Source organism: Glossina fuscipes, unplaced genomic scaffold (assembly GCF_014805625.2).
Source record: "Glossina fuscipes isolate IAEA_lab_2018 unplaced genomic scaffold, Yale_Gfus_2 27, whole genome shotgun sequence".
In the NCBI taxonomy this organism is placed as follows: domain Eukaryota; kingdom Metazoa; phylum Arthropoda; class Insecta; order Diptera; family Glossinidae; genus Glossina; species Glossina fuscipes.
Genome location: NW_023998422.1, coordinates 3,075,909 through 3,194,986, shown reverse-complemented (window position 1 = coordinate 3,194,986; position 119,078 = coordinate 3,075,909). Strand labels below are relative to the sequence as shown.

At 34.7% G+C, this 119,078-nt stretch overlaps 4 protein-coding genes across 4 annotated transcripts; 3 read left to right on the top strand and 1 right to left on the bottom strand.

The window, feature by feature from the left end:
• Nucleotides 1-13,194: 13,194 nt before the first annotated feature.
• On the top strand, nt 13,195-14,091 carry LOC119635797. The gene has a single exon (XM_038030802.1). It carries the CDS (start codon nt 13,195-13,197, stop codon nt 14,089-14,091), a length of 897 nt encoding a protein of 298 aa, XP_037886730.1.
• Nucleotides 14,092-31,061: 16,970 nt separating this feature from the next.
• Nucleotides 31,062-87,318, top strand: LOC119635690 (protein espinas). The gene is made up of 6 exons (XM_038030643.1): nt 31,062-31,865; nt 60,444-61,092; nt 67,487-67,600; nt 67,870-67,998; nt 79,217-79,420; nt 84,020-87,318. The coding sequence occupies exons 1-6, from the start codon at nt 31,369-31,371 to the stop codon at nt 85,439-85,441; spliced, it is 3,015 nt and encodes a 1,004-aa protein (XP_037886571.1). The 5' UTR covers nt 31,062-31,368; the 3' UTR covers nt 85,442-87,318.
• LOC119635692 (coiled-coil-helix-coiled-coil-helix domain-containing protein 10, mitochondrial-like) lies at nt 81,789-82,398 on the top strand. The gene has a single exon (XM_038030644.1). The coding sequence runs from the start codon at nt 81,789-81,791 to the stop codon at nt 82,332-82,334; it is 546 nt and encodes a 181-aa protein (XP_037886572.1). The 3' UTR covers nt 82,335-82,398.
• A 29,514-nt stretch (nt 87,319-116,832) lies between the features above and the next one.
• On the bottom strand, nt 116,833-118,649 carry LOC119635771 (2-amino-3-ketobutyrate coenzyme A ligase, mitochondrial). The gene is made up of 5 exons (XM_038030774.1): nt 118,467-118,649; nt 118,127-118,359; nt 117,741-118,050; nt 117,123-117,674; nt 116,833-117,051 (listed from the first exon to the last, which is right to left on the bottom strand). Exons 1-5 carry the CDS (start codon nt 118,498-118,500, stop codon nt 116,894-116,896), a joined length of 1,287 nt encoding a protein of 428 aa, XP_037886702.1. The 5' UTR covers nt 118,501-118,649; the 3' UTR covers nt 116,833-116,893.
• Nucleotides 118,650-119,078: the final 429 nt, after the last annotated feature.

Sequence of the window (119,078 nt, the reverse complement as noted above, 5' to 3'; positions counted from 1 at the left end):
ACACACACACACACACACACACACACACACACACACACACACACACATACATATGCACACACCTACAGATGGTATAAGCAGACATTGTTGTTAGTATGCATAAATAACTCTGACTTGAAAGGTAGGTTTTATTTAAAATCGTAACCTGTTGAGTAACAGTAAATTGCATCTTCTAGCAAAAGTGAAAAAAGAAAAGAATAAAAAAAAAAGAAATGAAAATATTCTTCTTTTTTCTCATATATATTTTTTTTTTTCTCTCTTTCTTACTGATAGCCTTACAATCTCCTCGTTAATAAAATCAACAGCTGAGCTGATGCTCTGAATCGTAACTCATTTTCGTAATTGAGAAGCTTGCGATGCCATTAAATGGCAAATGTTCTTCAAATCTTTGCACTAAACAGTTTGGCGCAAAATAGTTTTGAATAGAAGTTGGAAAAATTTTGGGCGCACAGTGTGAACAGTTAGTTCTTCAGCACACACAGTTTCAGATTTACTTTGAGGCTCTTATAGTATTTTTTTTTTTTTTTTTTTTTTTGCCTTTGTAATATATTGCACAAGTTAACGGAGACATTTTCTATCCAGTTTTAATCAACAGCATAAACATGTGCATACGAACATATTCACACACATAATTATTTATATGTACGCCTTAAAGTTCTTTTACCGTACCGTATAGATGCAATCATCATCGTATTAGAAAATGCAAACAATCATACACATCAACATACATAAATAATATTCCCTCCTCTATGAATATTGTAACGTAAAAGAAAAACAAAAAGAAAAAAAAAAAAAAGGAAAAGATTCTAACCATCTTTTTTAAGAAAGTAATGGAAGTACATATGTACATATGTATGAACCACTTAATGCATTTGAGGATCTATGAACGTATTGATAGACCAGCAGCAGTAAAAAAAAAAAATTAAAAATAATAAAAATAAATAAAAAGAGGAGGAAAAAGAAAAGAAAAAAGAAAAAAAAAAAAAACACAACAAGAAAGAATAACAATAACAACAACCATACAGAGAGATACTGCATTTCAATTAAAAGAACAACAACCACATAACTGGTGGCAGCCACTTGCACTCTCTTTCTCTTTAGCAACTAATTTGGTTGTTTATCCCCACTATTTGCTGTTGTTGTCGTTGTTCGTCATTTCGTCGTTTCTTCCAGGTTCCATTTTCAATAGAGAAAAATAACACACAAAAACACAAACTAAAAGGAAAAAGAACGGAATATAAAAACAAGTAAATTTTTTTTTTTTTTTTTTTTCTTTTTTATCACATCTTGCGACTGTTGATGAACATGCACCGAATGTAGGCTTTTCCATAAACTTATTTGAAGCAATGTCTGAAGCAAGGCGGCACTTATTAGAACACGGAAAATAACGATAATGAGATAGAGGTCATAATATTAATTTTTTAACTTACTTTGAATTTTTTGCTTATTTAAAAAAGTCTTACACAGAAGCTAGCTTCCAGGCAGTAAAAGAATTTGCGCTACCAACAACTTACGTTTTTCAAAACGAACACAATAGGAGTTAGGAATAGGAGAGTCATACATCAAGCAGTTTGGATCAGGCAGCTGCTTAAAGTGAAGGAGTTTTAACAAGCTAAGTGGTGTATATGAGAGCAAATTTTGGAAAGTCCTGCAGTCATAAGATATTCGAAACGGTATAAAAATTGAATGAAGAGAATGCATTTGGGGGAATTCTCCCGGTACAAACTTACTATATTATTAGCCAGAGAAATAAATTCTAAGACTAAAGTCTTCAAGCACTAGCATCTAAGGCGATATCGTCCTTATTGAAAGCTTTATCGCGCTTGAGTTCTCGTTGAACCATTGAAGCCATTAAGTTCAAATCTCATGGTTCAAATTTAAAATCGATGTTATTGACAACTGAGTATTATAATGCTCAAGGGCTCTTGGTGCTACGTGCTAGGAATGATTAAATGAATGTCGTCGATTTGATTCTCGAAATATCTCGATTGATTGCAGTTAATTAAGTTACGAAAAAAATCACCTTAGTTGATTCAGTTACGTGAGAACTTGTCTAAGGAATATGAGAGCCAAAGTCCCATTCTTTTGAACATTTCTAAAGATCCTGTTTTAAATATTTGTCATCACTAGGCGTAGCAGCTGTCGGGTTGCCACGAAGATTATTTTTCACTTAGCCTTTGTTTTTGCTATATGATCAGTCACTATGAGTTTTAATGCGGTGATGGTCAGGGAAGAAGATGAACGACTGCGGCGTCTCTCAAAGTGTAGCGCTCCCACGACTCCTGAAGTAAAAGAATGAGGAATGGGCAAGTTTCCTCCTACCTTTGGTCAGTGTCAAGACTTATTTAACACCAGTTAAACACAGATGATCACAAGGAAATAGGGAGTGGCGACAGCCTGAGAGATGTATGTGCGATCGATAAACGTTATGTATTCACTTTATTCATGCGCCGAAATTATGCGTCGGTACATAGTTGCAACCGTTAGTTTCAACAAGCTAGCGATCAACGAGTAGGACCGAAACGGGGAAAAGGATAAACACTTTCTTCTTTTGGGTGCCAAGCAAAGGCGAAACGAATCTCGAAAAAGGATAAACGCATGTACCTCTTGCACGCTAATTAAAGTTGGCAATCAAAGAATATGAACCCAGCTTAGGAAAGAATTAGCGCTTCTCCCGTTTGCGTAGCAATCAAAATTAAAATCAATATCAACTGAAACGAGTTGTAGTTTCGCTCGGTTTACTTCATTTTTTTTTTTCAGTATAATCATCGGCTATTTATTGGCTAAGTATTGATGATCACAACGTTTTTTAAAGAAGTTCAACTACGTTCGGAAAGCCTTATGGAAAACCCTATATACTCAGGTCTATACATATATACATAAGTACATATCTACATATATATATATATACATATATATAAGAAGAGGAACCTATGTATGTACGTAATGTACGTATGCCTGAATTTCAAAGTAATAGCCATAGAACAAACCGGTGTAAATGGACGCAATCGTGTTTTGCCACATGCAGCAGCACCACCAGTGTTTACATGAAATAAATTTATATGTATGCTTGTGCTTGTGCTTGTGCAGTTAATGGGGAAGCGGTCTTTCTGGCTGCATGTTATACATTCATATTCCAATGCATTGCGCATTAAGTGAAGGCTGCTCCACTAAAAGTCCAGACATGGACTTGAGAAAACTCTTTGTGAACAATTCGAAAGCAGTGCAAAATTAAAACTCAACGCGATCAGTAAGCTCCTGCAACGCGCAAACGCACTTGCTTTTTTTTTTTTTTCTTGGTTTGTTTGTTTGTTTGTTCGTTTGTATATAAACATATCATCATTGATTAGCGTTAGTCTGTAACGAATTGTTTGTCCAAAAGATTGCTGCTCAGACATTTATCTATATTTATATTTATATGTGTATATATTGTATAAGCAGCTCTTGTGCGTGCGTGCATGCATGCATGCGTGTTAGTGTGTGTGTGTGTGTGTGCATATGTATGTGCATGTACATGAATATTGATTCCAGCTAAAGACTCGTTTAGTCGAATTAATCTATAGAAACAAAATTTATATATAACAGGCATCATTTAGTTCGCGGTACGTGTCGTTCGATTTATCGTGCCCGTGAAGGATAAAAAAAACAACAACAACAAAAATAATAACGACAACAATAACAGAAACAGCAGCAGCAACCCAATGACTTCGGACAGTAAACTAATCAAGTAAACGAAAAGTGGGAAAAACTTTTAGTTTTGTGTGTTGTATTATGGCGAGGCGATGCCATTGCTTATCGTTTAATAAACGAATTAAAACCAAAACAAAGTTAAGAAAATTAAAAATTACGATAAAAATAATTCCCAACGAAACGAAACCCACTGCCAGTCAGTCAGTGTGTGTATATTCTGATTATTTTCGTCGGTGTTTAATATGTTGCGCGCTTGTTGCCCAAAAGGGATCATAAATTAAAAAAAAAATATATATATATATATATATATATCGTTAAAAGAAGTTTGCAACAGTAAGCGAACAGTTGCAGTTTCGATTTAAATACATTTCTGAACGCGATCGCCACTTGCTATATACATATGTATTAATATATATATATATATGTATGTATATATTATATACATGTTTGTAATATTTTCCGGCCACCGATGCGAGAATTAACGGAGGCAATAAAAGTTATGCGTTATGCTGTTAATGTGCATGTATTGCGAATAGCATAAGTTCAAGTGTAAGTGTAAAGAATACGGATCTTACCTATAACCGATGAGAGTAACGCCTTCGCCACTGCTATACAAACTATAGCCCCTTATACATTGTTTGCTCTTATTCTGAAAGAGTGAGTATACGATTTTGCCAGAGGCAGCGACAAATAAAAAAATCAAAAAGAAAAAAACTACTGAACAAAACAATATTCATTGTTTTGTTGTTATGAAGTTGTGTGCGGCTGACAAACAAAAAGGAAAAAAAGTAAAAAAAAAAAAAGAAGAAAAAAAAGATAAAACTCTTATGCGTTTTCAATAAGCTTTTCGCTAAGACATCTTCATAGATGCCAAACAACTGGACGACTGCAAGCAATTGCTTTTTCTTTTTTTTTTTTTTTTTTCGTTATACTATTTAATGTTTATTCCTTTTATGTATGAATTATGTAACGAGCATAAGATTTTTTTATTTTTGTCTTTTTTTCACTTTTTCTATTACTACTCACTCTACAATTATTTTATATAAATTCTGTTATTTATACATTCGCGGCAAATTTCTAGATTACAAACAACGGCATCGGGGTGTGTATGAAAAGCTATTTTTCCCAATTGCATGATTGTGGCATTTAAAGTGTGATAATTATTGCTTAAATTGCCATAAATTTGCGATGTTTTCATTATTTCCGATTATAGTGGAAACGGGGAAAAGACAAAAGAAAACAAAAACAGAAAGAAAAACAAAAAAAAAAAATTTAATTTCAAGCTAGTTATGTAACAACAAATAACACACGTATTAGTGTATGTGAGGCGTTAATTTTTCATCATTCATTTATTTTCACCAACATCACCATCAACACAATGAAAATTCATTCACGTTTCAATTGTGATAATTTGTCGGTAAGTTGTAATTATTTCTTCAGCTATTTAGGTTAAATGCTTTTATCCAAAATAAGCAGTGTTTTAATTTACTCTAAGACGTATGTCCATGCAATATGTGTCCACCAATGTGTTATGTAAACTTTTTATACATGTATGTTTATATATATATATATATATGTATGTATGTATATATTTAAGCAGTTAAGTCCAGAATTTATTTTTAAAAAGTCTCTTAAGCGATGAACAATCAAAATGAACCGATGACGTGTATACGCGTTAAACGCATAATAAATGTTGCGGAAAAGTCAAAGTCAAGCGGATAAGATTTCACTCTAGTAAAAAATGAATAATTCATTGTTGAAAAAGTTGTTGTTATTCAAAATCATTAATTATTTAAATACGATTGCATTAATGTACATATTTATATACATATAGTGAATGCAGATAAAACTCATTTTTGATTCATATTTGGATCAAATCTTTTTCTCAATAATTTGCATGAGTCGTACCATACTTTATGGTATAAAACGTTATATTATATGTATTCCTTACCAGGAATCTTATAGGAGAGGATCCTTTTCAGGTCATTTTTGTTGACTTGCCTGCACATAGGGGGGCAATAACTTGGCCATAACGTAACGGACGTTCGTTTTTAAAGCGTCAAGTCCAGTTTCAGCATTGTTCGCATAAACTCGATCCGTTGCGTACCCCGCACACGAATAAGTGTAGCATTAAGAAATAGCGCGATCTTGAAATCACATACAACATATCTTTAATTTCGCCCCACTTAGTAATCATACGACTGTGGCGATCAGTACGATACACTTATCATTTTTAAAAAAGTACCGGCCGCTATTGATAAGTTAATTCATTGAAAAAGGAGAAGAAGAAGAAGAAGTGCGACATTTCTTTTAATCTGCGATATCTATCCTTTTTTTATTTATTATTTAAATATTTAAATGAAAGGAGTATTCTTGATATACATTTTGTTTTATATGCATGTATGTGAATAAAAAATTTTATGTCCTTTTTTATGTATGCTTATCGGTGATCGAGTGCCAGCATTAAACAACAAGAACTAACAACAATTGTTGCTATGCTTCTTTTGACGATTTAAACAACAACTGCAAGAATTACATGCAAATCCAATTAAGTTGTTAACTCTCTTCATTGTTCGTTTCGCTCTGTTAAAATTGTTCTTCTTGTTATTATTGCTATTTGGTTGTTATTTTTTTTGGTCATTTAGCAAGAAACTCCTAAAAAAAATAAAGGGAAAAGGAGGAAGAAACTCAGCTCGTGTGCTAGTTCAGCTGTAATATGGCAGCTTCTTAATACGGCTTCATTAAGCAGAAAACAACAAAAAGAAAACAACAAAAGAAAACAACGACGATGATAATCATTTGCATAAGGCATCAAGTTTGATAGATGACAATCGCGTTCGATTTTGTTCCTCTTGTATTTTTTTTTTTTTTTTTTTTTTTTTTTTTTAGGCCAGCAAAACACTGAACATTTCACACGATCATTGCAAATTTCTACTCTCAACAACAATTGATTTAATGCTTGAGTGCAAAAACAACAAAGAGTAGCAGATTGAATAAGAAAAAAAAAACACACACACACACAAAAAGACAAACGAAGCAACAATAACATTAAAATTCGTACATCAGCTAAGACAGTTAGTTTTTCGTGAGTCCAAAAAGAATTTTAACCGCTTTCTGAAGATTGCGGTGAATCGAAAGCCTCCTCTCCAGTGCACATACATGTGCGTCAGTGATTTTGTTTAAAGACTTGTAATGATTGTCAATTTAATGTATACATGTAGGCGCATACAGACACACACACACACACACACACACACATACGTACATATCTACAAAAAATAAACAATAGCAAGAAGTCAAAGGAAACATAAACATTGTACAGAACCAATTCACTCTTTAATAAGTTTTCTTAAATACAACTCAGCCCTATTAACCCGTTGCTGTTGAACATGATTTCTGATGATGTGCATGTCTTCTACTCGGTCGCTATTACTCTTAAAGGCAACAAGGGTAACAATTCTGATGTGTACCTGAAAAAACTTGCGTACATTTATTTGTATCCCATCTACAGGCTGAGTTATTTTATAATCACTTCGATTGCATTCAAATCAAATATTTTTTTCAGTACGACTAACAACACCGTCGCACAACGCACAACGCACAACGCACAACGCGCAACGCACAGTTTACATTTAAAAAAACAAATGATAGAACTTTTGGTTAACACTAGATTAACGCCACCCGTCCACTTGACGGGCACAAGGGAGGCGACTTGTTCACATATTATGAGTTGGTTTTTAATTATATAACATAGAAAATACATATACATATACATATATGTTCTATCGTTCGTAGCGTGCACGGCCGCCTGCTTCTTATATTTTTATTCTCGTGTCTTGCGCCTGGTCTTGCATCTAAATCATTAAAAGAGGGCTCAAGGGCTGATCATACCTTGCTAAGAAGCGTCCTAAGCGTCCTTATGCCACTTTTTCAAAGACCCTTCTTCTTCAAAATAACCGCAAATGAATGGTGAACTAAGTTCGCTACATATTGTAGTATGAAAATGGAACTTACGCATACATCCTTGGAATGGAGGATAAAGTACGAAGCAGAAAACCAAAAAAAAAAAAAAAACAAAAAAGAAAAAGAAAAATAAGAAAAAACATTTACAGCATCAAAGCCAATGGAAATAATTCACGAACCAACCGTCACATCTATAAAACATGTTAAAGAATGTCAAAGTCATTCCAGCAGGTTTTAAATGTTGATTTAACTTAAATTGAAGGAAAAGAAAATCAGCAACAAAAACAACAATAGCAATAATAAAAAAAAAAAAACTCCATCTGATGACAATTGTGATGCTTTTAGAGAATGCCAAAGTCCAACAAATGCAATAAAATTACCTTTGAAAAGAAACAAAAGAATAAGTTGAACTCTTCTCCCTACGAGTTCGCTTACAGGCAACACACAAAATGTATCATTTGCTTGGATTTAATGTGCTTTCTGCTCAGCTTCATGTGATTTCTTCACAGTCATATTGCGATGATTGATTTACTAAAATACTCGATCATCATACATTAAAACACATCCGAAACTTCTCATATATAAATAAAGGATAAACTAAATAAATTATTGAAGAAAACCTAAACTGCTTTATATATACAAAAAATTTTAAAAGAAATAAATATATTATGTTAACATTTCTTTTAAAATCAAGTAAAAAACAAATAGAAGGATTATAATGGGCCACGACCCACAGTTGAGCATCCTACCTACCTCTGCACAGTCATTAGCTCACCTAGTCCTGGGGTCAAAACATGTCGGTATAATAAATTTCACCACAATATCTCATACATTGGTACCCGTAAATCAAACACGAGAATATAAGGCAAACACATGCACAAACAAGTTTAGATCGGTGCAAAAATTGATTCTGAATCGATCAGTATTATACGAAGGAAGTAAATTGCGACCTGTAAACACAGTAATACAAGGCTAACAGAAGCAAAGGCGGACAGACGTACTGACAAACTTGGATCGATGCAAAAAAAGACTCTATATCGATCAGTGTACTGCAATGGGCATTCCAGGCCCGTCCGCACAATCTCAAATTTATTTCCGTAGTCTAATTAAGTTGCAATAGTAATTAAAAAATATATGACATAAAGGAAAACTGATAACAGAAACTTCTCCAAATATTGATTGTATTCTAAACGTTTTAGTTTTAAAAGCGAAAGATCCCATAAAAGAACATTAACTTTAATTAGAAACAACAATCTTTTCTGAGAATGTTTCCATTCACAGCCAATTATAATGAAAAGTATGTATCGCATATTTGCACGTAGATATACAGTGTCTGATAAAACAATAGCAGGTTTTAAATGTAATTCGTTTATAAAATTTTTCAGGGACAAGAAATTTCTAGCCTAGCCTAGCATAGTGAATAATGCATTCTTTCACAAAATTGGTAAACTAACTCTTAAGGCAAAAGGCCAGGACAAAGGATAAAAGCGTTAGAATCACTTGTGAAAATATTGTTTATACAATGGTTAGGAAGAGTTAGTGGATATACGCGAGAAAGTAGCGGAATTTCAAGAATTTCCCTTTCAAGTGTTCACACGTTAGAGATATTAGACGTAGGTGATCAGAGAGGACGAGTAGATGAGTAGAAAAGAATAGCGACTACCAAGTCAGTGTTTAGGGTTTCGTATTTCAGTAGGGTAGAGCATACTTTAATGAATGTAAAGCATACTTTAATGTAGGTAAAGTCACAAGATTTATTGATTGATCAAACGCACCTGGTCCTCTTCAGTTTCCTCTTACTTTCAGTTGCTACCTTGTCACATAACAAGGGGACATCTGCTGAATGATTGTATTTAAAAAACCTGGAAATATGACCATTTTTTCTGGTCTTGCGAGGGAGTGCCTTGATACTGTGAACCAGCTCAGAAAGCACAATGAAGCGCACTCACCAAGAGTACTTGACCATTTGATCACTCGAATAGCAAGGAGTAAACAACTGTTCAGTCAACAGGGACGCTTGAAGGACCATAATAAATCCCTAATCCTTTTGTGGTATGCCAAAAAGTCACGTTAAAGTGCTCAGATCGCAGCGGGAACCGAAAAGATCAGCTTTCCATTGAAAGACGAATGCAGGACCACGGTAAACAAGACGATTTATAAAACCACTCCGTACAACGTGTAAGCTAACGGAATTATGAACGAGCGACCTACGTTTGGCCATCAGCATGCCCTGAACCACATAGGTATCTCAGATACCAACTTGTGCACACCCTACGAATATGCTGATGAGACTTTCTTTTACATTTTGTGTGAAGAGGTGGTTATCAATTAAGATCGAACGCTACGTCTGCCTAACGTCAGAGACAATATAGTCTATCTCTCACGTGATCGCCTAAGAGTTTGGAGGAGTACAATAAACCTTCTAGGTCCCACTACGATTTGCCCCTTTGAAAGTTTTTGAGAGTTTTTCCTTTAGGAACGCGTATATTTTTATTACTAACTTAGGTTAACAATGGATAAAACACAATAACTGGATATGGCCAGGTCATAATGTATATGTGAAGTTCGGAGTAAGTCCGATTTTTATTATTAATATTTTATAAAGCACAAGTCTTCTGGGATCTAAGAAATCGTAGTTGGGTAAACGAGATTCAGGACTTCCTAAACAGTTTATCGTGCGGTAGGAGGCTCTATCAGTAACTGCAAGATCTTTCCTTTTTTTATTTAATTATCATTTTCTTGATTTCCAAACTGTAATTATTAAATTCCGCGAACCTCAAAGAGTAGAAAACCCCCCCAAAAAAAAAAAAAAAATTTGAAGGGGCTGGACAGATTTCGAAAATGATTGCCGCATCCTTAATAACATAAATCAAAAAAAAAAAAAAAAAGCACTTTACTACACCTATAGTTATCTTAATTAAAAAGGAAGAAAGAGTGAAGATGCGTTTTCTGTGTGCCTTTGAAGTGCAATCAAGCTAAACCAATGGCGCCATTATTGTGACTGATGTAACCGTTTTGATAACCACTATTGATATTGTTATCTCATCAAAAAAAAAAAACAGGAAGCAGAAGTTTGATATTCATAAGGTATTATTTTCTGACGTACACAAGTTCCATATTCTGTGTACTCTTAAGAATACACACCTTACTCTTTTCATTGGAATACATATTAAAACAATAATATCTTGTACTCTGTCCAATCAGGTTTCAGTAATGCACAATGCACAACAAACATGTAGAACTTTTCCCCAAAATAATATCAAACATTTGACTTCAGGCGAAAATTACTGCAATTTATAGGTTTCCTTTTTAACAAAAGGATTAAAAGTTTTTCCTCGCATGCGTTTTGCTTCTCAAAAAAACAAACACACAATGCTGCCAAAAACAATAAACAACATAAAGTTGTGTGTGTGTGTGTGTGTGTTAGAGTTGAAAAACATAAAACGCTTGCGACCAAAAACCATAAAATTATTGCTCATGCATATGTATCAACGTGTTTTGAAAATGTTTCACTTTAAGGTAAAGGAGATCTGAGCAGCCTTTACATATGCATTTATTTATGTGCGTAGGTAGAAGTTTGCCCATATTTGCTGCTGTAAAACTTTTCTCTTTTCTTTATTGTTTTTTCTTTATTGTTTTTTTTTTTTTTTTTTTTGCTTTGTTTGCCTTGCTAAGCATCCTAACTACTGTTCCAGTTTAATTCATGATTGTATATTAAATAGTCGCAAAACCACATACAAACTCATCCCAGCAGATTGGCGTGCGTTTGTTTTAAGGAATTAAAACTATCTGTTACTTTTAAACCGTAAAGAGGATTAAGATCTTTTTGCAAAATTTATTAAGTATAATTCCCACAAAAGCAATGATATGAGGACTTCAGTTCTTTATAGAATTTAATGACTTAATTCTCTTGGCAACGTTTCCTAAACTCTTTCTTTCTCTTCCTTCGCCTAACTGTGTATCTATCGACTCTTCAATTTTTTATTGGCTTCGTTTTTCTTTTCGAAGGTCTTTGCAACGATGCAATTCAAACTAAATGAGGTGAATATGCTTTTTATTATGCAATACGAAGGGTAAGTAAGCTAACGCTCCTATTATAGCCGCCAGAGCATTGGCAAACGTTTACAAGGCAAGGAATGCTGCAATTAACGAGATAAGATTCCGAGCAGATAGTTTGGCTTTCTATAGCCAAAAACCTTGAAATATCGATTGAGACCATGAAGTTTTCTTTGAAGCCTACTCCCTTCACAAATTTGTTTTATTACCATTACCAGCTTAAGCACGAAAATCAGTTATGGTAAACTTTCAAGTAAGTAGGAAAAAATAAGTAAACGCAGGCGTCCCTGGACGCTTCCTTGGACGACAGAACTATTTACGCAGTACGGAGGAAAAGATGACGCTGCTTTTGGTTCCTTCGATTGTCAGACTTATGCAAATAAATGGGGCATTGGAATAAAATTGAAACGGACCAAAGAGGTTTTCATAAAATCGAAGAGAAAGATTGTCTTGTAGAATTAATAGGATATAAAAACATGCCAATAAGACACATATCTCTCGCTTTATTCCTATACGGTAGACTTTTAACATCCTTCCCCGACTCGAAATACTAGGTAAACTACTAGGTAAAATTCACTCCAACAACAACTTCAAAGGAACAATGTCAAAATGAACGAGTAAAAAAACTATAATCGGTCGTGACCGAATTTTTTATACCCTCCACCGTTGTACTAAAAAAACGAAAAGAACTAAATTGCCAAACTCAGTAGCAGTGTTGTACTTCATGAGTAAATAGCAAAAATAGCAGAAAGCAAACACAGTTTTTGTGCATAGGCGCGTGGGCAATGCAACCGTGTCTTCCAACCAGTTTGGGTCGTTTTTAAATTCTCTTACAAATTTGATTTGCGATCGTGACGATATTTACCACAGATACATAATTGGCTGATGGACCGCCGATTGAGGGACATGTTTCGGTACGTTCCGAATTTGGATCTGACCAAGATTTTAGATTCTTTATGGGTTTATTGAGGGATCAGGTTGCTAAAAAAAAATTATACTTTGATATACCATAATATCGGGTGGGCGTGGTCAATTTTTTTTTAAGAGAGAGTTTTCCTAATGCGTTAAGGGCGAGAACCCATATATATATGTATATGAAGATGGCCGCAATACGTATTGATCAGGCGTAAACGTGCGGAAAACGTGCTTTATATGGCTTTGTTGATACCTACGATTGATTGATTTTTTGAAAAAAAATTGAAAAATGTCGCCTACAAGCGTGTACCTAATCAGTATTATGAAACGACCAAAAATTCTCTTCTCTCTTGCAGAAGATAATAATAATTTCTAGAAATCTCATGGCAACCATTGTCCTCAATGAAGATATGGTATGTTCGCCTCTCTTGACAAGATTAAAATACATTATTATAATATATTATAAGTCGATCTGCAATATATTTTTTTTAAAGCTATTTACCAGTTCTTCTGCTGGACATTTAAGCAAAGTCCTAAGAAAGCACAAGTGTATTCAAATTCCATATCAAAATGCCGAACCTTACTAAACGCGACACCAGCAAGCTGGATGAATTCGGTTCCCTTGATTACAAGCAGCCGATGCCTAAACAGCAAGATATGCGTACCTCCACCTATCTGGGTAATCGGTACATCAATGACACTATGTATGGTAATAAAATTCATGCCAAAATTAATGAATCCCGCCACTTTGTCGAGGATGAAGTGTTAGTAAAACAACGTACTAGTGATTATAAGGCCAATTATGTGTGGAAGTTCGCTGATCCTTATGAAGACCGTAATCCAACTTTACCTAGGAAAATGGAAAATATGAAAACATGCTACGAAATGAAACTAAAATTTCTGAAACGTCCAATGCAACCAGCTACAAGTGTAACACGCTCAGATTTCTCATGGAACCCAGAGCATTCAAATTTAGCACCAGTCTATCCACTATTACCAGCTCCGGTCGGTTCAACTATTGTTACCGTGGATCGTAATATGCACGGCTATAGCAAGTACTTGGATCCCCAAGCTACCACTCAACGTTTAGATTATTGTTATCGGTCTCCCAACGATATAATGCAAGGTATTGGTGCCCACGATAATATAACATTTTGGAATTGGAAAGATATTGAACTTCGCAGAAAGAACGTATTTCGCCACAAAGATGTTCAGCAGTGCGATAAATTCGCTGCAGATGAATGTGTTAAACGACGTTGCGAGTTTGCCAGTCAAGTAAAATCGGTGCCCTATTCCGGTATGACTACTGAAGTGCGTCAAAACTATATTGAGCCAATTAAGACCACAATCGATTATGATACAAGTCATTTTCAAAACGATCTGGTGTACGAACCTGCGGACCAGTTACCCAAAAAAACAGAATACAGTATATTGGGTAGTGGTGAACGTACGCAAAAATTTGTCTAAGGTGTTTTTTTTTTTATATTTTATAACAGAATATCGCGTCAAGAATCAAGGAATTGCATGCAATTTTTCATCTGTGTGTGTATGTCCCGCAAATTGATATATAGAAAATACAGAATATCCTTGATTTTATATGTGTGTTTTAGACGGGGCGAAATGCTCACGGTTACGGTAGACGCTTTGAGTCGTTCGGAAAAGAAGATTTATAGCATCACAGACGAGCCCAACTCCTCTTAAAATGCTAGGGTTGTAAGAACGCAAGATCAACGTGTGTTTCTGGTTATAAGTTCTTTTTTACCACTCGGGCTGGTAACATGCTTGTGAGGCGTGATACTGTTTATTCGCTTGACTCTACGTTCCTCTTCTAAGCAAAGAGACCGATTTAATAGATTTTAGATCATGTGCCTTAAAATCGACTAATGAAGAGCCCTGCTACTGCCTGGCCGAGCAAGAATTAATCCTTTTACAAAAATCTTTAGCTACTACTCAAAAGGCAAACCTAAAGGCGGGCTAAAGTTCTGCACTGGTTCTGTTATATAATAATCTTCGTCAATTCTCGACGGCACTTTTCTGCTTTTGCTCCGCCGACAAAGCCTCTTTCTTTCGTATTTCTTCAGTGGTTTTCTTCAGCATATTTTTTTTGTCTGGAAGGTGTCTCCTTAGCTGATAATAAAGTCGACTTAACAAGGGGTCATGGTGGTTGATGAAGCTTTGTATATCCAATTATATCATTGTACTTCCAGAAGTACTATTACAAGGTATGAGAGTGTGTGCAAACTCGAATTCAGATGGGACTGATTGTAGCAGGTATCCTTTAGTTTCTACTCGAAAGCACTTTTCTATCTTACTTTCCAATATGTTTTTCGATTCCCTCTTTCGAAGAGACTCGCTTTAATCGATAGAGCTCGCGCGTAACAAGTTCGTTTATATATTTATTCTTACACATGAAATATTTATTAGCTAATATACCGTCAATATAGAATCTCATAAACGAAATACAATTTAGATGGGTTTTGTCAAGCAGAATTAGGATAAATGCTTATAATACACTGGCAGTTACTTAATCTGGGTTTTTAACTATTGTAACTCTCGGTACTAAACTCAATAATTTCATTAGGATCTAACAAGAAAGTTAATCTAGTAACTAATAACGTGGATAGTAAAACTTAGGTCTCGTATACAATAAATAGTTCATTAACAGCACTGCCATTATAACGCCCATTTTCAATACCATTAACAGTTAAATATGAGATAAAAAGTATTAATAGAATCATAAAAAAATGCTCAACGATAATGCACCAATCTATATCCAGAGTATCAAAGACGAACTGACCCATATATAGTGGCAGTGTTAATCGCGTAAGATAATTAACAGCGTCTTCGTATAATCATTGGAATTGTCTATTGCTTACATAACAGGCGGTAAGGGAAAAAACAATTTATAATTAGTCTTAATTTGAGGTAACCGAGAGCGAAGAAAATTTCATCGGATGCCGAAGTGAATATTAAAAAAACAAGTTTACTAACTAACAGTGATGACGAAATATCTCCTTGATTAGTCTTCTACGCTCATGAAAAGGTAAATTGATCAAGAGCAACGGAAGAGTAAGGTTTTATTAGTATCCTCCTAAGGAAGAGTAACGTTATATTAGTATCGTCCTAACTCACGTTGGACAAACAGAAGAAATTGTTTTTGACTTGCTTCAATAACACTGCTAAAAGAGTGAAGATTCAATTGACTGGCCCAGCTTGGGCATCCCCGCTGATATGAATGGGATTTTAAAACGAAAAAATTAATGTTCTCAGCGATTGCCGTGACATCACACTAGTTCAAACAATCTGGTTCTTTCAAAAAATTCGATCCAAAGTTGTAGTCAGCTGTCGTTTGTCTGGATAAGAAGTTTCATTAGCGGTCGTAGTTTCTAATCTTAACAAAGATATGTCGACACTTTTTGAAAATGAACAAATTAAGAGCATTTATAAGTTATTCGTATTCCGTTGCTGTGAGTGGAAATATTTCGCGCTAACGGTTTCCATTTCAAACTGAATACTCGATAAGTGATTTGCTCCAATTGTCCTTTCGAATAAATCTTTTACAAAATTTTAAAGAGAAACACTCTTGCATCAACAACAGAGTAAATTGTATACAGCGCGCCTGTCCATTCACAACAAATGAGAGGATAAGGAACTCGTATCTTGTCAGTTCAAACGCAACCTTTGTATTTGTTTTGATTTGAATTCAATGAAATGAAAATGAATGAATTGCAAAATTCCACTACTTACTAACAACCGTTCCAATGATAGGAGAGACTAGTAAAACTAGCGAACGTGGGTGGATTTATGTGATGTTTTTGCTACAATTCTTCTTTTAGGTCGCCACCGCATGCAGACAGACAGATTGTCTCCGTTGAGACTGTTGTCAAACATTTGTCGCATTCCTGATGTTTTCTACGTTAGTTCTGTGAATTATCAAAATCAGTTGCGGTCTAAACATCGGTTATTGCGTTACATTTCTCGCATCAAACTTTCGCCTTTGTTTTCATTAATATGCTGAGTGTCTTTTTCAATTTATTCTTAAATTGCAATATTAGCGTTTCTTACTTAACTTGAATAATCATAATCATCATCGCCAACGTCATCATCATCATCATCATCATCATCATCATCGAATTTATTGAAAAATTACGGTTGTTTGTTGTGCGAATGATATCAAAATAGTTTGTTTCTCCGTGTACGTAATCTAAAAAAAAAAAAAAAAAAAAAAAAAAAAAAAAAAAAAATAGCAGGAAATATGATCAAATTCAAAGTGTTTTAGATTTCTTTACGTTTCTTTCACTTAAGCTGGAATTAAGAAAAACTAAAAATAGTTGAGAAGGAGTTTGATTTACTTTAGAAAAATCATTTCTAATTACTTCACATTATATAGCTTGAATTATCGCTTCGTTTCTTGTGTTGCGGTAAGTCGTAATATTCAAAAAAACAAAACAAAAAAGGCAAACATTATTCATAAGTGAACTCTTGTAAACTTTCTCTAAAGAAACCCATTATACAATCCTCGTCGTCGTGTATGCAGCTCGTGAATATTAATTTTCGTTAAAGAAAATTTCAAACAATCTGCAGATGTTAGGCAAACAAAGTTGTGGCCTTATTAATTATTAAGTTTAATTAAATGATAACAATCATGTAGCTGTCTCTGTTATCCACTCTCCTCTAGCTTGAATTTCTAAAGAGACTTTCATAACATTTAACTTTATATTCATATTATATGTCGAAACAGCCTAACGTAACGGGCACATGTGTTAAAGCACGTTGTGGTAATGCTATGATTGTTTGAGTATGCATATAAGCAAGAGTCTGTATGTGTGTGTGTGTGTGTGTGTGTGTGTGTGTTATAATTAGATATTTAATTATTCACACACCGCATACTTAACAAAAAAGAAACAAGGATGCTTTGAAATTGTCGGCCATATTCCTTTATAACGGCAAACCTAGAGAGCATACGGTCTTTAGATACTTCAAAAATCAGAGCTTAATGTGGTAAACATATAACCAAATTTTACATCTCTGACATAAACATATATATATTTAATTTAAAAAAAGTAAAAAAATATTTAATTGCCTCGATTTGCTTTAGAAAGTTTCATATTCAAGAAAGTTATGCTTTAAGTGTATTAATAAGTTTTTGCCGATGTCTTCACCAAAAAGTCGCTTATTTTGTATAACAATAGTAAAAGTAGCTCAAAGTATTTTCCAATGATAACTACTATGCGTGGGTTCGTCTTCACGAAAATTCTTTATCTCTTGGACCCTACATCGGCATCTTCCTCCATCAAAATTGGACATATTTCTACGTAACGATCGGATTAAAAATTTATTTTCTTTTAGTTTTTCGTTTCACTTTAACCCCATAATATACTTGTTTCGCGATTGCTGCGGACTTACAACAAAGCACAAGCCATAATCCATCTTATTAAGCTTTCATTAACTTAACTTTATCAGAAATTTTTCATTCTTTAGTTGAAAAAGAGCACTCTTCCCACACATCAAAGGAAAAAGTTATGGGAACCTTGTGCCCTTCAGCTTAATAAGCAAGAAATTCTTTAAGCAATTCGGCAGAGACTTGTACCTTGTAATATACAGTAAAAAGCAGAGAGCGATCTTTTAAAGGAATAAGCTGTCAATGTTCGCAAAATTTAAAGGTGAAGCATACAACTTAAATTAAAAATATTGCGCCCTACACCAGCCAGAACTCACAGCATTGGGCACACAGCAATTACTAGTTATAAGAGAAAACTGTGTGTTTTCTTGTCATGGCGTTTATGACTTTGTATTACATTTGATATCACGGAGTACTAAAACTCTTCTATGCAAAGTTGTTGGTGGTAGATAGCATTGCCACTGCTTTAATCTTCATATATCACGCGTTCAGGTTATTACTTTTTATCCGTTCAGCGCTTCAATTCCTCAAAAGAGAAGTCACAAGAAATGCCCGATCCCCGGATAGCTTTCGAACCATTTTTGCCCGTTTTTTGCAAAAAAATTTATTAATTGCCTTAGAAAAGTGAAAGAGTTGTAACTGGAAGCATGTAAATGTCTTGAGACAAATATGAGCATAAACACCATAATGTAAACAAGTTATAAAGTCCGCACTGAAATTGCTACCATTTTTTTTGTTTATTTACAAACGAAATTCAGATGTGATGGAATGAATAGTGGTCAGATTGTGTAATAGTCTTAAAATTAGTGTTACCCTAAAAACGGCGGATTTAACTTTCTTCTAAAGTTTAAAAAAAGTGTTCTGTCACGTCCGCAGCCGATATGAATTCTAGCTCGGTGTATCGGAGTAGTGGGCGCAAATATGCAAGAGTTTCGGAATCCGCATATAATACATTCGTCGTCGTTTCTTGTGCTCTTCCAAGTAATATGTTTAACAGATTTTTCAAAATACAAAAAGATTAGAGCATCTTGAGATTTCCTACGACATCTGATGAGCTATTTACATATCTTCATCTCAATGTGCTGGATGTAAGACAGAAGTTTGTGTACAGCGAGAGAGAGAGAGAGACAAATAGACGGACAACCTGAGCTTCTTAATTAAGAGAAGGAGAAGAAAACAAAAGAAGAATTTTAAAACAAATCTACAATTGTTCTCAGAGCCACCACCAAAACGTTTGCATTAGTCAAACGGCAGCTTAAGAGATTCTGCAAAGTATCGCTCTAAACACGTCTGCTCATCTGTTCTAAGCATCTACCCGCTCGAAAAAGTGAAGATGTTGTCTTCAACTTAAGGAAAATATGGGAAGATCCTTCAAATGGTATTGCAAATAAACCAAATTGGTCGAAGGGCCCGCTTGCAGAGCAACTATGGCTGAGAACACCTCTGCCGTCTAGGGTTTTCGCTTATTACTCACAAACTGCAAGTGAAGCGCAATAAAAATTCCATATATATCCTACAAAAATGGGGAAAATCAACCACGCCCACTCAATATTGCAGAGTATAAAAATTCAATTTTTTTTGCTTTTTTTAGTTTTCTTTTAAGATAAAGTTAGTTGGTCTAAAAGATTCGGTAACCTTCTTATCTGTTTTTTTTTTCAACAATTAATAGATCAACAACTGAACCTAAACATGTCAAATAGATTTCATAAAGCGACAATTTTGACTGTGGTTTCTAACTTGGATCGCATTTATTGCGAGCAAATCTTTCAAGTTTTTTCTACTTTAAAGAGCTTCGATCTTGTTTAGCTTGTTTAAAAGGTATACAGATTCGTGTGATTATTATTGGAACTATCTAGGTTGGCTGCCACGCTTTTTTTAAGTAGAGTTACTGCCTTGAGGTGATCGACTGTCGTCAACTAATTTTCAGGCATTCATTGAGATAGTTCGAACAAGATATATTGTAGCTTTTTCAAGGCATAAAGTTATTTTAAAGGTATTTTATAACAATAAAGATAATCTAGAATATAGTAAAAAAACTATATACATACATCGTTAAATATTCTACACCGTCCTACAACTATCCATATAGGAAAGCTTCAAAATAATTTTAAGACATTTTGATAAAATTTGGTGCACTGATATGTTTTTTCCTAAGGAAGAATGCCGTTGAAATTGGTTTCCATCGGTCTATTTCTTTGATTACTCCTCGTATAACGCCCTCTTTTCAAAACTCGTTATTTCGGCAAAAATTCCAATTTTCAACATTTCGGCTTTCTAAAATGATATGAAAACTTTTGAGCGGCTCGGGCAATTTTTTGATCCTCCTCTCATGTGACGCGAACTGAAGTTCATATGAAAAAAAAATCACCTCATAATATGTAATTTAAGATACAAAATGAACGGTACTAAATTTGGATCATCTCGGCCTATTTTTTGGATCATACTCATTATAAGGATTTTCTCGAGAATCGATCTTTTATAGGGTAGAAAATCCCAAATTTTATTATGTTATGATGAAAATTAATCCATAATAGTAACGAAAATTAACTGTGCTGAAAGTACTTTGGTTCTTGGACCTCCCAGGGCATAAAAATTCTTACGGAAAGTAAGCCATAATTTGCGAATGGTTGTAATTTTTAATACACAGTTCCATAATAGCAAGTTCATGTAAAAACGGTCTGTTTTTCGTTCTACAGCAAAAGTAACAATTATGTTAGACAAGGTGGTGTAGGATATTTATTAGTCGGCCTAGTCTGACTATAATATTTTCACTGACTTCTTTTTCCGGCTACTTCTAGATTTTATCCACATGTGAACTTGTCATGCGTTTATAGTCGTTGCGGCAACATCGAGATCTCGAAACATGTTATATTTACTTTCATTTTCTTCTTTGCATAATTTATATATATATCGCATAATTTATATCTATAGAGGATGAAATATTGAATCCATCGACACTGAGAATTAATTGTATTTGCCTGTAAATTAAAAATGCAGTCAGTGAATTTTTTTAAATTAACAATTCCAGGTTTTTAAACATGCAAAAGAATTGTTTTTAAAGAGCGAAAAGAGGGAGATAGAGAGAATGAAAGATAAGAATAGAAATATGCTTTGCTCCCGCTTGATTTGAAATTATGCACATTTTCACTAAGTGCAAATGTTTTTAACAGGCTTTCTGCTATTTTATAGCAAAGTTGTTTGCTTCATTATTATTATTCCTTTATTTTTTTCCACATCCCTTGATGGTTGCTGTTGACAATAAAAGTAACATGTTTGACACGTGTACCCTGTACTTAAGTACATACATACATACATACATACATACATACATAAAAAAGCTATTACAATACACAATCATGTAACCGCTCTCATGATGGTTTAACAGCATAATCATAAAAACAGCAACAACGACAACAACGACAGCATTAAGGAAAATCCTAACAACATCTTTTATTCTTCCACGGTAAAAAAGCGAAGCAAAAACGAGACAAGAGTCTTGAAAATTGTTTATAATTGTTGCTGGGAAGCTCTTGCAAAGGGTAGCAAACGGTGAAAAGAAGGCCTTCGACAAGTATGTAACTTTTCTTTCAATTATACACAGAGTCTAAATCTTTACCTTTTGTCTGATGATTTTTAGCTCTTATAGCTTGGAAACATTCTTCATAAAAGAATACAGGCAGAAAAAAGCAGTCCCTGACACACCTGAGCTTGTGTTCGCGTAGACATTAATTCATTGAAAAGTACAAGGAGCTAACAAGAGAATTGTTATTGTTTGTCCATTTTTATGTTGATTGAATCGAGATTCCATTTCGTTTGTAGGTCTAAGAAAGTAAGCATTGCATGTCTGCAACGCTCTCGTATGCATACTGTGAGTATCGTAATTAATTAAAAATAATACTTAGTTCATAGCAATGGAAAGATAGTCGTCAGTTAACTACAACCATGTTTTTTTCTGATTACGTAATTATTCATCCTTTGGTGGTAGTCTGGGAAGTGAGTTATGATGTAATGTCCCTCTCTCTCTCTCTCTCTCTTTCTAGTCGCTTTCAGCAGAACGTACTTAGCATCAATCAAAATAAATACCAATCAGAAACAACAATACATGGAGATTATTTACTAATTACTATACAATCTTCCACCTAAGCGGCTAAAACTTCTCTTTGGCCTATTTCCCGATTGATAAATTCTTAGTCATCAACTTTTATTTAATGAAAGATCGACATTTGAAAACCATAGTTTATTCTCCGGAAAATTCTTATGAACTAAAAACAAAATTCCTGTGATGCAATGTTGTTATCGTGTAGCGATGTAAAATGTGTGATGTAAGCGATTAATACATTTGCACGTAGGATTGACTTGTAATCGAGCATAGAATTGCGCAATGACTTGATTATGTGTGTTTTTCAACACGATGTAATAAGTGATATGCCTTCAGCTGCTGTTAACGTTCACGTAATTATTTTTTATACCGTTCAGTACCGTATTGACTGCTACGGTAGGTTGAAGCATATTGAATATTTATGTTTTGGCCATAACATCGTGATTGATTGCTGTTCCAAGTTTCTTTTTTTATTTGATCAGCGATCAAATTTGAAATTTTCATTTTTTGTGAACTAGAAATTCACAACGTGCCTATGAACTTCTCTTAGTATTAAGCAAAAGGAGTTGTGTTCAATACCGAAAGAAAGATTACAAGAAAGATATGTGTTCGTAAAATCCATTAGAAATAACCAAAGTCCTTAACAAGTCTTCCTTCTGAATCGGTTTAAAACTTTCAGTTCGCAGGAACAGAGAGCTAGCTTGGCTTCCCTTCCTATGTTTCGGCCGTTCGATAGTCCTTTGTTTGTCAGCCACGGAAGATTATGGCGACAACTAAGGTGGACAGCCCTTAACTACTCATCGAGAAAGGTCTTCGCCCGTAATTGCCTATATAATGACTAAATAACCATACTTTAGAATTTGAGGCAATCATTACTCAGAAGTGGACTACAAATATTTAAGAAAGTCTTAAAACCTTGATGATAAAATTTGTATAAGTAACTGTTCACACTCAACAAAAAATTGTAGCTAATAGGAGATACTTAGGGAGTAATTCTGGAGTAAACTTATAATGCTATATAACATTTACTATTGATTCTCTGTCCTTTTTCAAGATTGTCGCCATGCGCATCTCAAAATACGGACGCCATAGCATCCCCTTTTAACTTTTCGTTGGTTTGAGCGGCTATCGGCGATTGCTGTTCACTCAGCTCTTTGCCGATTTGACTCTGGAGTGTAGTGGCAATTCCAAGTTTCATCCGATGTCACATACCGCGTGAATAAATCTTTTTATTTCGAGAACTTTGTTGGGTTTGGTTAAAAGTGAGCCATCTCTGCAACCGCTTCAGATAGGCCTCTCTCATATATAAATGCTGATGCAAATTGGCGGATGAACGGCCTTTTGATATCTCCCGTGCATTAGCTATCTCACGCGACTTGAATTTCCGGCCTTCCCAAGCGATGTTGTGGACTATCTTACATTTTCTGGAACAACTACCGAATTCTGCGACCAGGGCGTTCACCATCGTCGGTGTCCGTCAGACTTTGTTTAAAATCTGCCAATCAAGCACAAAATTTATTTTTTCGACAATCAAAAGTCGCCATAACATCTTCTATCTTTCAATTAATCTTTCTTGTTAACGATATTTTTTCTGATGAGAAAACAACGAAATTCAAATTTTCCATTGTTTCAAAAATTACAAAAATGGTGTCACTAAAACAAGTATAACTTGCGAACTAGTCGTCGGAATGTTACGAAACTTTGACACGTATCACTTAAAGCTTAGCATTACCCAGAAATAATATAAGTCTGACTGTCAGTGTTGTTATGTACGTGCGACGTCGGAGATTTATCGAGCGATGTGTGAAGGAATCGCCGAAGAGAAAATATTGGTTAAGTCAGTTCAAAAATGGTGATCAATGGTATACTTCCCCTTCCTCTCATTTATTTACATACCCAACTTTAACATTGTTCTTTACTTAACCCTCAGTTGTAAATAGCATAACGGATCTTAAAATTTTAAGTTTTGTTCTTTATTTATGCATATGTATTTTGCCAGTTGGGTAAATATGAAATCGGAACATATATCTAAAAAATAAACTTTTATTGTATGAAAGTGATAAAAAGCATTCTATTCGAAGTAAGGCTGATCGCCAGCTATACCTTTTTCATACCTGTTTGGCAATTTTTAGATGCTGGCTTTTAGAGGCAAATCCGTTTTCAAGCCACTTTCGTACATTGACGTTGGAAGAGAAGCATCAGTGAAAGTAAATAGTAATCGCACATAACCAAGTTTGATGAATGGGCTTCATAGGCTACTACTTTCTAGTTAATTGGATCTAACGGGTCGTAAACCTGCTTTACGTTTCTTCTTCAGCGAACGGTTGCAATCGGTTAACTGCTGGTAGTTGCGTTTGGTACCCTTCCGGCCTCAGTCTTGCGATGCATGCCGACAGCAGGGCTATGAATTTTTGCGCTTACCCCTCTCAAAGTAAATTCATCTTTTCATCTTCAATAACTGTACGAAAAAATGCTACCCTCGAATGGCTTTTGTTAAAGCCAAAAGTGGACATTTTCGTTGTCAAAAAAAAATATTTTTGCTCTGCGATAAGTGTCGACACAACTACTGCTTATTAATGCCAGATGTTCATGTTATAAAAAAGTAAAAGAGCTTCAGACATGTAGGTGCCCTACACCACAGCTACGCCCATCCAAGGGCAAATTCCGAATTATCAGATAAATAAATAGTAAATAATAACACATGGAGTAAGCAAACATCATCTTGATCAGAACTTAAGATCGAATATTAAAGTTTTTTTTTTTTAAAGTAAATTAGCAGACAGCGATCAAAATCTGATATTGGTGGAAAAAAAATTAAAGAAAGAAATTCGCCACAATCGAAAACATGCTATTTGCCGTCTTCCTGTGCACTGCAGCAAGTCGCTTACATAATTTATTTTATTTTCTTGTTTTTTCTGCATATTTAAGGAAATGTGTTACATTTTACACAACACTATGATTGAGAGCAATAAAGGTACAAAGTATTTGTAAAACTTTGTGTGATTTCACAGAATGACAGAGTTTACCAAGTTTTACATGTCACATAAAAGTTACAAATATTTTTGTTTTTTTTTTTTTGTTATGTTTTTGCAACATTCTGTTTTTCTTGGAAAATACATCGTTTTTGAAAAGTTTTCATCTGTTTGTAATTGAAATACTTTAACTGTTTGTTTATTTAATGAAATCCAAAAAAAAAAAAAAAAAAAAAAAACAAAAAAAAGAGAACAGAAGAACGAAAAGTTCTTTGCTTCGTTCACTTCGTGCAATTAGTTAAATTAATTACAGACACCTTTTTTCATACTTTACTAACTTAACTTTCACCGATTTGGTTTTGCTTCGTTACAGATCAGATGAAATTAACTTTTTAAATAAACAACAACACAGCTTTGCTTGTTCAGTAAAAATTTTTTATATTAGGTAAGTAATAAAAACAGAAAAAAAAAAAACTGTATTTTAATTTGCGTATGGCATACGCAACACAGTTATGTAAATAGAGCCGACATATAAATGTAAACCGTATTGAATGATATGATTCGATGCATGCAACGCTTTTGATTTCGTTATTTTTTTAGTTCAGCTTCATTGATTAGGAATGTCAGTAGCTTTACCTACTAAGGATTACTTGTCAGCCGGTCAGATAAGGTCTTTATGACTCATATCACATCGATCAGTAATCTTTGGGTTTAATCGACAGGCGTCGTTTGAAAAAAAGATTCTTAGTATGTTTGGAGAAAACTAACGCTAGCCCCAAAACTAAGCCTGTTAGGGATTTTTGTCCTCTTCTTCTCTATTTTTGCGACTTACAGCGGTTTTAGTGGCATCGTCTTAATTATTTTGAAAACATTTGAAAAATTCCGATTTCATGTATTGATCAAACAACGCTCTTTGAAGGGAAACAACATCAGTTAGACTCAGCGTTGGCTTGAAAAGCATTACGATAACAGTTCTTCGTGGAACATTACAATTTGCCCGTGACATATGCTGATTTTAAACGTCGATGCTAGACGATGTTGTGGACGGCCAACAGGGAAGGTTATTTTCGATAGTCAAAAAGTGAATTGAGAAAAGCTCACACCCTAGGGATACGAGAAGGTAGTGCATTCGCTCATTTTCCGTGGAAATTGGAGAATGGGATGTTCATTCGCAATGGAAGCAAATAAATGGGATATCAAGTCAATGGCTGTCAGGGCAAAAATTTCGCGAATTCAAGCTCGAACTCACCCTAAGCGAATAATCCAAATAATAGGATTATTTTGACGATATAGAATTTACGCGCTTCTAGAGATATAGGCAAAAATAGTGGTAAGCTTTTGAGAATAGTTTAAGTAGAGAGTTTTCTGCCTAGTTCTGATCCTACGGGAGTTTTTACTAACGGCATATTACGTTTGTTAGAACGTATGCGACATCCAGAAGGATTTGACGTTAATTCATTTTACCCCACCGATCGTCCATCCGTCCGAGGCATTTATTGTCGCATTCAAGCCGTATTTTCTAAAATTTCGAAATATTTGGATACGATTTGACCGACCCATCAAGAAAGAAAGCTGTTTCATAAGTTTTGGAAAATTCTTAATCTCATTCTTATAAGAAAAATCTCCGATGTTTAACTCTTTTTTTTGAAAAACTCGGTGAAAAATAATAGTTGATATGCTATAAACCGTCTAGGAATAATTGCAGGGGATGCGACCGTTTTCTGACTCACTCTGCCATATAAATGCATTTATATGGAAATAAATTTTTTTAGGTAAAACAGTGTGATTTTCAATATTGTTACGAAAATCCTACATTCGATAAGACGAGTTTGTCTGAAAACTATGCTATTTTCTAAGAAATCTAAAAAATTTGCTAAAAACGATGAAAGGCTTCTGCGGGAAAGATTCGCAGAATATGTCATAGGTAAAAAGGGATTAATAAGCAAAGTAATTTCTGAAGACAAAGCCAATCGAGTCAAGAGAGTTGAGCTTTCATATTAGAACAGACGAGATCAGAAACTGCATTGTTAATATGAGTTCCTCTAATCTTTAATGCTCGTGTTCGCTCATTGTATCCGTTTAAACTTTTTTTTCGTTTATGCAAAAACTTTCGATTCTACTTACATATCTCTGGGTGTCTCTGATAGCAAGAAAAAATGAAAACAATAAAATTCCGTCGTGACCGAATCACACCCATCATCGTAGTCCTAAAAAAGACTGAAAGAAAAAACTTACATTGTTATATTCTATAATGTTGGATGGGCGCCGCCGATTTTTTCCATTTTCAGAATAAAATGTGAAATTTATATGGTGTACGTGTTGCATTCTACAACTCTAGTAACAAGCAAGAAACCGAGCAAAGGTGTTGACAGTTTTTGTTGTAATTTGCACGTTATGGGCGTGTCTTAATTTTCATATTCTTTTGCAAATTTGTAGGCCATTTCTGTATTTTTGCGAACAGGAGGATATTTATTGTAGGTAATACATAGGCGGATAGACGGACGTACTTAAGTGCATTCCGTATTTCAAACTGGGCAAAAATTTATAAATTTGGTGAGGTTTTGACATTTGCTTCTGCGCATTCTAGAGATATTGAAAAGAAATTAAATTTTGACACGCAATAATATTAGGAAGGCGTGGTCAATTTTGCCCGTTTTTGCATAGGTATTACAGGAAATAAATTAAAAATTTTATAAATTTATCTGACCTAGTTTATGAGTAATGAGGAATGTTTACAACCGACAGGTCGATGCTTATGCTTAAGTCGATGTAGTGTTTGACGCTGATCAAGGATATATATATACTTAGTGGAGCCTCCTTACAAACGTTGCGACAAGATGAATATAACGCTCATTCTTCGGTGAGGGGTATAAAAGCGAACACTTTCATTGCAAAATGCCATTAAATTGTTGTAGGTTTTTATGAAGTAAATCAAGCAGAAAGGCGTGAAAAGCCTCGCGGGAAAGAATGTGATTTTATTTTACGAATACATTAATGTAAAGTGTAAAAATGAGAAATTATTATTATTATTTCTAGAGTTTATGCGCATTTATTCACTAATAAGATAAGCAGATTAACTCGTTCGTTGCGACCGTCACATATATGTGACACAGCCTTCTCTTAACACAGCCCTATGTCGATTATTTGTCTCAGTTCAGAAGTAAAATTTATATCATTTTCTTAGAATGCGAACGGGTTAAATTCATAAGTCGGTTAGGCTGCTCACGATCTCAGAGGGTTAAAGGGGTTAACTTATTCTTTACATAAATTTCCTTGCATTGTAAGGTGGTCTACTCTAGCATAGGCATTATGAATACCGTGAGCGTGAGCGTGAGCATGGGTCTAAAGTAAACGCTGTCTCTCTTCAACGAAGAACATGCATCGTTCTTAATCTCTGATCACAATATTACATGATATTGATTATAATTTTTATGACACAAAGATAGGTAGGGCAGGGTTTAATGACTGTTAACTGATTACTTACCTTACCTAAAGTGTATACATAGATGTGTATGCAACATGTCTGGTAATGCATGCATGCATGCATAGGCAGACATTTGCACTTATAATTTCCACAATAAATCGGTCAATTAAAAGGTGTTTTTTCATTGCTATTATTATGGATGAATTACTTGCAAGAAAAAAATATTTGTTTATAAATATTTATGAAGGTACGCGTGCAATAGTTTAAAATGGAAAAAAAAGAACGAAAGAAAAAAAAAAAACGATTTTTCTGTTATAATTGAGCAAAAAGAGTTCAGTACAACAGACAGACTTAGAAGTAAGCAACATTTAAAAAATTGTGCTTAGGAAAAATGCAATAAATAAATCGAGAGAAAACTATAGGAGTCACTCACCCAGAGAAACAGAGAGAGAGGCCAACGATTTTGTTTTGGAAAATATACCGAAAAAACATGGAGAGTCGACCACTGTAGAAGAGAGTTAGATAGATAAGCGTATACTTTGCACTATAAAATTTTTGAACAACCTCTAAATATGTACGTATAGTAGAGGTATACCAAACTTTGCAAAACCGGTGCATTTGAGTTTGTTGTATTCAACAGGTACGTGTGTACGTGTACGTATATATATATGCATGCATATATGAATGCATGTATGTATGTATGGATGGATGGATGGATGGATGTATGTATGAATGCCTATAGCAAAGGTACACGTGTGTTTGAGTGTATATGAAGTTGTTTTGGCTAAAACTTTCTTTTGGTTATTTGTTGTTCTTGTTCTTGTTGTTGTTGCTGTTGTTGCTGGTGTTGTTAAAACAACGTAACTCGATCTTGATAGCCAGCAGTGTTGTGGCGAATGATCAACCAATTTTTGTGTTTGCTTAGTTTTTCGTAAAACATCACGGCAGACGGTACAATTACGGATACATAGACGCTTGAGAGCGTGTTTTCCATTGCCTTATGTTTACGTTCGGTATAATGTACAACGTTTGCTTGCGATGTAGAAACATGTCTTTATTTCATTTTTTTTTTTTTTTTTTTTTTTTTTTTTTTTGTTTATACACATATATATGTATGTATGTACAATAAAAATAAATACAGATCTGTGTGCACATTGAATGGATTATTTTGGTGTGTCTCTGACGATTCTGCCATACTTCGCTTTAATTTACGTATGTGCGTCCGCGTATAAATGTGCGTGTGCGTGTGCGTGTGTGTGTGCTTGCGCATATCTGCGTATCTTGCGTTGTTCTCTGTAGCGATTCTGAGAAACAATTTGTCTATAAAAACATTGTGTGTTGTGTGTATAAATAATTAAATAATGAGATCGCATAGGCTTTGTTATGATTACCTCGAATGCAAATCACGTATGTAGAACGAACGGACTGTAATTACAGCCTACAGTAATATGCACAATAATGTCGTAAGAGCCATTATGATCGTTAGAGTTAATCGAAGTCAATATGTTGCTTATACGTTTTTATTTAAAACAAAAAAAGCCATGACTGTAAACAAAAACATAAGAGAATTATATGAAACGAGTAAACAAAACAAAACCATGTATAAGCGGCGAATGATTGGCGATCATGCTTTGCCGCGTTATGCAGAAATAGTATAGAAATCATTATCACAGCATATTAGGTATGAAATGTAATTTATTGTTCATCTTATGGTGGTATCATCAAGGCAATGATGACCAAGTGTGACAAAACTTCTTCTATTGAAAATAAGTCCACCACCACTTTGGGAAAACGTGCCGCTCAAAATGTTTTGAAATTTTTCAGCAACTTAAACTTAAGCATTCAACAATTAGATGATGTTTTAGATCATTGTGATGTTGTGAGCGTAGAGGATCATTTCATAAATGATGACATCGCCTCACTATCAACCGCTAGTAAATGTCTTGATCTTCAGTACACAAACTCGTTGACGACTAAAAACGCAAAATTATTTCCCAACAGTTTGCCTAGCGTGCGCCGTAGTCGGCGACGTTTAAAGCAAAGCATGACGACGGAAAATGCTTTCTTTGCTTCTTACACCCCTTATATCACTCCTTATGTTTTTCCTGCTCTGCAACAGGAGAGCGTTCCCGTTCAAGCCTCAATCGCACAAGTTTCCCAGACCCGACAATTAAAGACAAATACAACCCGATTGACACCAAAAAAATTGAAAGCCAATTGTTCTAAAAAGAAAATATTGCTACAAGTCAAGTCTGACCAGACAACGAATATAGCTGGCGACAACAACAACGACATGAAACAAAGAAATTGTCACAAATCTAGTCACCATCGTTCATCATCTTACATATATATACCAAAGAATGCAATCACGACATTGTCACTAGCGTTAAACCATAGCAAACAACAACACCAACACCAACAACAACAACAACAGCAAAAAGCATCCTCATTACCATCCTCATCGATATTAACGTTTGCGTCATCGTCTGCCGAGACCAGCGTAACGCCTTTAGGTCAGGAAAATACGTTGGCACTACCACCACGAACGTCATCGTCGTCGTCATCATCACTGGCACAAGCTCTTTCTCACACATCACTGCATCAGTCGTACCATTCACAACAGTCCAGTCTCATTAGTTACGATCGAAGTTGTTCAACAAGTCGTCAAAGTTTGCAAACGCATGCCGCCGCAACTGACAGCGCCAAACAGAATGACAAGCATAGCGTGCAAAGTATAATACTGGATGACACATTTCTTTCGTCGGGCATATCGTGCCCCAGTGAAACACAATCTGAAGCCAGTACAAACTCTCCAACATTCCATAAATCGATTCTTCAGCGCCTTTCAATGGCAATCAGTAGTAAGAACGTTCATGCAGAAAATACTAGCAACGCTGAAGATAATGTACTGATTTCAAATGAATTGACGACTACAACAACTAATAAAAACCAACAAGAAGAACAACAAGAACAGAAACGACAACAATATGATCAAATGCAGCAGCGTCAGCACAAGCAGCAACAGCAACAGCAACAATGTTGTAATATTGTTTATTCTAATGAGCCTAAGTTGTCTGCGCTTCGTGAAGATGCTAATGTATTTACAACATTGTTGCCTGCTACTGATCTCTGCAGTTTAAATAAGTGTCGCAATCGTAATGCCGTTTGGATGCATGCTACCAATTCGAATTCTTATTGGCTGGCTGACGACTTGCAATTGAGCGATATCGAAGAACAATTGCACAAAATGCAATTAAGCCAATCAAACTGCCTCCCGCAGAACGATAACAACATCCAGCGCAAAACGGAGTTGAGCGATGAAGACTTGCATAAAAGCAAAACACTGTAAGTTTTGATTTTGCATAAACATTTAATAAATTATCAGGGGTATTAGAGTTAGTTGTAACGGATAATATTTTCTTCTACAGGTTATAATATGTGTTGAATACCCATTAGATAGGAATTGGTAGTTAGTTTTCTACGAGTAGTTGTTACATCTTTAAATAGAGCGCTTCATAGAAGCAAGAGATTGCAAGTCTTCTTTTTTCAAACAAATCAAATAAACTGTTTCTTGCTACAGATTTATAATGCAGCCCTTGTTAAAATAGGGTAAGAGTGGGCGATTTCTATATTTGAATAGCAAAACACTACAAGTTTTTTTTTTGATAAAAAGATTAAATAAATGATTATTTGCGTCAAGTTTGCAATGTATGCGTTTTTCTAACCCTTTATTAATGGATTTTTATGATTCTACGAGATTTGCGATTTACCAGCAAAATGTCATAAAATTTGATTTTACAGATAGATTATATTTTGCCAGAGGGTTGCCATGGATTCGTTTTTGTTGAAAAAGAGCAGCAGAAGTCGATTCAAAGCATGATTCAAAGACAATGTGTTATAAGTCTTGTTCTATAAGTCCTGATATATTAAATAAATTATTATTTGCTATAGATTTTTGAAGAAAGATTTTTCAGTCTTTCTTTGTTAAAAAGGAAAGTGGGCGTTTCCTATGCTTTAGAAACAGCATATTATAAGTCTTGTTTGTATAAAAAAATGAAATACATCTCTATACACATGGTTGCAATGGGTTCCTTTTTTTAGCCATTTTTAAAAGGCGACTTTTGATTTTAACAATAACTCAAATAAATTATTATTTCTTACGGGTATGTTGTCCTCTTTTAGCGCACTTTTAAAAAAGATTAACAGGCTACACAGGTGAAATGTCACAAGCCGTCTTTCTACACAAACAAGTTACAAGTTACAGATTGTAAAGAACCTTTTCCAAGGGCCTAATACGTTTTAGAGTTTCGTTCGTTTCCTTTGTTTCAAAGGCAAAATGTTACAAGTCCGCCTCTTAGGAACAAATTATTTGCTGCAGGAGAGTGTAAACGAGGTTTTCAAAAGCACTTCGTACGTTTTAGATTTCGATAGGTGTCCTACGTTTTAGAGATAAAATGTTATAAGTCTTGTTCATATAAAAAAGTTAAATAACTTAATCTATGCCCTATGATTGTACGGAATGATATTTTCCTCTAGAATTCTGTTCGAAATGAGTGCGCAGTGATTTGGTTCTACAATAATAAATTAGTTCGATTCCATTAATTGATAAGTATATATAAAATGCTTGTTTACGCCTAAAGTAAAATGTTGTTAATTTTGATTTCATATAAAAATTTCGTCGGGTGTTTTCAAATCTTTTTTCTAGTAAGCTATTAAAAGAGAAAGAGATTCCAGTCATTTCTAGCTTGACTTGCTTGCTTGGCTGGTGATTCATTTAAAGTAATATTTAAGTGATTCACCCATAACCTCTGCGTCTTAATAGCGTATGTAGCGATTATTTGTGGCGAAAAAAATCATACATCAATCAGTCTGCTTTTGTGCTTAAGAATGTAAGCATATGACATGTGTGCGGTGAGAGCAAGAGGTATAAGATTTATTTTTAGTGAAATTAAAGTAACATCAAAGAAGAGTGTCAAAGATTCGCTTTAATGCTACTTTTTTCTTTACTTCTTTGTACAAAATGTACATCTTTAATCTTTTATCAGTTTATTGTAGGAAAACATATTTGGAGTCCTTCTTAAAAAAGTAACACAAATGTTCAATATATATATATATATATATATATGTGTGTGTGTGTGTGTATATATATTTGGATTTGCATAAACTCGCATCATTGGCTTTGATCTTACTTAAGCTTAGCAATGAAAGATATTTTAACTACAAGGTAAACGATACAAGGAAACTTAAGTAGCAACGTTTTGCTTAGTTAAACTTGTTTTCATATTTTTACTATGGATTACTTCGTTATCGAGTATGAATACTTGCTTTTTATTACTACTTTATGATCCGTTAATAATAATAAAGTTTGAGAAAGGCTGTAACTACGAAATGGACATAAGAATTTTAATTTCCAGCATCATAACAACTAGTAAAAATACAACTTTATGTGACTGATTTTATAATTACAACCGAACGTCTAACGATTGCCTTTGCGATAAGTTATGGGTTTTCTTTTTTTACAATCAAATCAAACCAAACCAGTTTCAGCAAATGCTCTTAAATCCCTAATATGGCTTTAAATCAATAAATTAATTATCAAAGTAATTTAAGAGAAGGAATAAAAAATTGTTCTTTATGATTTTAGCTTTAGTTTTTTGCTTATTCGGAGAGCAGATTGGTTAGTAAATTCCGTTCATTTTCAAATATGATTTACGAACGTTGAGTCTTAGATTTATATCCTCATCGTTGAGACGTTAGGACCATGCAAAAAGAAGCGAAGAAAGAAGTTTACAATCATTGCGATTATACTGATTTCGTCTAAAAGGCTTAATCTGCTTCAATAAAATGATGAACTTTATAATCCCGTCAATTGCTTGGGTATCAAAGCACGAGGTGTACTTAAAAAAGTGGAGATTTTTTTATTTATTTTTTCATGTGACTGATCGTTCGGGGTATATCCTCTATGCGCGAAAGCGATGGAGATAGAAAACAACAGTCGCAGCTTACTGGGTGTGCGTCTAATCGGCAAGTGTTATATTTTTATCGACTAGTCATGCTCTACAGCTACGACCATTAATAGCCGGGAAGAAAACTTGGTAAAAGAGGCTCATATCACACGGCAACAGATTGAGACAGATGTTACGATTTTTATACCCTTTAGCTCCAAGCGTTAATATAATGATCCAGTCTATAAAACAAAAGTAGAAATTATGTATTGATTTATTTTTTTCGCTGCGTTTAGTATAGAATAGCCATAAAAATTGTTGTTGCTGCGTACGCAGTATTTTAAGCCCGGTTGTTAAAGAAAGTTATTTTAAGCGTAATAGTAAGCTAATCGCTTTAGGCTGCGAACATCAGGTATTTGTATAATCTAAGTGATTCGCACAGCATGGATTTGTATAACACAATGCAATTTTCGGATGCTATGGGAGAGTCTTCTGTGTATTAACCACTAATTAATTTTCGGGGTAAAATCATTTTTAAAGCAACTTCTCTAAAGATGTTTAAATTATGCTATAAATGAAGAAACGAGAGTGTTTCACCTGCGACCACGCCCACAGTAGACAGTGCGGTAACATATAGCACATTTATTTATTTGTTTCGTTCCATTTGGGTAAAAGCAGCCAGCAATCCACACGTTTTGTACACGAAGGTTAACATAAATTCACTCAAAAAAAATCCTTAAAAACTAATTCAAAACAAGTAAGAAAATTATATTCGGCTATCACCGAATCTTTTACGCACCTACCACCTTTCTGTTGAACATAACTAAAGTGAAAAAGAGAGGTGCGAGTGGTTGCATTTTATCCTTTGTTCGATGTAGTTTATGAGTAATGAACATAAACTCACAAAGCAGAGGTGTTCTCAGTTTATGTTGCACAGTAACTTGAACCATTTTCAATAACAATCTGCGTGCAAGAACTTCGAATGTTGGCGCTATATTTGCAGCCCATAGCATAATTTTTGCTGCCAGAAGATTGTTTTCCCCAGATAATATAGAAGTGGGCAGATGGACAGACACGTACAGCTCAATTCATAATTTGATACTAACCAAAAGTATGTATAGGCTCTCCGAAGCTTTCTTTTGGATATAATAGACGTTCCGCCAATATAAATACGTGCACTTCTTTTCGCGAGCGGGGTATAAAATGCTGCGGTTAAAAGTAACACTAAAGTAGCTCTGAGGAAGAAGATAAAAAGCGAAAAGAAAAGATCACAATAACGACAATGAAATGAGGCATGGACTGACAGGTGGCAATTAAGCTAGTAATTGAGCCACAAACGCTGGACAGATTCTGTTAGAAGTAATGAATAAATGATAGTTAGCATTAAAGTTCTTATTGCAGAACTCAGGAAAGGAGGATAACACTCATAATTGGCTCTGTGAGAAACGTCAGCGAGAGGAATATCTGGAATCTTTACTCGGCGCAATAAAATAAAGTTTGCTTAGCAAGAATAATGGACATAGATTGGAAACATTTTCGACAAGGTGCGTCCTTGACCCAAAACACTCTAATATTGCAAATTTCATCAAAATATCCCAAAAACTCCGGCGTAAAGGTTGAACATAACGAAACAGAATAGGTCGACGGACAGACAAGCTCAGAAAGCAATGCGATTATCTTATGATGTTGTGAATCGAATTACTCTCTGAGTCGATCAGTACATCAGTGTACAAATTTAATATGCCTTTGTACCAGAAGTTGTGGAGCGTATAGCAAAAGCAATAAAGTTTTAATAACTTCTTATAAGTGATCGAGAGTCACATCGTGGTATGATTCGTTGTAAAAGCACGTAGTTGATTAGAGTTAAGCAAAGAAGCCAGCTTCCGTCTCTCAAGGGACCCTATTCTTATAATTCTAAATGCCACCTTAAGCCACTCAAAAAGACTACAAGAAATTGAAGACTTGAGAAAATACCACAAAATTAGGTAATTAACGGTTGGAAACAAGTTGAAAGAAAGGAAGAAAGAATGATTAGAAACAAGTTAAAAGAGAAAAAGAAAAAAAAGACGCAGAATGCATATCTGTCAGCGGCAGAAATACTTTTGTCTTTACGCATAATTTTTGGACCCTATTGCGATAACTAACTTAATAACTTCTTGAATGCCTTTTATGTATCAATTCTTTCTCTTACCTGATTGCATTGTTGTTGTCGGTGCTTCGGTTATGTTTGACAAAAAAAAAAAAAAAAAAAAAAAGAATTAATCGTACGGGATATGCAAGCACAAAAGCCTATAGTGTCAACTCACTTCACGTTCACTATTATTTATTAGTTATTTAAGATAAGAAGAAAGGATGCGAATTTAAATTTAATGCTTAACAATAACTCTATTTTTATAGTCCTTTCGAAAAGTCGATGGTGTAAATATAAACAACTTTTTAGTTACTTTATAACCTGAGCGTTATTCATATAACGTGCATTGGCGGGCAAAGCCTCTTAGCTTCATATGCTTGATAAATCATATTCAACAGATTTCCTTTGCCATCAGATCTTTACAATCAGTTGTTTTCCATATAAGTCCACTGTCCACTGTCAGGTAAGCTGTTGGGTAAACACTTTACGACACAAGACATTCGATAAGTTTTATGAAAGTAAGATGAGACGATCATAAATCGATTGTTGATGCAAGCCATCGCTTGTTAGGCTACAAGATGAGAATAATTTTTCTTCTTCTTTTTCTTATCGTTTCACATTTGCCTGATTTGAATTTTATTTTTACATATATATACACTTCTTTTTATTCTCTATACTCCCGCGTTTAATATAATATTATTTTGTGCTTTGTATCGTCGCACTAATTCAAGCAGAATCTATAAAATCTACTTTAGAGAGTGAGCGTTCGCCAGCAGCGTAGCAGCGTAAGTAAATCTTTTGTTTGCGTGCACGAGTCCATTTGCCACTTGCCACTTACCACAGAAGCTCTATTTGTTGGCAGCATGACAAGCAAGCATATCGTAAAGTATACCATATTATGCATGGCCGTTATTGTATGTGTAAGTCTCCACGTAAAGTGTATAAGTGAAATAATCTTGATTTATGTATCAACATTTTCTTTGTCGAACGTAATGATTATGTTCACAAAGTCATTTTGTATAATTATAAAAAATAATTCATACATTTTTAAATTTCCGTTCGCGAATCCATTGCTCCTTGCGATAGTGGTATATGTGTGCGGTATATGTTCAGTGGCTCTCTATAACACTACCACTATTTCACCGTCAAGTGCATTTCGCAACATCGAAATATAAAACCATAATCTTTATTGACATATTTAAGGAGTGTCTGGATGTGCGAGCTCAACTCAAAATCCCTCCAAAGCGAAAGCCATTAAAGAAATGAAATGGAGAAAAAACAAAAAAAAAAAAAAAATAAAAAATAAAAAATAAAATATAATAATGTTTATAATAAAAGAAAAAGAAACAAAAATAAATGCATGCCTGGCTTTTAACTCAATGATAATTTTGTATGCAGGATTTAGTAGCTTTCCGCTAGACGATGAGAGAAATGCTTTACAAGCTTTGACCATTCAATACACTTGCTAAAGCCAGTCGCTTTCAACAACAAATAGAGGTAGAGGCAGACAGCGAGAAAGAGAGAGTGAGAAATGAATTTTATTCATTGTATCGACTCTAAGCCATTGCGACTTGTTTGGCTACTTTACTTATTGTGTATAAACATCAGTGGTATTAATTGCCCGTAAACATTATCATAAAGTGAGTGAATGAATGAGTCAGTCATTCGATATCTCGTCCAAGTATTGGGTACTTTGCGGTTCATTTCGGTTTCTTTCTTTGAAAAATGTCCCTTTAAAGCATTAACTATTTTCGAGACAGACATGAATTGACAAAAAGCCTAATTAATGCTGACAGTAGATTTTAATATACACCTTGGGTGGTCCTTTTAGTTACTAGCTAAGCATTTTTGTTATTTTTCCTTTAAACGCACCATTTAAGAGGATTACAGCATTTCTACGCATCATCATTAGCATAATGTAATAGAATTATTTTTTAATTTTCGTTTTTTTCCACATCTTCGTTCACATGATCTTTCCTTTTCAATTTCGATATGCATAAAAAGTGATTATCATTGAATGCGTAAAAAACTACTTCGCTATATCTGCGTAATGTACTGGGCAAGATGTTAAATAAGCGGAAAAATTTTTTATTATTTTATTTTTTTACATATTTTTAATTTCTTGTATTTCTTTACATTTTTTATATTTTCATATATAATTTAAATTTTGTTGTTCTTTTTTGTGCATTTTTTCTCAAATATTTTTATCTCTTATGTTTTTTTTTTTAATCATTTTTTATGTCTTCTATAAATCATATTTTTTATATTTTTTCATGTTTACATTTTTTATATATTTTTAAATTTCTTATCTTTTTTATATAAAAAATTTTTTTTTATGTTTTTAATTGAATTATCATAATTTTTTATACTTTTTATACCCTATACCGTTTGTGGTATGTTCAGTAAAGAATCACTTTCTAAATCGACCTAAGCTTGACTGTCCGTCTATCCGTCTTATTCTCTTGTATTGAGCCTATAGGTCGCAAATTTTTGAGAAATTTTGATGGTACGCCAATATGTTTTGGGCGAAGGACAAACACTATTGATAATAATTCGGATCGGAGTACTTTGTCGACCATTTCTCACATAACAACTTATCGAATAAAGGCGCGGTTTCGTATTAGTATCTCGGCATTCTAAGTTAATGTATAAACTTTGGATTGAACATCTACATGTTTTGAACTTGTTGCCATTTAATCGTCCCTACGTGAACTAAATCTAATTTTCAATACTTCTTAAGGAAAATTCGCTGATAATAATAATTCGACATAACAATTAACAGCAAGTGAGACTGAGCACTCACTACAGTTACGATTAAAGTAAACTCTACTGCACTGGGATTTGAACCCACGAACACTGACTTGTTAGTCGTGTTTCTTACTTATTCAGCTACTTATGCGATTTAAATATCTGGCAAAAGACTTACGGCTAATAAAGCTCCCTTCTTACGAATATATGTGGAAAAAATCCATTCCGCTCGTAGGCTCTCAAGGCAAGGACTCAAAAAATATTTCAAATGAATCTTCTGTTTACATATTACCTACGTGTGAGTGTAATTTTGGTTTTGAGATCCTTGCGGACGTATTTATATGTGCGCTTAGCACAGTTTCAGCTATCATCTGCTTTTAAAATATTTTCTTGCAACCTAGGAGGTTCTGAAAGGGACATATGAGTCCGATGAATGAAGAGACGAGATTTAATCAGTTCATTTTCCCTCAGATCTGAAATATATCTTCTAACCGGTATGTAACGCATATCTCAGACTTCGGCCTGCAATCATAAAATGACTAAAAGACTATCCGTCAAACTACAGTTTCAAAATAGTGCAAAGAAAAAAAACTCAATGACCAAATCTAAAGTATCGACTTTAAATGGTAATTACATTAACACTAGCAAGGTTAAAATAGCATTGCACTCGTATATATATGTATATATATTATCCCGGACATTGGAATATACTGCATTTTTGTGATAAGCATTTGTATGTCCGTATGTGCGTCCTTTATATGTTTTCCCACAATAAATGGTTTCGCTTTATAATTGAAGGGTTTGTGTTTAGTCGAACGTATAGAAGTTTAACCGCAATATTCAGTTTACAATGTTGCCGGTTGATTTATTTGTGCATAAGGAAATAGGTAAAAGTATTATAGTCGGGCAAAGCTGACAATTAAATATCATACAGCACTGCACTTATTCATAAATTAACCCCATTGTCTCGTGTCTCAAGTAAGAGGACTCAAGACATGAACTAATGTGGTCCTAACCGCGAAATAATAATTTTTTTTTTAGTCCATTTACCATTCTTCACCTATTTTCATTATAAAATACTCTAAATTGGAGTTTGTTAACATATAAAGTAAGGGTTCTTATAGGGTCCTATATGGATGGATATAAATGGTCCAAGAACACGCACGAGAATTTTGTGACCAACGGATAGACCAGCTTAAATCCATTCAGACAATGATTCTGAACCGATATCGGTATAATAAAAGAAGTTTGGTCTTTTTAAGTCCTTGTGGTTGTTAAGTAGATCTTCGCAAACTTCATATACACTGTGCCACAAGTACAGGTATAGACAGAGGCGTAGCATGAGTTACAAATAGTATCACTGTTGGCTAGAGTTTCTCTTACGTGAAGATGTAAAGATGACGGAAGGGGGAGCGTGTTATTACTTCTGAAGTTTACATTCTTAAATTTAATCATGGAAAGTTCTGACTGAGGCACTCAAGATCCCTACGTAATTTAGGTTCCATGTCTCACGCGCATATCTTGAGAATTCTTGCTTTGATAAAAACGTGATTTCAAACGTGATTTGTTCGTCTTACCCTGTGCTTCGACAATAAAGAAAAATCTTTAACACATACTAAAATAAACTGCAGTTTGGGCGTAACTTAAAATACTTTAAAGTATTGACAGGACCAGCAAATTACTTCAAGTTTGGAGCACGTTTTCGTTTGTGGTAATCGTAGTGAAATTACTTGGAGGGCTTGCGCCTTTTTCTTATTAACGGATGAATTTTGAGTTTTTTTTTCTTTTTTTTGCGTTGAGTTCGTTAACCAAGGGGTATGCAGAAAAAACTTAATTGGTTACGCCTTACATGCGTTATATTGTGTGGTTTTACACGAGATTAGATGGCAATGATTAAATTGTCAAGGTGAACTATAATTTACGATAATTCCACATAGTAAACAATTCTGTTACGTTCACAATACCGAACAACTACTGATGAACCGATGATTGATTTGCTTGTGTTTGCACTTTTGACCTGCATTAAATGAACAAATAACGTGCTAAGATGGATGAATGCTTTATAATTTTTGTGTGTATATTACGCTCCTATAAATGTGTAGCGTTTATAATTTTGATGGGAACGATCCAAATTGTATTGCAGGCAAAACGGTAATTATATGCTTTTGCAAACAAAATCAATAAAAAATGCTATTATTTGTTGCTGTTTTGCATAAAGTAAACTTTTATATCGAACAGCAAACAAGTTAAAACGGTATGGTTGAGCAAGACCGTCCATTGAAATCACTATTTTCTATCGACTTTCATTACACTACGCTAAAATGTAGACCTTGTAGCCATGAAAACCCCTGTGTTTCGTAAGAACGATTAAATGTATCCGTAGCATTCGTTCTTGACCCAAAACACGTTATTGTTTTGTATTTCATCAAAATATCTCAAAAATGGCGACCTACAGGTTGAACGAAAGAAAAATAAATGAATAGGACTGACGGACAGACGGGCGGACATAATTAAGCCGACTCAAAAAGTTATTCCGAATTGAAAGTGGGTCTACCTGAAGTTTTTCTGGATTTTACGTACATTCGCACAATGTGCCCTTGTATCGCAAGAGGCGAAGGCTATAAAAATGAGCAGGGGAGAGTTGTTTAACTTCTAACAAGCCAAATATATTCAGTTGTATGTAGTGGTGTCCTGGGTTCACTATATTTGCGTTACCGAAATATTCGATAGCTGCAAAAGGCAACATATGCTCGCACTTTGATTAAATATCTCTGGGAACTGTCTTGTGCTTTTCTTACTAGTATTTCCGTTTGCGCTCAACATCTTACCGACAATGTCCTGCCAGTATATCATTCGATATCTTTGAAGCAGCATTCTATCCAAAAGTTATGTATTGAATTCCTGGGCATACGATATTCTATTTATATTTTTCCAGTATTTAAAATTTTTTCCTATTCCTATGAATATATTGTAGACGCGGCTATCTACAATTCCCAAAATTCTTGCTTTCTATACTTTTCCTCTTAATCTTAGTTCCAACTCTTTTTTGTTCTTAATCTCAAAAACCTAGCTAGGACTTAGGGCCGTCATTCATCTTGAGCTTTGCTTGTTCAGATGAAGTTCTCGAGCAGGTTAGGTTAAGCTAAGTATAAAATGCAGGGAGAACGAAACACGGAATTGGGACGCGACTGATTTTTAAATAAAATCTGTTAAGATTGACGATGCCAGGCATTTTAAATCTCGGAAAAAGACGGATCTTTCTTTCCGTGCTCGCTAAGAAGTAGAAGGCGAGTATGGTCTAAGATGTATAGCCGAACAGCTAGGAATGGCTACTTATTGCCATTGTAATCATTAAGTAAAAGTAGGGATACGAATTTTCTTGTGCCAATGTTTGTGACTGTGTAATAAATTAAAAAAGTAGTGGTGTCATCACGATGAATTGTTCAGCAGAGGTCATTATTCTACCCTTGCGCTATTGCTGCTTTCAAGTCGTTGAACTGCGAAAGCACGTGCCCCAATGTAAATAAATGATATAATTTCCTGCGAAAATTCCTAAAATTCCTGAAGATATCACACTGCACAATCTAAAAAATCGCAAAGGTTTATATAAATGATCTTGGACTAGACACCTATAATCAAACATGAATTGAAATCAAAAGGAAAGTAAAAGGAGAGAATGAAAAAGTGCAAGTTATTGGTATTTTTCTCTCTAATCACTAAAATATGAATTCAGGCAAAATAATCAACCCATCGCTTAGAAAACGCTTGCTTCTCATTTTATTGTTTAAAGATATCGTCAAACAGTTTGGAAACGTATCTTGATGAATGTATTATGTACCTTAAGCCCTCCCAGCCCTCACTATAGATAAAAGACATCAGACAAGCTCTTAAAATTCTTTTATTATAATAATCAATAAATCAAAGCAAAAACTTCTAACTGACCCTGAAGATAACTCAAATTAAAAACGAGCACTTTTAGAATAAAAGTAGAGAAGAGATATGCTTCTCTTGGCCTAGTGTATGCTAGATATGCTACTCTTAGCCTTAGAATGATTACAATAAATTCTCAAATATTTTTTTTGTAAATAAACTGGACGCACATATATTTCTCGTATGCAAGTTATTACCTTGGGGTTAAGTTTAGCTCGTTCTTCTAAAATCACTTCAAACAGGTTCTTTAAGCTTAACTTTCATTTTAGCGTATAAGATATTTTCCATTGAATTAAGGCCTATTTCTGCATAATTTATTAAATGATAAGCATTATCGCCCCAGACTGCCAGTGTTCAAGTGTTTTGTATGCACTTGTGTGCATATTTACCGGTATGCCTGCAAATATAAGTAGGTCAGGCAAACAAAAAGTTCTTGACAAAGTGTAGGCATTGGTTTGACGCGTGCAAAGAAAACGAGGAAATTGAAAGTCATTGGTAACACAGATATGGCTGTCATTGCTATTGCAAAGAATTTGTGAAAGTGTTTGCAACTGCAATATAGCATATATTCATGCATTATCTTCAACGATGACCGTTTTAGAAGCGTCATCTATGTCATAAATGTTGAATTAAGCTTAGTCTTTGTCGGTCTCTTGACTTACAGCTGAAACCAGTTTTTCTTAAGAAAATTTTAAATTTATTTTAAATTTCATTTTTTTATTGCTCTACCGATAGTTTTCCTTACAATAGATGTTGCAGTTAGTTTTATTTTAAATAAATAGAATTTTCCACGAAAAAAAAATCTGCTCACTTGATAGATTTTTCAAGTAATTTTTATTTTATATTTTAAGAATACAATGGATAAACCATATTAAGCCTTATTGGAACAAAGCTTTGTTATTCGAACCATACAATGAGTCTCACATAAAATATGGCTTTGTTCAAAAAGTAAGACCAATTTAATTTTATCTTTTTTAAATCTATTTCATCACTTTGAAAGTACTCCCCCGGAGATACCACATACTTATACCAGCGTTTTCTCCAATCCTCGAAACAGTTCTTGTAGTCCATTTCCGCAATGGCCTTTGAAGCTTTCTTCGATTCAGCTCGTATCTCATCCGTTAAATTAAAACATGGTGTCCGGTGTGGTCACCCTAGTCTAGGAAATAGCCAGATAGGTCACATGGGACTAGGCGCGTTATCGTGATGCAAAAACCAAGCGATGTCGTTCCCCCAAGTCCAACAACTCGAAAGCCAAATGTTGATTTTATTGATAAATTGTGACGTTTATATACTATTCCTTTAAATAAATTCGATACTTAAGAATATGCCTTCGACTATTGCAGCTCTCTTGGCACTTATTGCTACTGGACAATTTATTTGTTTGTTTATCTGTTGCTTTTTTATTGACACTTATTGGTTCTTGTAGAGGTTGTGGATATTCTACAGGATGTTTGTCCCCGTGTTTGTTAGCTTAGCTTTGTTTGCCGATCAGAGTTAAGCTGCGATTTTAAATAATTTTTTTTTATATCACATAAATCTAATAAATGTATCTTTCCCCGTCAGTCAAATTCGCTTCGAATATATGAAGAAGTCAGTAAATTTTTTAGAAAATCTATCAGATGAGTGAACTTTTGTTAGAAAGGCAGTATGTGCGTAGGTAGTAGTAAGTAAAAAAAGAATCCTCTTTCTTTACATATGTACTCCCACCTTATCAATATCAAATTACTATTTTGCATGTCTACTGTTTGGCTGATGTACTACTCTCTGGACCCCCAATGTCCGCCTTCCACCACATAGACACCATTTAGCTCCAATAGAAAGTACTCTAGTACTCTAGAAAGTAAGCAAATAATTCTAAGTATGTCCTTCATTCATAAATTATTCAACGAGGTTTCAATTTCAGAGGTTTTACCATAAAGAAAAATATAACTGTTCCAGAACGATTATCAAGACCTCTTCCTGAATATACAATAGAAAGAAAAAATTAAGCAAAAATGTGTGGTTGTGGAATTCCTTAAAAAAAAAAAACGAAAAAATCATAGTCGAATCTTATCCCCATTAATAATAAATGTATTTTGATTCGTTGTCGTTTTATTCTTTATAACGATGGCTGACGCAAACGTTTACACTCAAGTGTCGAGCAGATAAATTTGACTTTTGTTCATGATCAATACAATAGCAGCTGCAGCGGTAGGTAGGTCGTATCGTACTACAAACTACAGCCATATCATGAAGACAGGTTTAAGCATTGATTGATCGGTGAACAGATCGACAAATCAGCTTAGATTGATTCAGAAACATTTCCTATTCCTATGTAATAAAAGGGGATGTATCTTAAACTCTTCTGGGCTTTGCATGCGTCTGGTTACTTACTTACCCAGGGCAAGTATGTCATTAAAAAAGAAGAAGCAAAATCTAGGGAATGTTAAAAATTTATTTTGGAAAAAGTGCGTTTCTTTAGTTGTCTCATTCGCATTAATAGTAGTCACTAAACCTGCTTAATCTTTAGAACAAAAAAAAAAAAGAATAGAATAGAAAAGAAAAGAAAAAATGGCCTAAATTTCGTTACTCTCCATTCTATAAATCAAATGGACAGTTGGACATAAGTATGAAGTGTTCGAGAAGATCGGCTCTATCCTGGTCATGAATTACTTGCAGTAAGAGCTTTCGAAATCAGCGTTGGGTATAAACTCATACTGATGCATTTACTTTTGATAGCAGAACGTCTTTTTTGAGAAGACTTGTACATATTTGTTCATAACCAGCGAACCATTAAGTGCATGTGCAACTCATACATCAAACGAAAGCCAAAAACGAAAGGGGGAAAGAGAAACAAAAAATAATTCTCAGTAGAATATCATCGCGCTAACATTAACGTTAATTAAATTCCCTTTCAAATTCATCGGGAAGACAATACAAAAGCACAACAAAAACCTATCATTACGTTGATTGACATCGTACAACGGTTAGAATGTGAGAACTTTTTGTTAAGGTATTCTTCTTCAAGTCAACAAACTGCAATATCTCGCTGCAACAAATGCACAAATATATAAAATACTTGCACCTATATTCGAAACAACCCCCATTACATGTGTACGTAGACTTAAAGGTAGACGATATTAAAAAATATCGTATATAATATGCAAATTTTTAATTTTTTTTTTTTTTTTTTTTTTAAAGCGAATGTTTATGAATGTCTTCGCTAAAGTGTACAAAATAAAAACATAAAAAATAATAAGAAATAAATAAATAAGATAACGTTATGCTTGAAGTATTTTATATAAACATTTGTGCACGAAACTGTAAAAGTCTAACATTTCTTCGCTTTAGAAAATGAATTTTTTTAACCACTACCGCGGTCAGGCAGCAGTTATGTTATATGAAAAACTGTGTTTTATGGTCAACGCGTTTCCTATATTACTTGCTACCATGATTCGTGGCATTGATAAAATTATCTTATTATCTTACTTTCGCGTATTCTTCATGGGGTATATGCAATAAATCTTTCCTTCCCTGGTTATTTTTATTCGTCTAGCGGATGAAATTTACTTCATTTAAAGATTTTCTCAGTAACTGAAATGAAAAGGAATTTTTAATTTCGGCTCCTTCTCTCACAATGTGCTCATGATTTCCATAATAATATAATTTCTGAGAAAGTTGTACGACTTATATTAAGACTTTTACATCCTGTTCAATTTTAACATGAAAGAAGGGATCGAACTTTACGAATTTTTATAAAGTACTGACTATAAGCGGAATGGTGTTATTGAAACGATTAATGTTGCCATCTATAGTACTTGCATTACGGATAAGCAGGATGTGAGGGAATGTAATTTATATAGGTAATACGGTGATGGCCACAAGCAAGTGGCAACGGAAGAGTAAAAGAAGGCCACCGCTTGGGACTTATATACCTGTTCTCCCTTTACGGAATGAGCACTCACTACATCTACGAACAAACGCACCAATCGTAATCTACCGCGCTGAGCATTGATCGGCTCGCGTACGTCGGTTTGATAGTCGCGTTCCCCAAACACTTGACCACGTAACAGTCCAAAGCCAAATTTGGACAGACTGTATTTAAGATAGGTGCATAAAGAAAAGTAATTTGTGTAAGTATATAACGATATATCATATGATATGTGAAAACAAGTAAATACATTGTAGTTAAGCAAAGCCGATTATTTGATCCTCTAGCACACATCTCTTCATTCACGTCCATGATAAAATACTTGCAATTATATCCTGCTTTTTTCCATTCATTCCGGACACCTTTAACGAGAAAGGGCCCGAAACCTTAGAACTCTTAGTTTGAACAAAGCAAAATTAATTTTCTTGCCAAAGACGCTATAATTATTCGTCATACAGCGCTGAAAACTAAGCTTTCTTCCCAAACAAAGACGTATGTTCATAGACATCAGTTAACGGGATGGCATCCGCGAAATGGAGCTATCTGGTCCAAATGCAACCCAGTTAACTCCTATATTAAATTGCTATTATAGACCAATTTTCATCATAAAATAAAAAAGAGACCTTTCTCTCAAATACCGGCTAACTTCCTGTTTCTGGACTGTGGCAAGTCGACAAAGAAGAGAGGTCAAAATAGTCCCTTTTTGGGAGATATAGGTGTACGTTACCGGCTTCTGGAAAACTAGACCATATCAGTAAAAAAGTGACCACAGCTGTCTAAAGGTCTTTTCATCTGAAGAAAAGTCGTCGAAAAACGTTGGAGCCTCGCTTTATGCCTTGCTTGCATGCTTTATAACCATTTTTTTTGAAAGTTATCAAAATGACGTACTGGCTACTTCTAGTATTAAAGCCATGCCAAAGGATTCATAGAAGTTTATAGAAATATTGTTTTGCTCTTACGATCAAGAGCAAGGCGTACTCGCCATAGCGTATATTATTAAGCAAAACTAGCATTTGAAATATTAAAAAGCAGCCATTGTCTGCTATGTCTTACTTTTATGGGGAAAACCTTACTGCATTGATTCAAGAGTGTGTTCAGAGATGACAGGTTGATAAAGTAGTTAGGCATTTCTTTTTGAGCAACTGGGGCTTATTTTTGCGAACAAAAAAAAAAAAAGCAAGAAGAAATCTTGGCTTTTTTCTAGCATTGATTGCGTTAATTAAAAAAAAAAAGTGTTCATGTTCGATTGCGTGCCAGAAATAGTTTAACAATTGGCGACATGTTATGCTTATTAAAACCATTAAGTATATAGTTTCAATGCTTTAATCCAAAGACTTTGTCTATAACTTGTTTTTTAAGAATTCAGTTAACTTCGCATTCATCACAAGAACTAACTATCCATTCGATATACCGTTAGCTCTGTTTGGCGACAAACAGGAAGCACACTTTATAGATAATTATTATTATTAGAATTAATAATGCTGTAAACTCATTAAACATCAGACAGTGTAAATTGTTTGATTAGCCAGCTAAACGCATGAAAAGTAGTTTTACGGTTTTTAACAAAATTAAAGTCAGCTTGCGACCGTTAAAAGTAGTGTATGTAAGAGTATGGTAATTGCAGAATAAAACGAATCAAGGTTTAAAATGCACTTGAAGAAAAAGTTTATTTCAATTTCGACTACAAACACAAACAGCAATATCAATAAATGGAAACTTGGGCTGTTTATTGCTATTAGTTTTTAGATGACTCTTTGTCAAGAGAATGATTTACGTAGAGATTTGTAATGAGGAGATTTTAGCACATCACTTTTGGAAGGCATTCATTCTTTCATACGCTCACGAATATTTCTCGCTTCTATTTATATCCATCACCGAAGAATGAGTGGTATATTCACATAAGGGGAAACATTTGCAATGCCAAGAAGGAAGTTTCACACACCTGACCAAGTATATGTATTCTTGATCATCGTTAAATTTTGAATTGATTTCAACATGTCCCTCTGTCCGCCTGTGCAGTGTTTGTTGTCAATATTCTTCTGGAAGCTAACTTCACATTTGGCAGAAAGGGTGGAAGTTGTTGCATGGAGGTTAGTATTGAGAGGGGGCCAATCGGTCGAAGGGCACGCCTACAGTACTACACCTCTGTGCTTCAAGAAAAGTAAAAAATTGGTTTTTTGTGCGTTATTCATAAACTACAGCAGATGTCTACAAGAAATTGAATACATATGCGGTAGGCGATGTTGCAGCACCTGAACAAAAACGGAGAAAGGCACACACACCTACTCAATTTTAAAGTGTATCATAATTTAACTTCTTTTCAAACATACAGAAGCAAGCTGCAAAAGCCGCTCAAGATATATAAACTCTTGGCCAGTTCCAAATTCGGAATGCATCCAAGCATGTCTAGTATCTGTGGTAAACATCTCCCATCCGCAAAAATGAAGATATCGTCTTCAAACTTGCAAAAAAAGTTGAAATTGACCTAAACTTTTCAAAGGACATGCCTACTACGCCCACACACAACGCCTATGTAACAGAAATTGTGAACACTTTTGCTTTCGGTTTTTTTCGCTTGTTACTCATAAAACACATCCTATGCCCTTCCGATATTACACCGTATGAAAATGTAGTTCTCTTCCTTTTTTTCACGAGCACGGTGATGGGTGTAAAAGATTCGTTCACGCCCCAATATAGTTTTCTTACGTGTTAATAATTTGTTTGGATTGGATGGATATGGACGATAAACTTGATTGCATTATGCATTGCTCTAACAAACAACCTTAGACATGAATCTCAGCTAAACTGAACTTAGGCATTGAGTGTTGAATTATGAGCGATATTTGAGCAACTTGTTTTGAAAAAAGTATACTGAATAATAATTGAATGGAAAAGAATTTGAATGAGACGAAATTGAATTGAAATAAAATTGAAGCGAGGATGATATTAAATCGACATTGATTTGGAGTTGAAATGGGATTCAAATGAATTTAAATTCATAAACGTACATTAGATATTGAGCCTAACAGTTTTAATAAAGTGTATATTCTGTTCTGTAGATGATTTTAGAATGTCCATAGGATTAGTCCAAATGCAACACTTTTAGTCGAGTAAAAGTTAAGGCAGTCATAGAGAATGTGCTTTAAAGTGCGAGTTTGTCCACAATTGCAGATTGGGGAGGATCCATTGATAAGATCCATTGGTGGGTTGCCATTGTATGACCAAGACGAATAGCCGAAAACGTTTTGATCTTGATTTTCTCAACATTTTTTAGGCTTTCTTCCTGAATCGCTTTTTGCACACGATTGAGTTACTATTTCGACTAGGAAACCTGGAGTGTAAGGTTTGAAGCTTATCTTATTGCAGCAATGTCGAAGTAAAATTAAAACATGAATTATACAATTAATGATTTCCTCTTATTAGCCTTCTACAGTTGATATATAATATATAGCAGCGCGAAGGTTAGGTTCGATTTAGCAAGATATCTGTCTGTCCAAACTTAAAGAAAACTTTGCTATATTTTGTCTCAAACAATTAACTAAATTCATATAATTATTAGCTCAAAGAATGTTGTTCCTTTTTTAGATTATTGTAACTTAAGACTAATGAAAGTACTAGTTAAAAATTGTAGAACGTGTTTATTTTTATACTCTATACCTCTCGTAGCGCAAACGTATATTCAGTTTGTACGAATGTAAGCAATTGCCAAGAGGTCTTGAGACAGACCCAAGTTTTTTTATACTGCCCGATCCAGAAAATCATTATGGATCCAAGCTTGTTCATCCGTCTGTCCGTCTGCCTGTCTTGTTTTCTTGTGTTCAACCTACAGGTTGCAGTTTCTGAGGTTGAAAACCCTTGCTTCGAATCGGACAAAAACTTTTTTGACAGTAGAAAGTTGGCCTCAATGCCTTATTATCTCGAAAATTGTTCCCTGTAAGTTTACAACAAGAGTACATGAAGAGGTGTCAGATGGACGTGTGGACGGACAAGGCCAGAACCATTTTCTCAATCGATCGGTATAATAATAGGTGGGTCTATCCCAAGTCCTTCTGAGGGTTGCACTTGTCCGCACAATTTGAATATCACAAGTAGTGCAAGGTATACGAAGCGAATCAGTTATTTTAATATAACTCAAAATAACATTTATTACATCTGATTAGTTTTTATATATTTGTCTATCACACATTCTATTTTTATTCAAATAACTTGTAAAGAGAAAAACCATAGGACGATACTCGGATACTCGCTTCATACTATTCTAAGTAAGAATTATTAAAATGCTTGTCGTGTTGTTGCTCAACGTACCAATTGTTTGGGAGCCAATACCAAACGAAAAGAAAAAATGAAATAAATAAAAGTCATGGCGCTTATGTTGCTTTAAAAATCTACGTGGATCCGATTAATAAATTTAGAACAATTGTGTCGACAATTTAAGGACTAAATGATTTCAAATGATTGTATGAAGCGAAGTGACAACGGATTTTCCGAATTGTGTTCGTAACACTTAGTAGTTTGATTACAACTTTGATTACTTCTCTGTTATTGATGGCATTAGTTAGTTATGCTATGCACATGCAGTGAAAACGAGAAATTCAGGGCACATGTGTTTTCTTTTAAAGATGTACGTGAATCCGATTAAAAAATTTTACTTCGGCTGCAATTGGCATCATGGCTGAAAAGTTGTCAATTCCAAGCAGAAATATTTAAAAAAATATAGTTTACCCATAAGATGTAGAGGAGAGAAAAAACGAAAGAAAACTTTTATTCTTCGTCACTAAGTCATACCTGCATTATGAGCCTTTCACTTCTTTTTAGCGGACAACATTGCACTACTTGTGGTACAAAGATGTATTAAGTTCGTGCGGACGTATGCAACATCCAAAAAGACTTGAAATACGTCCACTTTTTGTTATACCAATCGGATCAGAGGCACTTTTTGAATCGAGTACGGCTTATATGTCCGTTCGTCCCTCTTATTTGCTTGTGAGTACAGGGCTCAATTTTCAAGATATTATGATGAAATTCGGTACATTGATTAATTTTCGGCCCAAGGAGGAGCGCTATTAAAACAAGTTCGAATCGTACCTCTTTTCCAACTACCCGGCCACTATAGCGTTTCTATTTGTGTTTAGAAGTTTTTGAAAATATTTCCTTAATACTTTTTATCAATACATGATAAGCTGCTATAATAAAGTTACTTAATTCGCGAATATATATGTAATGCAGGGATAAATTTTAAAAAATACTAGCTTCGATTAGCTCAAGTATCATGAAACGTAGGCAGTAATAATCGGCTGCACTAATACTTTACTGTCTAAGTCATATAGAAAGGCATTACACATAATCAAATTATCAATGAATTGCTTGAAAGCACGAACTCATTTGCTTTCAATAAGTATTTCATTGCTGCGATCCATAGACACACTCTTAGACACGATCGCGCAAGCTTGATTTAGCGCTGGCTATGTTTCATTTACCGATTAGACATGGACTTGTAATGCAAATATAAAATCAACAACCAATTTATTAAATTACACGTTGCCTCGTAAAAGCTAAACATAATTAACGTGAAAGACGTAGAGATCTAGAGTATGGGTATATGAGTATATTGCATTATTTTTGGCTTCAATTGTTAATAGAATTGTTTAAATTGTTGAAATCAACTCAAGTGGGGTCAATTGTTAGTTAGGCTGCATCCATACATCATACAAAGATTAAATTGTTTTATGGGCTGAGGATAAGAACGGTTCTTTTTTCTTTATTTTTCGTTTTTTACATTTTACGGAAGAGTATCATCAACTAACACACATGCATACATACATACATGCATACATACATACATACATGCATATCGCTTAGCTTAGATTGAATGGAAAAATTTATTACTTTTTTGCTCTCTTTGCATTTTTATTTAGCAAAAGCTTTTAAAAACGAAGATAATTCTGAAAGTTGCAATAAAATAACTTTATTATAAAATTTAAGCAAAAATATTAAAAAAAAAAAAAAAAAAAAACTATAAAATACAAATTAATTTTTGCGTTTTAGGGGAGACCGCAGTACTTTTGCAAATTGCTTATAAGAAATGTTTCGCAAGATTGCAAACTTGCAACTATGGCTCGTTTTAAAATGGAAATGCTTAGGCATTAACTGTTTTTCCATTTGATTTAATTGCAAATTAAATACATTTTAGAATTTTCGCAATCTTTTCTTTTCCAACTTTTTTTTTTCATTTTTTTCTCTCTTTTTTCTTTTTTCGTGCAAAAATGCTAAGCATTTGAGTTTAATGTGCGATTTCATGTTGAAAATCTCGTTTTGATAACATGGATTTTTAGTGTATATCATCAACTCATAACATATATATATATATATATATATTCATCTATATATCTATCTATATCTATATATATATATATATATATCTATCATGAGGAAGAAGAAAATTGGTTCTGTACAATACATATTTATTAAGACCGAGATTAGTTGTTAGTTGTTGGTTGCGTTGATGTTATGCTGAGATTCTGCGGCCACACCGGGTATGATTTAGTACTCTTGCACCGTTAACTGACTGATAAAATATAACAAGTTGCACGATGCAGTGTTGTTGGGACCAGTTACAAAGAAAACTAAATCTTCACTGGTTTTATGTTTTCAAATAGAAGAAAAAAAAAAAAAAAAAAAAATTCTGCACTCTTAAGTACTTCAATAGTTGTAACGCCGTAAAATGTTGTTCAACGCATACAAGCCTAGTGCGTGCACGAGAGAATGTACAGTACTTTTCTTTTTCACTAAATTACTTTGCGTATGTTCTATATTTTCATAATTCGTTATAAATTGTTCTCTTCTGCCAAGTTTAAGAAAACGTGCACTTTTCAAAGGCTCGTAAAATGATTTCAGTGAAATGAAACGCTCTAAGGTCTTTCTTATAGAATTTGCAATAAAAGCAAATAAAAAATTTATGCTCGCCTTAAGGCGAATCTTTATTACCCGCAATTATAAGTCAGCGCATTATACTTTTAAATTAAATATGTTGTGAAATGCGGTTATGTCAATGAGCCCAATAGCGTGATAGCTGGTGCTTAACACTAACATGTCGGGTTTGGGATAAATGCCTTCTATTGGTTGAGTTACATTATTTCGGTTTTTGCGGACATATGTACCACGAGATCACGCGTATTGTTTCAGTACAATTTTTGGGTATTCATTACAAATGCACTTGACGGTTTGCAGACTTATACCTCCTATGATTTGCAAATTGTAAATTTTTGTTTACCTAGGGCGTAGGCGATCGCGCGAGAGGGTTTCCAAGTAATATTCTACGATTACTCAAAAGCAGAAAACTGTTAGTACTTGTTAGGTTCAGAGCAATCTTCTTTACTTGACGATTGTTGGTGAGGCTGCTTAAATAGATCTTTGCCTCTTAATTTTCGAATAGTTGTTGAACTTCGTCCTTTCCTTTCTTGCACTTTGCTCTCAATTATCCAGTGATCTTGCTATGCCTTCGCACAGTTGCGTAACTTAGGCCAAAATTTACGTCATATTATTTTAAGTTCATGTTAGCTTTCCTTTTCTCTTTCTTTTTTAAATTAGAAGTTTTTAGTTAGATCAGGCGGTTGCAGATACCAATTAGGGGCCTTTCCACCATTTTATTTCTTGTTGTTTCCTTTTATTAACACGACATGTCACCCCGGGAATGTGACAGAGAAATAGACAGTAGCCAAGTGGGTGTTTCATCGGTAGATGTTATGCCTTCACGGCCTCAGCACGCACTGCCGTTGCGAACAAGCAACTGGGTACAACCGCGAATATCGACTTGGCAGCTCAACGAAATTGTTGAGAAAGGTGTGGAAAAGTATTAGTGGTAGTTATTAGTAACATCACCTAACGGAATTGCTTTTGAAGTCTGCTGATGTTATTCGCGTCACTGTGGTCTGACCCTCTAGAACGAATAGATTAATGTATATTTTAATACGTGGACCTAAATGGGTCCACGTATTCCTGGATGTTGCGAACAACTTTTGAGATCATTATTATGGAAATCGTTCACTCCATCTGGAAAACCGCCTCTTTCTATGAGTCGAATGTGGCAAGCGAAGAGCTCATGACTGGCCGACTCAAGCTAATGATGAAAGAGTTCATGTGAAATGCGATAGTAAATCCATTTGCTGTACATTGTAATGTCAGCTATTTGTTCGCTATCTTAACTCGTTTATATTAACTTAAGTGAAAAGTACTGTACTGTACGTATAATAATTTTCATAAACGTGTTACATGCGCTCAGTTTTTGTGTAATAAATGAAGTTTTAAAGTTTTTTATGTTCTTGTTTGACAACTTCAACTATACAACTGCACCAAATAGTTTAGAAAGATCATCCCGCCTATTCAAGCGGTGTTGATTCTAAATGGTTTTCTTTTTCTTTCTTTTCGATAACACTTTATTACACTTTTGCGCAAAATTAAAAACCAGTTCAAGCGTACTACCGAATACATATGTATGCAAGTTGTAAAATTTACCATTAAAGTTGTAGACATAACATCTCGACACATTTTTTTTTTTCTAAAACAATAATTATAAACACATCAAAAAAAATCAAAAAAAAAGAGCTTAGGTTAGGTCAGTGACGTAAACAGCAACTCACACAGCACTTCGTTTGCAAAGGTTGTCTTATATGTACAAGCGAATCAAATTTACCTTTGGCAACGAGGAGGGAACATAAAATGGCGAATCGAGAAAGCCATTAACATTTTTGTACTGAGGCTTCAAAGTTATCCTTAAGCATGAAACTTGTTGACCTTTTAGAAAATTTGAAGAATTTGTTTAACCATAAAGGAGGCAGCGGATTAACAGCTTTCGCTGAAATTATTGTCAGCAACTAAGAAAATGAATCGTTATCGCTGCTTTCAAAGTCTATAAAATAGATTGAAAAAACATTACCTTGGCTTGTTGTCTTTTTTTACAAAAGGCCCTGGTATCTTATGGCCAAACTGGTCTCGAATATATGCTTAATTTAAAGGCAAGCTTCCTTTGATTAGAAAGCTAGATGCAAGAGAGTCTTCGTCAGAAGGTATTGCACCACTTTTCTAGGAAACTGTGAGAGGCTTCTTCGCGTTCTGGCATATGTGCTTGAGATTGGGTTTATTTCAGCTTTAGTTTTGAGAATGTTTATCTTGACCCTTCGGGCAAGCTTACTTCAATGCTTGATCAGCGTGAAATTCTTTGTCATTTTAACTATGCCCGTTTGTTAGTCTGGTCGTCTATCTGTATGCATGTACACCAGCTTGTCTATGCATTGGTTGCCAAATGTCGCCTATACGTACATCTATGTTCAGCAGTGTAATAACATACATCCACCTGTATGCCTGTCTGTTCGATTGCGTATCTGTTCTACTATCTATCTATCCATCTATTCACCTATCTGTCTGCGGCGATATCGAGTTTGAAAATGGGCGTAATCTGTTAATGACAAGTTTTTTCCCGACAACTGGCAATTAATGCAGCAGAGTAACTTGAAGAACAAGAAGAACACAGAGTTAGGAGAACATCTAAAGTTGCAGTGGGAAAGTCGACATCATTCAGCACCAGAAAATATAACTTAAACCCTATAAGAGTTAATGATCTGAAACCCAGTACAAAGGTTGTTGTAAAAATTATCTCGATCGAATGGCAGGCACTCCCGCAAATATATTATATTGATTTGAGGCGACAACTATCAAAGATGCTTTGCAAAGTAAGAACGACTTTTTTGAAAACTATGGCCAACAGAATTTCTTTATGAACGCAACAACTTAAATATGTTTCTTAAAGTGCATACAATTCTATTAATTCAAGAGATCAGGAGTTCAAGACACGTTAAATATAATTAAAAAACAAACTACTGTGACTGCCTTAAACTACCGGTTTGGAGTTGAGCTTTGCTCTTAGTAGATGAATATATAAATGTCCAGCTTATCACTGTGAACCTATGGCTGTGTGGTCAGTAAGTAATAAATAATTTTCTCAATGGTTTAGAGCCGACATTACGACTCTTTAAAAAGAATTTCAATTTGTTCCTATTGGAAAAAGAATAAAGTTCATTGTACTTTTATAAGAGTTTACGGCAAATAGTTAATCAATTGATGAATTAGCAGATGAAAGCAAAAAAGGAAAACATTTTGCGGTTTAAGAAAACAGAACTAAACGCATAAGAAATTCATTAGCAAAAGTCGTAAAATTTTCGGAATACTAATGTGAAATGAAAACTAATATCACACCATTACTAACGAAAGTAAAGAGAGAAAGCATTCGCGCAAGTTATTGATGATATTTGTTTGGCCGCATAATTTTCAATTGTAGTTATGACTTGGACTTACTTGACTTTCGAAAAACTTACAGCACAACAGGTTTGAATGCATATGCGAGCAGTAAGTAAGTGCATATTTTTCTTCTTTTTTTTTCAAAATTTTCACTTGATTGCATTATGCCTCAAACTATTGATAAAATTGCATTATTCTTGAGAGGAGCATTAGTTAGTTATGCTAAACTTTTATGATGTTTTTTAAACTTTGAGATTCGACAAGTTATTAAAATGAAGAATGTTTAGCAATAAACCTTTTTTAATTATTATTTCTTTTGATGAATCCACTTTAAATGACATTAAATTGCCGTAAATGGGCGTAACTCTAGCTAAGCCTTATATAATAGTTTTTTTCACCAGTGCTTTTTCACCATTCGATGATATCTTCACCGTTTTCATCATCGTTGCGTAATTTAAACAATTTGTTTTCCATACCGCTACTCGATTCCCCCAAATCCCCCCTTTCCCACCAACTCCAAGTTGGTGTGCTGTGAAGTGAGAAATAAGATGAAACTATGCTTTGGTTCTCTTCTCTTAACCGAAAGCCTTTTCCTTGAAATTAAACGCACGACAAATCTTTGTACACAAAAAAAAGTGAAATTACTTTAGAAAACGCGAACTGGTTTTGGAAATACCGTAAAAAAAGGTGTAAATTGTCGATACCGCAGGAAATACTGAAAGATCAATAAGGAAGAAACGATGAACTTTTAATTTATCCGCTGGAGTAGCTGTGTAGGTAAGAATGGCGATTACCAAATCTCAAGTGCGGTAGAGTTTACTTTGGCCATAGTTATAGCGGGTGTTCAGGCGATAAAGGCTTAACACCCACCGCTTGGTCGGTCACCTCTCTTTCCATTCCTTCACTACGTCTGCTTTCTTCTCGTCACCCTGTTACACGACCACTGAATGGTTGGTCATTAAAAATAATTATTATTATAGCTAAACATTATATTATATATAAAAGTGCTCATCCTCAAAGCGAAGGACGCATTAATCTATCTATCAATCTATAAATTTACAAATTATATCTGTCAGCTTGTTTTACAATAAACGAAAAAAACAACCGTTTTACCGTTTTCCTTCAAGAATGACTTGAAACCTCTTAGCGAGCTGTAAAGACTATATAATTTTATAGGTGAAGCAAGAACAAGTAAAGCGTCGTAGGTCTCCCGGTAAGAACCTATCAGTTTTGATACCCTTTAACCGAAATGACCTGGACAATGCATTTGTGGCTCGAGGAATTGGCAACTGGTTGTTACGGACAGGCTTGCTAAAAGAGAATAGAGTAGCTTTTAAATCTTTGCCTTTGAATAATATCATAAAAACTGAGGAGAAGCCAAATTTTAACGGGTTTAAAGAAGGAAAAGCCTAGAGTAGGAGCTTTAATTGAAACTAACAAAATAAATGAACTTTCAATGAGAGTTTCCAGTCTATAGGTTTAGTTTTCCTTAAAAAATTTGTCCGAAATTCGAACTACTACTTAATCGATTATATAATTTGCTCGCAATTATTAGTAAGTAAGTGAACAATGTGCTTTTACTGCAACAGTCTGCAAAGTGTGCTCAAATATTGCAACATAATTTCTGTCTTAGATGATCTTATAAATAATGAAATATGTATATGCACATCTTATACCTATACAATTCCGAGTAAGTAAAGAGTGTGTTTTTAATGTGAACAATCATCTACAAGTGCTTTGTCATATAGTGCAACATTATTTTTGTCTTAAATGATATATATAACTGTGTATCTTATAGTTAAATAACTCCGAGTAAGTAAGCAGTGTGTTTTTAATGTGAACAATCATCTCCAAAGTACGCTCACATATTGTAACATTATTTCTGCTGCAAATGGTCTTATAAATAAATAGGCGTACACACACACATATATATATCTTATAAAAAATATTAATTATGTAAATAAAAATAAATAATCTCCGCTCTTTTTCGGAAACCAATATCGTAATTCATTGAGGGCCTTTTCCGTTTCACTTTAGCAAACAGAGTTTCCATTGAATTTTAATCATAATTTCGTGTCTATAATAATTATTTAAATAATTATGTTTTTCCGATAGTTGTTATAGTAATTTACACATTGTATTGTGAAAAAAGGCAACAAAAATAGAAACGTTACAACTAAAGCAAACAATTTTTGTACCTTGATGATGACATTTACGAACATATTTTTACAAAAACTTAAAAAGTGTTCTTAAGTCATTACAAGTAAAGAATAGAAAGAAAAAAAATTGTTAATCATACTTATAATTACGTTCACGAGTTGTAATCAAAAATCCATAATAATCTGATGAGTTTTTTTTTTTTGTTTTTAGTTTTATAAGCTCTTACGATTGGTTTAAATAGAAAATGTAATTTAACTCATACTTAAGAAAAATGAAAACTAAATGCAGACGAACCTTATACGCACATAGAAGGTCTTCTTGTTTATGTAAGATTTGATAACATTCTATGAAACGAAATTAAAGCAGAACGAAATGAAAGAAATATTCTTTTGTGGCAGACACGGAGAGAACAACGTACATTCAGACATGATCGTTAAAAACCAATTTACACAAGACCGCCATGCGAAATAATGAGTAATCGAGTTCAACAGTAACAACATCAATAGCAACAACAGCAACAACAACAACAACATAAACTCCATATAAAAATATATAAAATTCTTTTAGTATTTCAAGTGTACGTAATTTCAAGTAGATTTCACTGATTGGTGGGAGCATTTAAAGAAATAAATACAAACACAATACTTATGCCGTATATAAGACTATTATTATATACTTTCGTTATTATTGCAGCTAACTCGGTTAGAGCGAAGGCAATGTCAGCATAAAAACATTTTTATAATAACGAAGATGGTCTGTTTTGCTTTTATTATTATTTATCATTTTTTTTTTTTTTTTTTTTTTAGAGAATTCAACTCATTTTCATCATTATCTGAATCTTGTGTTAATAACATTCCAACGAGCAGAGCTCATCACGAACTGCTGGCTGAGGTCATTATGCAGCAACCTAACGATTATTATACGCAAACAGAAAGTGAACTATTGCAATTGGAGGCGTCTGGCCTGCACTTGCCCGCCTATCAATTACAAAGTGATTCATTACAACAGCAACAGCATCAGCATCAGCCTCAGCAACAACATTTGCAGCAGCAGCAGCAGCAGCAGCAACAACAACAACAACACCATCAACAGTTTCAACAACATCCGCCGCGTAATACCGATCATTCAACGCCGCCGTCTTCATCAAACGCCACACCCACTCCTACCACAAGCCACGCAGACCCGGCATCGAGTAGTAGTAATGGTGGTGGCAGTAACAGTACAACCCCAGCACATTTTGTTGCACCCATGCAACGTCAACGCCATTGCCAACCGCCTACAAATTTGTCACTTAGCTCTGTGACGTCAACCTTACGTGCCAATTATAAGACTGCTTCCTATTTGCATAATCATCATCAACAATTGGACTTCCAAAGAAATTCGCAATCAGACGACGACAGCGGATGTGCTTTAGAAGAATACACGTGGGTGCCGCCAGGCTTAAGGCCAGATCAGGTTAGTAACTAGACGTCTAAAATTCTTTTATGCGAAACATAAGGTTCTAGAAATGAAGGCTAAATATAATTCTCGAAAAAACTAAAGTCAGCTTGTGCGTAATCGGTTATGGACTTCGGGGACATCTATTTAATGGTAAATCTTTTATTAGATCTTCTGCGACAGTCAGAAAATCATACCATAAATCTTTTGCTTAATATAGCATCCATGGCAGCCGTGCTAGTCCATTTCAGCTTAGTCCTTCGCATCCTGAAAGCTGGAACCGAATCTTGCTTAGACTTTGACAATTTCAAGAAACAGAAAAAAAATCTAAATTCTGAGTTGATCTAAGTTGTTTATCCATTTATTTTTCAAGCTGTTACACTGTTATATTTTAAATTGAATCGGATCATTTCTATGATCAAATTCCGTATGCCGTATAAGTTTGGAACAGTCAAAGAGAAGACAATCCAACCATCAGCATATATATAAGTTAACGGGGTAGGGAAATACCGATATGGCGACCTGGAAGGCAGAAGAAGCTCAACAGATGCTTAAAGTGGTTTTGTTAGATGATGTGACTAACGTCTGCCAGTAATAATTTCGCCCCCTTTTAGAAACAATTTGATTGGGCTGCCACATAAATGATTGGACAAGATTCGAGTATACTACCAAGTCGATGCTCACTGTCCTTTGATCATTCTGAGCCATAGTTTTGGTGTGCGCTCAGTCGCTAAGCGCAAAACACTTACCCCACTTGGCTGCTCTCTCTTCAGTTCCTCTCTTTCCTCACGTTACACGTATAAGTGACATTCTCTGACAGGGACAAGCTAATAGTCGCTTGACGTTTTAACTCTTCGATAGACTGTGGATTTGAAATGCTTGCGTCTTAACAACCGATTGTTTCTAGTAGTGATAAGTTACTATTAGGGTAATCGCAAAGTAATGTCGTATATCTACGTTAACTTCAAGCAGATAAATTTTTACCAAGTTTTTATTTTTAATCAATAACGTAACCATCCTCGCGGCGTTTTGGACATCGTTCGAATTTTTAAAATTTTTTGTCACTTAGAGAATGTTGTAGCGATCGAAGCAAATCGGAATCCGATAGCGTTATGTCGGGTGATTATTGTGGGCAATACTTTCCACCCCAATTCATTAATTTTTTCGAAAGCTCACCTTGCGCAGTGCGAGGTCTTTTCAACATCGTGTTGTATTAAACCTCGACCAAAATTGAACTAAAGTTTACCACTACAAACACAAACGGTAGCATCCAAAGTCGAAGTCGGTGCCGCCTGCCCGACGACATGACGTCCTTAATGATCATGAAGCAACCTTCTGCGACGGACATAAGGACGTGCGAACGGACGGACATACTTAAGTGCATTCCGAGTTTCTCAAAATTCGCCTCAAAAATCAATTTTTTATTCGTTTTCAATAACAAAAGTGTTGCTATTTGACGCAGTAATGTGGACGTATTCTTCGACCGATTTGATTCATTTACAATAACAACTTGCGTGCATGAGCTTCCAATATTTCCGTCAAATTTCAAGTCGATAGCTTTATCTTTGTGGGCAGGGGAAATTTTAAAACAAGGATAATACGGACAGACAGACAGCTAGACATACATAACATACCTAAATCGATTGCGAATTTGATGCGGATCATGAATATCTACACATTTTCGGCTTTTTGAAGAGTCCTTCTGGGCGTTACAAGCGTTTCCCGAGAGTGGAAATTACACTAAAATTATCTGCAAAGAGGTTGACAAATTAAAAGTAAAGCGTATTGAGTAAAACTAAAGAAATAAAATTAAAATAAAAAACAAGCAGAGAGTGTTTGCGAGTTGGAAAACTTTTAGCAAAATTAGCATGCGTTGAAGTAATCGACTTGAACAAATCTGCCGGATATGATACAAATAAATGTATGTTATTAAGAAAACAGACAAACTTGATTAACACTAATATTATACAACAAAATAATAACTTTTAATTACTCTGGTACGTACGTTTTCGGATTAATAGCATGCGGGTACACACCTTTTAAAATTGCCCCGAATGCATTTTTTTCTGCAATTGCATAAATCTCACCACAGAAAGCGTGAGCCAAACTACGTAACTATAATTCTGTTATTTTGGTCATCATTTTGTTCACCGTCAGTATCGATCGTTAGTTTTGCTGATTGAATTTCATAGCTGGCCATAAATCAAGCGTTACAGTTGAATGAAAAAAGAAAAAACAGCTTTCTTAATATAGACCAACTACCGTTGTTGTTTTTGTTATCGTTGTTGTCTAATAATTTAGCATTATTTTCCGCCACCACCACCGCCACTACCAACGCGACCACTACGATTACCATCATCATCATCATCATCATCATCGTCGTGGTCGTCGCCGCCGCCGTCGCCGTAGCATACCGTCGTCCATTACTCAGGATTGGTTAGCAATCAAATATTTTTTTTTATTATTTGAAATGAAAATTATTTTTCAATTCGTTTTTGTTACGGTTGATTTAGAGCATAAACGTGTAAAAATGTATGTCCATACACACTGCTTTTTTTTACTATTTTTTTTGCACGTTGAAGTTATTGCATTTATATCCACTAAAAATATTTAATATGATATCAATAACTAAGACAAAATTTTTCAAATTTTTAGATAATCTCGTTTTTTCTTCAGCGAAAGCATAGTTAATTAACGGTTACGATTGTGGAGGTGTTACTGTGCAAAAACTTTACGGAATTATAATAATATTATTATGAAACTTTAATTCATTTTTAGAGAGAGAGAGAAAGCCCCGACAGAGAATTAAATATTATTTCCATCCATTCAAAGGGAATGTCTAGTCAGGGTGTTTTTACTTGAACTTGTTATCAGACGAATCCTCGTTTTATATGGATTGATAGTTCAAAACATTTGCAATGAGACAACATTTCATTTATTGAAACTAACAAATGCTGAGCGCTGATGTGAGGATTAATTTTTTTTTTAGCGACATTAAAAAGAAAAGTTTCTGGGTTTCTTGAAGCAATGTTAAAGCATCAACAAGACATAATGAAATTTTGTATATTCTACGCTCATAAGTTACAGAAACTTATCATTAATGAGATCACGGCGACTTGTTAACGATTAAAGTGAGATATCGCTTCCACTTGAAAACGAATCATTTCCCATGAAGAAATCATCAAGAATATGGGTAATCGTCTGGTTACAGACATCTTTACTAGGCAGTCGATTATTATGGGGATCCAAAGTTTGCCACAGATCTATAATGTGTTAAGGTGGCCGGAAAACTGAATGGGGGTCTGACGTTGTTGGACCGATACTTCTTCTTGCACATTAAAAATGCTTGGAGGATAATTTGAATGGCAGTCTATGATGTATGGCTAATCTAAATACAAGAATGAATACGCCGTCTAGCGATGAATGTCCGAAAGCACTATATATAGCATTATGTAGAGGCAACAGCTGGCACGGTGCCCATTCATTATGCACAAGGAACAGTCAAATGCATTTTTCAATACGCACGGCATAGTTCGATCCAATCTACTTTAAACAGAGTTCGTCCTTGACATAAAACCGGTCAGTGCACCAAATTTTACCAAGATTTAAATTATAAATGCATCGATTAGGTAGGTTAGACAGGCAGGCGGAGAAACCTGCTTCAACTTTTGTTTTTTTCATAATACCGTCAACTGCTAGGGTAACGGAAAGAACAAATGGTGGAAGAGGTAAAGAGTGGTCGCAACGCGGGTGGTATGTGCCTGATTGGTAAGTAAGATTGGTGGTCTTTATCGCCTGCGCAGCACATATTATAGCTGCGATCACACATCAATCATCGTGATATACTGCAGAGGAAATCAAATGCAGTTGCACTGACTTGATAGTCGTGCTTCTTAACTACTTGACAATGCGGTAGACCGGTATAATAAAAAGTGTCTCAAGATCTCAAGTCCGTTCAGATTAAGCATTCATACATCGTTACAATGAATAACTTTGGGTAGAGAAAAAAACCAAATTTTAAGACAAAATGCACTTCCATCAGAAAGAAAACACAAAAATTTGTCCGTTGATCTGTCGAGACTATAAATTGTCTTTGGCATAGTATATAGATAAAGAATTCGTCGAATCCTTTCAAATTCACACACTCAAGCATTTAAAAAATTCATTCATCGGTCTTTAATACCTTAAGTAAACATGAAAATAATGACCATAAAAAGCGAAAAACATAAAAATGTTAAAACTCAATTAGTTTGTAGTAAATGGTTGCTGCACAGTTTAGCAGCAGTAATACGTATATACTTGTTGTAAGCGATTCAAGTTAAATTAAATTAAGCCAAAGTTGCTTATCTCTTCTCGTTCTTTTTTATTTTTATATTTCACTTCTATTGTAATTAGTTATAGTTTGTTGTTAATTCTTTTCGACTACGAGATATATTTGTACAGACAAGACATACTTTTAAAAATATTCCAAATATGTTATGTGGTCGTTGTTGTTGATCATTATAGAGTTTTTTTTTTTATCACAAAAAAAGAAAAAAAAAAAAAAAAAAACAAAATCTAGTTTTGTGCTAAAAAAGAAAAGCCAAAAATAAAAACTGTTTCAATTCACACATAACGCATAGCACATAACAAGGCAAAAATTAACTGGTCCTGGTGTGTTACTGAAGGCAAAATGTAATTTTTCTTTCCATTTGACTGCAATAACAAGTGCAATTAATAATAAAACTCCCTCCACTGAACACAAAAAAAAAAATAAGAAAAAAAAAAATAGAAAAGAAAGAAAAACCTACAATTTTTATTCTCATTTTGGTTTGGTGTATGTGACGCAGCAATAAATCTCAAAATTAAAAGCGGATTAAATCATAAGAATGAACAAAATTAATATATAAAAAACAAATCCTACACTTCATATTTTGCGATATTACAAAAAATAATAATAATAACAACAAAAATAAATAGAAACAAGTAAGAACTCTAAGCACCCTACATCACCCTGCAGTTGTTCATATAACGACTTTTCAAAGCATAGCACTTAATTCCGCGACAATTGGGTCGTTAGTCGAGATATTTCGCCCACTCGGCCGGATCGGTCGGAGTTTCGCAACCTTAAATTCATTAACGGGGTGATGCCAATTTCGAATTCAACTAGCAGCCACATTGACGAGCCTGCACATCACAGCTCTATAAAGGACTTGCACACGTGTACTGTTCGCAGTACACTAACATGCAATTTTTTTGAATTAAAAAGACTATAGTAGGCCACGGCTCGCCATTGGATAACCTACACGTCCCTACAGTTACTCATATAAAAATTTCTCAAAGCAAGGTATTTTATGGCAAAGGGTGGAAAAAGGGTGTTTCGATACGAACTATTTTCAATAGAGTGCGTTGTTGGTCCAAGACACGTCCGTGTACCAAATTTCATCAAAATACCTCTAAACTTGACCCCTATACACAGAAGAAAACAAAACAGACAAACAGACAGACAGACTTAAATCGATGCAGAGAAGTGATGCTAAATCGAACGGTATAATAAAAGCTGGATCTAACTCAAGCCCTTCTGGGTGTTGCGTGTATTTGCTCAAGCTAAATATACCCTTGTACCTCAAGTGGTAAAGGGTATAAAAATATATATAAAATTTTATACAATAAACTCTGTCTCCATACAAATACGATTGAGCCGAATTTTAAATGTACGGCACTTGGTATGTTTTGGTTTATATATAATACAACACCCGCTTCTCCACGCCATTCACTAATATTGAGGTACGAACGAGGTTGGCTATGGAAAAAACTAGAAAACAAAAACAAGTCTGAAAAAATAGTATAGAGACACCATCAAATGCACATGTATATCTATGGGAGTAGCGGAGGGCAAACTGCAGCTTCCATCCGCACGAGCGCGAGTATTAGTAGTGATGTTGATAAAGAAAAAAGAAATTTTTTTTATTTTTTTTTTTTGAGAGAGAGTGAAACGTGATGGGGCGACTTATTTGCCCAGAGTACTAACGATGCTATTGATGTATGGCACGTCATTAAGTTTAATCGAAACTGAGCAAATTGTGTTGTGGTCCGGGTGAAAGTACTTTTTTTTTTGTTTTTTTTGTTTTTTTTTTGATTAATATCTTAAAGTAGTGTTTAGCTGGCACATACCATACCATCTAGAAAACAAGAGCCTTACATGTGTTCACTGGTTTGTGATAATAAAGTGATAAATTGTTTGACGCGCGAAAGTGATATATTTTTTAAATATGACATAAAACTAATATTTATTAACGTTAATAGTAATAATAATGATAAGCATATTTTATTTTTTACTTCAGTTAATTGAATTCTAAAAGAAGCTCCTATAAGGAAATAATAAAAACAATTTTATTTATTTATTTTTTTTTTTTTTTGCTATTCTTTGAAGGTTCGCTTATACTTTTCGCAATTGCCTGACGATAAGGTTCCTTATGTTAACAGTGCCGGTGAAAAGTATCGTATTAAGCAACTACTGCATCAGCTGCCGCCACAAGATAACGAAGTGAGTTCCCATCGTCACTTTATATTCATATTTGCTTTTTTTCATTTCCCTTTATTCTTTGCTTTTCTCTTTTTTGCTGGGATTAATAATGCCGTTTGAAAATATTTTTAAATTAAGAAAAGATTCTTTTATGTATGCTTAAGAATATGTAAATGAACTTTTGCTTTACGAAAACTTTCAAGGAAATTTTTTCAATTTCTTTTCCTTTTTTTTTCTTCTTTTTTTTTTTAAATTAAAAGTCGACTTAAAAAGTTTTATATTTATTTTAGGTGCGCTATTGTCATTCCTTAACCGATGAAGAACGCAAGGAGCTGCGCATATTTTCAGCCCAACGTAAACGTGAAGCTTTAGGACGTGGAGCTGTTCGTTTGCTGCCTGATGAAAGGCCTTGTAAAAATGTAAGTATCTATGTCTTTCAAGGAATTTCTTATTCATTTTTTAATTAATTAAATTAATCGCCATTCCCCGTCGTTGTCTATTCTTAGAGTTATTGTGTTACCGATGATAAAGTATGAGTTAACGTAGTTTGTCATTGCCTGTATGACAGACTTTTAAATACTCTGCATCAATACACTTGTCATTGTCACGAAAATAATAGAATGAAGTTATCGTTCCACAATATTAACGGGTAAAAACGCTTTAGTAAGCCCACCATTGAGCACCATGCACTACTTCGCTCAGCACAACTATAAAAGGTCTTTTCAGAATAAGGCATTATATTCCAAGTGGTTGGAAAAGTTGCGCGATTCGAAACATTTTCAATGACTTTGCTCTTAAACCAAAACATATTAGTATACCAAATCTCATCAAAGTATCTCAAAAATTCCTAGGTGCAGGCTGAACACAAGAAAATAAGACAGACGGACGGACGAGCTTAGATCAATTCAGTAGTGACTTTAAACAATTTTTTTCCCAAAAAAATTTATAAAAATAAGGCGTTACATGGGGAGTGGTCGACAAAATGGTCCGATCCGACACATCTCCAATAGCTTTGTCCTTGGGCTGCAACATACCAGTTTACCAAATTCCATCAAAATGTCATAAAAGCTGTGATCACTAGGTTACGCGCAAGAATACATCGCCAGACATCAAATGGACACAGGGATATGCGCGACAGTCAAACTTAGCTCAATTCTAAAAATTGTTCTGAATCGATCAGTATGGCTCTCTCTTAAATTCTTGAGGGTAGTGTATGAAAATGGCCCATCCTTTAGTTGTAGTGTTAAATGAATTGCACTTTCATTGAAACTGAGTCTTCACAAACTTAAATATTTTATGACGAGATTTCAGCTGCGCTGAGGAATGGTGTTGCCTTGAAAATTGCTTTCTGTCTTTCAACCAATTAACTACGTTCGACATGTACACAACTCATGGTGCGATCGCTTTTCATACACGTTCTGTGATAAGAGAAAATTACCATACGATACAAGATCTTGTAATTTCGGTAAGAGGTAATGCAAATGCCACTTAGTGGTGAAAAATTAGCTTAAATGCCATCAACATCGACTGCAAATGTTATACGTCTCTTCGTCACTTTCCCAACTTTATGCTATACGCACTTTTAGAAGCAAATCCACTTCGTAGATTTCTCAACTGATAAGATGCGAAACGGCAGTGTTTCATATATGTGACGGGCTGGCAGTGAAACAGTTAAATTACAAAGCTACGATCCAAATTTAAAGACCACTTCAAGTTACACTTTTTATAGGTTGGAAACAATTTTTTGGCAACAGAGGGTAAGGAAACTTTTGCTTAAACTAAACTTAATCTCAAAAGGAGCTTAAGAGTCGAGTGCAGCCAGCATGACTACAGTTTCTGATATGTTCAATTAGGCCTCGGTACCCCCTTTAAGTACAAGAGTACTCAATACGCATATATTTATGCTGAAGTGTGTCTATCTATTTCCTATATATCGATACGATCCATTTGAGAATAGTTTTATAATCCCTTTCACACAATCCGCGCCTTATATAAAAATCAAGTTTGTTTTACAAATTTTGAAGCATTTTACGGCATTAATGCCGTTTAATGTAATACTTTTTATGCCATTTGTTTATAAAATCCGATACATTACTACTGCTATGTATGCGAAACTAAAGATCTGGAGGAGAAAAAAACTTTCTCAACTTTTTCATTTAGAGAAAAGTTTAAGAGGAAATCATAAAATGTTACACTTTTTGTTTGTTTGGTTGACACTTGCCCGTTTTTTTTTATTTATTTATTTTTTTTTATTTATTTATTTTTGTTTTTGTTTAGCGTATATTTGTCCATTTTAACAGTAACTGGTGGCAGACGTTATGTACATAAATATTTTTAAATTCGCATTTACACTAAAAAACAAATTGTCTTGTGCACCAATTTTGTATAGTGAATGCATGGTTACGTGTGTGTGTATGCCGGTGAAGTTGGTATGGAAAAGTTGCTCTGTAATGTTAAATATAAGCATTTTACAGTTAAAAGTTTTGTAACTGATGACAAAAAGATTTCATTAAATGTGCATAAACAACAAAAACAACAATAAGCAAACTAATAAATGGGACTTGAACAATTGAAAAGATGTAGATTTCCATAAAAGCCGTTAATAAAAAGTATCTAAAAAGCAAAAATAATAACAAAAACCAAGACAATATAAATACGGGGTCGCAGTTGAACAAAACAAAAAGAAAAAAAATTGTTTTTTGTTTGCGTATGTGTGTGTGTGTGTGTTAAAAGTTTTGCATAGAAAGTAAAAATTATTAAAAAAAAAATCTGAAAAAGGAAACAAAGCAAAGCAGTAAAGACCGAAAAATGATTTTAGTTTCATCCCGCACTCCTACTCCACTTAATTTTGTTAAAATAATTCCTCTTCACAAGAATTTTGCTGCACTCGCCGCAGTAACTTTCTTGTGCAAATTTTCTTTTCTTCTCTATTTTTTCCTTTTTTTTTTTTTTGTTTGTTTCTTTTTTGCAGAGCAGAATAGACAAGAAAAGGTTTTTGTGTAAATTTGCATCATATTGTTGGCTGCCAGACAGTAGCTAACAGCTACTGACTGCAGCACTTGACTATTCAAGTCACTCACTCACTCATTCACTCATTCTTTTATCCATTCATTCAGTCTTAATAGACATATATATACACACATACACACACACACACACACACGTAGGCAAGTCATTGCCAATTCACATACGGACAAACACCACGTATAAGATGAGAAGAAGTGGGAGATAGGGCAGAAGAAGGATGTCTAACAATGAAGGCCACACGTAGCCGTAGATGTATGCATCTGCACCAGCTTCTCAAGTATCATTTATTGCTAGCGTTCGTTGTTGGGAATTTCTGAATCTGAATAAAACTTATTAAAAACTTTTAAACGAAAGTATGCTAAGCATTATTCAGCGTTCAGTTATTATTTTAATAGTTATTCAAATTCTCCAGTGCAAGTTGCTTAACAATCAAGTGTACGAAAGATCACCTACACACACACACACACACACGCATACGTATATGGCAAAGATACATATATCTTGTGGTGGCGGCATTTTCCCCTCGAGTGCACTTTACTTATGCATCTTAAAGTAACAACAAAGACACTTTAGTGTTTGATGTTCACTTCAAGGATTTAACATTTGATTTATACACAAGTATTTTTCACTGGAAATTTCCAATAACCCTACAACAATGAGTGAATGAAATGTATTTGAATAATCTTGAAAGGCACTTCATCGGAAAAGAACTCATACATCTTAAGCAAATTGAAAAATGAAAAAAGCAGTTGCAGGAAAAAATATTTGTAATCGTAATCGATGTTTAACTACTATGCGCAATGCGGTGATGACAAGAAATAAACAAAAAATGTGGTTTTCCCTGAGGCTGAGATAGGGTGGTCGAAATGGTCATTTAGTTGGCTCCTGACACGCCAGAGCATACAAATGTGATCATGATAGAAAGGTGTACCTAAAAGAATAATTTTTGCAAGTCAAGACACGCACGATATCGCCGAAACGGATATTATTAGTAGACCGCCTCACCGAAATAAAAATCGTTAGCTAAAGTTGCGGGAAACATTTAAGAGCGTATGTCGTCTAAGGAAAGGAGTTCTATGCTGCTACAGCGTCTGAATGCGCACAGACACTGACTAAACCTATTAAAGTAATTCTGTCATGCTAACGATTGTAAGCGAGCGCAAACGGCATCCGTGATGAAGTGAGTCATTTGGGTTGTAAATCTGCAAAATTATATCCTTTTTACCCAATTACGATAATAAGAACCATGAGATAAGTGGCCATGTCCACGGACGTAGATATAATTTAAATAAACTGAAATCGATGCCCGTAGACATATGGCGAGGGTGCCGGCATAGTCAAGTAGATGAGTGTCCAGACGAACAAGGTGGGAGTTTGCGGGTTGAAGATTTAGTACGGTTTGGCCATCCATGGTCGTATTTTTAGTCACTGCCTAGTTGGTAAAAGTATAATACATATCCATCAGACAGACAGACGCCCACTAGACTGCGGCTTCTTCCTATCTCGTTGTCTTTCCCCACGTTTTTCATGGTACATGTACAGGCGGCATTGCCATATTAAAAAAAAGGTACGTAAGCGTTTTATTTAAATTCTAGCTAACACATGCCTATAAATAGTTAACTTTGCACGTGCAACTTCAGTTCATAAGGCGTACAAATGAAGAGAGTGAACTTAATATGAAAACTAATTTTCAAAAACTTAAACTACTAGGATTTTCTCTGTTCTTCAAGGGGGCTACAAAGAAAATATTCTAGCACTGGATTAGGAATTTAGACTAGTGCAGATTTCATTTACAATCTTAGAAGGCTTAGTAAGAGAAACAATTGTTGATATTAACAAGGGTGTAAGGATAAATTCGAACTTAGCTAGCGAAGACACCTACCATTTCCTTTAAAATAGGGCTCTGTTAAATATTCAGGAATAAGTTAGGGTTGGATTCGGAAGCCTGCTCGGTCCACATTAAAAAACGTAAACATCTTCTTATGGGAACTATTTTGAACAATGTTTTGAACTTTGATGTGTTAGCGAAAACTGGGTAAGGGACAACACCCAAATTTGGAACTCTAGCGTGGTCAAACTGGGAAATTTTAGAGTCAATCAACAATTGCATAATGTGTTTTTATTTTACGAAACACAAAACAAGAGAGTCTAACGCAGACTTCCGTGGATACGCGATTTTGGTAACAATAAGTGGAGAGTAGTAAAAGGGCTCGGTATTCTTTCCATATTCTAACCTTGCGTAAGTAGTATACACTTTCAGTTGACAATATGACTATGCATGTGATGCTATGCTAAATATTTCCCACCAAATTTTTTGGACACTTAGAATATCAATGGACTTGAATTTCGTAGACCAACAAAGATATTGGTCTGCGCGTTTGACGGGAACACCTACAAAAGAATATTGAACTCCACGATGCTCGATTGTTAAGTTTACGATAATATGGATTCCAGTTTTTTTAATAGTTTGCTTATAGAAGAAGAAAAAAGCTAACGTATATAATAATCTTGGATATAATTTTCAAAAAATTTCATACAAAATGATTTACTTTACCCCATCCCTTAAAGAGTCAGCAGAGTATAAAAGTTAGCGAACCGTAACGGTACTTATAAAACACATTAGCGCAGGCATTAATATTGTAAAAGTTGTCGACTCCGTCTTCTATATTAACAAACAATAGCTTGGCAAGAATGCCAAAATTATGACAAAGATATGATAGTCAAGTAGGTGAGCGAAAAGTGTAATCAAACAAAGGAAAGCATTTTAAAAATAATGAAAATATTTAGTCAAGTGTGCGCAAAAATTTAAATACAGGTTAAGTACGGTTTGTGTCGAATTCTTAGGGACGCACTTTTTGAGTTTTTTTGTTAAATGCACCCTACGTGTACGACCCTTCAGGACCCTTCCTATACTTGTTCTGAACTAGTGCTTATCCTGTTTTGGTTTTAGAATTGATTTCTTTGATGTAAACAAGTTATGATAATAATAATAAGCACAAAAAAACAAGTAACAACTCTATGGTAACACTACTAATTACCTAACATCACCCTACAGTTATTCATATAATGACTTTTCAAGATAAAGCTTCATATGGGAAGGGGACAAAAAATCATTTCAATAGGATTCTTGCTTGGACCAAAACATGCCAACCTACCGAACTTCATCAAAATGTCTCAAAAGCAAGAGGGACGCATGGACGGACACACGCGCTACGACCTTTAAGTTGAACAAAAGCAAACGAGAGGGACAAGTAGACATACAAGTTGCGACATGTAAGTTGAGCACAACAAAACAAGAGGGACACACGCTTGGGTCGAATCGGACAGTGCTTTTGAATAAAAGGTAGGTTTGTTTTAGATCCTTCTGCGCAAATTTAATATTCCTTTGTGTCATAGGTAGCGTAGTGGGTACAAAAATATAGAACATTAGAATCACCTCCGATGTCAGATCATAAAAATATGCAGCCTTCTGGTTGATACTATTTCCGTGAACTTCGATAAATGACTTAGTCATGTTTTTGCTTTGGTTAAGTTCTGAATTGTTACTACATCATCACTCTGAATAATAATAAAAATCATTCACCTCTGGCTTACAAATCCGTTTTATCGATTTTCATAACAATTTTCGCAGGAGCGGAATCTTTCCATCAATTTTTATATATCGTGGCATGATTTCCACAAACAAAAAATGTGTAAAAAGACAAGCGACAAAGGTTATTTAAAAATATTTATATATTTTCTATGTCGGAGGCGTACGATCTGACAAACTTAATATAAATTTCAATTTGGTTTCGTAACATATGAACTATGGAAAGTAAGTGTAGCAGAATTAAACTTTCATTAGAGCATTAAAAGAAATTGTCCCTCGAATAATCAAAGCGAACTAAAAGAGAATTCTCGATTAATGAGAACATAGAGGAGTCTTTGTAAACGCAAAGGAATTAGAGAAATGGAAGTAAAAAGTGAAATACTCTTACGTTTCTTTGTCATTTTACTTTTGACAAAATGTACAGAATTCATTTCTAATACAAAAGAAATTTCCCAAAAATAAAAGAAAAACTTCTTTCCGCCTCATTTACCGGTTTGCAGAAAAATTAGAAGTTTCATTAAATGATTGTTCATATAAATGATTGGAAATGAATTTCGGTAGAAGCGACGACAATTCATCAATGCATGTTAGAAACAATAATGTGTTGCTCCTGCCTCGTAAGTAAAAGTTGTTCATTGAAAAAGCATTTATCTTCCTTCCGTAGGACAAGCAATGAACTGTGTTGACCTTTGAAAAGCATTCAATGAATTTAGGCTTGCTATGTTCATATAAAGGATGTGCAATAAAATGTAGATTGAGAAGGATGGAAATCAATAATTATTTCGATGACGTGTGTTAAAGAAAGGAACGGAGGTTAATTCTCATAGGGAAAAACTTTCTGCACCGACAAATACGAATACTTCTGCCTTCATATGCTTCTCTGAAATTCTCCTTGTATAACTATAAACACTTTTAGCCACAAACGCCCAGTCCCTTGATCGAATGGCTAGAACTCTGGATAATAAATTGCAATAGCCCGGGGCATGAGTTTCATATAGTATTTTTTATACCCATGACTAAGAGATGCGTGAATTTTATCAAAACGTTTGCAACGCCCAGAAGGAGGGTTCAGAGACACCACATTATATATATATATATATTGTTGATTAGCATCAAAATCTGAATCGATTTAAGTATTGTCCGCTTGTCCGTTTGTGCGCCTATGTAAAGTCTATTGTCAACATTCCTTTGGCCACAAAAATGAAGCTATCGACTTAAAATTCGGCAGAAGTATTGCAAGTTCTGGCACTCAGGTTGGTACTAAGCAAAGTGAGAAATTCGGAATGTACCTTGGCATGTCCGTCTGTTCAATTGTCCTTCCGTCCGTCAATTTGATTGTCCATCCGTCCGTCTCTTCGATTGCCCATTTGGCCGCCTGCCGAACTGTGCAATATCTGTGGTAAACAACCTCCCGTTCGCAAAAATTAAGATATCGCCTAAAAATACCCAAACTTTTCAAAGGATCCTTCTACAACGCCCACATGCCTGTGTGATAAAAACTGACACCACTTTGCTTTTCGTGCTGTCTGCTCCTTGCTCATAAACTGGAACACATCAACACCATCTAAATTTCCACATTTATTCTATATACAGAAAAACTCAGCCGCCCCCACCCATTATTACAGAGTACGAAAATTTATTTCTTTTGCTTTCTTCAGTTAGTTTTTCTTAGGATAACAATGCTGAGTATCAAAGATTCTTTTACGACCGAATACAATTTTCTTACTTGCTTGCCTTTGTAAGCTTTTACTTAACTGGTGCGGTAGACCATAAATCATACTTTAATGCTTAGGTTGCAAAGCATTTCTTTTAATAATAACCCCATTTTTTCTATTCTTTTTTTTTTTTTACTTGACCAGTCACTTTGGGGATGCCTCCTACACCCGAATCGGTGATAAGTCGTAACTTATTAAAACTTATACTAAATGTTGAACGAAGAGATGCATTGTCTCAATTTTTGCCCAATTCTTTGCTCTCTTTTTAAACCTCGTTTCTGTGGTTTAGAACTTACTTTAATTAGCAGGCTTTTAGTAACACAATCTACTCTTTACCTACTTTTATACAAATATGAGTTGAACTAACAGAAGACCTAAAGTTGGGTAATTTTAGAAAATATTAGAATATTACAAAGCATAATTGTCTCACAACTTTGTCGTTTGCCTTGTTTCGCAAAGAGCGGAGGTTTTCTTAATTGCAACTGGATAGATGGAATAGACAAAGACACTTAGCCAAAGACACACGACAATAATGCCAAGTATGGCATACATTCGCTTGTGGTAAGGCAACGAGCAACAAATCATACGCACATACGCTAAGAACAATGTTGCTGGTAATTATGACCCTTATTTACTTAACTTTCCGAGCTATTAACCAAAATTCTTTGGGCTATATTACCTAAGCATACCATACCATATGCACTAGCCGGCTAAACGTTATTTCAGGAAAAGAAGAAGAAAGAAAAAGTGCACAAACCATCGCAAATTTATTTTTTTTACGACCACTACTAAGTAAGTAAGTAATGTTGCAGAGTTTTTCTCGTTCAAGCGACACTGATTAGTCGACATTCGTCTTCACTCTCTTGCAAAGAGAAACAATTATAAAATGTTTTCGTCTTTCTTGATTTCTTGGCTGGTTATGTGCAAGTAATTAAGATAAATTTTTGTTGACTTTGCTTAAATGACCGGAAAGCTTAAGTAAAATGTTAAAAAAACTTTAAGAAGGAATTGCAAACCTTAAAGGATAAATCCTCCAATATATAAGATGAATATCTCGAGCAAATAATTTTCAAAATGAGTTTAAAAGCAAGCAGAAAAAATTGAAAACTTAATAGCTCTGAAAAATGAGAAACATTGATCATATAAACAAGTAAGAAAATTGTATTTGGTCTTGACCGAATCATTTATACCTATCATCGTTATCCTAAAAAAAAGGAGAAGAACTACATTTTCATAGTCTATAATATTGGGTGAGCACGGTCTACTTTTTGCAATTTCAGTGCAGAAATTTATACGATGTACGGGTTGTAGTTTATGGGTAAAAAGCAAAAAATCCTGAAAGCAAAGGTGTGCACTTTCTTGTTGCACAGACGTGCGGACATTGGCCGGTGTGGATCATTTTCAAATTGTTTTGGAAAATTTTTAAGCGCTCTCCGCAAGAATGTTTACCGTAGATATTACACAGATGGACAGAGGGGGCAGGTAGACGAACGGACAAGCAAAATTGCATTCAGAATTTGAAGTTAGCCAAGAATCTATATACTTTATGGGAGTGTTATAAGGACTTTGAACAAAAATTGAATTTCGATACAATGTAATATTGGGTAAGCGTTCGCCCATAGAGTATATGTTCAAATCGAAATAGATCCAAATGCTGTAGTGTTTATGAATAATGAGCAGACAGTCATCTACTGATGAAAACGCATTCAATAATCCTATCCTCGGGCAAGGCGTATTAAAGTTTGTTCCAACGAAATGAAACCATTTCTAAGGAATATTCTAATGATGCAATTGGACTAAGAAATGACCTAATAAGCCAAAACCAATAATATCCCGACTTTTTAGAAAAACTTGCCCAGAAAATGTGTGTAGTTCTAACCCGGAATGTGCTAACCTCCCCGCTGTTGTCAGCAGATATTACTCGTACCGATTAACATTGCTTTCAAGAGATGGCTTATTGTTGGCACCGGACTTCGCAAAATAGGGAAAAATCGTAGCGAACGAATAGGGTTTCTCTGATTAGAGTTTCAATGTTACCAAGAGAATTCTCTCAAAACTTATTTGCACACGCATACAATAGCTTTTAAAATACCTTTCATTGCCAAGTAATTATAATAAACGCTGATCATCAATCTAAGGTTTAATACTTCACCCTTCAAGATGTTTTTTTCGGTAGATAGGATTTTACATTAGATTGAAAAAAAGAAAGAAAAAAACTTGAGCACAAATTAAAATTTTAGTGAACCGAAAACTCTCGAAAGTGTAGCAAGGAGAGTATTTAAAAATATACAAAATATTTTTTCATAATTATGTCTTCACCTAAACTGCTCATTAAGACCTTAAATATTTTCTCTCGCTGTGTTAAATTAATTCCAAGAAAGAAAAAAAAAAAAAAAGGAGCATAAAAGTCATTTACAAAATTTTAATTGCACGCACTTAAGCTTAATGAGTCAAACCATTATAACCAACAACTCGTAAACTGTTTATACAGGAAAAGAGAAATCAACCTTCATACCTACGAATTTAGTTTAAAACGTTTACAGAGTTACAATGATTTAATAAATGCTTGGAAAAAAAAAAATATTGTAACAAGAGTTAAAGTCAAACGCAAGCAGCAACACTTACAACTTGGAATAGTAATGCGAGAAAAGGCTGGCTAGCGCCTTTGTATTAAATGTACTCCTGGGATTACTTTCATGGCAAAACTAAGGTCCCAACGAATATTATGCCAAATAAAATAATTTCACTTAGGGGCATACTTAGTTTTAGTAGTAGAAACGGCATGAAAAACGTGCGTTTTTTGTTTTTTTTTTTTATTTTATTATTTTGTTTCATCTGAAGCCCATAGATTTCATTAAGATAATGAAGAGTTCCCTTTTTATTATTATCAGGAATTCGTTCTTTTCTTTTTTTTCTCTTGTATTATCATATAACCGAATGATATCCTGCAGCCATATGAAATGAAACTTTGAGCATTTATGGCAATAAATATGAATATATTTTTACAGACAGACAGACAGACATAAAATGTAGATGACTAAAAAAGCTAATGTAGTATGCTTAATTGCTTGAAAATGTTTTTAAAATATGCTTTTAAAACATTATGCATTTAAAAAATAAAAACAAAAAAAAACAAAAAAAAAAAAGAAATTAAAAAAAGCAAAACGCACGCTATACCTGTATCTGTAGACGAAATTCCTTCATGTCAATAATGTCTGTTGCTCCAGCTAAGATTGAAAGCCATTTACAAATAAATAAACATCGTGCTTATCATAAAACTGCTTACTTTGCTGATATTCATTTCAGTGCAACGAACAACTCTCGCCCGGTGACATTGTGGTGTTTGCTCAACGTGTTGGCGCTCAGATCTGTTGGCATCCTGCCTGCTTTGTGTGTTGTGTTTGCAAAGAATTACTGATGGATTTAATCTACTTTCATCGCAATGGCAACCTCTACTGCGGACGTCATCATGCCGAAACCCAAAAGCCGCGCTGCTCCGCCTGCGATGAGGTAAGTTACTACATTCCTTTTTTATTTTTATTTTTTTTTTTTATAGCACAAAATATCAGTGCGTAGAGGCCAAGTCAACTTTTTGTTTTTGCTCGGTTTGCTTCTTATTTTCTTAAATATTTTAATGCCATTATATTTTTATTTTAGCTAAGCCTTAGTTAATTTTGTTTGTAAACAGTAATAAAGTAGGAGGATAAAAAAATATTTGAATGTTATCATTTAGCACAGTTATTACTAGAGGCGAAACTAATGCCTTGGAAATGTTAACACTGCTGTCCTTAACACCATCGAGCAGTAAAAATGAAGAAATTATAACAACGCTAACGTTACAAGGTTTTCTTTAAATAGAGTCTTAAAAAATATTTTTAGTTCTCTTTATGACCATCATGGGAAGTGGATGCTGAGTGCTGGCAACGCATAAAAATAAATAATAAAGCTACAGACCATGCCAATGTATACACATTGATTAGTGTAAAGAGCGGAAACGATGTGGCCATACTTGTTTATCTCTACGACTGTCGTTGGTTGTTTTGGCCATTCAGGAGTGGAAGTTCTGTTTAGAATAACAGCATCAAAGGATGTCGAAAAGCTTGCAACCTAGAACTTCGAAAAAAGCCTCGGAGCGCCATAAAATGCATATATCCTGAACCGATTTAAGCTAATCCATCCATCTGACCCTCTAACGTGCGTAGTAAATATTCTGTTAGGCATAAAGGTTTTAAGTCTTTCCAAGCACGTTGGTATTGAAATGAAGTTGAATCGATGGGAGGATATCACCTTAGTACAGCATAACTTGCCTTCAAAATTAAAAGAATTTATTTTTTGACTCGTTACTTAAAAACCACAACATGCACAACGATGCAAATTGCATTTATATATTCTATGGATGGGCTTGCAGCGTCTGTGTAAAAATAGAAAAGATCGGCCACACCTACTCAACATACTAGAATAGTAAAATTCCATTCTTTTACCAAAGCTTCTGCAGCAGTCAGAAAGAAGCTTCAGAGATCCTACAAAGTCTACATGTTATTAATCAGTATAATGCGGCGAGATATACAAAAGACTCGGTCCGAGACGAATATAAATTTTCTCTCTTGTTGGCATATTATCCCGTATCATACTTGAGTGATTAAATATGGGATTCGGTGTAACACGTCGTCTAACAGATAAACATCAGTTGCAGCAAATTCTATTCCCAGTGCGTTAGACCAAACATTTTAATTGCAGTAAAATGAATTCTTTTTTTTTAGTTTAAATCAGTTTATAAGGTTTTACTTAATAAAATTGCCTCTGTCCGCCCCTCGGGCCTTCTAGTTACATCATAATCATTGTCATCAAAAATTTGTCCAAAAAAACATAATTTGGGTTTCAATTTTTTCTTTTATCGTTCTACTAACAACAGATTCGAAAATCAACGAAGTCAAGGTTTCATTCTGTCAAAAATCACAGAGGAATTGTTCAATTACTCACTTAAGTTTCGATCATAGGGTTTTATTTAACACTAGAACTACCGACATTTTGCATATACTTACCTATTTCTACCCAAAAGGCTCGTTTTGTTTCCCCATATTTGCTGACATGTCACAGTCGTAAAACCGAAGGCAGTAATCAAGTAAAAATACTAACCTACAATTAAATACCCTACAGCAGTTTGCTCAACGCAGTTATTCATATATAAATATCATTCAAAATAATGTTTTATACGTGGTAGAGAGAGTGGTCCGATCGACACTACTTTTAATAGCGTTCGTCTTTGAATGAAAACACATCAGTGTACCAAATTTCATGCAAATATCTTAAAAATTTCAATCTGTAGACTGAACATAAAAAAATGGAAGCGGACGGACGGGCACACAAGCTACGACCTGTATGTGGAAGATAAGAAAACAAGATGGCCAGGCGGCGGTATGAGCTTAGATCGGTTGGTTTTATCTCAAGTCTTTCTGGGTATTGCACATAGCCGCACGAGCTTAGTAAAGCCTTATACCACCAGTTGCGTAGGATATAAAAAAGATTGGTTTGTATTTTAGGGATCTATTGGTAATTTTTTAAATATATACCGATTAAAGAAATTGCATTAAAGAAGAAAAAATTTTCTATTAAATATTATCTAGAAACCGTTAACTTTAGGCAGGATGCACAAAAAACAGCATATTGATCACAGTGTGTTCACAAGTCAAAGCTATCCTAAATATAAAGCGTACAAACAATACTTAGACAGACTGAAAAGAAAATTACAAACGAACACAGGTGAAATTGAAGGAAAATAATTTTTCTGAAAATTGAAATTGACTTCATAAAAAATTCCAGAAGAGATAACAATTAAATTAAAATAAATTGCAATAAATAAAAATAAAAAGTAAGCGAAATGGTACGACGGGGACACCCCGCTAGCCCTCGACCAGCTACCAGAAGAACCCCATCACCCTCATATACAGCAAGCGCTGCACCAGCCTCGCCACTAGCTACCGTCAAACAGCCACCAAGTCCGGCTACTGCCGCCTTGCAGCAAAAACCAGGTACCACTACTGGAATCTTAAAGCAGCCATCAATGTTTGAACAGGCGGCCGCCACAGCCGGTGGTGTTGCTGTGGGCTCCGCCGTTGGTAGCGTAGTAGGCCAAGGCCTCACCAATATGTTTAGCGGATCTGATGACAATAAAGGGATTGTAGCTCCTCTTGCTGATGCAACGTCCCCAACACCAGCACCAGCACCAGCTGAAGCTCTGTCGTCAGCCCCAGCTCATCAACAATATTATGCTAACGGTAGCGCTAAACCCTACGAGCCCCAAGGTCCTTGCGCCTGGGAGATTAAACAGTTTCTTCAATGTGCTGAGGATCAGTCCGATTTAACTCTCTGCCAGGGCTTTAATGAAGCGTTGAAGCAATGTAAAGCACAACATTATTCGCAATAAAAAGCGGAACAAGAAGTGAAATTCGGTGGCCTTTTTTCAATTATCTTTAGTAATTTCTTTTAATTCTTTAGCTTTTTACCATTTCCTCATATATTTTTTTTGCAAATTCTATTTCGTGCCAGATTTTTTTTGCAAGCTTTTTAATAAATGTAAAAAAAGGTAATATATGAATAATAAATCACATGTGAAAAACATACATGCAATTATAGAGAGGCTTAAACAAAGATGGATATTGTCGACCGAACTACTTCATCATCTTCCTTTTTTCGATATCCAAAACAAAAAATACCTCTTTTAGTGCCGTGTAGCAAAGAATTTGACCTCAATACGAATCCTTTTGAGCTTGTATTTCGATATTTTTGTGAAATTCTGGTCGTTGTCGCAAAGGATGTGAACACCTCCTATGCAATGTTATTTTCGTAAGCTTTTTTCCCGCAAGCGAAACTCCAACTACAAGCCGGCATTCTAGTAAAGCATTTAAGTCTACATTTTGTGCTCTAAATCTAAAGCTCTAGAAAGCGGTAATTATCAGCTTTTTGCCCTTACGTTGTTTGCCATTACGTACGTCATCCTACACCTATTCATACAACGGATTTCAAGGTAAACCGTTATATGAGACATGATCGCGAAATTACTCCGATCCAGACCGTTTTCAAGAGCATTCAGCCTTTGGCCAAACAATTTCGGTGTACCAAATTACAAGCTTATCCAGAATCGCTTTCTGAATCGATCGTTATACTAAAAGGTGGGTCTATCTCCCTCTTCTCATCTGGATGTTGCATAAATCTGCATAAACTTACTATACCTTCGTGCAACAAATGCGGTAGGATATCAAAAATTTAAAAATGTGCCAGCTTTGCTTCCTAATTCATGCATGGACCTGTTGAAATATAGAAGCTGTCTGTCCCGGTTCATAAAGAACTCTTTTCAACTGCCCATATTAAAAGAAAACCTTTTCTCAACTCATTCGTCGAGCTGTTGAAGTGTGAGAGCGCCAGCCCATATTAGCACGCAATCGTCAATAATTTTGTGATTGCTTTTCTCACACTTTATGTTCTCTTAGCAAGATTTAATTAAAGACATAAGACTCATGCCGAAATGATTTCGATAGAAAATACAAGACGGTCATCAAGTTAAAGCATTTGCCCTTTTTATATTCAACGGCAATATAGTCAGTCAAGTTCCCGGCAAACATTTTTCATCGTCCCAGTAAAGACAACCATTAATAAATCAATGAATGCCATTCGTGACATATTTATAAACTTTACTTTAAAACAAATGGAAGGTTTTTGGAATATTTTAGTAAATTGTAGAACTAACGGGCTTTCGTTTCTCATTTCCAATTAAATTATATTTGCAGCGTTGCAATTTTCTAACTATCAGAGTTGCAACTTTCCAACTATATTCTCATTGCCAGTAAACGATTGATTTCTTATTCTCGATCTAAATATTTTATGTTTGCAAGATCGAAACGAACATTAAAACTTTGGCCTTTACAACTAATTATATACAAAAAGTTCCCGAATTCCATCACCAACTGTTGTAAAAATATCTTCTGTAAACTGCAGAATTAGAAGCTTTTTCATAAAGATTTACATAATAATTTATTCGCTTAATATATTTCGCTTAATATATTCAATTCAATCTTTCTTAGCATTTTTTAACTAATTAATTTTGAATTTTAGATAATATTTTCTGATGAGTGCACCGAAGCCGAAGGTAGGACGTGGCATATGAAACACTTTGCTTGTTTCGAATGTGAGAGACAATTGGGTGGGCAACGTTACATTATGCGCGACGGTAAACCTTATTGCCTGAAGTGTTTCGATACCATGTTTGCTGAGTATTGTGACTATTGTGGCGATGTGATTGGAGTTGATCAGGGTCAAATGTCTCATGACGGCCAGCACTGGCATGCCACTGATCAATGCTTTTCCTGTTGCACTTGTAGATGTTCCTTATTGGGTCGGCCATTTCTTCCACGTCGTGGTACTATTTACTGCTCTATTGCATGCAGTAAAGGCGAACCGCCAACACCATCAGATACTAGTTCAGGACCGCATCTAAGACCTACACATCGCGCTAGTACAACAAGTCAAATAGCCAGATCTCCTCGACCGAATAGAAGTCAAAGTGGTAAAAATACCAGCAGTGCTGGTAACCTGATGGACTCACAAGAACGGCAAAGAAAAGAGGAATTGGACTGTTTAATATTAAGTCAAAATCTGGAAAGTGGCGGCGTACCAGGTATACATAGACCAGCGCATCCACCACCAATAGACTTAACTGAATTGGGTATAAGTTTGGATAACATATGCGCACCGGATAAGTCCATTTTTGGTGAAACGAATCTAAACACATCATTACCCGACATGCTGATATCGAAAGGTGATGATTCGCACAGTTACCAGAGTATAGATAAAATCAATATTAATTCGCCTAGCAATTCTGAATTGACTGAAAGTACTCAAGAAATCAGCAATGAATTGGAAGCAGATAATGAAAATGCTTTGTCTCCCGGCAGTTATGAGCGTATCAAGGAGGATCATGAAGAAACAGAACCCAATGACGATGAGCCAGAGGAAGACGGGGAAGAGGTGGAAGACGATGACGACGATGAGCAAAGTAATCGTCATATCACCAAAGAGGTACGTTTCCATAGTATCCACGATACTATGTCGCGTTCGAAAAGCTACACCGATAATTCGAATGCACGGCGACGTCGACGCAAACGCAATCAGGCGCGCAGTTCATCCGAAATGCAAATTAATCAGACCAATTTAAGGCTGCATAATGCCCAAACCCAAGCCGGTACAAGTACAATAAAAAATGTGGAGAATTGCGATGCGACCAGCATCTGTTCAACTTGTTCGTCCAGTTCTTCGAGCGGTATGGATGATTATGTCTATCGTTTGCCAACGCGTAAACATTACGGTGGCGTACGCGTATCTTATGTGCCCAATGATGCGATTGCCTATGAAAAGAAAAAGAAACAAGCTTTGGAAGAAGCTAACAGTGCATCTAACAGTAAATACGGTAGCACGTCAGGTAGTAATAATGGCAATCCTATGATGGGTAGCGAAAACAAGAACTGCATTATATCATGACCGCCTCCCCTGCTACCACCGCCACCTTTTAATTTAAGCAGTTATTACATTTTGGAAACTATTATGGAAGAGGAGCGTCTCGTTACGCTTGATAAGAAGCCCGGTTGCTTTAGAAGATTCTGGAATCTCTTAAGCTTAACCAAAAGCAAACAAACAAAATATTTTCAGAATGTCTAAGACCATGGCTACCAGGCACAGGTTTAGATGTAAAAATACCATTTTAAAAACATATGTTAAAATTTAACAATTTTTACAAGAAAAAAATATTTTCTTTTTTGTTTAAATAAGATTTCATTGTCCTGCCAATATACGATTTTATAAAAAGAGTGAAAAATGTAAATAAAAATATTTGAGCGAAAAAAAAAAAAATGTGGTTCGTGAACAAAACTATACCTAAATGTATATATACTTGGATGTCGGTGCATATGAATGTAACTTTCATATCGTAGTTTTAGGTCTAAAGCAAAAAAGAAAAGCAAATCACTTTTAAAGATAGAAAGAATATTGAAACGTGTACAAAAGCATAGTTTAGTGTACACTATGTCCGTATGAAACGCACCTTGTAGGTTAAAGTAGATTAAGAAAAAAAAAATTTATTTTAAATAAAAGTTTTTAGAACAGAAGCAAACAAAAACTGTATAACAATAACTCAAAGTCCTCTTAAATCAAAGACAACGAACAATAAAACTAAAATCAAAGATTTTGCAAAACGAAATAAATACGAAGCGACAGAATAACAACGAAACTTCTTTTCTTTTATTTCATTCTAGTATTCGAACTTAAATAACAATAACAATAATAATAGTAATAAAAAAAAATGAATATAATTATATTTTATTATATAACTCCCCACAAAAACTAAAGCGGTTTCTTCCATAGTCTTCGTATACACACACCAATAGCACCATTCTTTCTTCATATATTTGCTTTCTTACTTGGCGCTGAGCATATAATCTTATCAAAGCATATCAGTTCTCTCCTCTCCTTTTAAAACTCGCAAAAATCCTACAGGGCCGGCTAATTATTCGGCTCGAAATAGTGTTTCGCGCACAATATGTAAGGGGTTATCACAGCTGAGCTGGGCGTGTCAGCTGAGGTATCGGAAAATTTACGTACAGCATCACTGATGTATGCACCACCCAGAAGCTTGTCTGTCCGTCTGTCCGTGTTTTCTTGTGTTCAACCTACGTCGCTGTTGTTGGTATATTTTCGTGAGATTTGGTACGCTCACTAGTTTTGATTAAAGGACGAGCGACATTGAAAATGGTTGGCATCGGGCCATTGAAAATTCGTTATATAAATAACTTTGGGGTGGGGTAGGATCCATGACCCTTAAGTTAACCCAAGAGAACATCCGTACTCTGTTTTAGTTCAACTACTCTTATACAAGTCGTTATATTTCTTTTACAGTGGGCGTGTTTGTTGAGATATCGGGGTTTTGTTTCTTATTAACCTTTTAACTGACCCAAGGGAAACATCTTAATGAAGGTTTTCATTCAATATCTCTTTTATAGTAGATAGCAAATTAAAATATTTTCTGTGGGCGTGCTCAGACACTGATCGTATTCTTTGCTACGTTTAGGCCTCTCCATGTCTCTTTCTCCCTTTCCTCATTTCTTTCTAAGCATTATCGGGTTGCACGTGTATGGAACATCCTCTGAATATTTGGTCACATAAAAAAAAAACAAAAAGGCTGCGTTTAGTTTCGTTATGGAATTTTTCATCAAAATGGACTCATAGCTGAGATAAGAACTAAATAGTGTTTACTACACTGTTAAGAATAAATTTTAAATTTTGTTTAGAATTTCAAATGGTGGATGGGTGTTGAAAGCTCATTCTGGAACGATGTTATGTTTTCTTGTGTTTACATGTCTACTACCTATTAATGTCTAGTTTAAGCATATCTTCGTAATTTATCTGTTAACTTATGTATTTCGTATATGTAGATATATGTTACGATCATTCATTTCCCGATGTTGAAATTGTAAACGCATAATACTCATAGTAGTGATCTTATTATCCTATTTATTTATATATCGATATTTGTACGTTTGTATATAAAACGAATTCAAAAATAAAAAAAGTCCAATAGTTTTTTAAATTTTATATCTCATTCATTCGCTCATTGATCGAAACGCAGGCAAGTATTATGAAGACATTAAAATTTAAACATTCACATTGAACATTTAGCCCTGAGCAAGCTGCAAGCAAAAGAAGCCGAGAGTTTGCTTGCAATGCAGCAAAAGCGTTTCTTCACTCGAGTGAAGGAAGACCATAAGTCAAATGTTTGCATGGATTCGTGACAATGAGTTTGCATCTGAAACGTCAGAAAAGTAAACTGAACGAAGGCAAATCGGTTAAAAAAATGGGGGACTCATTTTCATTTACTGATAAGGTCAGGTCGTCAATTTTTTGAAAGGGAAACAATCAACGATCAATGCCGTGATAATTAATTGTAGCTTCTCAGTGATGAAATCGAGTAAGAGGGCTGCATTTGCCCAGAAGGGGGCAGTGATTCACCATGACAATGCAACAACTCATAACTACGTTATCTCTTATGGTCGAGATCGCATTACTTCCTCACAAATCTCATTCGCCAAATTTGCTGTCCACGAAAAAGATAATAAAAAAATAATTCCATGATAGAAAATTTGCCAACATTGAAGAAATGGAGGGAACGGTTGATGGTTATGGGAAGGAACTCGATTGTTCTCGCTATAAACAGAGTATCGAAGCTGAATGGGAAGAATGGCATATCGAGTTGAAAGGTGATGATGTGGAGAAATATAATGATTTGTTTTTTCAAAGTTTTCGATTATTGCTATTCTTTGTATTCTCTCTTAGAAAAGCATTTTATAACATTAATTCATAAGAAGATAAGGGCTCTTGGGTACTAGCTCAACTATTAGGGTGGCGGGAAAATTCTGCGGCATTTAAAATAAAACATTTGAATATAAAGCAGTTTAACGTTTTCCTCAACAGTTGAACGGTAAATGCCGAGTTTGCAAAAGCGAATTGGTTAGATTTGGGTCCTGCATCCCGAATTGTAAAATGTTTCTATCGCCCAGAACGATGTTCTCTTCAAGACAACCTTACTTCCCAACGTATCTCAGAAATTTGTACAAGCACCCTGGTCGCTCTGCAATTTGAAACTAAGCGATGAAAGGATAGTCCTCTTCTATGCCACACTAGTTATGCTAAACAGTAAGACTGCACACGTCTCATTCCGCCTGCTTGTCGTGACCTCTACAGGTAAAGTAACTTGTAGCTAATATTTTACGCTAAAACTTCACCACCAACCTATTAAAACAGTAACAGTAAAGAGAAAAGACAAATATTTGATAGCTATACAAACTGATTTTAAAATGTAAGTTCAAGACTAAAAAATTATCATAAAATTAAATTTATGTTTTAATTTTATGGTAATTTTAGCTATGAGGTTATATTTATGTCAGAAATGAAGCTAAGCAATTAAGTAAACCATATTTGTCATTGTGCTAGTTTTTGTTAGCGCTCGCGGAAGTAAGCCATAGATAGTTATTTCTGCGTTGAAGTTTTGAATGGCTTTGACAAGTACTATATGTTTAGTAGGCATTAGCTCGGTTTGTTAGTGACATAAACGAAAATTTATGTTTTTCTAAACTGTTGCTAACGATTTTAGATATTTCCAGGCGGGTACAAGCCACGTAGCGTAAATAAAAACCTGTTACAATAAACAAAAAAATGTATTCTTAAAAAGAAATGTTGAGTACGGAGACGGACAGACAGACTTTCGCGACTTGATTTGGAGATTATCTTGATCAAGAATAAGTTGTATAAAGAGCTTTTAAACGAAATAAAAAAGAAAGCATGTTTGCAGGCGCTTTTGAAAACCAACACTTTTTTCTCTGTGGTTTGCTTAGATCACAGCTAAAATCTAAATGTTAATTAAAGAGAGCTCGAAAAGATTAACAATTTTTTTCTTTTATACAATATGTAACAAAGTTAAAACTTGAGTTTAATTATAGTAAACAAGCCGTTTAAGCTTCGAGCTTTGATTAATTTCCTTCACTAATTTTCAAGATGGACCTGCGGTTGTTCGATCTGTGCCTCGTTATTAAATATATGTGCTATTGTTTTTTATGTATAATATGGGTCAACGTGTGTTCAGATTTTTCATAATTGAATCAATCAATCTAGTTAAAGTCATGTATATAGGGTCAACTGCTTCCTACGTTTAACGTCGTTACCTGCATTGTAAGCTTAACTCGCCGACGCCTTACTTAGGATGTTCGACTACTTCTGCAGTGCTTTAAGAGAACGGATTTTGAGCCACAGCTATTGTCGGGACTCACACTTGCACAGTTGCGCCGTTGTTTTTACCAAGACATTCTGCGAGCAGTAAATACTGCTTGAGACTATTCTATCTGATGCCTATTATTCCTATATTTGGGTTTATAATGCTTTTGTGTTACCGGCATTTCGCAGCAGAAGGCATCCTAACATTGGATTATCCACACTTTCTGTAGTTCGATGCAAATTTTCTCCATAAATTTCCGATCTCCAAGACGAACATTGCTATTTCTTTATTATTATTATGGTCGCAGGCCTGCGAAAATTGTCAGAATCGTGCATTTTCATAGCAGCTGCCTACATAGAAAATATGCCGGGACGTGTTGAATATTCTTATTTCAAGAAAAATTCTATATTTTTGTAATATATGTCTAGAAAAGAAGAAAAATAAAATTTGGTTGCTGACGTTCAGTGCCAAAACCTAAAAAGTTTTCTTTTACATCGCCTTGAGAGATCAGTTACTCTTCACGCATAGAATTCAAAGCATCTTTAAAAGGTAGCACATGCAGGGTCTACCGTTGGACAATATTTTTGAATAGTAAACGAATAGTCAGTTTTTTACAATAAGGCCTCGAATATGAAAAAAATAAATGGCGGAAGTAAGGTTATACACCTGATAGTTTTTAATTTCAATAACTATATATAAGACAAGTGAACGACCAAAAGGGGTTTCCAGGCGATAACGACTGCGAACATGAGTGGTAACTAACCGATGGATTTGTCTCTTCATCTGCTTTGTTCGCACTCTCTTCTGCTTTAAAACAAAACTTGCTAAGACTTTCTATTTCACGTACATATACTTACATGTTCTTTGCGAAAGTCTATCGAATGTGCTTATGTGCTTTACATCTAAAACCATTTTATTAACTGTCTTTCTGTATCTCTCTCTCTCTCTCTCTCTCTCTTTCTCTCTCTCTCTCTCTCTCTCTCTCTCTCTCTCTCTCTCTCTCTCTCTCTCTCTCTCTCTTTCTCAACTTACCGAATTCAATGCAAAACATTACAACGGGCCCCGGGAAATCAATAAGGTTTAGTCGATACAGGTTGCTATTCGAACTTAACCTGGTGTCCAATGGAATGAAAATTATTGCATTAAAATCGTTCATAGTTTTAAAGAAGAAGCGGAAGGCTTTCAGCAAAACTTCCTTGTATTGCTTTTGTTTAAAAATCAAACGAAGATAAATTTTTAAGAATATTTTACACCCAAATAAACTGTCAATAAAACGCGTCAAGTTGGAAGGAAAGCTGAAAGAAATAATAATAAAAGCGCAATCCCTCAGACGTAATGCGTATATAAATATACTCTAAAAGGAGTTTATTTAACTATCGTAAATTTTTTCTCTGTTTTTTTCTTTTTTCTTGTTTCGTTTTATTTTCTTTGCTACGTTAACAGACTTCGGAGGGTTAAACATATAAATCGACACATTTATCCAGCCATTTAACCATTCAACGGCAAAATTTATATGCGAAAGGACACACACTCGTAAGTATGATCAAATATATGAGTACACACATACATGCACACCTATTTCTATTTTATATATATTTCTCATATTTTTTTATATTATAAAAAAGCAAAAACAAAAGCAAAAGAAAAAAAAATCAAGTTTTCGCCATTAAATCTTTTATACATGAGTACGTATGGATCCGTATGGATTGCCTTGCCTTGCTTTGCCTTTTTGCGAGAGACATCTTTTCAGATGGATTTTTATGACATTTTAAGTAATCGTTAAAAGGAACAGTTGATGAGACATTAATCGACGTTTATTTAGGGTTTTAAAGATTTAAAGAAAAAAAATAAAAATGAAACTTTTTAAAAGAAAATTCGTAAATGAAAAGATAAGAAATTTCATTAAAAAAAAAGTCGACATTGTTTTAATATCAGACGAAAACATTTTATTCAATTTAATTTGAAGATGACTCGTGCAAGCTTTCAAAGAAGGACAAAGTTGGGAATGATTCAGGCTTAAAGGGATTGAAGGGATTGTTGGCTCTTTCATTATCGTTAGGTCATTTCATTTACTCGTATAATAAATGGAAGGAGAAGTTCAAGTGAAGCTGAAAAACAGTAATTACAAGAGTTTAGATTGACTGACGCAGCTTCGTTACTCCCAGGCTAACCCTAGGACGATAAAAAAATCACTTATTCATTATGTGTGGAAACAAGTCACTATCGATTTCTTCAAGGGACGACATTACTCGTGCTACGAGCATTCCCATCTTCCGATTATTTGAAAGCGCTATCTCTAAGAGCCGTAAAAGTCATCACTTTGAAGGTTTAAGGTCTTTCGAAATTTTGAATAGGTCCAGTTCCAAGAAAAACCCAGATCTTGTAAAGGTAATGCTGCTGAGAGACTAAGATTGCCTGGAATACTGCAAACACAATAAAACACGTTACTGGTCGGGTGAGGCTTCAACACAAACGGCAAAGTGACTTAACTTTGACTCCTCAACTTATGTACATAGGTGTAGTGTGTTACGAGCCTGCAATGAAAACGCTTGCATTGAGCGAAAAAAAATTATAATTTGAATTTTTGGCATGACATAGCAAAGCGTATCGAGGAAACGCTACTGGGTCTAAGCTGAAATGTGCTATCACCTTCGTTACATTCACTAAGTATTTCTCTCCGGATTGGTCCCTGCTTCAACTGATGGCTTATTAGGTGTGTGAACAGCGCTTTCGTCTTTATGACTACACTTAAAATTTAGCTGCTTATGAAGAGATGACTGCAAAAGACTCACCATATCATGTACGTGGGAAAAATGTGTTGTAAGGCAAAACTTTGAACTAAGCGTTTCTACCATTTTTACCATCTTAGCGTTCTCTTTTTTTTTTTTAAAGTCGCACGGATTTTTTCTCGCCCATTGATGGTAGGTGTACTACCAGATTTAATATTTCCCTTTAGAAGAAAAGTTATTAATTCTTCTTATTACTCTTATTATTAGTTGTGAAAATCAAATGAACATTGGCTCATACAAAATCCATTTGACTCTAATGATGACCAAATAGTCTGAAATGGGTCCTACAGTGAAGAAAAAGCAAATATTTGATCGATTAAGACTCCTTTATCACCTACCATGGCAACATTATGTCAGTGCATTTTGTAGTGAAATCTGGGTACAAAAACAAAAAAAACTGCACTAGATTAAGTTAAAGCGTGAATAGGTGCAATAGTGCGGCTTACTTAGGCCTCTTGCGAAACTTTTTGTTAAGATGTAAAGGTAGCAGCGGTGAGTCAGGAATCTATTGATGTCTAATAGAAATTTCCAAGGGCATCTGAAAGCTTTTCACCCCCGTGAAGAGTTTCTTTTCCAAAGAAAAATCTGTAATTAGGTTTTGCTACGGAAGGATTAGTACTTTTAGCGTAAGGAGAAAGGCCTTGTCATATTGTATAGTTGTAGGCCCTCTTGCTTTTGTATTTAGCTTAAGAAACTTCTTCCCCATTGTAGGGCAAATTTTTTTGGTATGCGAGCAGATCTTTTCATTAGATCCCCTTTTCTTAAATATTCAAACAATTTCCATCTTAGTAAGTAACTTTTCAGTTCAATCGCTTTGCTGACACTGTTGGGCTTGAAAGTAATATTTGCGCACGTTCAGATAACCGAGCCATCTGCTGTTAAAAATTGTTCTATAAAGATCAGGCTAAGAGTTAATCGGAAAGATTTCACTTAAATCACAATAACGCTCTTCGTTCCAATCGAATGAGGCATAGTCCGACGTCACTATGATACAAATCTAAGCGCCTTTCTTTTCGGTACAGCTGATTACTTCTGCCCGTTCCTTAGCGTACTTGAGAGTTGCTTTTTTTCGACACAATAGATCGCGGATTTTGTTAGATCATATTAGAAACAAAATTTGGATAGAGCCAGGCGAAATGCCTGAAGCTAACCAGGGTTTTCCATATTCAAATTAAATTGGATTTCTTTCAATAGCGGAAGACAGAGTGAAGAAGGATATGAGAAACGGCGCAAAAATAAGCCTTGATTGATGCTTTTCTGTAAAAACAATGCTTGTAACAATGCTTAAGAGAATAATAAAAACCATTTTGCTCAAACCTTCTAGCATAAGGTATAACGCACTCTTTTAGGAAAACCGGTAAAGACTTGTTTATGTACCGGGACTTAAAGTAAAATGGACAAAGGAAAACTCAGGACTTAATTGCACAGTTACAAAAATTCATCTAATCTTCCTATCAAGATTGCTGCATTAAATATTCACTCTGATGTGGTAGAGTTTTTTTTAATTTAGTGTGAAGCGAGCGGTTGTTATAAATGTTTCCTTTTTTGAAAACCCAAAAATATTCCATCATTTGCATAATTAATTACGTGCAGTATGTCTAAAGTTCTGTGAAGAGCACATTTTCCCATTTTTACCACAAAAAAAAAACTTTTCTTTCCTTATTTGGAAAACTGCTTTTAAATGAGAAACTTTTTTGAAAGCAACACTTCTGAATTATTTATTATTAACAACGTCGACACCACGTACATAGGTGCATACAAATGCGAGTATGAGCGAAGACTACCAAAACGGTACAATAACTTCTATTGTACAATGTATTGACATGTTTTATTATGTCCTAGCGGAAATACGGAGACACGCACGCATAGTTCATCATCAGTTGGTTGTTAGGAAATGTCTATCACATATGAGCGATACACTTGGCGTCACTAAGTTGAATATAAAAAAAAAAAAAAGGATATTTATATATATATGTATATATATGTATATAGAGAAGTTGAAGGGGAAAAAAGAAAAACATGTCACTGAGATCAACTAAATATTTTATTAGATAGAATGCAGTAAAAATAAACGAAATGTTTGTGGTTGTGATTGAGTAAAAGTTTTTGTTGCTCGTCAAAAGGCAAATATGAGAAAGAGGCGACGGTAGCATGTCTACGGAAATGGTAGCCAATGATGCTGCTTGATGATGATGGCGATGATGATCATGATGATGATGATGATGATGATGATGATGATGACGATGATGCTGATGATGATATTAATGAGGGTCCGCAACCATACGTATGATGAACTTTCTCTAGGGACTTGTTATTGCCAGGGAATAAAAAGCTATAAAACACTTGTACGGCCAATATAATGCTTCGTTTAAAGTCTTCGTAAATGAAAAAAAAAAGAACCTTGTATATGAAGGGATAATAAGAGTGAAGAAAAAAAGAAAAAGAGAAATGGCAAATACGTGATAGCCTTTCAAATTCTAGTTTTGGTACGTGGCGGTTATTTTCCGATTCAATTTAAGCAAACATATGTTTTTCAATTTAGTTAGTCTTTTCAATAGAACCTAATGGAGCCATAAAACTGGCTCGAAAAGCATTATTCCATGCAAAGATTTATAAGGTGTGTATAGTGCATAGTCAGACTCCTCTCTCTCTCTCTCTCTCTTTCTCTCTCTCTCTCTCTCTCTCACACACACACACACACACACACACTAGGAGGAATAAAAACATATTTCATTCTAAGCGTATGTTTAACGGAACACACATAACGGAAAACGTAATCTGTTTCGTATACACAAAAACGTATTCACGTAAGCATAAGCATGCATGTGAATGCTTTCTTAAGTACTTTTTAAACAGCGAGAATGGCAGCCAAGGCAGCATCTGATTTTCATTTCCAGAGTAACAATTATGGCCTAAATTGAACTGCCAAAGTTTGTCAATTTATTGGTTATGTTCGACACAACCGAACGAATTCAAATAAAAACTTTTCACTTTTCGATTACGAAAACGAGGAGGCTGTGCGGATGAAGTTAAGCATTTACTTGCGTATAATATATAGACATACACACATCCGCATACACATTAAGGATTAAGTCGTAACGATGAAAGCAAACTTGAGAGAAGATTATGAATAAATTCATCGATAGCTGCCTGAACTACGGTATGAATGAATTTTTAATATTTTAACGGAGCATATGTGAAGTTGTTGTACCCTTCGCAAAAGTCATATTAGATTCGGCGTATATTGGTAAAGTCCCGAAAGAAAGAAGAGTACTTAATAATGGATATATGAGGATTGAATGATTGTGTGGTTACGTGTACAGTTCCCCGATAGAACAAATTTAGACCGAATTTCAGTTTTCCCGAGTAACTGCGTTTACTTCATGTGTGTTCTGCACGGGACTTGTAGGTAAAGGCTTGTGTCTGGCAGGCACAAGACTGATGTGTGATGGGTAGACTTGTCGATAATTAGCCTTAAAGCCCAATAGTGTTTGTCCTTGGACCAAAACACGTCGGTATACCAAAAATCAGCAAACAATCTCAAAAATTTCGTTTTGTAAATTGCACCTAAGAACCCAAAAAGGACAGACGGACAGACAAGCTTAAATCCCTTTAGAATGTGATTCTAAATCGATCGGCTTCAAAAACATATCGCGATCAGTATAAAACTTAATATATTCATGTATCAGAAATGTTGTAGGGAATAGAAACCGATAGCTCTTATCTTTTCGTAATTCTGAAAATTCACAATATTTTTGATCTACGATGCATATGCAATGGTAGGGGTATTCACTAAGTCGAACCAAACCGAACTCTGCTTTATTTTTAGCTTATTTCCTCACAGTCATTGTTATGGCTCTCGATTTAATATCCTGTGGAAATATATTTATTTTATGAAAACGTTTGCAACGCCCTGAAGAGAACTCCGGAAACTCCATAGAGTATTTACGGTCTTGATCAGCATCAAATTTTGAATTGATTTATCCACGCCCGTCTGTCGGCCCTTGTGTAATATCTGTGGTAAACATTAAAATGTCGTCTTGGAAAAAATTGACCACATCGACCCAAGAGTATAATTATCCAAAATTTGCTTTCTACAGACACCCAGAGACAATTTCAAAAATCCGTTAAGTATATATATCCTTGACCGAATCTCGAATGTATCTAAGACTGTTCGTCTGTCGATGTGTCAGTACAGAAAACTGAAGACATTGCCATCAAACTTGGCAAAACCAATTTGAGTATAGCCCATATCGGCCAAAGGACACACCGACAATGTAGCATAAGGCGAAAAGAACTCTGTTCTCAGTGAGTTTTGCTCATTGTTCTTAAATTGCGTTGCGGTACGGAAACTAAAGTTTTTTCTTTAAATTTTTTTTAAAATAAAGTCTGTATGTATAAAATATTCGGTCACAGCCGGATATAATATTTTAACTATGTTATGGTTGCGGTTGTGCTCGTGAAAATAATAATGAAGCTTTTACTTTTTCGTTTTTTTTCGCTCGATAACTCCGGAAATAGTTTTGAATTTTATGCTTGCAATTTGCGTTAAACATGTTTTAACGCACTCGATGCAGTTTCGCTACTCTTTTGCTTCCGTTTTATTTTGATTTCAAATTCACATTTACAATTTAACAGGATATTAAATAGCAGCTGTGCGGAAACAATTAAATGTTTTTCAATGTCTTCTTTATACCTTTTTTTCTTTTCTTTTTTTTTTTTGAAAAACCTTTGAAAAGTTTCGTATGCGCAAATGGAAATATCAACAAAACAACAACTCTTATACGTTTACATAACATTATTAAAATCAGTGTTTTAAAGGAAATTTAGTGAAAAAAATTATTGAAATTACTAATACTTACGTATGCATAATTAATTCACTTTAAGATTAACTTACTGCACATTAGAAGATGAAGAAAAAGTCTTATGTGCAGTTGTATCGAACGCAGCACACGATCCGTGATGCTCTTTACACCAAAAGCTATTCCTGTAGAGAATAGAATCGAAAGGAATTCCTCCTCCTCTTTATTTGTAATGACAAAAGTACGTCGTAAGCTTTTTGAAACATTTGCAATAACAGCTTTATTGGTATTCCGTTTATAGAAAATTTCGATACTCAACGCCACTTATGGTACAAGGATGTAAGCAATATCCAGAAGGAATTCGGGTAGACTTCGTTTGTTAAGATAGAATCACTTCAGAATCACTTTCTAATCGATCTAAACTTGTCCGTCTGTCCGTTTTGCTTTACTCTGCTCAGCATAAAGATCATCACTATGAAGATATTTAATTGAAGTTTAGTGCACTCAGGTGTTTTGGATGAAGGACGAACGCTATTGAAAGTGGCCCGGATGAGAATATTACTGTACTTATAAACCATTGTCGGAATGCTAGCAGCTAGACGTTAAACGTCATACACTTTGCCGTTACATATTCCAATATACTCGAACACATTGAAAACGAATGGGTTATTTATGTAACTAAAGTATATTTGAGAACTTGAAAATATAAAAAAATAATAATATTCGATTATTCTTTTTTCATTTGAAAATAAAGGTTATAGAGAAGCAACTAATATGAAAATCGATGAACAAGAAAACTTTGGATCACACGTAGTGCATTTGCGTATTGCATTAATACGTTTGTGCAAGATTAATCAGGTTTTATGAATTTCTCTTATACTTATGGATGACAATAACTGATAAGCAAAAAATGTTTTGCCAAATAATTTTCGATAGAAAAAGAAAAGAAAGTCTCATCATAGAAATGCTGCCTCATTTATAGAATGGAACAAAATTTGTCTGTCCTTTGCCCAGGGCAACGTATGATAAGACATCATAGATTATAAGCCGTTTTTATAATATATGCAAGAACAACGACAGTATGCAAGGAGGTGGATATATATAGGCTACGATCTCACATTAAATTACACTTTGTACGTTGTTTAACTTAATTTTTTGAAGAGCTTAGCCAACACAAATTCTATCATTCTCTCACTATTTTCTTGTCTTTTCTTAAAAAATATTTTATTCCTACTATTCAGCGTCTTTATGCGCGCAAATGATGCTCTCACCTAAAGTTTTTTTTTATCTGATTATCGCAATTAATGCACATATGTGAGTCCATTTGTTTCAAGTATAACGTTTTATCTCAAAATTGGACTCATTCTAATTTAACTGCAATCCGCTCTAGTTACGATAGGATTTTGTATACTTTACCGGTTATTTTTATATTTGCAGCAACAACTACAATAGACAAACAGATAATTTTTACTGATGATTACTGATATAAATGCTTGCGGTGGGCTTGTGGTCTTTTTTGCTATGAAATGAAAAAATTTCCAATTAGTCCGTGTATCGGTTTACGTGTGTGCGTATTGCAATTTCTTCTTCGGTCTTTCAGTTTATCTAATTGAATCACATACCATTACAACATGTAAGAATATCAACATCACTATGATGTCGTTCTTTTTTATTTTCCTATTATGGCAATGTTGATCGATATTAATGGTTATGAATGAAATGGGATAAGTTTTGTGAGATTAAAAGCAATAAATTTTTGTATATTTAATGAAATTTTTCATCACTTTCGGCCAGAATTACTCTTTATTTTAAAACTTACTTTAGAAAAAATTAATTTATAAAAACTTTACTCATATAAGTATTAATCTACGCAAAAGAATCACTGCCGTTACAACAAAATCATTTTTTCTCCATTTGTTTTATAATTAATTCATTATGGCAATTCTGATCGCAGTTGGTCTTGTGTGTTTTCATTAGAATTTTCTAACCGGTGCCGCGCGGTGCAGATACTATTAGCACAAGAGCTAGTCTAAAAAAAAAAAAGAAATATATTCGCTCCGCACAAATAGTGTAAATATATAGATTTTCCCCAAAAAATTATCAATATTGTCACGATAAAATTGCCTGATATCTTTTCTTTTTTTTTTTTTTTGAATCAAACACGATGAGGCCTCATTAAGAGATTATTAGAATACTGAAGAGAAAGAGTGAAAAGAACATATGCAAACAAAAAAATGAAAAAAAGAAATATTGGACAAGTTAACAGCATAGTGGGTTTTGATTTTCGCAAAATCTCTGCATCTTTCTGGGCAATTTGTGTTCGGCTCTTTATAATTCTACGTAATAAATAAAATAAAAGTGCTTTAAAAGTTGAAGAAATCTTTTTATGCCTTTTAAAGTAATCAAGTTTCAAATATCACGTCTAATGGGAAAGCTAAGCACTTTAGACTATATAGCAAAGTATTTGTAATTTCCTTAAGTTAAATTATAGATTTAAGAGGATGTGGAGAATATAAAAGTTGCGTAGATGTTATCCAGCATCCTAGGCCTCCTAAATTGTTGAATTGGAAATTGTCGCATATCAAAATAAAGCCAACTGGTCGTCTTAATGAGATATGCTGTTGTTATACAATCAGATATTTTCTTATGAGTTCCTTAAAAGAGAGAGAGAAATGATTTAAATTGAAACATATAAAAATAGTTTCCACTGTAGTTTATTGAGAAACAAATAACAACTAACTTTTCGCTGGAAGTTATTTACACGAAAAGAAATGCTTTTCTTTTAATGGATTTACTGCAAACTTTGCACTTAGAAACCGTAGGCGACAAAGTAAGGGCAAGTGCTTTTTCTTTTTATACTTCTGCTTATGTATGTATATATAACAACAATTGATTGATTTTAAAGCTTCTTTATGTTGGACTTTTCAACGATCACTTCAAGTTGTTAAATAAAAATGACTTCATAAAAGTGTTTGAACTCCATTAAGACAAAGTGTCGGAAAAAATAAAAATCCTTTTAAGTGAGTTAAAACATTCCTTTTGTTACTGGCATAAATATTTTTATTGCCACATTTCTTATCAATCGTTACAGTTATATGTGCCGTAGTAAAGTAGTTGTAAAGAATCTAAGAAGGATTATATCCCTTTTAAGCCGACTTGTTAATCCCATCTTAGTGTTGAATTTTTTTGTTTATTTATTTATTTTGTGGGAGACGGAGGGAGAAAGCAGCTTTTTTTTTTTTTTTTTTTGGATATTTCTGAGAAGTTTTGCGTAATGTAAGTTTTTCTTGTTAAATATTGCAAAAGATTAAAATTTGATTTAAAATTCTAGTCTCAATTTGACTTTTCTATCGCCTTCTATTTGAAAAACAAGACCTCAAACAAAGTTACGTTGTTTGCTGATTCCAATCATTGTTAACTTACAGCTGCATACGTGTATAGAGATATGAATTTAAAATAGAATTCGAAGAAAAATCTCACTTCTTTCCATTTCTCAAAGACAAGCAATTCCCTCTGCACGAGAACATGTACACGCATATATGTAAAGAACCCTAATAAAAATCGTTTTACCAAAACACATTTTTTTTTTTTGCTTGGCTGTTGATTGTTTGCAAAGATTTCATTTGGCTTCTGGTTAAAATCAAGCGTACGCATAACGAAACGTCGTATCATAAGGAAGGCAGTAAGCAGAACAAACATAAAAACAAATCAATGTTTGCTGATAATGATGTCTAACAAATGAAAGCGCGTGCTATAGCTTAGGGCTGTTTCGTAACTTCTAAATGCTTCTTCTCCTTATGCCTTAATCTGGTAACATTTCATTTAGAAAACGAATTTAAACTTTAAAGAATATATAAAAGTTAAAAGAAATATAAAAAGATTAATTTTGAAAAAACAAAAAAAAAAAAAAAAAGATTTCCTTTCGTTTCTTTCGTTTTCTGAAAGAAACAAAACAATGCAAGGAAAACAAACAATTCTTCAAAGCCGAAAAGTAATTTCTCAAAAAAAGGAGTATTCACGTAAGCGGAATGGGGCTAAATGTTTTAAAGCCGCAGCGAACTTTGCTCATCTGCTACTCGATATATCGCAATCAATTGTGCAATCCGAATTTCATATTAGAAATCTTAGTTAAATCCTCCAATAGTATAATGATATAAAAATAGAAAACTTATATAGCTTTTCCTCTTTGAAAGTCATTTCAAGTCTACTTAAAACATTTGTCCTTGGCTTTAAAGTAATTTAAAAACTTAGTAATCACTTAACAAATCATCATCATTTCAGTTCATATTGCAAGCAAAATAACTGGTTTCGTCCCTCATCATCGGAGAATGGAAGCGCAAAAGATTCTATCCGGCGTTTAAAATAAAAAATATATAATGCAGGGCCCCAATGAAGTGTAGATGAGAGAGAGCCTAATAGTAGATGAAATGGATTCGCTTACTGGTTTTATATATCTCTAGATAAAAATTGATAAATTCTTATTTTTCCTTTTTAGAAATAAAGAAAGACACGAGTATTGAATTAAAAATCCTTTCTGTAACCACGTCTAAGTTCCAGTCATTAAAACGAAGGTATATGTTAGGTATAAATCTTCGAATAATTGGCAAATTGGAGAAAACCAACTGTCAATTGAGTTACTCTTGTTTAAAAGAGGTGCACTAAGGCAGGGCTGTTAAAAGCTTGGTACTTTTGAATGCTTTCTAGAGAAAGTTATTAAAAATGACCTCCAATGCTGGCTGCATTTTATCAGGCAGTAATTACCGGCAATTGTAACCGTTGTGTTTTTTCTTCTATGCATTTAAAGAGCACTGCGATTAGTTTAAATTTCACGTATTAGATTCAAGCTTTTGTATTAAACTCATCAAATTCATGCTAACAAAATTCCTTTTTGTGCCCAGAAAAATTTACGATTTTCTTGATCACTGTATTGGCCTGTGAGTGGAATACCCAGACTTAGTTCATTACAGTAGTTATGGTCGCGGGATTGTTGCTTTCTCACGATGAACAATAGGAAAAAGATTATAGTAAGCTTTCGCTGCCGCATTTGACTGCAAAGTGAAGGCAATATCCTTGCACTCGATATATCAATAATTTATCTATTTGCTTATTTATTATATTCCACATCGCTTGTAATACAAGGCTACATTAAGTTTGTGCGGATGTATGCAGCACCCCGAAGGACTTAAGATAGGCCCATCATTTACTATGCAAATAGATCTAATCTTTTCTTTTCTGTCCGTCCGTTCTTCCTTCCCATTTTCTTGTGTTCAACCCACCAATCATTGTTTTTGAGAAATTCTATACATACGCTCAAGGACAAACCCTATTCAAAATAGCTTCGATTGCACCAGTTTTTCCACTACATCCCGAGCACAATAGGTAAGAATCGTGACTACGAAGTCAGTATTCGCAAGTTCAAATGTCAGTGTGATAGAGTTTGCTTTGGTCATAGCTGTAGTGAGTATGAAGAGCTCCCTCTTTCTTTCCCTCTGCCCGCTTCTTCTGTATACATATAATGTGTTATGTTGAGTAACGGTATTAATCGAGACGGTGTAGGATATTTAATGGTAGGGTAGTGTTTTGTACTTGTTTTTTTTTTCTCTCTATAGCATCAATCACTCAGTGTACGTCTCTTACAGAGGAGGTAAGAGACAGATGCCTATTTCCTAGTGTTGCAAACTTCTGACAAAATCCTATATATCCTTTGTGAGAACGTGCACCCCTTGTTATAAGTAGCTACCCTCTCGTTAAAAGGTTGAAAAAGCTAATTATAATGCATTTGCCAAATGAGTGATATACACATAAGTGGGAAAAATATAGAAATTTAAGGCCATGTCCCGCAAAAAAAAGTCGTTCAAGTTTCGCCGAGAGCTTAAGCATTTTTGAGCAGCTCGTAACTTCCTTTATAAAATGAATAAAACAATACACATAATAGCCGGAACCGGATAATGTGTCGGTGCGTGAGTACGTAAATATAAAATGGTTAAATGGATGGTTGTGAAAGAAAGAAAAAAGCCATTTACCTAACAGTAAATCAAGCTTTTTCCGTATCCACTACCAATGGCACTGGCTTTTTCTCTTTTTATACAAAAAATGAAAACGCGTTTCCGGTTTCAAGCTGACGCTGTACGCCGCTGGCATTATGGTTTTTGTTTAAATCACCAGAAAAAAAAAAGAAGAAAAAATAACGAACCCGCTTATCGCGAATGTAACAATGAGTAAATGAATTTAATTTCAAATGAAATTGCGAAAAATGTGGTCTCATAAAAGTTTCATTGAAATTTTTATTATTCATAATGATGTATATTTCACTGCTTGCTAAGCATAACGGGGACACATTTATGCTCATGGTGTACTTTAAAAGTGCACACAATACATGTCCATATAAGCGAAAACTTTGAATTAGGACTCCGTGATAAATTACTTTAATATTGTCGGTGATGACGCAATACAAAGCGTGCTGGAAAAAACCAAAAACCCTTGGATTACTTAGGTAAGAAATGAAATAACATTTGCAAGCCCTTAAAATCATGTTACTTTGAACGTCATTAGTTACATATAACATAAATTGGGATTTGATGATAAATTACTTTACAAAATATGTATAGCATGGAATCAAAACGCTTCCAAGGTCATTAGTTATGAGCTAGAATACGGACAAGCACTGCACGCTTATAACATAAAGCAAAGAATTCTTAATGAATTTTTTCAAACTTAAGATCATAATACTAAATGACAACAGCGGCTAAGAAATTTTCCTAAACAGGGGCTAATAAAATCTGCGGGACTTTTGGTACTGGTGTTGTCAATAACAGAGCAAAATCATGAGTGGCCAACCAGGTAAGAATCAGGAGAAACAACTTAGTATTTCGCAGGATCCCAATCTCAAATCAGGTAGAGTTTACTTAGCTACAGTGATTGCTTACCCGGTAAGTGTCCCAATGGGCACACATCGACCACTACCACCCAACCTCTTTCTTTTCTTGTCTCTGGCTACCACTATTAGGTGACATCCGCTGAGTAATTGGTCATACTATCGATACATAAAATATTAAAAGCTCGCTCTTTACCCTAACTCAGTTTGAATTGCTTTTTATTTTTCTGATTAGTAAGTATATCTCTACTCGGTATGCTGCCGAGTTCTGAATGACAAATGTATGTGTAATGTGATTCTTAATGAAAACATCAACAAGTAGCGCTTACGCATCTTACATCTAATTGATGTTTATTTTTACTATATGGAGTTCCCGTGCTACGACTGCTAAGTTGTACGAAAATGTTGCACAGAGTGTCTAGAATAGTGTATGGTATATGGTGCATCCTCTGCGTCTGCTGCTTGTTTCGTTATAGGCATCTTCGGTGTGCCTGCTTCATCATTGCAGTCGTTCTCTTCTACATAAGCATTGTCGTCGAAATCGGGATCACTTAATTGCTAATCCGGGGTACGTTCTACATGCTCTTCTTTACCCTTCAGTTGTAGATTTTCTGTTATCCTACATTCACGGATTCACTGAATATGAATTGACAAATAATTACATAATCGTTTACGACTTCTTTCAACACTTAACCTAGATGAGTTCGCTTAACCCTGATTCGAAGAGACCCCGTCCTGGCAGAAAATTAGCTTGATTCTTTTTTGGGTTGGCTGTGTTTAGCTTTTTTGGAACGAAAAACTGCATCTTGCCTCCCTCAAGCATACTTCCGTCCATGCTAATTGCGTTCTCTTGCAGTGCATAAATCCCTTCTCGGCATTAGTACTTTCGATCCAAGTTAATTGAATACAACTTTATTCTTCGGTTTGCAATACGTACAGCATATACCGCTGGAATCGTTTTGGACCCTATATTGCCTATATTATCACGACTTATTAAGCTTGCACTGTTGTATGCAACACCCAGAAGAACTTGAGCAGGGCCCATCTTTTATTATATCGATCGATTCAGACTTGCTTCATGACCCGATCTAAGCTTATCTATTCGTCCGCTGTCCGTTCGTTTGTCTGTCTGTCCGTATAGCTTTCGTGTGTTCAAACTACCGGCCGCAAGTTTTGAAATGTTGTAATGAAATTTGATGCAGCGGCGTATTTTGTCGCAAGAGCAAACGATATCGTAAAAGCTTCCGATCCAACGACCTCTTCGATCACTTCCCACATAACGCGTTATTTTGAAAAGTCGTTATATGAATAACTGTGGAGTATGGTATTTAAGGCTAGGTTGTGGTTCCATACAGTATTTTTATTTGTCTAACTTTATCGTTGTTTTTTGGTCAAATATTTAAAAAGTACGATCACATGAAATTTGTATCCAGATTTCTTCTCCAATTACCTATCGTTGAGTGTTACAATGTCGGCTTAAACTGAAACTGTGACCTTTCTGTCTTTGTTCAGTATTTCATTTTAAACTTCTTAAGACTCCATTAGTTACATTTGCCGGCTGTCGTCGACATCAGTCAGTATATGCTTTTATGATGTTTTCACTCAGGCTTTCAACACATCCATGTGTGTATAATAATATACGCTTTTTGTGGAAAAAGGAAAAGGAATGAGTGGGGTACGTTGGTGTGCGAAGTTTAACACTTTTGCACAATTGTGAGAAATGATTCTTGAAAAATGTGCATATTTTTAAATTTGAAAGTAAAGAGTTAGTAATTTTCTGGATGAAGTAAATTTAAATTTAACTAAATGTAACTAAAAAGGTAACAGTCGACTGTAACGCATTTGTAGTCTTAGCTCAAGGCTTTCTTCGGCTGGTTTTGGTATGTGAAAACGAGAAGTTTTATTAAAGAATTTTAATCTTGCTGTTGACAGGTTTCATATTCTGGTGATGTTCGCTTTTAAATGTCTTGTGCTTCTTGTTTTTGTTTCATTCCTTTGACATTTTTTAATATCTTCAGTTCTCATTTTCTTCGCCAAATAAATCAGAAAAGGTGCTAGCACAGCAGCGTTTACAGATTTTCAGGGGAGAGCGTGGCTCTCGTATTGGATGCCGTTATTACGTCTCCTTCTCACTGTAATTTTTTCAAACTTCATGCCAATGTTTATGTTTTTCCTCGAAATGGTTTGATATTTTGAGCTTTGTATGAGTCGCTGAAAACTCATTCTTTATAGAGAGCTGTACTTTTCCTCTATTCCTCTATTTTTTCGGAAGACGTTCCCTCTGAATTGTGATGAGTGGCAAATTATGGAAAAATTACGATAAACAGAAAATTATGCTGCATGTTAAGCAAATCGTTGATATCGACGGCGATGTTGGTTATGTATATGGTCGAGCTCGTGCTCTCTGTTTAATGCGATTAATTGGGTAAAGCGTGGTATGGCCAGCATGTACCAAAATGAGAAACGCTGCCCCGAACATCTGATGCAGCTAATAAACAGTCGATTACCAGCAGGACGGCCTCAATTTTCCAAAATAGGTGGTGCAGCTGGTTTTTATTACGACATGTTGTAATGTCCCTGCGGTAAACGTTAACAGAATTGAAGCCCGATGGCCTAGTCCGCTATATTTAGTATGCATTCCTTCGCCTGCTTACCGCTTGCTTTGTGCTCCTCCAAGCAGAAGTTTCCATTTTTATGAACGTATGTTAAAAAAGAGCACTTTACTGTATAACCTCAAAAGCCGAATTGTCGAGAATGCGAAGATAGGGGCAGCATAAAGAACTTCTACTAGAGGTCTTTCAAGCACGTTTCTAATTTTCTTATTCCTATTGTCGTGTTAATCATAGTACGCTACCACAAAAAGTTGTCATATTGTGCAAGATTTTCCATTTTTTGAAAACACAACCGAGCAAGCTTCGTAGGGCTTCTAGCAACTTATTTTATACAGTTTGGAAGCAGATGTTAGGAAGTAAGTAATTTAAGAAAAATTTATTAAAGTGGCTTCAGGCAAAAAGTGCGGAGCCCGACAGCACTAGCGTTATTATATTGCAATGTAATAATGAACAATAAATGGTGTTTGTCAAGTATTGCGAATATTTTCTACATAATATGTGGCTTAAAGGTTGGAAAATTTTTAAAGCTTTTCAGTAAGCAAGCTTGACAAGCAAATAGATTGAAAAACATAAATCAACTGAGAGAGTGACAGGCGGGCACTCGTTTTTTCATACATAGATATTGGGTAGTAAGGTATCAATAAATTCTTGTATACGTGATTGCTTTTTGCTGTAATCCTTTACTTTACTTTGACGGTCTAAATGGTAATAAAAATTTCTCTTCTCTAGTATTATTAATAATAAGCGTTTTCGTAAATGTTTCTAAATAATTTATTGTGTATTTTCTATAGCATGCCTTTAGGCGCCTCATAATATAACTTGATAATCGCGTTGAATGTAATCATCATTAGCAACAACTTCTTACGGATTGTTATGAAAAATTCAATATTATTTCCTCTGTGCGCTGGCATGTAATCGAGCTGAATACTCGTCTCCCGAATAAATATTACATTTCGTTTCGAGAATTTCCGTCACGTACTTACACATCTGTCAGTTGCTTTAAGTTAAAAACCTTTTATGAATTTTTGGGTATAAACAAATTCCCTAACGTGAGCAAAAGCAAAAATTGTATCATCATATCTCGTGCATAAGCGAGTACTCATCATGATTCCATTCGATATGCAAACAATTTAGTTGTGGTTCAGACGAAAAAAAAATGGTACGTATTCATGTATGTTTATGCAAATGTGACTTTGTATGCGCGTCTTTATATATGTATCTGTTTCGTATTTCCTTTAATTGTGTTTTGGGAAATTTTATCTTATTTGAAGTAGTTTTCCCTAAAGTGGGAGTCAAATGATTGATGCTTTGCCAGACACAAAGCAGAGGAACTGAGGTAATGACCTTTAATTTTCGCTATTAAAGTTCATGTCTTTTTCTTTTTTTTTTTTTAGGTAAAAACTTTACTTGCGAAATTTAAATGATTGTTAGAGTTTAAAGAAGATTCATTTTATTTCCAAAGAACTAGTTACTGAAAGGTAAAAATTGTTTCACAGAATCACTAACCTTAGGTTTATAAATTTTTTAGGCAGTTTGTTGTTTTATTGTTGAAATGAATAAATAAAAATTGATATTTTGCTTCTTTTTTATTACTTGCTGTACAAGAGTACATTAAATTTGTGAGAATGTATGCAATGGCCAGTAGGACTTGGGATCTTTTATTGTAAAGAATCACTTTCCGAATCGATGCATGTTTGTCTGTCCGTCCGTCCTGCAAATCGCAGCTTTTGCGATATTTTGATGATGCACACACACATTACGCCGCTACATGAATTAGAGTGGGGTGGTGTAGTGTGAGGCCCTCTATAGTATTCTTGCTTGTTCTTTTTTTTAAATTTTTATTAAAAATGGATTTGAATTCAAGCTTTTCAACCTTTAAGTTCCTTTTATCCTCGGCAAGCTAACGAAATATTTCTGTGCATGCTCACCTCTTCTCGTTAACACTCTACGTCATCCATGGGTGCAGGGTATGTGAAACTGACTTATATACAAGATTAAGTGACATATAAGTTGGAGATCAACAAGAATAATATTATTATCAAAAAGGGGAAAAACGTAGTTGTGTGAATATGTACAACGCCGCGAACGATTTGAGTGAAATATAAACCGCCCTATTATTTATCTCATTCGAAATCATTTGCTATCTATTTCTGCATCTCTATTTCTTCGTTATTGCTCCATGTACCATGTTGTTCGATCTGAGGACTGTAGTTTTCGATATATTCTCTCAAAGGCTAAAGGCTGTCAAAAATGAATGGAATTGGACTATTCTTACGATCATTCGTAGCTAACGGCTTGCAAAAGTGAACCCTTTGTACATTAATTGAAAGTCGAAAATTTGGATACGATCTTCTCATATCGTACCTCGTAGCTCTTACAATATATAAGCCTTTATAATGCAATCAGAGGTGATTTTAATATTTTCATTGAAAAATTGATTCGAAATAATGATTTGATATATAAATCGATTGTGTTACACTTGGACAACATTCATCCATATTCTCTGTCAAGTGAAGCTTTTCGCGCAAAGTATAGCAACATTGTTTAATTTATGGTATTTTGTCATGGAAATAGTTGAAGAATCATACGCTTTTTCAAGAAACATACTAACGGTACTAAATTTAGATCAACCTGGCTAACGCTTTGGACTCCTTTGCTGATAAGACTTTTTGGAAATGCTATTTTAACTCGACCAAGAATTGCTTTACATTGTGGCAAACGAAATGATGTAAAGTATTAAAGGAACGACATGTTCCCACTTCGCTCTTAATCTGTTAACAGATGCACTAATACTGACATGAGCAGGTTTTGTTTTCATCATCATTTTTTTAGTCATCATTGCATCTCTTTTAATTCAAATCTTGTTTATTTTAAATATCTTGTGGCGAAAGTTCTTGCATCAGGTCTAGCTGTGAACACCTGTGAATAAAAGTATTGAAGTCTTTGCCCTTGTACTGAGGCTTGCATTGGCTGTCGTCGCAGGGATCTTTGCTATACTCTACGGGTATTCTGTGATGAAAACAGAGAAAGAATTTCTTAACTAATTTAAGTTGAGCGAGTACGAATATCTTCTCTCTTACGCCGTCAGCACTCTAACTGCGATATGCTTTTTTGCTTCCAGCTAAAACATGTATTTCGACTCCGGTTTTTTTTCTGGAAAAGTTTTCAAGTTTCAAAATTAGCTAAAAATTCGAAAAAGCTAAAGCTGGTGATGAAAAATACTCGAAAGAAGAATCCATGGATGATTTATTATTCTGGTGCAAAAATCAAGAGTTGTTTGCAGGTAAATTATCGTGAATAACTTCACTCCAATCATATTTTTTTACTAACACTTGTGCGCGACTGGAAGCAATTCATAATGGATCACATATGGTCACATATGGGAAAAAAAACTTATTATGCATTTTCATTTACGGTAGGTAGTGTTTCGACCTATAAATAAGTTTTTCCGTTCACGTTCTCATTGCAACTGGTGTAAGTGGGAGCCAAAAACAATGTTTTCCGCGCCTCGTTAAACTTTTCCACTATTGCTGATGGGATTACTGATAAAATTCATAATCCGCTTGGGAGAATAGCAAACAATTCGTTAGCAACATCAATATTTTATTTAAATTAACGACACACCTTTCGTTTTAGCAGACAAATAAGCAGAAAGGCAATCATTTCAAATGCTTTCAAAATTAGATGTTAAGTGATTGACGGGGTGTTTTACTATTGTTATATGTATTTTTGTGTTTTATTATTACTATTTATAAAATTTAAATTAAGACAAGTGAGCCACGACCCATCATTAAATGCCCTACGCCACTCTACATATATTCATATAATGATAATCTACAGCAACGTCCACGGCCAAGGACAGCATGGCTAAATGGCTACTTTGCGGAGCAACTAAGGAAGCAAAGATGTTATCAGGAAGACATGAACTGAAGCGAACACTTTACGTTTATTTGCTGAGTGAAAGATGATTCACTTTATCAAGAGTTATAAATTGTTTATGTAAAATCTATGTTTCAAAGTAAAAGTATCTTTTTAAAAAGGTCTTTTTTAAAAGCTGTTGGGAATGGATTGAACTATAATATTGATGCAACGATTATAACAAAGCGAAAGCAAGTAAAAGCCCTATAGTGCCCACCACGACCGACTATTAAAGGCACTGCACCACTTTATTCAGATATTCAGGTTACGGTTTTACAAACGACGCATTATATGGATCGTGGTCGAGAGACCATTTCTCTTTGGGCTTTGGGACACGTCGGCATATCAAATTTTATCAGCACATCCAAGCTTACGACCTGCAGGGTACTCTGAACACGGGTGGGGTTCTAGATGGACAGACGGACGAAGAGAAGCTTAAATGGATTGAGAAAGTGATTCTGAATCAATCAATGTATATAATATTCTGGGCATTGCTTACGTCCGTGCAAACTTAATATACCCTAATATACCCTTGCACGGCGAGTAGTCTAAGGTATAAAAGCGAAAGAGAATAAAGCACATTTTGTTGCATGGAAAAAATTTTAAAGTTGCAAGGAAAAGTTTAGCCATGGACCTATTGATATTTAAGGACAGAGTTCGAAGACGATGATATTAAATGCTACGCATACTTGTGCCGCCATCTATTTATGGCTACTTTGGCTGTCGCGAACATTACGATAAAAAGAAAAAAGATTGAAGCAGTACTACCAGGGTGGCTTTGTTGGATAAATTTAGTAAATGAGTTAGATGGAATGTTGATGGAATGTCAATACAGATTGGATGGCGTGTGTCGAAGTGTCTTACTTTCGACTTGAAATTGATGAAGTTATGACAGCTCATAAGGTTTTAAAATAGACCTAATTTTAGTTTAGATAAGCCGTTGCCTTAAGAAATCAGATTGAGGTAATTGCGATTGTGGGAATATACCGAGAAAAGGCACAGACACCTATGTGGGTTGCTGCGTAAAAAGTCCACAGAGTAGTTTTAGTGAAAGGCAATGCGTTAGTAAGACTTTGACAAGAGATCGCTTGCATTAAGAATCTGCATAAAATGGCCTTCACTTAGGTTGATTGCGAACCGTGCATGTCGGGCCATTCGCATACTTAAATACATAGATTGCTTTAACGGCATCCACCTTTTCGACATATAAAGAGCAATTTTAATTGTAAGCATTCGCGTCATTAGCATAAAATTTTGTTTAGTCAACTGTCGCAATTACGCCTTTTTTTAAATCAATTTTAAAGAATTTAATGACTTTTACTTCGACCTGCTGGCAACCTAGAAAAAAAAGCAATCTTCGGTATTTTCCAGAAAGTATTTAACGAAAAAAGAACTCCACTCGAAGGCCATGCGCTTCTTTGTCAAAAGGAGGGCATATCTATGCGCACATACCTGTACCTGTCTGAAGCGGCCGTAAAATTTTATAAATATGTGTTTTTGCAAAAACAGCAATAAAATGTACATAAAGGTTTAACGCTTAAAAGCCCGTAGTACGAAAAGAGCGAAAAAAGAAAAATTTCTTTTTCAATATCTCTTTATCGACATCGCATATGTATGCATGGCAGTCGTGGAAAGTGGTAAACTGTGAGACATGTTATTTACGTTAAAGATCTACAACAAATTGATCGATGTTTACATTGACAGATGCATTTGCATATAGCTATATTTTGGTTTCTTCATGCAATGCAAACGCGCATGCGCCAAATCCCGTCTTTATCACAAGGTGAACATGTAACATGATAGACAGATATACATATTTATGTCTATGTGTGGATTATTTATAAGAAATAGCAACAGTACAAATGCACAGACTGTATACACACACACACATATATATATATATATATATATATATATACCTTTTCACTCAATTTTATTGATATTATTACAAACATCCCAGGGGTATAATAGGTTCGTCAAGCGTTTCCAGCACATTATGCATATATATGTATATATATATACAGATATTCCTCATGTTTATGTATGCACGTATATTCTTGATGTTTATATATAGATGTGTATTCTTGATATACTTGATATTTATAAAGTTTGGCATTGATTTAGTTTTGTTTGTCCGTCTGTCCTTCGCTTGAACGGACGACTAGGCCTTCAAATTTTTATTCGGAAGAGCAAATTTTGTTTTGAAATTTTTTCGTATTCCCGACGAGAAGTTAAGCTCAAAATTTCAACAAATCTGTCGATGGACTCGCCCACAACTAACCAAGAAGACAACCCAAAATTGAAACTTCTAAAATGGTGGACTCTAGATCTTTAAGTAACGTTTTAAAAAGTTTTCTTCAAATAAAAATTCGGATTGGATAAATTGGACGAAAGCTCCTCAAACTTTTTCCGAATAAGCTGGCATGGCTTATGATCTATATAGACAGTGCTCCCAAGTTGCATAAAATTGTCATTCAAAGTAAGTACGACATATTAAGTATACAATACGGTGTGCAATGTTTATAATTCTGCGCTTTAGCTTTCAATCAAATATCATTGATAAGTTAATGTTAGTTATTTGAAAGGTCGACTTGACTGCAGTATAACTTGGTTTTTGTGGAATAAAAATTTGCATTATAAAGCATTTGATATAAATGTTAAGGAAAACAAAGAAAAAAATGCGAACAACATTGAAAGAGACGTTGCAAACTTTGGAAGGCGTTCGGTAAATCTTAGATACCACTTACGTATGCAACAAAAAAAAAGTTCACATCTTTCACTATTTCAGTAACTGCAAAAGCATTAGTGGGTTTATTGGAGCCATTTACTTTCCCAACGCCTTGGTGATGGTTCTTGTTAACTATTGGTAGACTGTTTATGACATTTGTAAAACGGGGACCACTGTTTGATAGCAAGGATAAGAGCAAGCTTGTGGTATTAAAAATCGTGAATGCAAGCGAGAATTAAAAATTTTTTGGATCTCTTTCTTATCCCTCCGGATTGCGAACCTCTGGACCGACTTTCTTGATTTTCGAACTTTACCTAGCAAAGCTAATAAGTTAAAAATATAAAACCAAAGGTGGTCGCTCACCCGAACGAAATTCTGATGGCGTAAGATTAGTTTCAAGGAAAGGACAGATAGACAAACCAAACTGAGTCGGTTATGCGTACATATCGAAAATGTATTTTCTTTATGCGATGCAAACATTTAATAACAATGAGATGTAGTTATAAACTTGATGTGTGAATTTCGGCGAACTTCCGAGCGTCCTATGCTACACCTTTAGCATATTTTCAATGAAGGATCATGGCTGCCCTCTACTCAATTCCCTTTCTCTCCCCCTTGTTGTACCTATACCTTTCCGCGGCTATCACTACACGTACAGCGAACATCTTCTGATCGACGGACGAGGGTTGGTGGGGTTTATTTTTTCTTCCATAGAGAAATTTGAATATGTGATCTTGCTTGATTTTTAAGGTAACTTGTACTTTTGAATTTCGATGTGAAGAGATCTCGAAATTTTCGAAACGAGTACAAATAGATAATGCTAGTCTTAAATATTTCCGTGAGTAATCAATCCATCACTATCCATGTCAATAGTCAATGATTGTCTTATGTGTTTTTCGAATAACTTCGCTAATGATAAAAATGATTTAAGCATATTTTCTCTTCAACTTTCTTCCAATTGAATTTTACGATTGTTTTGTATAAGTTTTTAGTTTTAGTTTTTATTTTTATTTTTCTTTTACTTTTATGTTTATTCGCTTTCCTTAAAATTTATATCAATCGCTTTGCAATGCAAATTTTTTTCGTGTGCACTGCCAAGCAAAGCAAAATAATTTCAATAGAATTGAGTGAAAAAATTTTTAAAAGCAATGCATTTGTTTGTTTGTATTTCTGTTACGTGTTCATCTTGCATCTTGGCGCATCTTCTGATGTATTCCATTAACCGGTCGCAATATATTTGTATTTGTATGTAAATTTGCTTGTGAGACCCAATATCGATCAATCCGCTGCAGACTTTCAATATAAATAACTGAATTGAAATTTATAGCCTTTACGGGTTCCGCGGTAGTAAAACACTGTCTTTAGCAAATAAGCAAATTTTCATTTTAAATACAAAAACGCTTTGAACTGAAATCTTTTTTGTTCGGTTGCCTTAGAGAGCGAGAGAGGGAGAGAGAGATAGGGAGATATGCAAGTGTCATTAATATCTGAAATAAGTTTCATGTCATTCGGTTTGCTTCGACTCTCACGCATTTAAAAATGGGAAGCCGCTATAACAGTCTAAAGCAAGGCCTTTTTATGGAACGGAAACAAAAGTCATACGATAGTGATATTCGGTAAGCCGTAGTGAAGCATATACAGGCAAAGTTCCGTGAATACGGAATGGTAATTGGATATCTATTAGAATCCTTTTATTATTATGCACGTACTTATCAGATCCGCGAATAAAGAAATTTATAGACGCGAATATAGAATTTTTAAAATTTTTTTTTAATCTGCGAATAGTGGAAACGCGAATGAACGAAACACGAATATGGAGCTTTTACTGTATTTGTAGAATTGTAGAAAAATTAATTTTGAACAACTTTAAACAAATGGCAACACCTGAGCCATTCACACGGGGCATGCTTAGTTCAAAGAGCGCACAAATTTCAATCTAAAAAACAAATAAATTCAAAAATATTGTTTACTTAAAAAGCACGAAATTTCATACGCGAAAGATTTGTAGTATTGCGTTAAGTAAACATTTGAAAACTAGTAAGAAAATGATATTCGATCGTGAGCGAATCTTTTGCACCCATCAAAACAGACTGGCAGAGAAGAAAAGAACTACATTTTTATACTCTATAATATGGGATAGGCGCGGCTGGTTTTTCTCCTTTTTCAGAATGCAAGTGGAAATTTTTATGGTGTATGTGTAGTGGTTTATGAGTAACAAGCAAAAAACAGGGAAAGCAAAGGGGTTCAAATTTGTTTGCTTCATAGGCGTGTCCTTTCACCGGTACAGGTCAGATAGCGAGTTTTTGGGCGATAGTTGCATTTTTGTGAACGTTTACCACAGATGCTAAGCGATTGGCCAGACATGTAGATGAACACACTGACATGCAACCAATGCGTTGCTTCCTTTTTTGGATTTATACAAAATCCACTTTTTTTACTGACATGTTTTTTACTTTAAATATCACAAGTAAATGATGAATGGTAAAAAAAGACTTCTTTTAATTTGCTTTTTATTATGCAGGAATTAAAAAAAACAAAAAAAAATCCGAATGACTCACTAGTCAGATATTTTCTTATTTAAAAGCAAAATTACCTGCCTATTTATAATACGACAGAACTTTCTCTCCAACCTAATATACCATGTACCGGTATTGATACAGGGTATATTAAGTTTGTGCGGACGAGAGTAACACACAGAAGGGCGTAACATAGATCATTCTTTTATTATACCGATCGATTTAGAAGGTAATTCTAAGCTTGTCTGTCTGTCTGTCTATCCGTTTCATATGTGTTCAAGCTATAGGACATTTTTGAGATATTTTGATAAAATTTAATACACTGACACACTTTGATTCAAGGGCGAACGCTATTGAAAATGGTTTCGATCGGTGTACTTTCTCGACCCCTCCCTACGCAATGCCACATTTTGAAAAGTCGTTGTACAGAAAAAAATTGGAATTATCAAAATTTCTCGACAAAAGTGGCTAAGTAATAGTGTTTCGGCATTCTAAATTGGTGTGAAAGCGTTGATCGGCTGGGGCAATTTTGTAAACTCCCTCTCATATAACCTATCCCCCCAAAACTGAATCTTCATATAGCAAAAAGGGTTCATTTTTAATGTTGCATGGTAAAAATTAGATAATAATAGTAAATTGGCATAGAAATCAGCCTTAGCGAATTTGGATCATTTATATTACTTTTTTTGATATCGTCGCATAAAAGCACTTCTCCAGTATGCGGGCTTCCATGAAAAGCATGTTTTTGCACCAAAATAACTTTTGGTGTATTATACAACATTGTTTATATAATACACTATATGAGGCGAAGCGGTGTTGGATATCTAATAGCCGACCTTGTCTGAATATAATGTTCTCACTTGTTTTTTTTAACTTATGTTTTATTTAGGAAAATAAATAAATGCAAAGCTGTTTACAATAACCTCAAGCCAGTCTAATGAATGACTTTAAGACTCTTTCCAACATCAACGAAAGCAGCAATTGCATGATCAATGTCCGCTGTGCTGTGAGAGGCTGAAATTTGAACACGTATTCGAGCCTTACCCTTTGGTACGACGGGATAACTGAAGCCAATTACGTATATGCCGCGCTCTAAATGTGACATAAAACAAAGAAATATTTTAATAACGACTCGAAGGGCAGACGAACCGTCGCAAGCTTACTTAGCATTTCGTCAGCAAATGCAGATGCTAAACGTGCATCGCCTAACATAACCGGACAGATGGGATGATTCTCGCCCGATATAGTGAAACCGGCTTTGGTCATGGCCGATCTAAAGCGTTGTGTATTAGTCTGGACTTTTTCGGTGAGCTCATTGGAAGTCAATAGCATATCTATGACTTTGGTGCCTGTAGCAACGACGGCTGGCGGTAGGCTGTTCGAAAATAAATAAGGTCGCGATTTTTGTCTCAGAAACGTAATAAGTTCTTTGGGGCCGGTAGTATAACCGCCAGCAGCTCCTCCTAAAGCTTTGCCCAATGTCGAGTTAATAATATCTACACTTCCCGTTATGTTGTAGTATTCCTCAGTGCCTCGTCCCGTTTTACCAAAGAAGCCTGTAGCGTGGCACTCATCGATAAACGTTAAAGCGTTATACTCTTTCGCCAGAGCAACTATTTCCTTTAAAGGTGCAATATTGCCATCCATTGAAAAGACTCCATCGGTAACAATTAATTTCATTCGAGCTTTCGATGTTTCCAATAAATTTTTTAAGTCTAAATTTAAAATGATTTTTCAATTTCGGCAACAATTTGTAAATGCAATTGAGTTTTCCTCTTTACCATTCATATCGCGATGTTTATAACGATATTTTTGTGCTCTACATAAACGTATTCCGTCAATAATGGAGGCATGGTTAAGTTCATCAGAAAAGACAGCATCTTCACCGCTTAGGATGGCTTCGAACAAGCCGGCATTAGCGTCGAAACATGAAGCGTAGAGGATAGTGTCTTCGCGACCATGAAATTGAGCCAGCTTTTTCTCAAGATTCTTATGAATGTCTTGAGTACCGCAAATGAAGCGCACCGAACTTAGACCGGCACCGTACTTCTCCAAAACATTATGCGAGTAATTAACGACATCCGGATTATTCTTAAAAAAAACCAGCACAAATTAGTTAAATGCAATTAAATGACGTTTTGCACGTCTGCTTGTGACACGAACTTACGGCTAAGCCTAAATAGTTGTTGGCGCAAAAATTCAAAATTTTCTCATTGCTGCCCTCAACTGTAATCTGAGTACTTTGCGATGATGTGATAACGCGTTCCGATTTGAATGTGCCGGCATCTCTTATGCCGTTTAATTGATCGGAGAGTATTTCGCGCAACTGAGCATTAGCTGGTGCCGCTGACGAATACTGACGTCGCCGTAAAGCAAATCTAATGAAATTGTATTCCAAGCCTTTTTCAAATTCAAACAAATCCATTAACATTTAAAGCAATTACGTAAACATTTTTGTAAAAAATTTCCAAATGCTCCGTACCACAACACATTTAATTAATTATTACCTTTGAGTTGCACAAATTTGGAAATGATTGGCATTTTCTTCTCAATTGATAAATACTTATAAATACATATATATATATATATATTTATTTTTTTATACGTAAAGCGTAGACGTGCTCTGTATACTGTTGCACAACACTTGCTCACTTCAGAATTTCCAGCGGTAAACTGATGGTCTACTGCTCTACAGATGCTATAGAAACTCATAATTCTACGGTTGGCCACACATGACACATGAGACATGAGACAGTCGTGTTCGCTCTTAGTAGACTCTCCTCGGAGAACACATTCGGTTGTTTAATTGGAGGAAATTTCCTCTTATTTATTTATTTGTTCTTTGTCTTTCTCCACAAGATTTTTATTATTAATATTTCGTTAACATTAGTGAAGGAAAGCTGCGAAAAATATTTTTATTCGGCCATGACAACCAAATTAAAATAATTTTCGTCAGTTTATTTTTAAAACAGAGTTTCTCTTCCATTCGCTTAGACTCAGAAAATACAATGTCTGTTGTTACGAAATTTGTCTGTCTTAAAAGTTAATTTTTATTGATTATAATATACAAAGAGGACTTAATTCGTTAATCAAATCAAATTTAACACTAAAGCTACCGA

Coding starts and splice junctions, on each gene's coding strand:
- LOC119635797 (XM_038030802.1), top strand. CDS start 13,195: ATGCCGAACCTTACTAAACGCGACACCAGCAAGCTGGATGAATTCGGT.
- LOC119635690 (XM_038030643.1), top strand. CDS start 31,369: ATGGCAATCAGTAGTAAGAACGTTCATGCAGAAAATACTAGCAACGCT. Junction 31,866..60,443: donor TTGCATAAAAGCAAAACACT/GTAAGTTTTGAT, acceptor TTTTTTTTTTAG/AGAATTCAACTCATTTTCAT. Junction 79,421..84,019: donor GCTGCTCCGCCTGCGATGAG/GTAAGTTACTAC, acceptor TTTGAATTTTAG/ATAATATTTTCTGATGAGTG.
- LOC119635692 (XM_038030644.1), top strand. CDS start 81,789: ATGGTACGACGGGGACACCCCGCTAGCCCTCGACCAGCTACCAGAAGA.
- LOC119635771 (XM_038030774.1), bottom strand. CDS start 118,500: ATGCCAATCATTTCCAAATTTGTGCAACTCAAAG. Junction 118,051..118,126: donor ACAACTATTTAGGCTTAGCC/GTAAGTTCGTGT, acceptor GTTTTTTTTAAG/AATAATCCGGATGTCGTTAA. Junction 117,675..117,740: donor TAAACATCGCGATATGAATG/GTAAAGAGGAAA, acceptor TTTTAAATTTAG/ACTTAAAAAATTTATTGGAA.